Genomic DNA, 143,330 nt, shown 5'->3' on the forward strand with positions numbered 1-143,330 from the left:
AAAACTAGGTAGGACACAGGTTCCCGCAGCACCTAACTAAACCCCACCACTCTGACTCAGCACTGTGTGGGTCGACCCTTTCATCATGGGCCCCCAGCTGAGTTTTCACTCCCGATTTAACAGAATCTGTGCGTAAGAATGCAGGCAACACATGACCAAACTCTCGGTGTCAGTCCATTGTGAAATCCTCTCCAGCCAGGAGTTGTTGACTGTTCGGTTATTTTTAAGCACGTCTGTGGCATATTCCTCATCGCTCCTCCAGAAGCTTTGGGTGTCTGATTTCTTCTATTATTTCACAAGGGTCAGAAGTTAATTCATAAATAACATTGATAATTAATACTAAGTCAGCGCCAGGATCCTTTTTCTTAGTGGTACCACATTTGCTTTTATCCCAAGCAACCGCTACCTCCCTTTTCCAAAATAATCCTCAGGCAATTGCCCAAAGATGAATCTATTTAAATGGCCCGAGGGTGCCGGCCTCTATTTTGTAAGTTCCTCCTGCCCATCTCCTTTCATACATTGACATCAGATTTAAGAGTACAGGGTCTCATTGTTAAGTTCACCTCCTGCCCTTGGTTATTAAAGGATTTGCTTTCTCTCTATGCTGATGGAGTTTCAAAATTCCCTCTCACTCTAGTTCAGTGTCTCTCAAACTTTTGTCCTGGTGACCCCTTTGACATAACAAGTCTCTGAGTGCAACCCCCTTTATGACTTAAAAACACTTTTTTATGTATTTAACACCATTATAAATGCTGGAGGCAAAGCAGGGTTTGGGGTGAAGGTTGACAGCTCACAACTCCCCATGTAACAACCTTGCGACCCCCTGAGGGGTCCCCATCCCCAGTTTGAGAACCCCCTGCTTTAGTTAGCCTTTTGACAGTGGTCTTTGCTGTGCTCTGCCCAGCACCATGGGGACATTTACACCCGTGCCCAAATCAGAATCCGCCCCACCGTGCACCAGTCTAGTTGCCACTCAGTGCTGCGAGAAGCAGGCCCGGTATGTTTTCCTCACAAACCTTCGCCAAGGGAAGACGTGTAATTAGAAGCCTCTGCGCTTCAGGCTCGGTTCTTCTGTCAGCTCCAAGCAGCCCCTGCCTGATTCTTGCGTGTGTGCTTCTCTCTCTGGAATTATTGTGCCGTATCTTGTGTTCCCCACTGGCAGATGTTAATATTCCTTCCTGCTACCCCTCCCTCACTAGCTTCCTTGTCCGACTGCTCCGGGGTCCCAGGTCAGCCCGATTCAGATGCTTCATGAGCGCCCAATGGCTCTTTCATTTGCAGTGCTTTCCTCTGGGGCAGGCTGGCACCAAAGAGCGCAGTGTGGGAGGGCTACTTTGGATTAAGAGTCAAGGATTGAAATATAAAGAGGAATGAGCAGTGGGGGGTCAGCTCCCAGGCTGGGAAGGGAGGGGTAGCCAAGCACTGGCACCAGCACCATGAGTGTGCCCGGCCTCTGCAGAAGCAGGCAAAATGCCATGAAAATTGACGATCCTATCGCTGCACCAAAAAAACACAAACCCAGCCCTGGGCTTCCCTCCCTGTCCCAGCTCTTCTGGTACATCTCAGTCCTGACCCGCCGCAGCCCTCTGCTATCCCAGCCCCGGGCTCCCCCTGCATACACAGCTCTGCCAGTGCCCCTCAATCCTGCCCCACTGTGCTCTGCTATCCCAGCCCTGGGCTCCCTTCCCCCACTGCTCTCCCAGTGCACCTCTGTCCTGACCTGCACTCCCCCTGCTATCCTAGTGCTGGGCTCCCCCACCACAGCTTAAGGTGACCAGATATAAAGTGTGAAAAATTGGGATAGGTGGTGGTGGGGTAATAGGAGCCTATATAAGAAAAATTCCCAAATATTGGGACTGTCCCTATAAAATCGGGACATCTGGTCACCCTGCCCGCTGCTCTGCCAGTGCCCCTCAATCCTGACCCGCAGGCCCCTGCTAACACAGCCCTGCATCCATCTCCCCACAGTTCTGCCAACCCCGCCGTACCCCAATGTGCAGCCATTCTAGCCCTAGGCCTTGGCTGAACAGAAATGGCCGATTACACCAAGCCCCTGGCATTTGTGGGAAGTACAGAAACGTCCCTTGGAGGACGGGGGGAAGAGCCAGAGAACAGACATTTCCTCTGAGCAAGGCCAGTGCTCAGCCCTCCTGCACCAGGCTCCCCTAGGCACTACCCACAGCCCTGCCTCTTGCCAGCCAGGTGCCCCCTTCTGCTGTCTTTGGGTGTCAGATGGTTCCTGGGCTCTGCCGCCCTGGGCCCGTGGCTCCTTTGCCGATGCTCTGCCACCATGTAGTGGCCCTGAGGATGGAATAATTGACACTGGAGCTGTGCAGGTAGCTGCTGGGCCCCTCCTTGTCCCACTCATCTAACACGCTGCCTTTGTCAAAGGTGACGATCCCTGCTGCTGGGGGACGGGGTGCCAAACTCCGGCCCCAGCCCGGAACCCTAGCTCCAGCCAGTTTGAGAGCAGAGGGGGCTGCCTAGCCAGCAAGGCCTGGGGGTGAACCCTCGTTCTGATGAGGCAGACACGGCCCTAAACCAGAGGGTGCCCAGGTATCCTGTCAGGGCTCTGGCTGCATTTCCCTGGAGGAGGCCGAGGGGGCATGTGAAGCCAATGGGAATGCTGCTGCTCACGAGCGTGAGAGCCCTGCCATCTCCGCCGCGCTAGGGCATGAGCCAGGGGCAGTTCCAGTCTGAGCAAGAGACCGGGGCTGCAACACGCTCAGAGCCGCTGTGACTGGGGCTCCGAGGGGACCCCTCACACACACTGGTGCTGGCACCCCTGGGGAAGTGCCGCCGGGCTGGAGCACAGGCACACGTGGGGCCAGCAGACCCCCTCTGCACAGCAGGGAGACAAGAGGCTGACACAGAAGGGGGGGGGCAGGGCAGCAGTTTGCACGCTCAGGCCCCCCGAGGCACCCACCTAGGATGAAATCCTAGCTGTGATCCAGCCAGCCGGGCCCCGAGCTGAGCTAAGGTGCTGGCTGGGAGCAGCACGCAGCCGTGGGCAGAGCCCTCTGTGCCCAGGGGCAAAGGCTGCATGTGCATTGCTCCCCCCCTGCCCCCGGTCAGGGATGCACAGGGGTGGAGGGTTGGGTTCACACAGGGTTACCATCCACTCTCAGCCGACAGGCACCAACCTTGTCAGTACTTGGGTGGGAGGCCAAGGAAGAGGAGGGGGCTACTGACCCCAGCACAGTAGTAGGGGGCGCTGTGCTGCAGGGTGGGGAGCTCAGCAGGGGGTGTGCCCCCCATAGCCCCTGCTGACCCCACTGCAGTGGTGGGGTGCTGTGCCATCTGCAGGGCAGGGCTCAGCAGGGGGCATGCTCCCTCTACGCCCCAGGACTGACCACAGCAGTGGGCTGCAGGATGCTGTGCTGGAATAGCAGATGGGCAGCCCTGCTCCTGGCCAGGTGCTGGGAAGGGGAAAGGCCCTTGCCTCCTGAGATTTCTGGGCCCAGGGGAAGGAGCCACACCCTGAATCCCCGTTGCCTGACATACCCCACTCCGACGTGGGGCAAGGTTGCCCCACTCACCTGCCTCTGTAGCACACGAGGGACACCTAGTGGATGCAGCTTGCATGACCGGTGCCCCCTGGCTGTAACCCAGGCCCAGCTTTCTCCATGCAGCCCCAGGGCCCCGAGGGATCCGGGGGGCAGCAGGGGGAGCTTTGCTAGAACCAGCTGTGGAGCTGCATCACTGCTGCTTGACCTCTGGAGCCAGGTCTCCCCAGGGAAGAGAAGCCAAAGGCCAATCGCTGCCCCTAGCACGGGGCAATTCCTGGGCCTGGGGAGCACACGGCTGCTCTAACGGGTGCTAGGCCCAGGCCAAGGGACCCCCATCCTGGGCAGAGGTAGGTATTAGCCAAGCTAGGACTCCAGCCCTCTTCCAGGGAGGCTAGATTGCACAAGCTGGGAGCAGGCAGTGCAGGACCTGAGCTGCCCCCAGGGAGAAGGCAGAGGCAGGAGTGGTGAGCCCCGGGGCACTGTACAGGCCTGGAGCCAGACGCGCACAGGCCTGGTTCCTGGCTGGCCCATTTGATGGGGCCCAGATGGGTGAAGGGCCCAGCAGCGGGCACCATGCAGAATGAGAGGAGCCTCGGCTTTTATTGGGGAAGCCAGAGACAAGATCAGGGCTTAGTTCTTTTTTCTTCAATAAGTCAGTCAGGCTGAGAGTGAGGGGCGGCAAAGCAATGCCCAGGGGCAACATGGCTGGCATCACTCTACTCCGCCTGGCTTTGGCCCAGCGAGATCAGAGCTCTGGGAGCAGCCTTCACCCTTAAGAGATGTTGGATGTTTCAGTGCCAGGAGCGAGAAGCCAGGATGGGGCCTGCAGCCCAGGCCCTGGCCACACAGTGGCGGGAGGAGGCTGGGCCCAGCGCCCTGGCTCGAAGTTTTTATTCCCAAGCTGCAGCCAGGATCCCAGGGGCCAGCACACACAATGTGATGCAGTGCTCCGGAGGAGGGGAACTGAGGCAAAAGGCAAAGCAGTGGGGCTCCTGTGGAAATGAGGGAAAAGCCGCAGCAATCGGGCAGAGGGGGATTCTCCAACACAGGGACAAGCGAGCAGTCTGAAGAGCTCAGGGGAGAGACCTGACTGACAAGGGGGCAGCCCTGGGTGGTGGACGGCCCAGGCAGGGATGGTTCCCCAGGGCTGGGCTGCCGGGGGAATGAGTCTCAAAAGCACTGTCCTGCTAAATACCAGACGCAGCCTCAGACAGGGCTCAGAGAGCTGAGTGAAAGCCTCACACGGTGCTGGGAGGGGAGTGAATGGGTTCCCCAGAGAGGCTTGGAGAGGGCAGGTGCTGGGAGCTCAGGAAGGCACCAGGCTAGCATCTCTGCTCACACGGACAGAGGGGTGCTGGTGTCTCACCCATAGCAGCTGGGAGCATCTCATGAAAATGACCCAGAGCCCCTTGGGGCTGAGCAGTAGAGGAAGGGCCCTTGGCTCAGTGTTCCTCACCCAAGCAGGTTTGGCGGATGCTGGCTGTTCAGAGATGCAGAGCGCTGCACTTGGCCACACTGGGGCTGGGCCATGGGCTTGTGCTGCCCCAGCCGGGGCTGAGGCCCTCAGGCTAAGAGGCTCCCCATACTGGGGATGAGGGGCTCCAGCAGTGAGGCCAGCAGGCATGCGGCTGGGACTGCCCATTGCGGGTGCAGAGAGAAGAGTGCGAGGGCAGAAGGGAGAGATTCGAGGGACTCTCCTACGCTGTAAGCAGAGCTCTGAAGAGGTCCACGCTGGCCCAGCACTGGCTCTTCCAGCACCCACAGCCCCCTTGCTGCAGTGTTTAGAAACAGCCCGACTCCATGCAACCCTGGAGATTAATGGTTAGTGGCAGGGAAGCCGTTTAAAGTCAAGTGGCCCCTTCCTTCTGGGGAGAGATGGGCCTTGGCAGGGAGGGCCATGAGGAATCTGCCAGCCCTTTTCAGAGGCGCTGTGCCACTAGCCCCGGGCTCCCCCTTCAGCGGAGCACAGTAGAGCACACACCAACATCCCTGTTCCCGCACTAGAGACAGCCCTGCCGGGCTCAGCCAAGCAGTGAGTGCCTGTGATTCAGCCAAGGGCCAGTTTGAAAATCCAACACTGGGTTCCTTTGACAGCAGCTGCAGGATGGACATGCAGGAGGGGCAGGAGGGATGTGCATGCCAGGCCCTGGGGTTTGTCAGCAAGGTAGCAGGGATCTGGGGTTAAACAGCTGGGAGTGGGCGCCGTGGCACATTAACACACAGGCCCAGGAGATCAGGCGCAGGGTCTCCACCAAAACCTTGCCACTCACCCGCCCAAGGCCCTTTTTGGCAAAACTGGGCATTTGTCAGGATGTCTGGTTCAGGGCTTAAAAAGGGGACTGTCCTGGCCAAAAGGGGACGTATGCTCACCCTAGGCTGTGGTACGGCAGCCCAGGCTCCCTGGACAGCTCTTGGGGAGCCCCAAAAGCAACTCCTGGCCTGTATCCCTGGCCCCCAGGGCATGCTGCCCAGGGCAGGGGGAAGGTCCAGGGTTCCCCACAGCAGCCAGGACTCCCTGGGCAGCTCTTACCATGGCCCAGCTCTGGCTTCGAGCCAGGCCCGGGGAAAAGCGTGAGGGATCCAAATGTTCTTTGTGCCGAGGGCCCCACTAAATCTTACTGCGCCTGAGCGGGCTACAGTGCCAGTGGCCCAAGGCTACGAGACAAGCACAGCCGGCCAGGAGCGATTGAGGACGTTAGCCACAGAGGCTCTGAGCTTTGGGAAAGAACCGCCACAGGCAGAAGGAAAAAGGAACGGTCTCCTTCTTATGGAGAACCTAACTGCAACCCCTGCTGCTGGCAGCTTTCCTCTGCCGGGGAGAGGTGTGCTTGCAATGTCCCTCCTCCTGGCTCTGCCAACCCCAGCCGCTCCCCTGAGCCAGATACAAGGCAGCATGGCAACCCTGCAGGGAGCGGGTGGGCTAAGGACAGAAGCTAGCAGAGGCTGATTGCCAGCCCTCCTGAGCTGGCTGGCGCTGCGGGCTTTTGGGGTAGCGTTAGGATGGAGTTGGCCACTCAGGAGGGCACAGAGACTGCAGCCCCTCAAGGACAGGGCAAGGGGGGAGTTATAGCTCTGCAGGCCGCTTGGGTTTTTTCAGTGAAAGGCAACAAGCCAGAGTGATGAACAAGGACTCCAGGCGCGGGCATTTAGTTTACAAGGTCTGTAGTTAAGTACGGAGACAGGAGGTGAGCAAGAGACAGACAGCATGCTGCAGCAGCTGCGTGGGGTCTAGGAGAAGGCCTTGTAGGCGTCCAGGTTGAAGGCGGTGTCCAGGAAGCGCTGGAGCTCAGTCAGATGGGTCTTCTTGTTGCCAGTGGCTGGTGCAGCAGCTGGGTCGCGGCCGGCGTACCTATGGCAAGGGAGGGAGAAGCAGCAGCTCAGATGAGGGCCAGCACAGGGACGGGACATTACACTGGATTCAGGTCTGGGATGGCTACATACAGGCCTGGTCTAGCAACAGGAAAGCTGGATGGAAGAGAGGGCCTGAGGCTGCCAAGATCTAGCCACCTAGCCTAGAAAGAAACGCTGTATCATGTGCAAACCCCACTGCCCAAAGCCCAGCGCTCACCAACCAGGGACCAGCCCCTGCTGCCTGCAGCATCCCCCCCTGGCTGTTAGCCACAGCACAGACCCTGTTTCAAGCTCTTGTCCCTCACCCAGTTACCATCTTGTGGAGAGTGCAACGAGACCGACATGCCCACTGTGACTGTATTATGTTGTACGTGAGCCTATGTGAGTCTTGCTGCTTTGCGTGAATGCGGTGTGTGCCTCAGGTTCCCTGTGTATTGCACCAATGCCTAGATGGTGGGAACAGGGTGTGACACTTTTGCTGGGACCCTCGGGGGCAGGTGAGGAGGCTCCAGCTGCCTGCACACAAGTGATGGCCGATGCCTTTCATAGCCTGAGACCCAGGAGGGGGATGAGACCAGGTGACACTTTGCCCCTGAAGGGTGACAAAGACCAGGAGGAGGGGGAACGGGCATGTCAGAAGTTGGGTCACTGGAAGCTGGGCCATCTCCTGTTTGGGACTCTGAGGGGGGAGTCTAGGGCGTCTGGCCTGGGGTCCCCCCCCCACAAGATGGACTTGGCTAAAAGTCAGTGATTTCTGTGCTAACAAGCTCTGTTCTACGCTGTGTTCCTGCTGACTAATAAACCTGTGTTACACACTGGCTGAGAGTCGCAGCTGACTGCAGAGTGGGGGTGTAGGGCCCTCTGGCTTCCCCAGAGGACCCGTCCAGGTGGACCTGCCAAGGGGAAGTGTATGATATGAACAGGGATGCTGAAAGCTCCGAGGTCAGTCCCAGGGAGGCCGTAGCCAAGGAGGCTTTTTGCCCTGGACAGCATGTCCTGAGGGGAGTCACGCCACCCCAGAGTCCTGGCTGGCTTCATACAGAGCAGTTCCAGAGCATCGGGCCTGTGACTCTGTCACACCCACCCAAGAGACCTCCCCCACTCCCCAGCCCACACTACCTACCCCCCAGTGCCACAGAGATCTCCATCCCAGCTCCCACATGATACTGAAATCCACTGGGGAGCCAGTGGCCTCAGATGTACCACCCATGGCACCACACTGCCCATCCATGGGAAGGTCCCGAGATCAGGACAAGGTGTGGCTGCCACCCATGGCACTAGCCCGTCATGGTGCAGAGGGATGGCCCTTACCACACGGGCTTGGCGCGGTCGATGGTCGTGCGGAGCCGGGGTTTCACATAGTCGTAGTAGCCCTGGTTCTTGTGCTCCTCCTGGCACCAGACCAGCTCGGCGTTGGGGTACTTCAGTGCTTCCCTCTGGAGGAGGTCGAAGGGGAACGGGGACAGCTGCAGGGGAACAGGGAGGGCTCAGTTCCACTGGGGCACGCAAGCCTGGGGCAGCCAGCAGCGGAGGTGGGGCACAGGCAGCTGCAGGTGTGCGGTGGGCCATGCAGCCTCCATGATCACTGTTCAGCCTGTGCTGCCTCAGCAGCATCTCCTGATCCCACACAGCTCTGACATTACACACTTAAAGGGCCTGGGGTCGCCTAGCGTGAGCCTGAACGACCCTTCCAGGCCAAGGAGATTGTACGGTGGGGTGCACGCTGGGCTGGCCAACACCACTCCCGCCACCAACGGGCTCTTCCCTGCAAACCTGCACAGATACCCCAGCTCTGCCCACCAAGGGGTGCTGCGCAGCGTCTCCTGGACTCAGACTGAAGACACAGGATTGAGCTGGCCCCTCCGTCCATCCCTTCTCAGGTGTGGTGATGGCGTATTTCTGCCTGATCTCCACCCTGAGGCTGGGCTGGGACGTTCAGCAGTGGGAGTGGGACGAGGGGCAGAGCGCTTTGTGTCTGAGCCACAGCGGACATGTTGTGGATTAAACTCCTCATGGCTCCTGGGGACATGGAGCAAGCCAGCAACAGGACTGACTATTGGCCCCTGGCCTCCGTGGAGCCCCCTGCAGTACAGACATGCTCACCTGCTCCACCCTGGTGATGGCCACGTCTGGCTCCATGTCCCGGGCCTTGCGCTCGCGGGTGAGCTCGTAATACACTTTGCCGGTGCAGAAGAGCACCCTCTTGACGTTGTCGGGGTTCTGGGCTGCAGGGCCGCTCTCAGGGATTACGCGCAGGAAGTTAGTGCCTGTAGCAGAGCACAGACAACCATGGGGGACATGCCTCAACAGTCCAGGGGCCACACATGGTGGGAGGAGGAATGCTAATGGGGGCCAGCTACAGGCCTGGACCCTGTGGGATTGGCTATGCCTGCAGAAGGACTGGGCTAGCTCAGAGATGATTAAGGCCTAGAGACCCCACTGAGATCAGGGCCCCATTGAGCTGGGGGCTGTGCAGGGAGAGAGACGGGAGGGGAGAGAAACAGTCTGAAGCACACACCATCCTGGTGCAGTTCTGGACTGTCATACATGTGGACAGGAGCCAGAATCCAGAGAGACCTGGGAACAGGGTGGGGTCCTGTAAAGACAAGAACAAGTGCAGAGTCCTGCACTTAGGATGGAAGACTCCCATGCACGGCTACAGACTAGGGACCGAGTGGCTAGGCAGCAGTTCTGCAGAAAAGGACCCAGGGGTTATAGTGGATGAGAAGCTGGATATGAGTCAGCAGCGTGCCCTTGTTGCCAAGAAGGCAAACGGCATTTTAGGCTGTATAAGTAGGAGCATTGCCAGCAGATCAAGGGACGTGATCATCCCCCTCTATTCGGCATCGGTGAGGCCTCATCTGGATTACTGTGTCCAGTTTTGGGCCCCACACTACAAGAAGGATGTGGAAAAATTGGAGAGAGTCCAGCGGAGGGCAACAAAAATGATTAGGGGGCTGGAGCACATGACTTACGAGGAGAGGCTGAGGGAACTGGGATTGTTTAGTCTGCAGAAGAGAAGAATGAGGGGGGATTTGATAGCTGCTTGGAACCCCCTTTTAGGTAGTTGAAAAGAGGATGGAGCTCGGCTGTTCTCAGTGGTGGCAGATGACAGAACAAGGAGCAATGGTCTCAAGTTGCAGTGGGGGAGGTTTAGGTTGGATATTAGGAAAAAAAATTTCACTAGGAGGGTGGTGAAGCACTGGAATCGGTTCCCTAGGGAGGTGGTGGAATCTCTTCCTTAGAGGTTTTTAAGGTCAGGCTTGACAAAGCCCTGGCTGGGATGATTTAGTTGGGGTTGGTCCTGCTTTGAGCAGGGGGTTGGACTAGATACCTCCTGAGGGCCCTTCCAACCCTGATATTCTATGATTCTATGAAAGAGAAGACAGACACTGCCCTCTTGTGGTATGAACCCTGCTCTGCATCTCTCCGGTTCACTTGCACCACCCTTCATACCTGGCAACATATCATCAAAGCTGGAGCGGGCTTCGGGGTGGCGCAGCAGCGACTTTGGAGTGAAGATGATCAGCTGGAAGATCAAGGCAAGGCAATCAGAAGGGGCTGGAAATAGCCTTTCTGGCACACAAGCTGCACATTGCGGACTGGATGAGCACTACGAGAGCCAGAGCACAGACCCTCCCTCCACACCCCACTGTCTTTGGTCAGCTAGTTCCGGCCTGGCCCCTGCCCAGCCCCCTAATTCAAGTGCCATTGATGACCTGTACATTTAACCCAGGCAGGAATCACAGGAATGTCTCGATTCTCCCATGCCGGCCAGAGAGAAAGACTGAAGCCAAAGGCTGCTCTGGGGCAGGGCAATGTGAAGTGGTGTGCACAACTCTGGCGCTGTCGGCAGGTCTGGTTGCAGGACGTTTTCTTTGCGCAGCACTCAGCGTTACTTTCCCCTCTAGCCCTTTTGTTATGGAATAACGTGCAGGCGGCTCACCAATGCCGCTGCCCAGATAGGACAGGCGTTTCCAGGCTGGGCAGAGCTCAACTGAACCTTAGCAGACATGGTTATTTAATAAGGGCCACTCACAGGGCCCCAGTGTGCTCGGGAACGTACAGCTCACCTGTAACAGTGACCACAGCACAGATCAGCAGGCACAGACTGCCCAGCCTTTGAGAGGCCTTTACCCCCATACTGGTAAAAAGCAACAAAGAGTCCTGTGGCACCTTATAGACTACCAGACATATTGGCGCATAAGATTTTGTGGGTGAATTCCCACTTCGTCGGATGCATGTACATGTGTCAGGTACATGCGTCTGAGGAAGTGGGTATTCACCCACGAAAGCTTATGCTCCAATATGTCTGTTAGTCTATAAGGTGCCACAGGACTCTTTGCTGCTTTTACAGATCCAGACTAACATGGCTACCCCTCTGATACTTAATACTGGTGTCTCTTATCAGGCAATAGACCTTTACCAGGGGTTGTTAGTACCGATCCATTAACCAGGTAAAGGGTAGAGCACAGAGCTGGTCAGACAACTGGGGAGTTTTTGGCAAAATACTTCAATGCTGAAATGCCACCATGGTGCCCCATGGGAGTAGTAGTTCTCTATAGGCTGGGCTCCCAGGTTGGACTACATCTCCCATGATGCATCACCGTCACCGCTCTTGGTGAGAGGAAGCTATGCTCTATGGCAGTCATGAGGCTGTACTGCATCATGGGAAATGTAGTCTGGCTGGGGAACCCAGCTCATAGAACATGAAGCACCTGAATAACAAGTCCCATGAGGCACCGCGGCAGCATTCTAGAATTGAAGTATTTTAGTTTTAGGGTGCTCAGTTTTTGTTTTATTTTTGGACAAAAATTTTGGTTTTTTGCATAGAAAGCAAACACATTTTGCAAAAAATTTTGTTCGGTCAAAATCTCAATTTTCTGCAGAAAAACAGTTTTGGTGGAAAATTTGACTAGCCCTACTGGAGCACTCGAGAAGTTAGCTTCAAATCCAGGTCCTAAGACCTCTCGGCACCAGCACCCATACCCCACCTGCCAAGCGTTGGCTTTAACCTAGCACTTGAGATACAAGACAATGGTGCGTGGCTGGGTCCGTACCAGGGCAGTGTCTAGAGCTCACTGACCGGTTTCCGGAACGGGAGGTGTATCTGCCTTCGCAGGACGTGGAAGAAGTTTGCTGGAGTGGAGCAGTTTACAACAATCCAGTTGCAGTCGTACAGCTGGCGTACGTCAAAGTCATCGAGTTTCTACAGCACATGAGAAGTAGAAACAGTTTAGACAAAATTGTGAATGTCCCACATTAACATCCTGCATTTACATCTGCCAGCAGCTCTAGTATGAACAGAGAGAGGCCATGTGAGTCAACTGGAGTACCCCAAAATGGGGGCCAGGAGTTTCTCTTGCTCATCACTAGCCCAGGACCAGTGGTTAGCTGAATGCAGCGGCCCTAACCTGCAAGCTCAACCTAGAGAGTGTTTCAAGTCCAGGCAAATTGGTAGAACTTGGCTCTTAAAAGTCAAGTTTAGTTAAGTGCTTCACTTTAGTTTTTCCATTTCAACTGAGGTTTTTTAGCAGCAGGTATCTCAAAGCCACTGGAGTCCCGGCTCTAATATTGTCCATTGCTTTCTCTGCCTAGCAGAGCTTTTAGGACACTACTCAGGAATGAACACAGCAAATTCTGGGCCAATGTAACTTTTTGCTTTCCCTTTTATACTATCCTCTCAGGTGGTTTTCAGCCTATCCCGGCCTCTTCGTGCCTCCGTGTCCCTAACCCAAAAAGGGACTGCATGGGCCAGCTATGCAGACAGCACAGGCTGAGAGCAGGAGAGCTGCCATGTTTTCACAGGACTTTGGAGTGCACTTGGAAATACTCCGATAAACCCCCCGGCTATGGAACCGGGAAATCGCTCCCTAATAAAAAATGAGCAAATGGGCCTGAGAGCAATGGGTGTGACTCTGATGACAGCTTTTGGGGAAAGCCAAGGAGGAAAGAGCAGAAGCCATGGAAACAGAGTTCCATGCACTGGCCTTGCTTGGGTTACAGCCAGCCTTTACTGCCCCACATTAGCGCACTAACTAGAGCTCTGCTCATATTGTGCTAACACAGCAACGGACATTTCCGAGTCCCCCTTGATAACCCAGCCTAAGTCTTCCTGACTCTGGGGACAAAGGAAGCCCAGGAGTCATTAAATGTGAGTCACCAGCACAGCACTGCTTCCTATATCCTGCTCCCCCTGGCCTGCTGCCCAGAATCCGGGTGCCCTGTAAAATTGTTCCATGTGTTACCATCCTATCCGCAAAATCCCCCAAAGCTGTTTCTGGAAGCCTTTGCTGTGTAGTGATCAGAGTCAGGGACAGAGCAAGTGCTCCAAGATGCAGGAGGGGAGAGATGGGAAAGGCCCCAAAGGGGAAGAGTGTGAGTTTAGCACAGCCAGACACTTACAGGGTAGACATCTGGATCGTCATTGCACATCTGCAAGAATCGCTCTGGCCTGGCTGACGAGTGCTCAGGACCCTGTGGGCAAAACCAACAAGAGGTGAAGTGAACCACACATGCGAGTTTCCTTCTTTAGGAGAGCTCTCCATGCCTCGTAGAGCGGCTGGGCGTAGAGCCAGCTGATGCTAGTCACTGTTTGAGGAGGACCTTGGTATGTGCTGCCCAACAGGATTTCACTCTGGTTTAAAAGTTTTGATTTTTACTAAGAAGTAGGTCCAACAGCTGCAGCCGTCCCTTAGTACTGACCTTTAGACTCCACTCCCGTGGCCCCAACAAGCCCCTGTGCTGAGACCAGTTGCTCCCAAATCCTGTTCCTTTCACCCGTACAGTCTAACCTGTAGAGCGGCTAGCACTGCTCCCAACCACATGGAGTCCAGGCCCCTCTGCAGGCTGTTAACACACAGCTGTATGGGAAGCAGTGACATGGGCTGGTGAGGCCAGGTGACACAGGCAAAGAGGTGGGCAATATCCGAATTGCAGGACTACCCCCATGCTCCCAGGTGACTGATCACACAGAGACCTGGTCTGTGCAGTGTTTGGCCTGGGGAAGTATCCTGGGGCGCTATGGGAACCATGACATTGAGCTGTCAGTGCTGCCCAGAAAGATGGGAAGCGAGTGCACCCTTACCATGCCCTCCATGCCATGGGGCAGCAGCAGCACGATGCCATTCTGTCTCACCCACTTGGCCTGGCCAGGGCAGATGAACTGGTCAATGATGCACTGAGCAGTGTTGTGGAAGTCACCGAACTGGGCCTCCCACAGCACTAAGGCATTGGGACTAGCCATAGCAAAGCCCAGCTCGAAACCTGCAGAGAAGAGAGAGGAAGAGTGAAGAGGCCATATACACCAGCACCTGGCACAGACAACCCAGCACGAACTAGCCCTGTGGCCGTCGTGAGCCAGGGGAGATTCCCCAGTGACACTAACCTAGGACTCCGTACTCCGACAGGGAGCTGTTGCAGACAGTGTAAGGAGCCTGGTTTGGCCAGAGGTGATTCATGGGGATACAGGTCCTCTTGTCTACGTTCTGGTCATGCAGTACATGGTGACGATGGCTGTGGGAGGAAACAACGCCAGCAGTAATGTTACTGAAGTGTTACCCTAGCCAGTGGGTCAGAGCAAGTGCCTGCGTGCAAGTGGCCGCCTGGCTCACGCTGCTCTGTTGAGAGGCTTGGCTTGCAACTGCAGAGTGCAATGAAGCCAGGTTCCAGTCATATCTAGGAGCTGCCCATACTAACACCATTAAGTGCTGTGAAAGAGACCCCTCCACCCCCAATTTGGGCTCCCCCCTGGCCTTTCAGCTAAGCTCCAGCACAGCAGGCAACCTAAGGCTGGCCTCTTCTACTCCCCACTCAGCAGCCTCTTGAGGAAGGCTGGAATCCCCTTTTACTGGGGGAAACTGCCGGCTTTACCTGAATGTCCCCCTCTCGACATCCTGGCCGCTCAGTCGGATGTGGATTCCCTCTTTGAGGAGGGAGCCAAACGCCATATACTCTGCCAAGGCCCAGTCTACTGTCCTGTTCTTAACCAACATCCCACGGGTTTTCAGAATCCGGCTCAAACCTGCAGAGAAAAAACACAGTTTGCAGCCCGTTGGGGAGGAATTGCAGTGACGTACTGTGCAAGCAGCCTTAGGCTGGGGACAAGACGGCTCGTGCTATCAACCCATCTATCGGCAGTCTGGATTCCCTGACACGCAGATGCTCTGGACATAAAGGGACAAAAGGGAGGTGGACTGTTCCAGCCTAGCACAGGGTAAAGGCAGGATAAAGCACATACAGGTAAGGAGCAGAGGAGACCAGCTCTGAGAAACAATTGGAGTTGCTGGCCATTCTCTGTTTTCTTTAACTAACGTGCTTTTCGCTGAGCCAACTTCACCTGCATTAGGAGCACTCACTGCCAGACATCACTGCCCAGGAGAGGAGACCTGAACTCTAACCTCAGAGGAGTCCAAGCGGTAGTGGAGAGAACAGTTTCTGAGTGCTGGGTCAAAAGCATGAGCATTGCCAGGTCCCCAACCAGAAGGTACTGGGGATGGGGGGATGGGGGGAGAGGGAGGACATATAGAGTCATGTCACCAGACTGTGGAACTCACAAGAAGATCTAAAGGTCAAGAACTTAGTACCAGCTGGAGACTTTGGGCACTATCAAAAGGATTTTTTTTTTTTTTTGGAGCGGAAGGATGGGACACTGGGTTCAAGTCCCTGCTCTGCCACAGGCTGCCTGCGTTACCTGAGCTAATCCCTTAGCCTCTCTGGGCCTCAGTTTCCCCTCTGAACAATGGCAATACCAGCCCTGCTTGCCCCCCAGAGGTATGAGAGGATAAACACATGAAGATGGGAAGCATCTCAGATACTAGTGATGGGGGACAGATAAGCACCCTCAGAAGTCTCATTAGCACTCATCCCCATCCCAACCATCATACTTTGGGTCTGAACCACCACATGGAAGTCCCCATTCACTCAGATTTGAAGATCTAGTCCTGTACAGCAGTGGTTCTCAAACCAGGGCCGCCGCTTGTTCCGGGAAAGCCCCTGGCGGGCCGGGCCGGTTTGTTTACCTGCTGCATCCGCAGGTTTGGCCAATCGCAGCTCCCACTGGCCGCAGTTCGCCACTCCAGGCCAATGGGGGCTGCAGGAAGGGTGGCCAGCACGTCCCTTGGCCCACGCCGCTTCCTGCAGCCCCCATTGGCCTGGAACAGCGAACCGCAGACAGTGGGAGCCGCGATTGGCCAAACCTGCTGACGTGGCAGGTAAACAAACTGGCCCGTCCCGCCAGGGGCTTTCCCTGAACAAGTGGCAGCTCTAGTTTGAGAGCCAGTGCTGTACAGCACACAGGCCATGGAATTTCATCCAGTTACCCCTTCGCTGGCCCAACAACTTGTGTATGACTAAAGCATCTCCAGAAAGGCAGCCAGTCTGTCTGAAGACACCAAGAGAGGGAGAACCCACCATTTCCCTTAGTAGCTTGTTCCAAGAGTTAACCATTCTAGCAGACCTTCTCCCTCCCACTCCCCAGGCTGGCCTATGGCCTCAGTCAGAGACCATGACTCCCTGTAGATCATGGTGGAACAACTCCCACTCACAGCATTAACCATATCCTCTACTCCGTAAAGCATTCAGCTCTACAAAGAATAAACCCCCAGAGACTGGGGTGCCAGGGGCATCTACTCCAGCACATTCGTACCTCCATGAATTGTGAAATCCTCAACAGGCACTGAGCTGGCCACCTTGCCTATATGGACCAAGTCTTCTTCATTCAGACCAGTAGAGGGACAGGTCATGCTCCGAGGCTGGCCCTCGAGAGTGAAGAAACCTGGGGAAGGAGGAGAGATCATCTGTGACCTGGAGAAGGCCAGGCTGGCTCTGTAGTAAGAGCATTTGATGACTATGTTACAGGCCCTTCTGTACTCTCTGATGTGGAAGAGGATTTGGGATGCAGAGCAAACCCTGAGCTGCTCCACCTCTGTCAGTCCCCCATGCTTTCCCGATGGCTGCATTTTCTTCACCAGGCGGGAGTGGTGTATTTCCCACTCTCTTCATTACACGTCCTTGGAGACACACGGCTCCTATCTGCGCCGGAAGTCGAAGGTCTAATCCACTGGAGGCAGAAGTGGTTCCTGAATTCCGGCCATTTGTCAGGGAAGCTGCTAGTTACTTACCAGGCCAAGGGGAATCCAGCCAGTGCTTGATGTGCAGGATTTTTTCATCCTTGGATCTGGCATGGGCCTCTTCACAGATCCTATCATACTTGGAAATTTCCTCCTGAGAGCAATAGGCAGAATATTGTTACTGAGAAGTCGTCAAAGTAAGAGCGCTGGGGTTAAGGGCCATGCCTCTTGTTGCTGCTCTCTCTCCATTTCAACCCAAGTCTACGTAGATCCCAGAGGGGGCATGTTCACATCCAACTCCTCTTCAGACACTTTAAACTCTACTTTAAATTCATGGAGGTTAAGTCCATTAATGGCTATTAGCCAGGATGGATAAGGAATGGTGTCCCTAGCCTCTGTTTGTCAGAGGGTGGAGATGGATGGCAGGAGAGAGATCACTTGATTATTATCCCTCCGGCGCACCTGGCATTGGCCACTGTTGGTAGACGGGATACTGGGCTAGATGGACCTTTGGTCTGACTCAGTATGGCCGTTCTTATGTTACATACCCCCCACTCATCGGTTAGGACCTGGACCACAAACGTGCCTCGCACCACATTCACGGCTGCTGCACGCTGCCATGCTTGTGCCTGACCATACAACACTAGGAACGAGAGGTCAGCACTGCCAGGGCACTGGCTACTGCTGGCTGTGTGCCAGTTAAGAGCTTATGTCCTTCGCTGATGCCAAAGTTGCACAAAATACAAAGCCCAGTTCCAGTGAGGCATCCCAAATACCCCTGACATTAGGAAATGCCACAGCCAGCGAATGGGTCTGAATGCTCAAGAGGCAGAATAAAGCACTTTTCAGTTAGGTCCCATCGACACAGTGCCAGCAACTACGTAAGGAGCACAGGTACAATACTGTGATCTTATAGTGCAGGCAAGGCTAAGCCAGGAGTCACCTGTGTTCCTGAACGACGTCTACAGCCCTGCTAAAATCCAAGGGTGAAACCCTGGCTCCATTAAAAATCAAAGGGAGTTTTGCCATGGACTTCAGTGAGGCCAGGGTTTCACCCCAAGACTGCAGCATGGCTCAAACACAGTTAATTACTGCTGTGCTCCAAATACACTGAAGGGGGAACGATGCTGGCACAATTACTGTATTGTAAGTGGGTAACCAAAATGGTAGCATGAAAAGCGTAGATTGGACCACAGACCTTATTCACAGTGGGACTATAACTGTACCAGCTACAACTGGGTTTAAATGGAGTCCGTGTGTTTCCAGGACCAGTGCAGAGAGGGATTTTCTGCCCAAGAGCCAAGTTCTAACCAGCAGCATGGATGGGCTTGTGCTGCTCTCAGCAACAGCTTTAGCTTCTTTAGTCAGGAGAACCTTGCTAGGAATGCTAGCAACAAGTGCTGAGGCCCCTTGGATGTCTAACTCTGAGCTCCTACCTTCCAAACACATCAGCAGATCCTTAGGCACCCCTTTAGTCCTCCCCTGCCCAGACCCCTTAGGGCAAGGCAACGCTCCACTACACTGCTGAGTCAGCAGGGAGGGGCGCAGTCATGCTATGCAACTATGGCAACACTGGTAACCTTCATGTATTTCTTGCATTATATTAATTTGCATTTTCCCCTACTCAACATTCTTATTTGCCAACTAGATTTAAGGGGCTGTGACTGATCACTGACTACACCCTTCTTTTAGAGCACTGGGTGACAGTACCTCATACTCTGGTTGATTTACCACCCCCTCTGAAATTAACATCTCGGCGTATTTTTGCAGCACAGGTTTCTGCTTCCGGATCTGATTATACATCAACGGCTGGGTGAACATGGGTTCGTCCATCTCGTTATGACCATTCCGCCTGTAACACACCTAGTGCATTCAAGGAAAGAAAGCCATGAAAAACAGCCAGTCTTCAATCCCTATTTCAGAAGCCAAAAAAGCAGTCGCATTTACATTGATCCGTATGCGGGATGTACCCATGATGAAGGAAATCATGTACAGCCTGAAGGCAGAAGGCCTGATTTTGATCTCATTTAGACTAGTGTAAATCAGGAGTAGGTTCCACTGAAGTCAATGGAGCGACACTGGTGTAAAACCAGAGTAACTAATGACTTAATGGAAGGGTTTCATCCCAGTTTAAAAGAAAAACTGCAGCTATTTGAGCAGTTACAGGAAAATTGGCATCTCCTTTTCTTCAAGCACAACACAGCTACATTTTCAGTGCCTTGTTTTCGCTTAAATATTTCTTTAGATGCCCCCCCACCCAACTACCAGACCCAAAGAACAAAGGGTTAAGGTGCAAACAAACACAAGAGGGTCATTATTTATTATTTGGATTACAGTAGTACCTCTGAGCCCCAGTCATGGCCCAGGGCCCCATTGTGCTAGGTGCTGTACAAACACAGTCCAAGATGCCTCCAATGGTTCATCTGAAGAGCATTTTGTCATTTCCCCAGAAGTTCACTAAACAAAGCCAGGATTTTAGCAAAGCCCCAACTGGTTCCCAATCACCTACCAAGTCAACCACCACGTCTTTGTGGAAAGTGCTTCTCCATTCTGCTGCTACATTGCACACATACACCACTGCCTCTGGGTCATCCGCATTGACATGGAAAATAGGTGCATTCACCACCCGGGCAACGTCGGTTGGGTACGGAGAGGAACGGGCCATACGAGGGTCTGTAGTGAATCCAATCTGGAAAACAGAGCAATTTGGGGCCGTCATGGAAAATAGCAGAAGGTGGTCACAAAAAGGTCTAGAAAATAGTTAGGCTTGGCAATCAGATAGCACTCATCATCTGAGCATCTCAAAATGCTTCACACAGAGTGGGAGGAGGGAGAGTTCCCTCCACTTTGCAGAGGGAAAACAGACAGATTTTAAGTGAGTTGTTGGCAGAGCTGGGAGTAAATTTGCAAGCTTCCAACTACCTACCAGTCCCTGCTCTAACCACAAGACCGCACTGCCTCCATGTCAGGTTAGACCAAGGAGCTGTCATGATTGATGACAAGAGATTTTTACAACAATTTACCCCACCTGCTGGATAACAGAGCTCCAACCAGAGGTAAGTATTACAGAACAACTATTACCTTTCCTGAAGAAAGCTTTCCAAGCCAGTAAAGGGAGCCCCAGTTATTACACTGGTCTAGCTAGAGAAGCTATCCAGGTCAGTTTTAAGTTAGCTCTGTTCTGACTTCGTTATGCTCTGTTCAGCAGAGGGAGGGCAGTCACCGGGGCAGAGCATTAATGGAATCCACATAAAGGGCGGTGCTTGTGAGAGGTAAGACAGGGGTAAAGACTCTTTCAGAGAGACCATATAAAGCTCAAACAGTCCCCATCCTTCTCCCACCAGGCTCTGCTCAGAATCAGCCTGCCCAGCATCAGGGAACGGGATATCAATCAAGCCACTGTCACCTGAGCTCTAAACAGAATAGGGGATCAAAAAGATACAATAATTTAGGGCAGGTCTACACTACAAACTTAAGTCGACCTATGTTAGGTTGACTTACAGCCACCACTGCGGTGATTCATGTCCACACTGCCCTCCTCCGGTCGGTGACGCGTGTCATCATCAGGAACAATTCCACCGACTTAAGAGGGACAGTGTGAGGGGGCTGAGAGCATGAGCTGTCAGCTCTGCATGCAGCTCCCTGCTCAGGAGCCCCTGGGCAGTGGGAGGCAGCTAGGCTGGGAGCCAGGACCGGGGGAGCAGCCGGGCTGGGAGAGGGGAGCCCATGTAGCTGGCAGGCTGGGAGTGGGGAGACGGGACCCAGGGAACAGTCGGGCTTTAGCTGGAGCCCCCTCCACATCCCAGCTTTCTTGTCAATTTCAGGATGCCAGCATGGAGCCATGAAATGGATAAGAATGACAGCCAACAGCCCATGTCAGTAACCCGCAGTGATTCTGCGTCGCCCTAACTACACCCATATAAGCCCTGCGCCTCTTGTGGAGATGGAGATACATCAGCACTTACATCAGTGGGAGCAAGGCTGTAGTGAGTACACTGACATAATTAGGCTTAAGTAACCTGTCTTATGTCAACCTAAGTCTGTAGTGTAGATCAGGCCCTAGACACTAGGGATTTCACCGTTATAGCCCAGAGCAAGTTATCATCAGTTCTTCTTGTTCCTTAGCCTTGTCTCATAGGAGCTTTCCTGCTTATGGATCTGCCTATACACATCCCCAGAAGGCCCAATTCCAGTAGTGAACCATAACTGGAGTTTCACAGGAACAACACAGCTGCATTTTACTGGGAGAAGACCCTGATGCAGGGCCCCATCCCTAGGATAAAACACATCCTTGACACACGCTTACCATTGCTAGCGCACCAGCATGATACGTCAGAGACTGACAAACCACCCCCCCTGCCCTGGGCATTTAAAGTGCATGTTTTCAAAGATTCTGGTATCGGTGGAGCTGAAGGACCCAGTCTTGCAGCCAAGGGGCCCAGTTTTTACCTGGTTGTTCACAACCACGTGAACTGTCCCATGCGTGGTGTAGGATGGCAAGTCGCTCAAATGGAACGTCTCATACACTATGCCCTGCCCGGCAAAAGCTGCATCTCCATGCAAGAGAATGGACATCACCTGTGGGGACAAGAGGACCAAACTGAAGGCTGGTGGCTTGTTGGCTTCTTTTCAGCATTAAAAGTGCCCAGAAGTGCACACAGAGGGGGCCCAGCAGTACTGGGGAAGGAGGGGCTACTGGCTAGGGTCGGGAAGCAGCTACAAGCTGGCTCTGACTGGGCATGGAAAACTCTTCTCCAGCTCCCCACTGTACATATATCTCCACATCTCTCTGGTGGCAGCTCCTTTGCCTCATCCTTTCCATTGTCTGTCCGTAACCTTCTTGGCAAGGAAGATCTGATGCTTTAGCCCCCAGGTGACTGCACTAGGAAGTGAGGTTCCAGTTTGATGTTTCGACAAAGCTCCTCCATGTGAGGCTGGATCTGAACAGACTATGGCTAGTGTCTCTGGTGCAATGACTCAGGAAGATACCGAGTGGATTCAGAGCCCTCCCCTCCCGAAATTCTAGACGACTACGTTAAAACTAGGGCTGTTAAGCGACCAAAAAAATTAATTGCAATTAATTGCATGATTAAAATTATTAATCGTGATTAATCGCGTTGTTAAATAATAGAATACCATTTATTTAAATATTTTTGGATGTTTTCTACATTTTCAAATATATTGATTTCAATTACAAACACAGAATACGAAGTGTACAGTGCTCACTATATTTATTTATTACAAGTATTTGCACTTTAAAAAAAAACCCAAAAAGAAATAGTATTTTTCAATTCACCTAATACAAGTACTGTAGTGCAATCTCTTTATCGTGAAAGTTGAACTTACAAAATGTAGAATTATGTACAAAAAACCCAGCATTCAAAAATAAAGCAATGTAAAATTTTAGAGCCTGCATGTCCACTCGTTCTACTTGAGCCAAATCGCTCAGACAAACAAGTTTGGTTACAATTTGCAGGAGATAATGCCGCCCGCTTCTTGTTTACAGTGTCACCTGAAAGTGAGAACAGGCATTCTCATGGCACTCTTGTAGCCAGCGCCGCAAGATATTTACGTGCCAGTTGCGCTAAAGATTCATATGTCCCTTCATGTTTCAACCACCATTCCAGAGGACATGCGTCCATGCTGATGATGGGTTCTGCTTGATAACGATGCAAAGCAGAGCGGACTGATGCACATTCATTTTCATCATCTGAGACAGATGCCGCCAGCAGAAGGTTGATTTTCTTTTGTGGTGGTTCGGGTTCTGTAGTTTTTGCATCGGAGTGTTGCTCTTTTAAGTCTTCTCAAAGCATGCCCCACACCTCGTCCCGCTCAGATTTTGGAAGGCACTTCAGATTCTTAAACCTTGGGCAGAGAGCTGTAGCTATCTTTAGAAATCTCACACTGGTACCTTCTTTGCATTTTGTCAAACCAGTTGTGAAAGTGTTCTTAAAACGAACACGTGCTGGGTCATCATCCGAGACTGCTATGACATGAAACACATGGCAGAATGCAGGTAAAACAGAACAGGAGACATACAATTCTCCCCAACGGAGTTCAGTCACAAATGTAATTAATGCATTATTTTTTTAACCAGCATCATCAGCATGGAAGTATGTCCTCTGGAATGGTGGCTGAAGAATGAAGGGGCATATGAATGTTTAGCACGTAAATACCTTGCAACGCTGGCTACGAAAGTGCCCATGTGAATGCCCGTTCTCACCTTCAGGTGACATTGTATAGAAGAAGCTGGCAGCATTATCTCCTGCAAATTTTAACCAAACTTGTTTGTCTGAGCAATTGGCTGAAGTAGGACCGAGTGGACTTGTTGGCTCTAAAGTTTTACATTGTTTTATTTTTGAATGCAGTTATTTTTTTGTACATAATTCTACAATTTGTAAGTTCAACTTCCATGATGAAGAGATTGCACTACAGTACTCGTATTAGGTGAATCGAAAAATACTATTTCTTTGTTTTTTTACAGTACAAATATTTGTAATAAAAAAATAAATATAAAGTGAACACTATACACTCTGTACTCTGTGTTGTAATTGAAATCAATATATTTGAAAATGTAGAAAACGTCCACAAATATTTAATAAATTTCAATTGGCATTCTGTTGTTTAACAGTGCGATTAATCGTGATTTTTAATGGTTTTGTTTTTTTTTAGTTATTCGCGTGAGTTAATGGTGATTAATTTACAGCCCTAGTTAAAACATGATTCTTGAAATTAAAGGCAATCAGTGGATTATGCCAATTAACTGATCTACTGCTGAGTGTTACATTGGAACCAGTCCCAGTGGTGGATAAAGTTTACTGAGCACCAGCCAGTGCCCATCTCACTTCTCCAGCTTTTGGAAAAAGGGAATCATCCTAAATGAAAATTAGTGGTTGCTTTTGATATTAATGATGACAGACTTCCCTCCCAAGTGTGGGTTGAAAAAATTCATGCTCATAGAGAAAGGATGTGCATTTCACAAGCCACCTCAAACATTAGTGAGGACACTTAGTATCTGTGTGAGGCTGCTGCCTAATCACGCTAGACGTGGACTGCTGTCTACAGATGCTGCCGTACCGGAGGACAGTGTTCGTCTTGGTATATTCTCTGTCCTCCCACAAAGGACCAGGGCTATTTTTGATCTCGTTGAATCTCACCCTTATACCTCTCCCAGGGTATTGGATACATGTTTGTTATAAGCCAGACACTGAAGTTGCTTACAACAGCCCATTTTTTATGGCTTGTTCTTTCACATCAGGATACATGTTGAAGGACACAGCTGTTCTCTCTCAAGGAATGGATCCTCTGTTCCCCCACTACCTATTCCAAGCCAAGGGCACCTCTCAGGATCACAGTGATCCTCGATTTACATTCAGTTCCTTCAGTTTGGTCAGGTTTATCTGGGGAGGGAGAGTTTGTTTATAGTCATTTTCTATAAGAGAAAGTGACTCCCTGCTGCACAACATGCCTCTAGACATGCAACTCCTGGCTACGCTGAAGTCAGTGGCAAAACTCCCACCAACTGCAATGGAACCAGGACTTCACCCTGACACTCTCACATCTGGTTACTTGTCGCAGAGATCTCCTGCCGCAAAAGGGACCTCCCTCCCCATCCCCTGATGCCTTAGGCTGCATCACTGCAGCCTGACTCTCACATTATTCCCTCTTGAGGTTCCTTAGTGTTATTTCTCTGTCGGTGGGGTTTGCAATTCTAGGGTGGGTCTGCTTGTTAACTACTCTTTCAGAATGGATCTAACCCCAATCCCACTGACGACTCTCATGCGTCATTCGCTGGGGCTTTTCATTACCGCACTTTACAATATGCCTTAAGACTTTGTCCAGACCCTAAAAGAGCATAGGGCATCTGAACTAAATGAGGCACTTGATCAAATTCACTGAAACAAACAGATCCTCCACCCTGTGTCCTCTTCCTCCACTACATTTTGTTAGTAGACCAAAGTGAAGAAGAGTCTGCCATGATTCCACATAAGCCCATTTCTCTTATTGAACATGGGCCAGTCACTCACATGGTGTCTTTTTACAAGGGAACGGATTAATGGCTGGTAAATTGCCAGCATCATTCTATTTTTCTTTTTGAGGATCCGTACCACAGATATTTTTCTCCAACCCTTTCTGATGGTCTCTGTTTCTCTCCAGTCTCTGCTGTTCTCAGTGACTTCCAGAGTAACTGCTAGTGGTTCTCAGTCTGAGCGAATCCCCTTTGCATCACCTAGTCACGGTGATGTCTAGAGCTGCAATCCACCACCATAGCCACCAAATATTGGCTTATCCCTTTCCAGTAAGTTATACAAAGCTTAATTGTGAAATCTTCCAGCCTTCTGCCATCTCATCAACTTCAATATCTCCTCCCATTTCCATCCCCGGCCCCTCTGAGAATACTACCAAGGCCTCTAGCTGCTGCTGAGTAGCAGCACAGCACGAGCACCAAGCTGATTTTTTTTGTTTTTAAAATGGCCACCAATTTGGGATGCCTCGGTTCTCAGATACCTCAGTTGCAACACCCTGAGCCCCATTTTCAGAGGTGCTGAACACCCACCCCTTCCCCTGACTTGAACTGGAGATTCGTGCATTCACCGTTCCTAGCAATCTGGCCTCCCACTCCAAGACACCCAAAATCAGAGAGGACATTTTGGCTGAGCCGCTACGGCTCGGTTAAGTTGGAGGAGGACAGAAGCAGCACTGCTCTGACTATTGATGGAGGAATAAAACAGGAGAGGGTGCTTTATGTAGGACCAGAACTCTTCCTGTGGCAGACAGCATTCCAGATCTCTGGGGAAATTTAGAATGGAAAAACAAACCACATGGACTTCTTCAGCTAACTGGCTCCCTGATGGAGCAGTTTGCCTCCCTTCAGTCAGCTACGAGCCAAGTTTGAATAAACTTGTAACAGACACTGGATCAGAGATATTCGGTGCCCTTTACCTTCTTTCCTTTAGTGTCCCCACAATAAAATTGCTCTGCCTTTGTCTTGCCCATAACCACTGGATCTGCAGCCTCCAAGTGAGAGGGGTTTGCCACCAAGGAGAGGGTGATGTTCCTCTCGGTGACACGGTTAATCCTCCGGTGGTACATTCCCAAGTGGTACTTCACGTCTCCCGAGCCCTGGAGAGAAACAGCAGAGTCAAGAGAGGAGCGTGGGCGACAGAGCTTGGGGAGATTTCGGATGAGAGCAGGAGTCCCTGATGCCTCCCGCAGTCCATAGGCTCACAGCATGGGTATGCAGCATCTGCTAGTGCCGTGTGGAGTATACAAGTGTCATGAATTTGGAGTTCTTCAGCTAGAGCTGCAATTACCAGAAACACTGAACCCACAGAGCACGTGCATTTGCTGATATCACAGAGTAACAGCAGCACAGAGGTGCCCCAAATATTAGCCACAAAGGTGAAAATCATTTATATTGTTTAAGAACCCAGTCCTGCTCCCATTGAAGCCAAGGCAGGGCTCTTGTTTGGGTACCTAGGTACTACTAGCTTTAAGCATCTAAGTTCAACAACATAGGTCCTGGTCACCAGCTGTATTCTGTGCACCTCCAATAAGCATCTGACCTCATTTATACCCTAGAGATGGGAGAACCAAAGGGTATTGAGGGTGGGACAGCAGCCAGGAGGTAGAAGCACTGAGGAAAGGAGGCAAGTGCATGGGGTCTAGAGAGAGCAAGGGAGGTGGATGGGGCAGGGGGGAGAGGAGAGAAGAGAAGGAAGCGGGGTCTGGAAGTGGGAGATCAGGAAGAAGTGGGAATAAACTCACTAGGGTGGGAGAAAGATTGGGACATGTGAAGTAAAATTGTGTAAGTGTAAGAAGGGGCACAAATATACACAAGCTTCCCCTTCCCCCAAAAACACACAGTTACCTGTTCCGTCTCCGAGATGTGTTGCTCATGTCCATTCCACAACAGGTATGCGTGCTCGCCACGTGCAGCGGTGCCGGAAGTTTTTCCCTTAGCAGTACCCATAGGGGAGCGCCCCTAGTGAGTGTGGCGCTGCCTTGGCGCAGTATAAGGGGCGCTGCGCGCTCCCCCCACCCTCAGTTCCTTCTTGCCAGACAACTCCGACAGAGGGGAAGGAGGGCAGGATGTGGAATGCACATGAGCAACATCTCACAGAACACCTATTACGGAAAGGTAACTGTCTTTTCTTCTGCGAGTGATTGCTCATGTGCATTCCACAGTAGGTGATTCCAAGCTATATTTGTTGGAGGTGGGTAGGAGTTCACAGACACTCGGGATGGAGCACTGCCCTGTCGAACCCGGTGTCCTCCCTGGTTTGGGAGACGATCTGAATGCGAGGTGAAAGTGTGAACCGATGACCATGTGGCAGCCAACAGATTTCCTGAATAGGGACATGGGCCAGAAAGGCAGCCCACGAGGCTTGCGCCCTCGTCGAGTGTGCCCTCACAATCACGGTGGGGGAACTCCCGCCAGGTTGTAACAAGTATGGATAAATAAGGTGACCCAGTTGGAGAGCTGCTGAGTGGAGATCGGCCAGCCTCTCACGTGTTCGGCCGAGGCGATGAACTGTTGTGAGCACTTTCTGAATGGTTTCGTACGTTTCAGGTAAAAGGCCAGGGCCCGTCTCACATCCAGCATGTGGAGGCGGCGCTCCTCACTGGACGCAAGGGGTTTGGGACAGAGCATCGTCAGGAAAATGTCTTGGTCCATACTGTAGGCGGAAAGACATAACGTCTCGAGCCGCCTCCAGGGCCTCCGGCATGGAGGGCACCCGAATGTGGCCACTGGTGTCCAGGGAGGTCGGCTCAGAGTGGGCCGGGCTACTCTGCTCAACTTGAGTCAGAGGCCATGAGGCCGATGGGGACCGAGAGCTGCCCAACGTGGGTCTAGTCTCTTCCCCAGTCTTGCTCCGGTGCCTTGGTGGACAAGACCTCTTCTTTGCCTTTTTAGAGTGTCCCATGGACGGGGAGTGGTGCCGACTGGTGGAGGGCACTGTTGGGTCACTGCGCACCGATGCCACGGTGCTCGGTGCTGACTTGGAGCGGTGCAGTGGTGTCAAAATGGCTTGGAGCCAAACGTTCTGCTCTTTTCTTGGTCGAGGTTTGAAAGATCTGCAAACCTTGCTTCGGTCACTGAGATGGGTTCCCCCAGACAGCGTAAACAGTCTGCGTGCGGCTCACTCACGGCATAGGCCATTTGGAAGTGTCGCACGACTTAAAGCCTGGGGCACAGGGCATGCCCTGACCCAGGCGCACTTAACTAATTCTAACTAAAGCTACTTTTTGTTTTTGTCTAAACTACAGGCACAACTAACTACGAACTAACAGAGTCCAAGAGGGAAAGCTACAGAAGAAGAGCTGGAGCAGAGCAGTTCCGAAGCACCTTCACTGGCAGCGCCCCTTATACCGCACCAGGGTGGTGCCACTCCAGGGGTCACTAGGGGTGCTCCCCCCTACTAAGAAAAAAAACTTCCGGCACTGGTGCACGTGGCGAGCATGCACACCTATTGTGGAATGCACATGAGCAACACATCTCGAAGAGGAACAAGGAATTACTATAGCTGCTAGTGGCATGGCATGTGGCCAAAAATCAGAACACGCTACAGAGGGCAAATGCTCCATAAAATGATCTCTCTACCAACACGTGGGCCACACTATGGAAGAAAGGGGGAAGCCTGACCTAGAAGTTCATGATAGGATAGGGACAGATCAGCCCAGCTTGTGTCAACGGACAACCACGTCTCTCTAATCTGCTAGCATCTCTGACAGCAAGGTAGAGGCTACAGGAGAACCAAGATTCATAATTTACTGGACTCAAGACTATTTTGAAGAGGCTACCAAGTCTCACAAGAAGCTATTAAGGTAAACAAAACAGTCATGGGATAAAGTACTGTCTTGGCTTGGAAACTGGATCAACTGAGACAAGACATTTAAAACAACATTTACCCTGCAGAATTCACTGCCACAAGGTATCGAGGCCATGCACTGAGCAGGATCAATAAATAACTAGTTATCCACCTGGATAAGGAGAACACCCAATGGTAAGTCACAGAATAAGAAAAACAGAAGGGTTATGAACCTTCCTGGTTCAGGGCAAGCCAACCACTAACTGACGAGGGTCAGGAACAGGCAGAGGTTTCCTGTATGGACAGGTTATTCCAGAATTGCCCACTAAGGGGATTTTTGCACCTCCCTCTGATACAGCTGGTGCTGGCCACTGTCAGAGATGGGATACCATGCTAGATGGGACCCTAGGCCTGACAACTCATGTGGTCTTCTCGTGAATTCTGCTGGGGCCTCTAGGAACAGGGATTGCCAAGTGTCGTCTGCTGTCTGGAGAAAGAGCCCCGCTGCATACTGTACCTATACTCTCATGCAGCTGCTTGCTTAGACTCTGCTCAAACCTCACTCACCTCATCGGCAGCCTCCAGCTTGGAATCAAACTGACAGAAGATCTGCTCCAGCTCCTTTCTGATCACGTTGGCGAGAACATTCAGACGCCCTCTGTGAAATCAATGCCACAGTCAGCTACAGGTGGATAGCTTGCTTTGCACTCTATGCTGCCTGTCTGGAGAGAGTGCTTCTCACCCCACCATATATGCTTCAAATCAAGGCAAAGGACCCATTCCTCTTCCTATTTTACACCAAGGACAAGCAGTTTTACTTTCCCCCACGCCCCCCACAACTGGTGGTACAGTCTGTGGCAAGAGACTCCAGTACCCCGCGCTCCTTCTGAAGAGGAAAGCAAGGTGGGCCATGCGGCAGCACCCTGTCCCATGGGGGGGTTCTTTTTGCAATACTATGATTTACTCATGCCGGACTCTGGCAGAAACAGCCACAGGAGATTCCCTATGCTGGCAGCCACCTCAGGAAGACCATTCTTTACACTTCCCAATTAATTTGGACCCAGATTCCAGTTAAATCTGTGTTGCAAGGCCAGACCTTCTTAAAACACAGGTCCAAACTGCCTAGTATTGAGGCCCTGTTGCTCAGGTGCACAATATCCACAGGGAACCCCTGGCTCCTCTGCAGGAGGTACAACACATACCCTAGATTAAGGGCTTACTGGGCATTTTGTTTAGAAAGGCACAGGGTTTTCCCTGTATGTTAAGATACATTTCCTGCCACCTTGTATAATGGGTGATGCTAATGTCCAAGATGCATTTGGATCTCAGTTTGTTGATATAATTTTCAATCAAATTACACTTAATAATCTTTGGAAAAACAGTCATCTCATGCTAGAAGCAAGAGTTCTAGAGGAAACCAGCTTCCCTTTACACCTCAGCCCCACCAACCAACCGCCACCTGCCTACATCTTTCTGACCTGCCAACTGCCCCCACTGCCAAAATATGGGGTGGAGAGATAAGGATCCTGTTACCTGTGTGGCATTCCCATGATAACATAATCCACTCCATTCTCACTTGACTTGTCAATAATGGTCTTTAGGGCTGGGATAAGCACCTCACAGCCTTCCAAGCCAAACCGCTTCTCCGAAGACCATTTCCGATGGAGGAACTCCTCAAACCTGAAAGGCAGAGTCAGACAGAAGTCAATGGTCAGGCTACAGCCTATTGCATGGGCCAGAGAACCCACAGGGACGTTAGTGGGGGAGTCACAGATGGATGATATAGACTGACAGGTCACTTGTGCAAGTGATTCTTCTATGCACCATTGGCTGTGTTATGCCCTTATAATTATTACTACTAGGATAGCACGCACTATGTACAAAGTGCTAGCCATGCCCAGCACAGTCCCTGCCCAACACTGGTCCTAATCTAAGAATGAAAGGAACACATGAAGGGCAAGAGAGAAGGATAAAATATACAATCTAAATATAGCTTTAAGTAAATGCCAAGAATTCCCACGAGCAGCCAAGAGCCACTGGCTAACAGGCAGCGGTAGGCTGGAGTGGTGGAAACCAAAAGGGTGGGGAGGGTAGTCAAGATTTCAAAATGGAACATTATAATCAAGAGCACCAAAAGCTGCAGAGGGGTGGAAGAAGAGGGCCTCGAGAAGCGGCTGCAAAACGGGGAACTTGGGAAGAGCGGACGCAGTGAATGGAATGGAAAGTCCAAGTGGGGAGGTTCCAGGAGTTAGAGGAGAGGTGCAGGGGACAGTGGCAGTGAATGGAGATGGGGTGGAAAAGGGGAGAAGGCAAAGGTAGGGAGCAATCAAAAACCTCTGTCTGTGACAGAAGAGAAGAAGGGAAGTGGGGGCTGGTGGAAGACTCATTATAATCTTGTTGATCTCCTTGAAGGAGCTGAGAAGACCTTGAGCAGGGAGGGGAAAAGATGCAAGATGGGGGGGCATTTCAGAAGGGAGGCAAAGGCTGAGTGTCTGTGAGCTGGAACCAGTGGGCAGTGATGAATAGCACTGTGTGGAAAAGAGGAGGGAAGGATTGAAGGAAGAGAAAGAGAAACACACCCATAATGGAGAAAGTGAAACTCCCCCTGGAAACATTCAGGAGCAGAGGAATCAGGCACTAGGGGAGATGGGGGATAGCTGAGCGAGGTTCCACAACAAAAATTGACAGTGGAAACATCTGAGAACAGCAAGGCCATCAAAGGCGTTGACAGTCTGGAGACCACAGAAAGCTTCGGGGTGGGGGGAAGGAGGTGATGTTGAAAGAGACGAGATGGTGGCCTGAGAGAAGGAACTTGGTGATGGGAGATTGGTGAGAGCAATGCTCAGACAAGGTTAAGAGAGGAGCCATTGCAAGGAGTGTGGGAATTAATACAGGGTTAAGGTCAAACAAGGAGGCAGTGGAAAAGAAATGGGAGGCCGAGGGGTCAGAAGGGTCAGGACGTCAGTGAGATAGCTGAAGTCTCAGAGAATGAGGTTGCTAGAGATCAGACTCAATACAGAAAAAAACAAACAAACCCATTACTCACCTTTTGTAAGTGTTGTTCTTCGAGATGTGTTGCTCATATCTATTCCAGTTAGGTGTGCGTGTGCCGTGTGCTCGGCTGTCGGAAACTTTCCCCTAGCAGCTACTCGTTGGGCCGGCTGTGGAGCCCCCCTGGAGTGGCGCTCTATACACGACCCTACCGGACTGACTCTCCTTCAGTTCCTTCTTGCTGGCTACTCCGACAGAGGGGAAGGTTGGGGGGAATGGAATAGATACGAGCAACACATCTCGAAGAACAGTTACAAAAGGTGAGTAACCGTTTTTTCTTCGAGTGCTTGCTTATATCAAATTCCAGTTAGGTGACTTCCAAGCCTCACCTGCAATCACATCCAACTCCTTTAGCACCCTCGGATGCAGCGCATCCAGCCCCATGGGCTTGTGCTCGTCCAGTTTTTCTAAATAATCCCGAACCACTTCTTTTTCTACAGAGGGCTGGTCACCTCCTCCCCATACTGTGCTGCCCAGTGCAGCAGGGATAGCTCAGTGGTTTGAACATTGGCCTGCTAAACCCAGGGTTGAGAGTTCAATCCTTGAGGAGGCCACTTAGGGATCTGGGGCAAAAATTGGTCCTGCTAGTGAAGGCAGGGGGCTGGACTCGATGACCTTTCGAGGTCCCTTCCAGTTCTAGGAGATTGGTATATCTCCAATTATTACCTTTAGCTGACCTTGTTCGTGAAGACAGAGGCAAAAAAAGCATTGAGTACATTAGCTTTTTCCACATCCTCTGTCACTAGGTTGCCTCCCTCATTCAGTAAGGGGCCCACATTTTCCTTGTTGTTGCCAACATATCTGAAGAAACCCTTCTTGTTACTCTTAACATCTCTTGCTAGCTGCAACTCCAAGTGTGATTTGGCCTTCCTGATTTCACTCCTGCATGCCTGAGCAATATTTTTATACTCCTCCCTGGTCATTTGACAATCTTCCACTTCTTGTAGGCTTCTTTTTTGCATTTAAGATCAGCAAGGATTTCACTGTTAAGCCAAACTGTTCACCTGCCATATTTATTATTCTTTCTACACATCGGGATGGTTTTTTCCTGCAACCTCAATAAGGATTCTTTAAAATACAAGCTGATATTTGTCCTGGCCTTCTAGCCACTGGCCTGTACTGCCCTGGTCCTGGGCGTGATAGCCACCTTGTGAGCATGAAGACAGAGGTGGAGCGAGATGGCCAAGACGGTGCTGTACGTGCCGGTGCCAAGTACCCCAGTGCTGTACGGTGTGGGGGACCGGTGCCGTGAGACAGAACTGTACTGAGACGTTGATTGGTGCCTGCGGTCGTATCGGTACCAGGAGCCTGATCTGGATCTCGATGGCGACCTCCGGTGAGATCGGCATCGGGATCGGCTCCAGGTTGAGTGCAGCTTAGTACCGGCGGTAACACGATCCGGATCTCCACGAGCCGTAGCGGCGTCGCGAGTACAACCGGCGCTGAGAACGAGAACGGTGCCGGGACTGCGAGCGCCGTGGTGATGGGTGCCAGGAAGAAGATCGGGACCGGGACCAGTGTCGTCCTTCTTCACTCAGCAACAGTGGTTGCATGAGGGACGGCTTTCCCTTGGACAGCACCGTCCGTGCTGCCAGCTGCAGAGGAGTCGGCTCTTAGAGCGCGATCAAGTCCCACGCCATTGAAAAGGTCTCTGGTGTGGAGGGTAGTCTCAGCTCGACCGCGGTGTGCACTGGGGAGCTTATGTGCACCGGACTCGACGGCCCTTGTGGCGCTAGAGTCGACGGTGCAGGAGCCTTAGGCAAGAGTCGTGGGTGTCTCCCATTGGTATCGGCCTCTGGCAAGCCAAGCAGGGTTTGAAGCCTGGAGACCCAGGCATGGGCCTGGGTACCGGATATGGGAGAAGACCCTGTCCCCCAACTAATTAAATTAACTAACTATACTAAGTAATTCACAACTATTAACAACTAATCAGAAACTATTAACAGGTACTAAAGTGAATGCTAGGGAGAGTGGAGATCAGCTAAGCCGCGCTCCACAGTTCCTTCTTACCACCCATGACGGTCGTTGGAACTAAGGGGGCATTGGGTCGGCCGGGGCATATATACAGTGCCATAAAGGCGCTGCTCCAGGGGGCGCCTCAGCTGACCAACCAAGTGTTGCTAGGGTAAAAATCTTCCGACGATCGTGCACGCAGTGCACGCACACCTAATTGGAATCGATATGAGCAAGCACTCGAAGAACCACCCTGAATTCAAGTCCCTGCTCTGCTACAGACTTGGGCAAGTCCTGTAACCTTTCTGTGCCTCAACTGCCCCATCTGTATAACAGGGTATTGTGGGATAAATACATTAAAGAGTGAGAGAGTTTCAGATACATAGGTGACGGGGTTGAACAAGTACCATAGGCAAATCAGTGGCACTAAGAGCTCCGTGGGACATCACCGAACCACCCCATCCATACGGCACCAGAGGGACACCAAACGTAGACAGAATACCTGGTTGAGCGCACCAGCCTTGCCAGTAGGGTGCGTTTCTCGTCAGTGGTAAACTGCATGATTCCTGGAGTCTCAAATTTCCGCCGTATCCACTGACATTGCTCTAGGTCATTAATAAACATGAACTCCACGCCAATGTGCTGGCAGTAAGCCATCTATTTAACACAGGAAAGAGGAACACAAGGTAAAGCAAGAGATTTAAGTCACTTTTGCCCTGCAAAGTATAAAATGTAATAAATGCCTGTCACCGCACGTGGCATGGGCTCCTCGTTCAGAATTCAAGGAGCCCTGCAAATGGCACAGAAGGCCCAGCAGTACTAGAACGACCTCCTGCATCCCCCTAACACCAGGGCACGTTGGGCCTCTGGCACATCAGAAAGCGAAGAGACCTGCCAGTGTTTTGTGAAATCCAGCCCTGCTACAGACTGCTCACTCCTCTCCCGAGCTATTCCCCAGCACTGCACTAAGCTGCTGAGGTTGTATCAGCCATAGGGTCGCTCCAGGGAGCTGCTTAGTCCATACTTACAGAATAGAGGTATTCTGCAGAAGGCACGGGCATAGCCCTAATGAGGTTATGTGGGAGATGCACTGTCAACAGCACAGTGCATGCTAGGGAGTTACCTGGAACAAGAACCTTCCTGACAACCAGAGAAGGGCATGCTGAGGCACAAGATATATGGAGCCAGATTGTTGCAAGAGCTCAGGACCAAACACATTCAGCGTTCTTAGAAATCTGGTCCTTAATGTTAGCACATAGGACTAGCAGTCAGGACTTGATGTTGAAGGTATGAAGAGACTATGGCTTGGCAGGTGCTGTCCTGTTTTTTAAGCTGTGCTGACGGTTTCAGACTAGATGCATCTTACTGAGAAAATGTGCTGTATTTGAGATTGTGAGCCATAGATTACACACAGTTTTCTGAACACTGACTGGTTCTGAGAGCAACAGCTCCAGAACACGGCCCTCAGGACAGAACAGTTACCATGCACAGCTCCTCCTTTCATAATCAAGGTAACATAGCATGTGCAATATTCTATCATCTGGGGTTTGCACAACCCCTTGAAATATATAATGTGTTACAGCGCGGCTGCCACCATTGATGCATAAAAGGAGGTGATCACAGTCCTTCTACGGACCAGGGTGAAGCATGAAACTCAGTGACTCCTAGGGAGAAGGGAGCTTCATAGTGAGAATGAACAAAGCTGGGCTGGGCAGGAGCTGCTGAGGGCTGGGCAGTTGGATGGTTGCACCTGGTGTGACTAGGTGCACAAAGAAGTGACAGTGACCGAGTAACTGGCTCCTTGCCCTACTCCCTTCATTGGAAGCATGATCAGCAGCACCTGCTCCCTCCCTACTCCTGCAAGAGCAGCAGGCCAAGGGTACATGCTCCAACCACTGACAGAGCAAGGTGTCTCTTTGCACCAGGGCTGCTCTTCCCTCATCTCAACTCCTTAGTGAATCTGTTAGCGGGATGGTGCCCAGCTTTCCCTCCTTGTGCCTGCTCGCCCCATAAAAGCGGGCTGACTTTGGCCATCACCTCACTCCTCCATCCACAGACATCCAGTGGGTTTAGCACCCACCATCCTAACAAGCATCTGGCTCTCATTCTCCCTATAGTGGCTCCTTGGATGAAGCAGAAGGGGGCCCAAGTTACTTATGACAGCGCCCCACTGCCCTGTAGCACCAGTCCCCGAGATCCAACTCCTGGAATGAGAGCACAACTATGAGTTGGAAAGATTTGCTTCAATCCCAGACTGAGGCACTGAGCCTTCCAGATACTAACATGGCTGCTGGAAGAGAATACTACTACAAATGTCCATCATGGGCCAGAAAGCTTTCTCCCTGCCAAGCCTTGAGTTACAGGTCCCAGCCGCTTCCTCCATCCACTGTTATATTGAGTGCAGGGCTGGGAGTGACATTCTCCTGCTTTCAATACTGTTTTGGGGATGTCTGCAATGGGTCAGGCTCTCAGTGTTACTAATTCTATAATATTTATGAGTCATATGATATCTAGTTTTTTTCTTGAATTTCCAGGTCCTGGAGTCTTGTGATGATGGGAGAATCTCACCTTTCATAAGTGAAGAAAAAGTTTCTATTCCCTCATGATCGCAGAGTGTGGCTGGAAAATGCGATCCTAAAGGCTCAAAATCCAGAAGGCTAATAATAAATCTGGGAGTATTTTTATTACGATCTCATGATTCTTGGGGAGGGACCGCACTTATGAAATCTATACACTTGGGGCTGGCAATACCGGTCCCTGGATTGGTAGTAAGCAGAACTTGGTTAGGTCACAGTGACCTAACTCACTGTGTGATCTTGGGCTTATCACAATCTCTCACAGCCTCTTTCTCCAGCTGTCAAACGGGGATAACAGCGCCTCCTATTGCTGTGAAGAGCTTGGAGATCCATGGATGAAGAGTGCCATGTTAAGGGCTGAATATGAGTAATAAAGGAAAGGGGAACAGAGAATTCTGATCTCTGGTGAGGCAGGGGGAAGTAGCATTCAGAGTTTTATTATTAAATCTCCCGATACAGATCCCAAATTGGGAACCACATGGAACAGCCTAGTTTTCTGAAGGCTGTGCAATTCCCCTGCACTTGTCTTACCTCCAGGCGGCGGATGATCTCGCGGAGCGGAAGAGCCGACTCATTGCCTCCAATGAAAGTGGTCGTGGGCAAGTGGAAGACCTTGTCGAGATCCGATTCATCAAGTCCATAAAACCCTGCAGGATTTCATGGGTAGGACAAGCCAAAGCAGGAGAGAGAGAGAGGGGTGTGGTTTCGGACATGGACAGTCACACAGGAACCAGGGTTGTGGGGAGGATGACAAAAAAGCAGCACAAAAACCAAAAATAAGCATGAAGGAGGTTTGTGTGGATAAATAACCAAGCAGTAATTAAACAACACACAAGCACAGAACAAAAAGGTTATTACAAAAGGCACGCAGGCAATGCCAGGATACAAACACAACAAAGCAATATATATGCATATAAATTGGTAATTAAATTGAGTGTTGAATTGAGATGGATTGAGTCCCACATACACAAAATACATTTTAGGAATATAATATAGGTGAGAAAAGAAAAAACAAAGAGGATTGGCCAGAGTCATTGAGCAAACAGATTTCACCACATGTTTGGAATTAACAAAACAAAGTTGAAGCAGAAAACAAAAAGGTTAAACGGACCGACCCAAAACAATAAAAAATAAGGAAGGAAAGCAAGATAAAGAAAGCTGCGTCAGTTTCAGGGTTCTGCAGTGGACTCTTCTGAATAGCTCATGCGGGGGAGAGAAGTATTTTACAATAAATGGGACCCACGCGCTTTGAGCAAAGCCCTCTTTGTAGGCAGGCAGGAGGGTTTTGCTACTCTTCCCAGGAGATGGCCCCTGTTCAGGCCTATGAGTTTAAACTTGGCCACCCTTGGAGCTCTTTGTTTTCCCCTGTGGTGAATAAGTTCTTACACCAAGCTCACCACACCTTGGTATCTGAGCAGGCGATGCTGAAGCCTTCAGCATAGTAAATGGGAAGTTTCATCTTAAAATAAATTAATGGTCTGTAAGGAAATCTACATGGGACTCAAATACAGGGCTCAAAGCAAAGAACTGGCAAGGGGGAGGCGAGGGGCTCAGAACAGGGCAGCAATGCCTATGCAACATCCCATTACCAAAGGCAATCTCTTAATGATTAACCTGTACGCCAGTGGTAACCAGAGATGTTACTAATATGGCCTTATATATGCCATTCCTCCTCTACCAACAGGCCAATTGTGCCATGAGGTTTCTTCCCCACCAAGCTCCCCCAGACGTTACCAAAGCTGTACGCTGGCTCACATGATTACAATTTAAACACCATTACAACTGTCTCTCTGACCAGATCATCTCCTTTTAGAAGCAGGCAGCTAGGTGGGAGTGTTGGCTAGTACACCCACCCCTTATTTACATGTAACTCAGCCCTGCTCCTTGTACCTTGTTTCAAAGCAGATAGAGATCTGCTAAGAAATTCTATTTTCATTCCATATTTGGACTAGCAATAACTCCTCTGGGCAGACACAGAGTTCCTGACCTGCCTGCGGTAACTGGAGTCCACTGATAGGAGCCATCCTGTGTCCATGCAGTGGTTTGTCTACATTCTCAGCTGCCTAGTCACATCTAGACAAGGTCACTCCATGTTAATGGCTCTTTAGGGCTCCCTCTATCAGAGCATCTTTCAATGCCCACTTTTGAAAGTGGAAGGACCTCTGATTTAAAAGTGAGCACTGATGGAGCAATTTAATCATGGGCGATGTATTGGCAGGAATGTATTTGAAGGTTGTTTAACATTGTTTGAAGGCACTAGTAAAACAGGCAGATAATTAGCACAGCTAATTACAGGCATGCTCCCAGCAGCTTTTATACTGTCAAGCCCTTTTTTAGAGGGCATAAATGGGCCACAGAACCAAGCTGGAACTCTGGACAGGAAGTTTCAAGTTGTGAAGGGGGTATTTTTAAATCCACAAAAATAACCTTCCTGTTGATGTTCAATAATTACTAGCCTGGCCTATAGCACCTCAGTGGAACTCAAAGTGAGTGACAAACATGAAACCACAACCTCTGTGAGGTAGGTCAAAATGCTTGAGACAGAGAAACTGAGGCACTGAAAAGGACTTTCCTTTCATAACCCAGCAACTCAGCGGCAGAGCTGGGACCAGAACCCTGGAATCCTGACCACCAGTCCCCTTTTCTAACCATTAGGCCACACTTACCTATTAACTAGAAGTGTGGTGAACTAGTAAAAGCAAATAAACAGGATTTGATCTCTCCTGGTGCTGAGAAATCTGCTTAGCTTTGATATAGGGTTTAACCCGGCCCAGGGCTCAGGCCATCCCACTTGCATCTGTGCCGTCACTGCAGCTCCTCTGCACTCGTATGGGGATGAATAGCCATGTGCCATAATAGTGCCAACTCTGGAATCCTGCCACACACAGGTTGGCAGGATGACACCAAAGGGATGGGTAACATCATGGAGTAAGATTGTTACTGGGTGGCTAAATACACATTTACAGAGTGACTAGTGCCTTCCACAGGAAGGGTTAGGGACCACATGGCAGTATACACTTTCCATGAAATGGCCGAAGCCTGAATGACACAGAAGAGTCATCGCAGCTCATATCAACACTCCAGTCTTTGAATGCATGTGACCTCCTCTAGGTCTACAGTCAGGCCCTCTAAAATCTCAACTCAGTATTACGCAGTCCCTACATTCCCCACACTGTATGTGCCGTGCTACATGAGGCCACAATGCATGATGTTACAAATATGGATGCTGTTTAGAATTTCCTGCCTTGGTGGGAGGGTGCAACTTTAACAACACACAAATTTAAGCCTGCAGTTAAAGTCTCAATTGGCTAGAGTGGAGTTTCCATGGGGGAGGGACCTGTCCGTGGCAAGTTCCGGGTCTGTCTTCTTGGCTTTTCTAATGCTCAAATCACAGTAGTGCTGAGTTACCTCAATGGACATATCTCTGTGCTACTGCACTCCAGGTGAGTCATCCTGGGGATGGGCAAGTGATGAGCAACGTGGCAGCCACTCCCTGTGGGGGTGAAGGAACAGCTGGTCTCACTGGAGTTCCACAGAGTCCTGCTGCTGGCACATGCACTGCATTCATGTCTCCAAGATGCTCGTGCCCTGTCCATGCCGAGCTGGCTAGATCTGGGGCCCTCTAGCTGAACTGCAGTGGCAGGTGGTTTGTGCTGCTGAATGCCTTCTCTCCACAATAGGATTTTATACCTCTGGGGCAGGGGAGGGCAAACTACGGCCCGTGGGCCGGATCCGGCCCATCTGGGCTTTCCAATCAGGCCCACGGGATTACCGATACCGGAAGTGGCCGGCACCACATCCCTGCACACACACACCACCCCCACTGGGGGGAGGGGAGGAAGAAAGAGGGGCAGAGGGCTCCATGCGCTGCCCTCACGTGAAGGCACTGCCCCCAGCAGCTCTCATTGGCCAGGAACAGGGAACCACAGCCAGTGGGAGCTCTGGGGGTGGTACCCGCAGGTGAGGACAGCGTGCAGCAGAGCCGCCTGCCTCCCCCGCTCACCCCCAGGAGCCACTGCCAGACATGTTGGCCACTTCTGGGAGCGGTGCAGGGCCAGGACAGGCAGGCAGCCTGCCTTAACCCCACTGTACCCCGCTGCCACCCAGGAGCCGCTTGAGGTAAGCAATGCCAGGCTGGAGCCCGCAGCCCAACTCCCTGCCCTGAGCCCCCAAACCCCTGCCCTGATCCCTCTGCCGCACTCCGCACCCCCTCCTGCACCCGAACCCCTTACCCTGAGCCCCTTCCTGCATACCACACTCCCCTCCCCACACTCTCCCACACCCCAACCCCCTGCCCTAGCCCTACATTCATGGCGCTGCATACAATTTCACCACCCAGATGTGGCCCTTGGGCCAAAAAGTTTGCCCACCCCTGCTCTGGGGTATAATGGAGCCTACTGCCTTCAAAGGGAGTAAAGGGCAGAATCTGGCTCCATACGCCTAAAAAGAGTTGGTCTCTTTACCTCCTCTATCACTTATTGCTTGCCCAGCGATTGCTCAACTCAGCCTTTGCTTTTGGCTGTGTTGAGCAATTAAATACAATTTAAGTGAAGCTGTTGTTTATATATAAATTACACACACCGGGGTGAAGCCAAAAAAGCCTGTGGGAGAGATGCGGCAAGGTCACCGGGTAGGAGATGGGACTACATTGCACAGACATGCTCCTTCTCCATGACTAGCAGGCAGCCACCTGAACAGTCCTAGGCTGGGGGTTTTCTAATGCCGAAGAAAATGCTGAGAGCCTCAGGAATGTTATGTTAGTGACTAGATTAACAGCAGTTTCCACTGCAGTCACAAGGCAGTTATTCCCCAATAGGAGTAAGGATGTGTAATGGGAAATCTACATGAGGAAATTGATCAGAACAGCTCCCATAGTGGACACTTATTCTGAAATACCTACAGTGCTTTAAATTCACACCCTACCTTATTCTGGAGCAATTTCCCTATGTAGTCAAGCCCTAGAAGGCAGCGGGGATTAGGCCAGGGCAATGGACATAGGATTTCAGCTCTACTCCAGCAGCAGTACTAAAAAAGCACAGGCAGCAGGGAAGTGCTACGCTGGCCTGAGCTGATAACTCAGCCATGGACATGCTGCCTTTCGGCAGAAACGTGGCCTCAAGAAGGAAGTGGGTGTTTAATGCCAATGAGTTTTGTGAAAAGCCACCTGCCACTTGGAAACTCTTTGGTACTAGGCTGGGGCCCTCCGAGCCTGCCTGCCACACTGGCAAGGGGAGCTCCCCATAGGCTGGGAGAGAGGCCTTTAGCTGTGGACGGGCTTCCCCCCGGCCACATCCCGGAACCCAACAGGACACTAACAAGAGAAGAGGGTGAACTACAGGCCCAGGAGATAGAGGCGGATCCCTTTAGGGGTCCCGACAGCTGCTAGGTGTGTGCAGGCTGTTTGCCTCCTCTTGCTCTTTGCAAGGTGATGGCTCACCCACTCCTTCATCCTCCACTCTAGAGGATGGGGGCTTGGGGACACCTGGCCGGGGTGGCGAGTTGTATGGGCCCCTGGGGTCCGTGCGCCAGTAATATTCAGGGCCCTGGGGCATGGCTCCACCAATGTTTGGGGGCAGGTCTCTCCCTTGGCATCTCCTGGCCCTGCCTGCTGCCCCTAGGCAATTTAAGAGAGCCCAGGGGCCCCGGCTGCTGCCCTCACCATCGGCAGCACAGCAGGGCTAAGGCGGCTATCTGCCCACCCTTGCTCCGTGCCACTCCCAGAAGCGGCCAGCATGTCCCTGTGGCCCCAGGAGGGACGTGTGTCTCCGCGCGCTGCCCCAGCCCCGACTCTGCAGCTCCCATTGGCAGGGAACTCCAGCCAATGGGAGCTGCGGGGGTAGTGCCTGTGGGCAGCAGCATGTAGAGTCCCCTCAGCCCCCTGCCTAGGAACTGCTGCCAGAGGGGTGTGCAGGTCCCTTTCGGGAGCTGGCCAAGGTAAGTGCTGCACCCCTCACCCTCTCCTGCACGCCAAGCCCCCTCCAACACCCAAACTCCCTCCCAGAGCCTGCACCCCCTCCTGCACCCAAACTCCCTCCCAGAGCCTTAGGCAGGTGGGGGGAGGGGGTGAAAGAGAGAAGAGAGAGACTTGGACCTGTTCTGGGTACCACCAAAAATTACACAAACTTGCTGCCCCTGCACAATGGGACTGCAGTTACAGATTCAGGTTTCTGAGCTTCCCTTGACTTTTTGCTTTAATTTTATGGTGGCTACGTGAACACAAGGATCAACGTTCAGGGTTGTTTTCAGACCTTTGTTTCTCTGCTCCCTTGCTATGCTCCAGTTTTTGTATTACTGTTGGTATTTATAGAAACCAAAGATCAATTCATATAACTGGGTGTGAGGGTGTGGATTAGGGGCAGAGTTCGCACACAGGCAGTTTAGATCTAGGTCAGATGCAAGTCAGGAGGGCGAGATTCAAGGATCTAGTGACAGCAGGAAAAAGGAATATACTCAGTCTGTAGGCGGGCACATCTGATTGTGGGCTGTTCCCAGCCACACAACTGGGACGAATTCCCTTGCTACTCACCCCCATGCTTCTCCATGTCACCGCATGTAACCTGTAGAACAGGACTATGAAGAAGCACACAGACACGGTCCAATGGCAGTACAGTGTGGTCGGGCTCTCCCTAACCTTTCTATTTATTCGCTATACAGGGTTATTTTATTCTAAACACAGAGATCATCTCTTTAAAAACACTGGCCCAAAATCCCCCAGTTTGGATTCCTGGAAGTAGGCCGTTTCTTTAGGTGCTTGATTTTTCAAATCTGCCAAGCATATGGAAGTCAATGGCAACACAGACGCTCGGCACCTCTGACAGACTGTTTAGAGGCTGAAACTTAGAAGGGCCTGACCTTAGGTGCCCAACAGGGAAAATTGGCCTCCATGCACAATAACAATTCAGATGAAAGCAAAGTGGACCTAGTAATATGAATGTTATCTGGTCAAAGAAAGGTAGGTGCATTGAAAGCTACCCAACTATTATGCCAATTCAAAACAGGTTGTAGGCTCTAGAAGATATCAGGGATACCAGAGAATGATTGAGCACAATGAAATAGGATTTCTGGCAAGCCAGACATGCAAGTGGACAGTATGGAAAGCACCTGAAAAAACTCAGGATTAAAATAAGTCTATGCATGTTGGCAGCATCACTAACCAAGCATTTAGCTCAGGCACTGTTATTCAGAGAGAAATTAAAAAACGATACAAAACACTTGACACTGTTGATGAAACATGGAAGGGTTTTGTAACTTTACCCGCTCTGCACATGCCCAGAATAACCTATTCAAAGAGTCCTGAACTCCAGAAGGGTTAAAGGCTCATTATTTGCATACCTCCTACTGTTAGCAATCTCAGCCGCTCCTTGAACACTGCAAGATCTGGGAGGGGAGGGAAAGGTGGGATGCAGAAGGGAGAAGACAGAGAGATGCAGTCAAAGTTAGTAAAACCAGAACTGTGAAGAGAAGTCATGGAAAGCACAAGTTAAAAAAATAAAATAAATAAAAGTATTCAAATATGGTCAAAACCACCTTAGGAGGGAAGGCTTAGAATGGAGGATGACTACGCATTATACTGGGGAAGAGATCCATGAGGAAATCCTTCAAAAGCCAGCTGCAAAGAGGGTGCAGGTGAAAGTGAGGGGTGTCACTGACACTGGGGAGCAATTGAGCTGCATGGTTTGAGATCTCCTCTTATTGTTCCCCTAAACGAAACATGCACATGAGAAGATTACAGTACATCGGCATGTAACAGCAGCCAGGAGTCTGACAAAGCTCTGGAAACCAACTCTGTCAAAAGTCGTTGTAGAAGCATAAAGCCTCGTGGGGAGGTATCATACGCAGAGTTCCAGACGCTGAACATGAGACCTTGCCCTTTCTTCACAGCTAGTTTATCATGCTGGGAATTGTTCTGCAAATGCCAGAGTTTTGAATGCCTCAGCTCCGATCCTTGCTGCTGGCGGGAGATAGGATTTTCAAGGTCATCCCTAAAGAGCAACAATGGATTTGCTGACAGCATTCAGCTACAAGGAAACTGGATGTAGAGCCACAGTGCAGCTACCTCTGCAACATCAGTGCAAGGCACAGACAGAGGAGAACAGGTTCTCTGCACGCTGACAGATGCAGGGATGCACACCTGTCCTTATGGGGACGATGTTCTGATCACTGTCTTTGCACTGACTCAAGTCTGCCCTGTGTATAAATGTTATTAAAGGCTTGCTCATTTAATGGAGAGCCACGCATGCAAAATGCCTTGTTGTTTCTGACACTGGCTGTGAGCATGCTGGATGGAGTCAGACATGCTGGGGACACAGGCAGTCAATACGCTGGACTCCAGCGCAGGATGGGCTACAGCTGGTTAGCAGTGCCAAAGCTCCATTTGTGGGTTAGAAAGACTGGAGGCTCAACCATTTTCATAGCATGGACCACATGTGAGACACCTCTCCTCCCTTTGGCTGTTCCACAATGCCCCGAGGCAATGGCTTGCATGGAGAACAGTGAAGTATGCAGTGTGGTTTTTAGCCGTCTTAATGACATTTTAGCAGCCGGAAAGGAGGTGAGCCAGCAACAGGTGAGCAGCCAGCTCTCAGTAGATTACAGTCTGGGAACCTCTGCAGCAGAAAATGTGGAGCATAAACACCCAGTGTGAACTGGGAAGGCTAAGTTCACAGCTCTCTCAGTGAGAAAGGAAGCAGTGCACTTCCATATAGGAGATCTAGGCAGGACTGGATCTGACCAATGTGCTACTGAAACTTACTGGCTTGTGGAATGAGATTTTCAGGCAGAGAAAACATTCAGGCACACCAGATTTACCCATCCATTCATACTCCTGATCAGAGAGACCACACCTCCCTCAGCCCATCTCTTCTAATCACTCGTGAGCTTGCTGAACTACTCCACGTGATCGCCTGGTCATTTCAGAGCTAGAGGGTGGATGCCACTATCTTTTACTTACATAAGATCAAGGAACAGCAGCATATGTTGGCTTGTGAGAGAGGTCAGAGCCTGAATGATTACAAGAACACAGATAGATGCAGGCTCAGGACGGTCTATTCCATGCAACTCTTTTCAGGTTTGCTTTAACATGCTTTTCCAAAAGGGCATTTGGACCAGGAATAGGAGCTGCTCTACAATTTGACAACCCAGAGGGGATGTGTAGGACAGCATAAAATGCTTACGCCAGATTAAGCAGGTAAAGCCAGGCCTGGATATAACAACTATCAGGGAGTTATCAAGAAGTTATAGTGGGGAGGAAAGGGTGCTGTGGGGGTGGGGTGTGGGGGAGAAGAACTGGTTCAATGTCTGAGTACCCAAGTTAAAGCAGGGGAAGGAAGGCAGCAGTTTGAGAAGGGGAGGAAGGTTTGGGAGTCTCTGGTTACAAATAATCCTCTATGCTGCCCAGTGATCACATAAGCAACACAGAAGATCAATCTGGGTTTGGGAAATCACCTGCTTGTTGAGCCTCTTGGAGCTAGATTTTGAAGAGGAAGGCGCAACAGGGCCACAAACACCACTGATGAACAACCCATCCAGGGGCACAAACGGGCTGGCTGGCTCACTTGCTGTACCTTGATTTCAATATGTTCCCCCCCACACCTCCCCCTGCCCTCCTTGGCATCTAGCACAGGGTGGAATCTGCTGTGAAGACTCAAGGCACACCTTGGGTTTTAATAGCTAACATGGCTCTCTTTGTATCACTGTCCATCAGATCCATTACTGGCAGCAGGGAGTTAGGCTGGAATTTTCGAAGGAAAATAAGGAAGTTCAGCACCCACACCCCACTAACATTCCAGAGAAACTGGATGCTTAAGTCTTTCTGGAGATCCCAACCTCAACCTTCTTCTCACACAGGCCTCAATACCCTTACACATTTCTCGTCATAAATGGGGTCACATTGCTTAAGTCAAAAGGAGTTTCTGAAAGAGCAGCAATAATAGCAAATTGCTAAATAAAAGCCATTTGAAAAGCAAGAGATCAGTTTCGGAAACTGGCTCTGTGCTACTCCCCTCTTAATTACAGCATACACCCAACAGTATCTTGTACCCAAGCTATTAGCTGCAGAACTTGTACTAAAGCTGATCTCTATATATTTCACTGCATGGACGTTGAAAGCAGATCGTGTCACCAGGACAAATAAAAATCACTGAGTAATTAACCATTCTGCTCGTTAACTGCAGCCCAAGTGTCAAGAAACCATTTTAACATAAAACCGAGCAGGATTTGCTTAGAAATTAGCTTCATATGTGATAAACAGGCTACTGCAGAACCCAGGCCAGTGACCAGAATATTTGTACTTGCCTTGCTGGTGACTCAAAGTTTGCAAAGATCAAGTTGTAAGAGAAGGCCTAGGTGTTCCTCCTCCCTCTAATGATCCCTGAGCTACCAGCCAGTGAACAGCATTGGCAGAGAGGTCTGCTAAGTGCCCCCCCAGTGGCAAGAGTAACAGCACATGATCTCCTGATACTAGTATAGCATTTCCCCACAGTCAAAGCACTTTACTAACAGTATATAGGTCGCAGCAGTCCTGAATGCCTGGCAAGTATTACCTCTAGATGAGGAAATGGAGGCATAGGTGTCTTTGCCTAAGGCCAGGGGGTACCAGTGCTGAAATTGGGATTTAGATGAATGATAACAGTAAATGTGAAGGATTCAGTTTCTCAGTCCTACATCATCCTCTCATGTAAGGCATACATAGGGAAAGGCATTAAACCAAGAGACACACAGACCCCTATTCTCCTCCCCACCACCCACTTCAGTGATTCATACTGCTGTAAGTGAGATCAGAATGAGGCGCACAGATTCTCACTCCTGGAAGAGAGGAAGAGGAGTGAGGGATACCTCAGTAAAAACAGAGGTGGCCAGTACGCAGCCGACAGGTTACACGGCCAGACATGGCCCACGGTGCTCTGCGGTTGCCCTCAATTTTATTCTAGAGGTTAAAGGTCCAGCTGTGTAATGAGACTGGACTGCTCTGATCAAAGTGGTATAATGCACTCTGGGTCCTGTAATCTCCACAGTTCTACATCTCTACACGCCTGGGGCTTGTGGCAAGATGCCAGCCTGGCTCTTGATTAGGCAGCTGTGGATGCCCTGGAATAGCAGAGCAAGGCAACCTCTTTACTTGTCCCTAGATTATATCATGCGCCAACATCCATCCAACCTGAATCTCAGTTTTCAATACAATAATTTTGTGAATTATTCTGTTTTTAGTACCTCTCCTCTGTTTATAGCAGAGAAGTCTGAAGAAGGGGAAATTATTGCTTTCTGACTCTGCACTTTGGCATCTGAAAAACATCTGTTTTTGTCCTATTTCTTAAGAAGCAACTTTGTTTACTTGCTTGGGCAATGGCAGCCCGAATGGGTGGGGCTAATTAGGGAATGGTGAGTAAACGAAGCTGCATAGCTGGCAGATCAGTTGTATCTTTTTGTCAGTCACCACTTTTTTTTTTTTAAGCTTTAAAAACACTGACTGCACAAGAGCTTTTTAGCTTGCCTTTTCAAAATCTAATACAATAGGCCAGGGCTGTGTGTTAATTTGCACCTCTTCAAACCCACTGGTTTCAGATTGAACTCAGCAGCCACATATGGCTTTTAGGATGGCAAAGATCTGAACTAGCTTGGCTATGGTGCCACATCAGAACAAAATCCTCATCAATCCAGACCCATTTTCTGGCTCTGAAGATTGTCACCAGTTAAAAAAGGAAATCCAAGCAACACTGCTGACCAATGATGTAGGATTTTGGAGCTGGGTTTGACGCAGTCTCGCATATAAATGTTGTATCTAATGAGATTCCAAGTGCTCCAGAGAAGGTCAGGTCAGCACTTGCAGTACAAATATATGTACTGGATGTGTCCTCTGCTGTACCTGCCTATGGCATTGTCACTAATATTTTCCTATGGGCGCTCTCATTCACAAATGAGAGCGTGTTTGTTTCCAAGCTAGTATTGCTGAGTTTTGTTTTCCCATTAACTCATCTGCTGCAGAAGGCCCTCCATTGGGCCTCAGGCCTGCTTCTCTGAAGTCTGCAATGATTTACCTATTTTGGTAAAACAGATCACACCCCTAGCCAAAAGTTAAATCAGTACAAGAACTGTGCATAGCCCAGTTCCTTGAGACTTTTGTTCTGGGGAGAGCTTTCAGATAGTCATAAATAAACAAAATTCATGGTGTAGATGGGATGGTCTAGATATGCTTAATCCTGCCTCAGTGCTGGGGATGGACTACATGACTTCTTGAGGTCCCTTCTGGCTCTACATTTCTATGATTCATCTCAACAAATGAGATAGAACTGCCCCACCAAAGCCATTACGATGTTCATTCTGACTCTTCTCTTGCTCCCATTTGTAACTTCACACTGATGTTGGTGTGATTAGTGCCATGTATTCAGCATTATGACTTCATGACAGGGTCAGACAATCCACACTGCCCTGACAAAGGAAAACGCAGCACAGAGAAACACTATGCCAGATTATCTCCTACACCGTCAGCACCAGAGAATGGAGGGAGCATTAGGTAACCAGCTACAGCTCCCAGACCCTCCAGCACCATCACCACCTGGAACTGCCAATAAGCAGCTCTAAGTTGCACCACAGATGTAGGGTCCTTAATGGAACCCACAGTCTGCACCAGTGAGGGAACCAACAAAGTGAGCTCTGGCATGCTCCTTCCCTCCTCACTACACTGATGGTGGGCCAGGTGCAGACAGGGCTCAGATCAAGCACATCTGAGCCAGCAGAGAGCCCCCCTATACCAGAGGAAATTTCTGCAGGTCAGTTGCAGCCCATTCCCAGCTGCATTGCATGGCCTGAGCAGCCACATTTGATCCCAATACAGCATTTGGCCCACACACCAAGTAATGCACAGTACATTTCCCCACTCCACAGCCCTCTGCTTAGAGCTAGTGTCAAAGTCTCTCTGTAGAAAGGAATCCTAGACATTTGCTTTGTAGATTTAGTTTCCTCCCCTGCATCACTAAATCCTCCACAAGTCTCCCTGGGTTGCTCTTCACCACTCTGGTTTGAATCTCTTCTAAAGAGAGCTGAACTGAAATTCTTGCCAGGTTAAGCACTTGAGGACAGATGCTCATTTAGGTCTGGCCTACCCCCAGATTTTGTACTGGTATAAACTAGGTTGGCTTGGGATGCATGTTTTTTTAAACTGATCTAGTTATACAAGTAAAATCCCTAGCATGGTTGTATATTTGTGTGTATTGTGTTTTAACTACTTAACTATATTGGCACAGTTAAAACAGTACATCTTGTGTGTTTAGATAAGGCCTTTGGCTCCTAAATGAAGGGACCAGCTTTTCAAACACATGCCAGTTTAGCTGCTGGGCACAGCGGTCTTCTAAAAGTCTGTTCTCTCAAGCATAACTAGATTATACCTGTTAGTAAGACTATTTCTTCCTCTGGAGTCTTAGCCGATGCACATCTGCTCACAGCTACGCCAGCTAACTTCATTTAGAACTTCCTGACAGATTAGATTCCTTCACAATGAGTTTTAACTGCAGCAGGGAAAGCTGAGACACTCAAAGACAAAAGTTCTACAACATTCTTATTGGCTTCTTATCTTGTTCTTGAACAAGGTTAGGATTTTATTCTTGACAGATTTTCACAGAATGCAGGAACTCTTCAGCAGACATCTGTGTTAGTGCTTACTTTTCTCTTGTGCTTGCTGACCCATCCAGTGTTCCTACAGCCTTTCCACTGTCCACAGCACTGCTCCTGCTTTTAGATCTTGCAATGCTCATTTGGGGAAGACATCCAGTTTTAAATTCTTTTTATTTAATGAAGCAAACACTCTGATCCTGGTGAGGACTGTGCCAGAGCAGAACAACCTGTGTTTAACCGGATGCTCAGATGTACTGCTGTACTTCTCGTATCCGGAATCTTTCCGCACATGGCTGAATTTTACAGCCATCCTCTTATTTAATGACAAGTTCCCTTTCAAATTCATGTAGCAACTGTTTCCTTGATAGGATGAGAAAAATGCTGTAAATAGTAACCCTGCTAATGTTGAAAATCTTATGCAGCTTTTTACACTGATCTTAGTAAAGACCGGGGGAAAAGATGTTAAGAACAAGATTTCAAAAGTAACTGGTGACTTTGGGTGTTATGTTTAGAAAACATGTTAATACATCCCCAAGTTTAGTCAGGGTCCAGAATCAGCAGATAGCCTACATACCACTTAAAGTCTCAGGATATGTCTTAAACTGGTGCATACAGGTAGGTTTTGTGCTGGCTCTCAATTTCTCCCTTAATGGATTTCAGCCTGCTCGGCTTCAGCTCTATTCTAGCTCATACATCAACAGAATGTTACTAAACAAGTTAAAATGTGTTTTCTATCAGTACTGCAAAGCTGGCGAGCTGAGAATAAGAGCAGAATCCCAACAGAAAACACAGTTTTGCATCTAAAATGAATAGACGTGCTTGAACCTGTGAGGCAGAAACCTACTATGCCTTTAAACACAACGCATTTTCCAGATTAGAACAGTACGCAGCTCAGTGTTAAATTTAATTTAGTTCTCAAGAAGTTTCTTCCTTTTAGTGCTGTGATATGGGGCCCAATTCTCACCTACACTAATGCCCCTTTGGGCCACTTTGGCAGCATAAAAGTTGCCTCAGAGGGCAGAAACAGCCTTATGAGAATATTGAGCACAGAGGCCTCCCCAGCTGGTGTACAACCTAGTGTAAGGGTCTGTACTGGCCCATCTCTCAGACATCCCCCCAGCTGTAGGGGGTGCATTGGAATCATGGCCGTAACACACTCACTATGACTATTCTTTGCTTTCCAGGGCTTACAGGAAGTAGAGCTTAAAATTAAAGCAGCACAAGGCTGTTCTAATTTACATGAGGGGCTGTGCAGGGTGCCACACAATCTCAGAATCCAGGGAGCACAAGATGTGGCTCAAAACCACCTTTACCCCCCTTGCTTCCACAAACATGGGCAGAGGACTAGAATAAGAGCCACCAAATGATTTTAAATGCTCATCAGCTGTTTCCAGTGATGCGGTTAGCAGACATCAGATTAAACATTCCTTTTCTTTCCTGGATCTGGACTCCTGGGAACTGACAGGCTAAGCCATCAACGTGAAGGGATTCCAGCCACAGAACTAGCTCCACCCAGAGTTCACTGGTCTTTGGGGCACAGACTCAGACAACTCTATTTAGATACGCATTTTCTGGACATTGGGCTGAGATTGCGAAAGGTTTTCCCTTGTTTGATGAATCTGAGTGTCTGAAATCAAGTCCCTCATTACTGCTCACTGACGAAGTCAGCACCAGCTAATACTGTTTGTTTTAAAGTTGTACTGGACTACAAGGGACTGAATGGCTAATGATAAACCTGAATACAAAATCGGACCCAAATGTCAAGAGCTCTAGGAACAATGAACGATTGTAGACAGGATTACCTGACCTTCATAGCTACAATGCAACTACTGCTTCAGTAATCCTGTATGCTTCAGCCAAGCCAAACAAGTCGATTTTTTAAATTATTTCCCCTTGCACACTTCTGAGTAGATTCCAGCAGCATGTTCCTGTTCCTATACTGGTAGCTGGACAAGACATCATCAAATACATTTACATGCACAATATATTCTGATCAGGTGTTTCACCCATGTCAGGGTTAGTGGTCATTACTCTTGCTCTAGTCTAAGTTAGAAGCATGCTGCTTAGGAGAGCTTACAGAATCAGGTTTATAAACCCTTGGAAAGCACCAGCAAGTTAAGAGAGAGCTCAGCCACCATAATCTAGACTAGAAGAATGGCAGCATACTACAGAGATCAAAATTAGACACTGCTGTGAGGTACTGGAATTTCAGCACCTTTGGGACAGAATGTCAAGTACTGAACAACACACACAGTCATCTGTGCAACATACATGCATCTTCCAACCAAAAGCACTGTATTTTCAACCTCTCTACTTAATATGGGAAGACATTCCAAAGCTTCCTTGTCATGATCACTAGCAGACAATTATTGGTCAGAGTTGAAACTGTGCATTCAACTTGTTTTAAAGTTCCACAGCAAGCCGAGGAACTAAGGAATGCAACAGCATTGTCACAAAATTAGCACCATGACATATGACTGTGGGTAATTCAAGAGAGATTTCTTTTTGACGGCACTATTCTTGCATGGAGAATACCAATAAAGCTCCTGTCTTCTCCAACCTGCTGAGGGCTACCACCATGCCCCCCAGAAGCAGCAGCAGCCTGTTGGCGAGAAAGCAGCAGTGCGCTTTGAAGATTCCAGTAGCAAAGGATGCTAAGGAAAGGAAGCATGAACACCCGTCTCCATGATACCTGTCTCCCCCATCACTTTACATTTCCACAGAAATGCAATTGTTTGCACCACTGGACTAGTCAGTCCACTAACAACTGCAATGTAAATTAACAAATGTTGGTAGGAGACGAGAGATAACATGGCTCCTAGCTCTACCACATGGCACAATACACGTCGACTAGGATAACTAGGAGTAGTAGTAGAACTTTTGCACTGCTGCTAGTCTGGTGAAGCCAATGTTTCACCAGATACAAATTTAGAACGTGATCATTACTAAGGAAACTTAAGACCCCTCTTCCTGGTGAAGCGCTCTATCTACAACAAAGCTGTGAAAGTGAGAGAGGAGCTCAAGCAATGCGGCACTAACTGCTCTCAAAGCCCTCACCCAGTTTGTCTGAGGATGTGATAATATCAGCTGGAACGCACGAGTCCAGATCTGCATCCAAGATTCCCAGTGGGTCGAGCTGTGCTACATGATGCCCTCGAATCTATGAAATGGGCCAGGAATGGAAAGGAAAGTGGATACCAAAAAGAGAGGGGGGAAAGGGAAGGGAAGGGATAAAAAAAGTTAAATTACATTCGAATTAATTTGCAGAGTAATTCTCACCGACGTTTGGAGAAACAGTTACTGGTGCATCATCAAAATTTACACAACTAATGCCGAGAGGATCAAGCTTTGCAATGTGGTGACCCCTGACCTGGAAGCAACAACACAGAACAGTTATTAAACAAGTTCATTAAAAGAGACACACATTTTCACATTCCACCTTTTCTGCAAAGCCACTGTACAAAAGGGATCCATTGCATGTAATAATGTATAAAAAAGTTGCCCATAAACATCACAACTTGTGTTTAAGAGCAACATGGAGTTTACACCATATACAAAGTTTATCAGCATGGCCCTGGAACTTCCCTCCACTGCTCCGCTCCATCCCCCTCCTGCCCCCCCGAGTTAACCACTATTAACTCCATTTTACAGTTCAAAGTAAGCTGTGGAGGGGATATTACTTAGACTGTAAGTGCTTTGGGGAAGGGATTATGTCTTCATGTTCTGCAGAGGGACTTTTGAGCTCTGTCAGATAATTTCTGAAAGCATTTCCTAAATAACAGGTCAAGGGATTGACAAGCATGACTTGAACACATGCCTAAGAGAAACATTATTAATAGTCTCCTGGTCCCAGTCAGATCCTAGGGCTCCCTTTCAACCCACAGTAGCTAGGACACAAGAAAGCAGATCTATTGTATGTTGTGTGGTTTGGTAAGTTGTTCTTATTTTGTTTCTGCTTGGATCACTAGGATGTCCTGGTTTCACATTTAAACAACATTTACAGTGTGAAGTTTTCCGGCTCAACACCAGATAGCAGCCCAGAAGGGTCACATGGTTATGTGATTTTCTCTACAGTGAAGAAATTTATAACACTGGGGGGCAAATTCAATATAGGCAAAGCAAAGATTTTCTTCTCTGCTGAAAGATTCTCGGAGATCAGAGAAGTGATCCCAAAGCAAAGAGTAGACCTACCACCACCTTGGATCTGTACAGGAGAGGCACTCGTTATCTTACAAGTTTCCAGAATTTAAGAACTCAACCATGACTATTTCTTGTAAGCATCATAGCACGTTAAGAGTCAGCTCCCAGGTTAATAATCCCAGGGGTCAGACTAATGCCAAGTTGGCTGGCAGGCTTAAATGTGAATGACTAGTTAGTGCAGAGAATATAGTCCTGTTGCATTGCAACAATAATTCAAAAGAGAAGGAGTTGCGGGTTGGATTGGGAGCACAAGAGCAGCTGGTAATGCTCCAAGACTGAAGTCGGGCAGGCACATCAGTTCAATGTCATAAATGGTTGACTGAACCAAGGAACAAGACTTAAACCGCTCAACAAGTTTAAGCACAGAAATAGCAAAGTGCTTCCAGCACAGAGGATGGTCCCAAGGTGAGTCTCAAATAGTTTAGTCTTCTTCATTCTAGCGTAGCCGCCACCTTACCACTGACACCAAGTTCCAAACTAAGCAGGATGTTACCCATCAAAGGCCAATATTACAAGTCAGGTTTGGAGCTCATCTTTCTAAAGAGCTTTAGGCTGTTAAGGAATAAGTATGGGCACCCAGATACCACAGCGAGGAGCACAGTATAGACACCCAAACAGAGAATTCTAAAGGCTGTGCAGACATTGGTTTAATTAAGGAAGTTTCTCAGTCTCTCTCTGGTCTATTACAGACTTTGGGCAGTTTTCTACTTATGTGAATTGTTGTTAGGTATTCTTCAGAAACAGCTTCGGGAGCTCTGCTTCTGATATCAGAAAAGCTTGGGAAGATATCACTCAAACTCAGGAAAGCGTTACTGATGGTTCGGATCTGGATATTGCTCACACGTGCAGAGAAACCCAACCCCACAATGAGAGATGTTATGCCAGATCAGAATTTAGTTTTTTGAATAAGTCTCATGCCAAACAGTTTCCTGCTGATGAGTTATGAGTTCTTCCCTCAGAAACCACTGGGGTCATTCCCACCAACTGCTTGCTCAGCTGCTGAAACTGAGTCAATAGCTTCTATTTTCAATATCTATAGTTTTATTCTCCAGCTAGAAAGCTGTTGTCCAGAAGCTGCAGATGGGTGTATCTATCTGTTTGGGCCTTAAAACACTGCTGTTCTTTATTCCACTGGTGTCAGCTGATTTTGAAACAGACCTGCTGTTTCAGTTAGGGGGCCTGGAGACAGAGTTTAATTTCTGAAAGCTAACTACAAGTTGAAGGCAGTATGTTGCCTGATCTTGGTGACCAGGCCTCTAGATTTTGCAGACATTTTGACTCCCTTCCTGATCAGCTTCCACTCTGAGTTGCAAGTTAGGATATCATATTTGCAGCTCCCACTCAAGTGTGGACCCAGTTATACAGATATAACACCACCTTACAGTGGTATAGCTTATTTCCTTTCCTGAATATAACTGTGGTGTGGTACCGCTTTAGCTATATTGGCATAGTTAGTGGTACAACATGGATGTATAGACAAGGCCTTAGTACTGTAAAGGATCCCAGTGAGGTTTAGGAAGTGATTTCTGTGGTTTAATCCGTTGAGGAGTCAGAATTTAGTGCTTGATATTAGGGGAAACTCACTCAGAAAGCGCTGAGCACCCGCATCACATGACCTCTCCAGAGTTATTGCTGATGAGTCCCCACAGTCTTGAATTAGAATACGAAAAATGTTCCCCTGCACCAGTCTGGGACCCACTCCCCACCCTTTGAACAGGCGTGTGATAATCCATGAGGATTGTCCTGTAATTGAAAGATGGAGAGATCCATTAGATCAACCACTTCAGCTTCTCAATTCATGCATGTCAAGGGATCTGGGGTTCCAATGCTGGAAATCTTGTTCTTTGGTAACTGAGAACAGAGGAGGGTCAGCTTGGCTGGTTATGGCTGTCAAACAGCTCAGAACTCAGAGCATCAGGAGATGGATTTGATAGTTGTCTAGTTTCTAACCCAAGTCCCAAATCCCTGAATGTGTGTGGGAGCTGGAAGAAATTAGTTTCCTTTTATCTCCTAGATTTAACACAAAGCAGCTCTGCAGTGCAGACATGCTGAACTGTGTAGGCAGCCATGAGAGCAGCAAGAGGTGGAATTCCACCTGAGTGGGTTGCATATGACTATTTCCTTCATTATAATCATACAAAGGCAGATTAATTTTTGTAATGGCTGGTAGAGGCTTGTTTTGAGGCAGGAAAACAATCAGATGCATAACTGCCGGTATGATTAGAAAGTAAAAGGCAGTTACCTTTTCCGTAACTGGTGTTCTTCGAGATGTGTTGCTCATGTCTATTCCACAGTAGGTGTGCATGCTTGCCAAGTGCACCGGTGCTGGAAGTTTTTCCCCTAGCAGTAGCCCTGGGGGGGCGGGTGCCCCCTGCGAACCCTGGAGTGGCCCCTGCCTGGTGCGGTGTAAGGGGAACTGCATGTTCCCCCCACTCTCAGTTCTTTCTTGCCAGACAACTCCAGCTGTGGGGAAGGAGGGCGGGATGTGGAATAGACACGAGCAACACATCTCGAAGAACACCAGTTACGGGAAAGGTAACTGCCTTTTCTTCTTCGAGTGATTGCTCATGTGTATTCTTCAGTAGGTGATTCCAAGCTGTATCTGCTGGAGGTGGGTAGGAGTTCACAAGTTCTCGGGATGGAGTACCGCGCCCTGCCAAACCCAGCGTCATCCCTGGTTTGGGAGACTATCGCATAGTGCGAGGTAAACGTGTGAACCGAAGACCACGTGCTGGCCCTACAAATGTCCTGAATAGGGATGTGGGCCACGAAGGCAGCCGACGAGGTCTGCGCCCAGGTCGATGGTCATGCCACGACCAACTGCGGTACCACCTTCAAGACAAGGACCGTTGGCGGTCCTGTCTGTGCTCACTCCATGAAGACGAGTGGTGCCGGGAGTCCTGATCGGATGGCACCCATCCAGACAGTCTAGCTGGCGTCGAGGGTGATCCACATGGACTGAGCCCTGTACCATCACTGGGCAGCGAGTGGTGTCGGGAACGTTCCCTCGACCGAGATGGCGGTGACTGCGGTGATCCCAGCGGCGGCTTGCCTCTGGAGCGGTGTGCCGGGGTCAGGACCAGCGCCAACTCCTTCAGGATGGCCCAGAGTCTAATGTCCCTTTCTTTTTTGGTCCAGGGCTTGAACGACTTGCAGATCCTGCACTTTTCGCTGATATGGGTTTCTCCCAAGCAGCGCAGACGGTCTGCGTGCGGGTCACTCCTTGGCATAGAATGCCTACAAGAGCCGCACGACTTAAATCCTGGGGCATGCCCTGGCCCGGCTCACTAACTAACTAAACGTCACTGAAAACTAAACTGACTACAGGTACTGCTGAACGAACAGTTCTGGGGACAAGCGGCAGCAAGACTAGAGCTAAGCAGTTCCAATGCACCTTCACTGGCGGCAAGAAGGAACTGAGGGTGGGGGGAGGCACCACTCCAGGGGTTGCTGGGGGCGCTCCCCCCCATGGGTACTGCTAGGGGAAAAACTTCTGGCACCAGTGCATGTGGCGAGCACGCACACCTACTGTGGAATATACATGAGCAAATCACTCGAAGAAGAAACCACCATTCCTGCCACTACGAAACTCAGCAGTTTCTTCTTCCCCTATAATTAATTTGGAGATATTCCAGTTCAATCCCGTGTTTAAGATGGTAATTGCCTCGTGCTTTTAAAGAGGCCATATGTCACCAACATCTGCTTTATCTGCCAGGCTCTGTAGTCCTTTCTTTAAGGGCTTCTCTACATGGGAAAGATATCCTGGCACTACTTTACTAGAATAGTTATACCAGTATAACTCACTGTGTGGACACTCTTATTCTGCCATTTCAAAGGCTGTGACAGGGAGAGAAAAGGAAGAAATGGGGATTTGATATTCACCAGTAATTGGATTTAAAAAACAAAACAAAAACAAAACCCACAATAATCTCAGGCTGGACTACGTACACACAACTAAAATCCAAGTATTTCTCTTTGGTTTGCCTGCTTATTCTACAAACCAAGAATGGGCAGACATTGGGTTTAGCTGCTAACATGAATTAGCATTGGTACTGAGGGAAGTAGAGTGAAGTGGATGATTCTACCATACAATCAGGGATGAGATTGAAGACCATCTACAGCATATTTCAACTTGACCTTGAGCGACGGCCTGACTTTTGGCATAGAACCAGTGCCTATGCATTACCAAGCAGGGTATGAGCTAAATACTGCAAACTTGACCTCTTGTTCCATGAGCATGCAAGGCCCAGCAGTTGGGAGATGGTGAGACACGAGTTAAGAATAAAGAGTTCTGAACGGTAATGAGCAGTTTTGCAAACCTGCTCCAGGGACTGCTAATAAAGGGGATGGCACAATGTGTGTGGAGTTGAGGGGATGATCAGATGAGATTACTTTCTTTTTGAAGTGTATAAATCGTGAGAGACTTGTCCACAATAAAAGATCACAGGCCTGACAAAGTGGAGAACAGTTAAAAATGTATGAACCACCCTCAGCAGCAGCATAGGAAACCACTAAACCACAACATAGGGTAAATTTAAGAGCATCTTGAGAAAAGACAGCCTCTGCAAGGAAATCAGAAGCAGCGTAGATTCCATAGTTCATAGATGTTCTCTCCAAGAGAGGATGCCTGCTCCCCTTGACAGGTTGATTTTTGGCATCAAGCTTTGTATTGATCCGAATGTTTCAGCCAGCATATTTAAACGTACTTAAGTAGCCAGCGACAGCATGGCCTCTTCCTAACTGCAGATGAGAAATGTATCCTGGATTTTTATTTTAGGATATCAGGGATTAATCCTGGAAGTATGTTGGAACACTGGAGACAGAGTTGTTGCACAGCAGCACGTTTTATGCTAGGAATGAAGTGGGAGAGGCATTATTGTTAAGAAGTTAATTCTAGAAACTAATCATCAACCCAACAGTCAGGGGTGGGCAAAGGTTTGTCTCTTGTTTTGCAGTTGATGGGATGGGGTTAATAACTATCTTAGCTGTAATAATCACTTTATTTGGATAAAAACAATGGTTTTGGCTCTCCTATTATCTAGGAAGTGTCAGCTAATGCATCCTCCCAATAGATCAGTGGCTTGCAGTTAAAATTAGGTAGATTTTACACACAAAACAGCAAGGAAACATTCTTAAGCTATACTTACCATGTAAATGCAACACAGAACAGCCAGAACCACGGAAGCCTTTTCCAGCACCCCAGGGTAACAGGTTTAGTTCCACCGGTAGTTCAGAAAAGTGACACAGCATGCAGTTTGCTTACCCAGTCACCAAAATTCTGCATGTGAGTTCAGGCAACAACCTGAATAGTAACAGGGCTGATTCTTCATTATGCTGCCCTTTGTCTAGGAGGCACTGGCACCAGTGCAAGGCAAGTGGCAATGACTATACAAGCTGCAGGCAGTCAAGAATCAGGCCCTGTGTCTTTAAAAAGGAGCAAATCCTGAACTGAAGACTGGTATCCATTCACCACCACCACACAAAAGTGTTCTTACCTGATATGCCCTGATAAGAGATTGCACTGCAAGATGATCGTCCACTAGTTTATCTACATTCGGCTGTGCTTGAACCAGGGACTGTGCTTGCGTCAGTGCAGACAGGCTGGTGCTCAGTGGAGGGGGGCTTTGGTAAGCAGTACCTGGAGCAGCTCCAGCATTGGCATTGCGAAAGAATATGTCCCATGACTAAGGAGACAAAAGGAAAAAGCAGAGTGATAGATCCATTGCACAAAAATTCAAAAGCATTAAACTCCATCCCAGACCTTGTCTACACTAGCATCAGGACTGCTCTACATTCAAAAGTTAGGTCGACCCAGCTACATCGCTCAGGGGTGTGAAAAATCCACACACCCCTTAATGATTAGTTAAGCCAACCTAACCTCTAGTGTAGACAGGGCTGGAAAAAATCTTCTATCAACTTAGCTACTCCCTCTTGGGAGGTCAGGGGAGAGGGAAGGGGTGCCCTGACTACACCAACAGGAGAACCCCCTCCTACCGGCATGGGCAGTGTCCACACTGAAGAGCTATAGCAGCACAGCTGCAGCTGTGCCACTGTAGTGTTTCAAGTGTAGACAGGCTCCCAGGAGCCTAAAATCTCCCACTTTTTCACAGTTGCAGCTGGAGAATCAGATTTGATGGCCAGAAGGCACCATTGTGGTAGTGTAGTCTGAGCCCCTGCATAAAAGGCCGACCATATGACTGCCCTGAATTAATTCCTGCTGCAAGTCCAATTGCTGTGCATGAACTAGAGCATATCTTTTAGAAAGACATCCAAACTTGATTTACAAATTTTCCATTGAAGCAGAATCCACCACAATTGTTGGCAAGTTGTTCCAACGATCAGTTACTCTGATTGTTAAAAATACATGCCTTATTTCCAGTTAGAATTTGTCTAGCTTCAACTTTCAGCCATTGGATTCTGTTCTACTTTTTCCCTGCCACACTGAAGAGCCCTCGTGACATTATACTCCATATTCTTTATGAAAATATGCTTGTGATAGGAATATGACATAACTAAGATGTACTTTAAGCAAGATGGGCCTTGTAAGGTATCATTGGATAGGTGATGATTTACTGAATATGATTATCCTATTTGTTTGCACATATCATGTCTGTATCTGAAATTAGGAATATTGACTACGTATCTATATTTCAACCGTGTTACTTTGGGAGACGCCCCCTGCTAACGCTTCAGGTACAACAATGAAAAAGCCCGTGATGGCCTATCAGCAAGAGACAACGGACTGTAAAAGAGCTTAGTCTTCCTGTGAATGTGTGGGTCAGCCTGTGAAGAATGGCTACAGGGGCCCTACAGAGGCATGTAACCATGTCACCTGATACTGGAACCCATCTCGAATTCTGTACTTTTCCACGAGAAGCTGGGGGGCAGGGGTCACACTAGGAAACAAAAGACGTGGGGACCAAGGTAATCCAGGTTGTGAGTTCTACCCTGCTATCCCACCCAAGATGAATGCAGGAAACAACTAAGACTGAACTGGGGGAAAGAACTAGACTCAGGCTGGAAGGGCGTCTGGCCTGTGAAGATTATTAGAATCAGAACTTACATGTAACCAGTTTCTTTAGTGTATTAAGCTTAGTTTGCAGGCTCTGGTTTATTTTCTTCATAATCTGCCTTGTTCTGTCTGCTACCTCCTTAACTACTTAAAATATACCTGTTATAGTTAATACATTTATTTCTAGTTTACAATATAACCCAATTTATGTGATTTCTAACTGGGGCACGGGGGGTGGGGGGAGAAGTTGTGCATACCGTCCTCCACATTGAGAGAAGAGGCGAATTTCATCTTATTCTGAGTTTGTACTCCAAGGGGTGGTGGACATCTGGGTTCTGTGGCAAGCCCCTTAAGCTGAGCCTTCTCAGAGCAGATCTCTGTCTCTCTGTGCAGCAGGGTGTGGCCCTGCCTGTGTGCTTAGCTGGAAAAGGCTGGGGAGCCTAGCCTAGCAAGACCAGGTAAAAAGGGGGCCCAGGCTGGCAGAATAGTCAGCTCAGCACACCAGGTGACGTCCCAGGGTGTCCAACCCATCACACCTCTCTTATCAAATTTCTGTTCCCCACGCAAGTACTTACAGACCGCTCAAGTCACCTCTTAACCTTCTCTCCGTTAAGCTAAAGAGATTGAGTTCTTTGACTCTTTCAGTCTAAGGCAGGTTTTCCAATCCTTTAATCATTCTCATGGCTCTTCTCCAAACCCTCTCCAATTGAACAACATCCTTGAATTTTGACACCAGAACTGGACACAGTATTCCAGCGGCAGTCACACCAGAGCCAAACACAGAGATAACAGAACCTCTTTACTCTAGAGACTAGTCTACATTCTTGCTACCTTCGTGGCAGCCAACAGTGATGAATTTTAAGGCATTGGGGGAGGAAGAGACACAGCTGCCTCATGACCATGCCCCACCCTAGAGGCCAAGCACACAATTTAAGACTTTAAACATTAACAATGCAGACTTGCTAACATTTAGCAATTAATGAATTCATAGATTTTTTTTCCAACACAGCTCCACATGAATGGCACACATTGCATAACTGGGACAAATCCCACCTCCACAACATATTTAAGGTAATTATGTATACAATTCACAGAAAGTGGAGAGGGCAAGAGATGGCATTGACAAGGTCCCTGCCCCAAGATCTTAAGTACTCTGTGACAAAATGAGAGACCATACAACGCACCAGATAGAATCAGCATGAGAAAGGAGAAGAGTTACAGTAATAAGGTTACACAATTACTATACTCTGGTATGAGCTTATAAACTATATGCACATATATATATTTTCAATAGGATAATTCACTTGTGAGTAACATGGAAGTAGCAGGCGTATAGGAGGAATGAATGGTAGAGCCAAATCACTCAGGGGGATATTTCCATACACAGGGGTAGAGATTGGAATGAAGTTTACTACATTTAACCCGTTCTTTACGGATTTAAGGTTCAAAACCTGGTGGGAGGGAGAAATTTTAAGTTGTCTCCCACTTCAGCTCCCCTGCCCCCCTAAAAGCTGTGGGTGTGGGAGTGTGGTGGAGTGACAGTACTAACCACAAAGTTAGTGAGGTAAAAACTTTTATTGGAGCAACTTCTGTTGGTGAAAGAGACAAGCTTTTGAGCTAGAGAGTTCTTCAAAAGCTTGTCTCTTTCACCAACAGAAGTTGCTCCAATAAAAGATTTTACTTCACCCACCTTGTCTCTCTAGTATCCTGGAATTGACACAGCTACACCACCACTGCAGACAGCTCTGAGCACACACATTAGCTCATTGATCCTCAATCCTGCTCCAGTGAAGGTGGCAGATAAGCACTGCCCCCATTTTACAGCTAAGGAAACTGAGTCCTGAGGGTAAGAGTCTGATTTTTTGGATGCAGAGCACCTCAAGAAAGCAGGTCCGTCCCCCCCCCCCAGCAATTCAGAGGCAGGAATGGGAGAAGAACTCTGAAGTTCACAGCTCCCAGGTCTATGCAGATGCACTGCAAGCAGCAGTCATTCAAGCTGCCTCACACAGGCTGCTCTGCGAAGGTATCTCGATCTTGACCTGGTGGGGCACCTCTAAGAGTGAAGGGATAGATGGGCCTGCATGACTCATCTAATCCTAGTTCTCTCTTTGGAGGTTGCTAATGATGCACTCAGATACTGCAGGGATTTAGGCCACTTAGGTACCTAGATATAAGGCCATGTACAATTTGGGACAGTGGCATGGTACGAGGGTCAACTTGTTTTACAACAGCCAACAAAGAGCCATCCATTCATGAGGGCTTTGGTCACTACTGTGCTTTGAACCAGTGACCTAGAAGTTAGAGGAGGTCCCATCCTCTAGTGTCAGCTCTCTGCCCCACTCACTGTCAAGTTTCTGTTCAAATGGTTTTGTTCCTTTTAAAGGCAACCAGCATTTTCAAATGCTAGCCCTCACACCCTATGCTAGAAAGAAAACCAAACTAGCCACACACAGCAACTGTATCACAAGGTTATTGCAGGCATATCTGTATTTTACAGAGGAGTGACCAAAAGCTTGTCTGAAAGGATGGCCCTTCACTAAGAGCACTAAACTGAACAGATTACATGTGCATAATGGTCCCTTCTGGCCTTGAAGTCTATGAACCAGTATTAACAACAGTGGGAAGTTTATAAAGAAGAAACTCCTGTAAGATAAAAAGGAAGAACTAAAAAATACATGCGTCTGAGGAAGTGGGTATTCACCCACGAAAGCTCATGCTCCAATACGTCTGTTAGTCTATAAGGTGCCACAGGACTCTTTGCTGCTTTTTACAGACCCAGACTAACACGGCTACTGCTCTAATAACTAAGAAATAGTTCCGTAATGTCAGCTCTTGCTATTCTTACAAAATACAGTCTCATGGTTACAGTGTGGCAGTCATGAGTTCTGGGCCCCTTTGCTGACACTACATTTACGTGCTGTGTTACCACTGGCTAGTCACTTCCCTTCTCTGTGATTTCCTCTCTTCACCTCTGAAACATACATAGTATCTCCTGCACAGGGGGCCTTTGTGAGAAGTTTGTGAAGAGCTTTGAAATTAATCCTCAAAGGAAAGAAGAGAAAGGAGGGCAACGCGAAAGGTCAGGTTCGAAAAGAAGATGTGAAATGCTACCACACAGACCTTGCTACAACATGCAGTAGCTTTTATAGGGGTACATCTTATCCACCGCAGCACTTAAAGTATTGAACATAATTTTGGCTAAGACTAGGACAGCCTTCAGATCCATTTCAGTGCCTTTTCCGTTCAAGTGTCAGAAAAAACTGAGTTTACAGGTGTCAGGAAATAGCGAGTACTACTGAAAGCCAGAACACACACATCCAGGCTCTGCAGAAAGCAGAACAGGCTCTTCTCTGCTAGCAGGTGTTTTCCAGGGACTGGTGTTCTGCCAACACTGCAGCAGCTCTGCTCTGATCACATGGTAATGGGAAGCTATTTCCAGCAGTTCTGATTTACAGACTACCATTCACATGGCTCCACAAGGTGATAAATTTAGAAAGAGGTCATAATGCAGGAAAATTCACTTACTGATCCTGGTGCCAAAGTGTTCTCTCTGTATTTTAATCATGTTCATCAGGCATCAGCCTAGCCACTGTAAAAAGGAGGTAGGGCTATGAGACAGAGGAAGATTCTTAAATCAAGGCTTTTGGGGGAACCCTTTGTGTCACAGTGCCCATTCTGACACTTCTAGTAACTAATGTGGAACAATACCAAACTAGCCACACACTAGCCTGAGTCTGCAATGCTGACTGAGCAGAAACATATACCCTACCCATTTCTTTTCTTTGGATTTAAAAGCCATGGTGCTGTACAAATCTGATGAACTCTAGCAGTCTAATACCTATGTCTATTCTCCATACCTATGCTGATAAGCATCACTCTGGTCTGACAGCTACTTGTCACAGCAGTGCTAGGTACAAGGATTCTGAAACAAAGCAAACACGTTTAATCAATACCTGTCTTCATCACAGGAAGCTGCAGGGCTGGTCTACACTACGGGGGGAAATCGATCTAAGATACGCAACTTCAGCTACGTGAATAACGTAGCTGAAGTCGAAGTATCTTAGATCGAATTACCTACCGTCCTCACTGCGCGGGATCGATGTCCGCGGCTCCCCATGTCGACTCCGCTACCGCCGTTCAGGTTGGTGGAGCTCCGGAGTCGACAGGAGCTCATTCGGGGATCGATATATCGCATCTAGATGAGACGCGATATATCGATCCCCGAGAAATCGATTGCTACCCGCCGATACAGCGGGTAGTGAAGACGTACCCTCAGACACCACAATGGCTCAGACATTATAATGGTGGGTGTGGTTTAAGAATCTGAAGAGATAATGCTGCTTGTGATGGGAGGGAGTTTGTCTCTGTGCTTTGCTTTCCTACAGATTAGAAAAGCCTGAATTTTGAGACCAAAGAAAGGTCTGGGAAGGGGACTGAGAAATGGGGAGACTGCACCAGAGAGATTTCCTCCTCAGTTGACAGTATCCTGTGCTGCTGCCAGATTTCTCAAGACAGATTTAAATGTGGGACTCAGAGCAGGAAGACGACTCTGGTGGCTTTGGCTTTTGTCAGGTTTAAGGAGGAGTTTCCAATTGCTGGGTCTCAGACATGGGATGTCAAATTGATCTTCCCATTCAGGGGCTCAGAGGTTAGGAGAACCACCACATAGGTGGACATGAGCAACTTAAACACCCCCCCCCCCCGATCTGGCACTCTAACATTATTAGCTCTTAGATATTGCTTTTTCCATCATAGATCTTAAAGCACCTCAAAGGAGGTCAGCATCATTATCCCTATTTTACAGAAGGGAGAACTGAGGCACAGAGTTCATATGACTTGCCCAAGATCACCCAGTAGCGAATAGGAACCCCAAGTCTCGTCCATTGCTTTATCCACTAGGCAAAACAAGGGTTATAACATTTAAACACACAAAAGCAGTAGCTTCTTCCTCAAAGGAAATGTAGAAAGTAACTTTTGCTCTCCATGTATCATGTGCAGGACCAAATGCCCAGCAGTGCTCCAGCCTGTCCACCTGTTCTTTTCCTTGCCTAACTGAGCAACAGCTCTTCAGTGACAAACCACCACAAATTACTGTGTTCAAACAAATGCTAGAGGTATGATAAACAAAAATGAAAAGCCTTCAGAGATCACACTCAATCTCAGTTCTTCACTCATCCGCATGAGGAATCTTTTTGTTCAACTATAACAATCTCTCCCCATCTCATACAAGTCTTTCAGTGCCAAAACAGTCTTTTAGATAAATCCTGCAACAAGGAGTTACATTTACCATCAAAACTTATAAGCCACAACTATCTCTTTGATGGGCTAAAGCTGAATGACAACCAGAAGTACTAACAAGGCACCCATTTCAGCAACACTGCCATCCTGTTTCTTAGAATCAGAGTATCACGGTTGGAAGGGACCTCAGGAGGTCACCTAGTCCAACCCCCTGCTCAGAGCAGGACCAATCCCCAGACCCCTAAATGGCCCCATCAAGGACTAAACTCACAACCCTGGGTTTAGCAGGCCAATGCTCAAACCAGTGAGCTATCCCTCCCCCACAGCCGCTCTCATCCAGTTTCTAGCACCTGATGATTCAGAAGACACACTCTCTCTCTCTCTCTCTTCTGGGGTTGGGGTGGGGAGAAAAGCTATGCTATCCTGTGTTGGTGTCAGTATGCATCCTGAAACATGCTGGTTGATTCTCCTCCATCATATCTCTTCACTTGACAAGTTCATCAATGGTCACTTATAGCTAAGGCTAAGATTTCACAGACAGGACAGGGACAATAAAAAAAAAAAAAAATCACAGAAGCCAGTGACCTGTCCCTGACTTTTACTAAAAATATTCATGACAAAATGGGGAACTGCTGAGCAGCTGAGAGGGCCATCTGGGAGCTCCAGGGGCCCCCACCATCTGTGGGGCGGAAGTCCAGGGTCCCCCCACAGCAGCTCAGAGCTTGGGGGCTCTGCTGTGGGCAGGCAGGGTACCCCACAGCTCCCAGCCACTGTGGGACCCTGCGGCTCCCAGCCACCACTGGCTGAAGTCACAGAGGTCTTTGGAAGTCACGGATTCTGTGATCTCCATGACAAAATTGTAGCCTTACTTATAGCTAAGGCTCTTCGTTCTCAGTTTAAACTGATTTTTAATTGAAAGATTTCCAGATTTTACAAAAAATAATATTCTTTTTTTCTGATTTTCACCCTGCTTTTGTATCATTCAAATATATGAAAAATAACTTGTTTTATTAGGAAAATACATTAGTCTGTGGGTATATGCAAAGCTGCCTGTTGAAGAAAGGCTATTTGTTAGTCTAGAAGATACACACAACAAACAGGTACGCACGCAAGCTCTGAAGTACTGATGAATCTCACACCCACCACATACACATTTCAAGCTATTAGCAGATAATGGCTTAAAGATCTGACACACTAAAATAGGAAGAAAATGAAAATCTGTATCAGAATGTGTTTCAGAACAAGAAAATATTTGAAAGTTTTAAAACACAAACAGGAGGACAGGATGAAGTTGAGTGTATGTACATACTTATAGACTAATAGTTCTGAGTCTACAACAGTCAACTGTTTATTCAAATGAAAAGTTTTATTTGGCGATTAGAGATGTATTGTTTTCTTAAACTCAGAGGTAGCACTGTATTTTGAGTTCCATTTTAGTTCTGCAGCAAACCACATTGATGAACGGAATTCAAAGCATTAATCTACTGAATACATTTTCCCCCTGTCTTTCCATCTACCAAAATAAACCCGGATATTTACCCAGAAAAATTATTAATAGCTTTTTGCATGGATTTTCACCTGTTTTTGTTGTTGCGGTAATAAACACTGATGAATTTCTTGGAAAAAATTAAATAGAAACTGAAAACAAAGAGCCCTACCTATAGCCTAGTTCACATGACACCACCACAGTTATGGTTATCACTAGCATAAGCACTGACTGCGTGGGTGCTCTGACAGCCAAGCTCCCCCTGCCTCCTCCCTTGGGCACGCTGCATCCCTGCTCCTCCCCCTCTCTCCCAGCACTTCTGCCTGCCGCCAAACAACTGTTTGGCAGCGCTCTGGGAGGGAGGGAGGGGGAGGAGCGGGGGCACAGCACGCTCAAGGGAGGAGGTGGGAAAGAGGCAGGGTAGGGGCAGGGACTTGGGGAAGGGGGTGGAATGGGAGCAGGGTGGAGGCGGAGCAAGGGTGGGGACTTGAGGAAGGGGGTGGAATGGGGGCAGAGCCAGGGGCAGAGGAGGGTTGAGCACCCACCGGCGGGAGCAGAAGTTGGCGCCCATGATCACTAGCCCCTGGTGCCTGAGCCTTCAAGTTACCCATTAGGCTGAAAGTAAAGTAAATTAGACAATATTTCATTCAGCCATTTCCAAACTGTGGCACACACTCAGGCTCAGATATGTTTTTTTCCAGGTACTTTATCGCACTGGATAACTCCCAAACATTTCAAACCTACCACAGGCTTTGCCCTCACTAAGGACTGCTAATTTGATGTATTTGAAGTTGGGGTTATAAGCAAAGTTACAGAAGTTGATGATTATTGTGTTGCTCCCAACTTTGGCAAAGCCAGCAAAACCAGGAGATTTGAGAACATGGAGCACTGAGGATTAATGGAGTCTGGGGGCTGCATTTGTTCTGCCCTTTGGAAACCTTTATACTGCACAGATATTTTTGAAAATGACTAAATAGCCTCCTCCCAAGTGCTATCTTCGCTTATCATAGGACAATGTACTTTGACTTTTACTTCAGCAAATGCTGAATGTCAATTGCAGCACGTAATTAGTCTAATCAGGTTTCCCTCCTCTGACCTTCCCTTGTACTCATGACGTGTTCTAAGCATTGCTCAAAGGAGCGAAGATAAATGCAATTCTAAACCTTGCTACTACAAGAGACTGGTGGGAAATACTGGTTTGCATGAGTGCTCTAGCTTTTTGAGCAGCACCCACCTTGGCAAACAGAAGATCTGTGCACCTGAGGAAGATGGTACATAAGAATTATCATTGCCAAAACTCCTTGTTCTTTCCCTCCTGCCCTTACTTGTTTTGGAGAACTGAGCCCAGAGCAATTCTGATACACACTTGCTGTACTGGAATTACAGACAAAGCTACTAGTAGGTACTGTACTCCCTCCAAATACATCTTCCTTTGTCCACTTCCAGGTTTGAGAGCTTGTTTATTCATAACACCACCAGACCTCTTAATATGGAGCATTAAGGGTAAGTTAGATGTAGCTACCACATGTCAAGAGAACGTTATACATCTAAACATTTGGAAGCCTGGACATTTTTATTTTACCAGAATTAGTCTATTTCGGTTTTTATTTCTCATGCTTTAGAAGCATGGCAGAGTTAATTACTCTCAAAAATGTCGGAAACAGACCTCCCCAAAAGCCTTCCTAATAACCAGCACCCTCCAGAGAGAGTGGAACCCTTTGAGGATACCTTACTAAGCATATAAAAACATACCTCCTCTCCCTTTCACTTCTTTCCTTGCAGCTGAAGCCCCACCTTTTGGCAGTGCTGCCCCTACATTGCCCAGTTCCTCCATACCTCTTCCGCATATCCTTGATCATCTCCTCCCCTCACCACTGACTCCCTACAGCCAAATGCCCCCCCTTCCCCTAGATTTCCCCTCACAAAAAACTACTCCACGTATGCAGCTGCTCACCCGACTTGGCTCTTGAGAAAGCTGCTGCATAGTGTGCCAGTGGAAACATAACAGGGTGGTGGTAAGCAGGAGTGTTAGGGGAAATAGCTGTGTGGTGGAGGAGGTGGTGGAGAAGAGATTTTGGGTATGGACAGGGGCTATGGAAGAGCTCAGTTTCTCTGCATCATACTTAAAGGACTCTCCTGACACTGCACCCTAAGGGCTTCACTGGCTTTGTGAGCCAGGGAGCAGAGGCAGCCAATGCTGAGATACTCCACTGGCACTGCTGTTGCCTGACATGTCAGAGTCAAAGCTGCAGTGTAGGGGGAACTAAGGTGCCTCCACCCAGGCACTGGCATTTGAGTAGCTAGGCCAGGGGTAGGCAACCTATAGCATGCACGCCAAAGGCGGCACGCGAGCTGATTTTCAGTGGCACTCACGCTGCCTGGGTCCTGACCACCGGTCCGGGGGGCTCTGCATTTTAAATTTAATTTTAAATTAAAGCTTCTTAAACATTTTAAAAACCTTATTTACTTTACATACAATAGTTGAGTTATATATTATAGACTTATAGAAAGACCTTCTAAAAACGTTAAAATGTACTACTGGCGCACGAAATGAATAAATGAAGACTTGGCACACCATTTCTGGAAGGCTGTCAATCGCCAGTGATGAGCTGCCAAAATCTTAGCAACCGGTTCCCTATAAAAAGTTCTGATTTAAGGGGGGGAGCGGAGGAGGGGCCGGAGGAGGGGGAGACATACTCGTGGGGCCGGGGGCCCCTGCAGGGCCTGGGGCAAATTGCCCCACTTGCCCCCTCGGCAGCCCTAGAGCTTGCAGCCCCCTCCCCCCTTACCTTGCCGGCAGCTCAAAGCAGCAGGACGACTCCAGAGCTCAGCTGAGCTACCCAGCTGATGCCGGCGGCTGGCCCCACTGCAGCTAGGGGGAAGTGGGGGAAGGGCCGGGGGAGCCTCAGCCTCCCCAGCTGGGAATCCTGGGAGCAACAGGATGGTCCGGCCTGCGGACCGGAGTTCTTTGCCCAGTCCCTGGCCCTTTAACAACCCGTTCTCCATGGAGGTCTAATTTTAGCAACTGGTTCTTGGGAACCTGTGGGAACCGGCTCCAGCTCACCACTGCCAATCGCTGAGCTAGGCACCTCTGAGTCTGTGCTCAGAGGACAAGAACAGCATTGTTAGGAAGCCCTTTATATGCTAATATCTTGGCAAACCATTATGGAAAGTTTCAGCTGCCCTTCACAGGGTTATGGTGTCAAGCTTGGAAACTAACAAACTATTGGTCCAAGAGAGGGATGTTAGTTCTGCTTGGAAAGCAAGTCACAGCACAACATTAACTAGGGATAGTGCGCACACAGAATGTCATCTTTCCCTTTCCGTAACCACTGGATCCGATTTTGGTTGGTTTTAGTGAGGAGCTTACTCTGGTGCCCATTAGGATATGCCATTCTGTCCCCAGAGACTCCTATTTCCATCAGTGACGTTGGGACCCCCTTTTTACATCCGTATGGCCACTTGCTGGTTGGATTGTGTGTATTGCAAGGGGGATTTGTGATAATTACATTAGTGCCCAGAAACCTTGATCAGGACTCGGGTTCTCCTGTGCTAGGATCTGTACAAAGGGAGACAGGGTCTCTGCAAAGAGAACCGAAGGCCCCCAGCACTAACTAGCTGTGGCTGTTCCCTTCCTGTGCAACTATTACGCTTATAATTGGATTGACTCCTAAAAGCATGCAAGCACCCTCAAGAAGTGCTCATTAGAGACTTCAAACCAGGCAGTGCTTACTGCTTAATAAAAGCTAGCTTTGTACTCTGCATAGGAAACAATGGCAAGTTCAGAGCTTTGGGACTGCTATTGTTCATTAGTGAACCACAGCAAACTACAGTAGCATGCGTCCAATTTACAACAGATGACCTTTGACTTGTGGGGTAGCTGTCAGTTCTCATTAGCTTTCATAGCCACCCTTTCTTCACTACAAGCTTGTTCTGAGTAATACAAGTACGTACAATTAAGGCCTGGTCTACACTAGGAGTTCCCATACTTGGTTCACGGCTTGTTCAGGGTAAGCCCCTGGCGGGCCACGAGATGCTTTGTTTACCTGAGCGTCTGCAGGTACGAACGTTCGCAGCTCCCAGCGGCCGCAGTTCGCAGTTCTGGGCCAATAGGGGCTGCGGGAAGCGGCAAGGGCCAGGCCACTGCTTCCCGCAGCTCCCGTTGGCCAGGAACGGTGAACCGCAGCCGCTGGGAGCTGCGAGCGGCAGTACCTGCGGACGCTCAGGTAAACAAAGCATCTCGTGGCCCGCCAGGGGCTTACCCTGAACAAGCCATGAACTAAGTTTGGGAACCCCTGGTCCAGGCTAAAAAGTTAGGTTGACCCAGCTACATCACTCAGGGGTGCACAAAAATCCACACCCTGAGTAAATTAAGCTGATTTAACTCCCAATTTAGGCAGTACTGGGTCAAATAAGAATTCTTCCATCAACCTAGCTACCGCCTCTTGGGGAGGTAATTACCTCCACCAACTGGAGAAACCCTCCCATCAGCATAGGTAGTGTCTACACTGCAATGCTATAGCAGTGCAGCTGCAATGTTGCAGCTGTGCCACTGTACTGTTTCAAGAGTAGATATAATTTCAAAGTTTATCCTACTTTGAAGATCTGGGGTGAAATCCTGCTCCATTCAAGTCAGTGGCAAAATTGACTTCAGCAGGCCCCTGATCTCTTGTGGTTCATATATGCTTGTGAAGAACTACACAGGGACAAATATCTTCTGCTTCTGTATTAGCTTTGGATAGGTAAAGCAAGGGTAGCTGAGTTGGAAGGTAGTATCCTGGCTCCACTGAATGGGAGTTCTGCCATCAACCATAATGTAGCTAGGATGTCAGCCATGGTATGCTACTGTCATCAGTTTTAAATCTCCATCCCAAGTGTATAAAGCAGCTGTATTTGATTATTCCAGACTAGTATTTGGGATGCAACCTCTTCAGGGCACAAACATGGCTTACACAGCACCTTGCACAATGGGGACCCAACCCTTATTGAGACACTTCAAGGCACTATTGTACAACACGGCCTACACAAGGATTTTGTATTGGTATTATTTCTATTAGGGGTATACGAGTTTTTACTGTGGCTATACCTAGTCTACAGGTGCTGCTGTGGTACAGCAATGGCTCTGCAGCTATAGCATCATAATACCGTATAGACATTTCCTGCAGCAACGGAAGGGTATAATTAAAGTGGCACAGTTTGTGCCTTTAGACCAGCACGTGTATGATGCTTTTTCATCCACAGATCACGAAGCTCTTTTACCAGTGGAAAAAGAAGAGATTTGAGTGACTTGCCAAGGCCATACAGTGAGCAGGAGTGCTGTGAACATGCCCAGTACGCTGATTCTATCACTGATCACTGGCACCCTCCTGCCAAACAAGGTAGTTGGCAAGTGCTTACCGGTCAGCTGCAGGAAAAAAGGGCACCTTTCAATAGGAGCAATAGGAGAGTAGTCATCAGCATGCATCCCTTTCACTAACGGTGGGACCCACAAATACACATGATCTGCTTTGCAGAAGAGAACCAAGACCTCCACTTTAAAGATCATCTTCCCACAACTGCATGTTTAAGTTTTCCCTCATGAACATTTACCTATTAGAAACCCTACAGCTGCATCTCTCTCTCTCTCTCTCACCCACTCTATCAGTAACCAGAACAGTATCACATATTTCCCTTACCTCACTGCTAGCAGTACCCCACATACCTATCAATTCCCTACATTGCACTATCACCCCCAGGCCGCGAGGCTCACCCAGTCAATCTAGCCTCCAGTTTCCCACTGGTCATTCTATCCTCCCAGGATGCAACTCTTTTTCCAGTCCAGCTTCTGCTCCCTGCACCTATGCTGGCATAACACACATACACTTACCCCCCACCCCCACTATCAAGTAACTAAACCATATAGGATGAAAATAGACATCTATAAATTTGCTTGGCATAATTTGATTTTTTTTAATCATTTCAATGCAATGGATAATTATTTTTAAAGCATTTTTTAAATTATTATCCATTAAATTTTCAGTTGGGCAAAAAAAATGGTGGGGGGGGGGGAGTCAGAAAATAATTACTTAATGACAGTGAAATCGAGATGCAAAAAGTTAAAGCTTCATAACTATTAAAACACAAATGGTCAACATCACATGTCAAAACAAACAAAGTGAGGAAAAAGATTGACAGAGCCAGAAGAGTACCCAGAAGTCACCTACTACAGGACAGGCCCAACAAAGAAAATAACAGAACGCCAATAGCCATCACCTTCAGCCCCCAACTAAAACCTCTCCAGCGCATCATCAAAGATCTACAACCTACCCTGAAAGATGATCCCTCACTCTCACAGATCTTGGGAGACAGGCCAGTCCTCGCTTACAGACAGCCCCCCAGCCTGAAGCAGATACTCACCAGCAACCACATACCACACAACAACAACACTAACCCAGGAACCTATCCTTGCAACAAAGCCCATTGCCAACTCTGTCCACATCTCTATTCAAGTGACACCATCATAGGACCTAATCACATCAGCCACACCATCAGGGGCTCGTACACCTGCACATCTACCAATGTGATATACGCCATCATGTGCCAGCAATGCCCCTCTGCCATGTACATTGGCCAAACCGGACAGTCTCTACGCAAAAGAATAAATGGACACAAATCAGACATCAGGAATCATAACATTCAAAAACCAGTAGGAGAACACTTCAACCTCTCTGGTCACTCAGTAACAGACTTAAAGGTGGCAATTTTGCAACAGAAAAGCTTCAGAAACGGACTCCAACAAGAAACTGCTGAACTTGAATTAATATGTAAACTAGATACCATTAACTTTGGCTTAAATAGAGACTGGGAGTGGCTGGGTCATTACACAAACTGAATCTATTTCCCCATGTTAAGTATCCTCACACCTTTTTGTCAACTGTCTGAAATGGGGCATCTTGATTATCTCTACAAAAGTTTTTTTTCCCTCCTACTGATAATAGCTCATCTTAATTAATTAGCCTATTAAAGTTGGTATGGCAACTTCCACCTTTTCATGGTGGGTGGGTGGGTGTGTGTATGTTCCATTCTATGCATCTGATGAAGTGGGCTGTAGCCCATGAAAGCTTATGCTCAAATAAATGTTAGTCTCTAATGTGCCACAAGTACTCCTGTTCTTTTTGCGGATACAGACTAACACGGCTGCTACTCTGGATGGTTACAGTTAGTTTGGAACCCATCATCTGGGTATGAGTAGTTTAATGACTTTGCACTTGCCTGCACAGTATCTCAACAGCTACCGTGGTGCCCATGTTAAGTCCTCCTGAAGAAATTAGGTAAGTAATAAATTGCATCATCTGCAAGTTTTGCTTTTACAGATCAATATGTATGTACTGACACCCCAGTTCCTGCCATCCATCAATGCAGCACCCTGCTATCAGCCTCTTCCCATGTTGAAAACTGATCTCCTTTCTGATCCAGTTTGTAAGGCATTAGAGATCTTAGTAGCTAGTCATTGGGTGAAAAACTATCATCATCACCAGGTCTTTATCAGAGGCTTTTTCAAAGTTTGGTCTCCTCTACTCCACTAGTTTGCTGGCTCCACAAAATTCTAATGGAATGGAAAAGCATCATTTTCCTTTACAAAAGTCATGCTGGCATGACTCCATCATATGTGCATCTAAGGTGGGTTTTAAGATTGTTTCAGTTCATTTACCCAATACTGAAGATCTAATTCCCAGAGTGACTCTTGGCATGCATTTTTAAGTGGCAAGTACAATACTACCTATCATTCAGTGTCACAGTACAGTAACCAGTTGAAATTATAAAAGTGAACACATTTTTATGTTAGCAGTTCACCAACTGCTTCTCAAATATCCTCAGACTGTCCAGACTTTAACAGTGCTGTGTGGAACTAAGGGCTGATCTGCACTAAAGAAGTCTGTGCAGATCTCAGTGCAGTCCTTCACATGCTGTCACACTAGAACAGCACAAAAAGGACTATCATCTGTGTGAAAATACCTCTACAAATGCAGGCCAAAACTGAATTCACTTTTTATTGCTCCTGCAGTGCACAGATATTGTCGCCCTTAGGATTCTTTCAGCTATTACTGCTTACATTTCTCCCTTCACTGGAATCAGTAGTTCAGATGCAAATAATACACTTTTTTCTGCCTAGGTGCCTGTATTCCTCTTTGTCTTCACCAGAATTTGTGACACCTTCCAGTTCAGTATCCTCAAATGCTTTCCTGCTCAGTCCCTTATGTTGATGGTCCTTCCTTTGGCCAGTTTCGATGCCACGTGGCACTTCTATATTTAAGCCAATTTGAATTAATATTGCAATTAAGACTGAGATGTTGTATCAAATTGCTTGGGCTAGAACCCAAGTGACACATCTACCACTTTTGTGATTCTGTCCAAAAAGCTAATCAAATTTGCCTGGCTAGCTTTGTTCTCCACCTCCATGGAGCCAGAAATAGTCTGATATTTCTACAGTAGTTCATATATACATGCTTACATTACCTCCATTATAACATGTGCATGAAATCCTGCCCCCACCACCCCCTGACATCATAGATCTCAGTGGAGCAAGGACTTTATCCTTGGGTTTAATCCTGCTGAGTGCATAAGTAACGTCCATTAGATACAAAAGCAACAATGGGACACAGCCCAATTGTATCTAACACAACTTAGAAAGTTCTGCCGAGCCATTTTCATAGGGTGGGGGCAAGAGAGAGTCAAGAAAGCCATCAGCAGGATTTTCTGTAAGACTGGGCATATAGATTTGAATTTACAGCAACTCCTCACTTAACATTGTAGTTATGTTCCTGAAAAATGCAACTTCAAGTGAAACGACGTTAAATGAATCCAATTTTCCCCATAAGATTTAATGTAAATGCGGGGAAGTTCCAAGAAACTTTTTTGGGGGCAGACAAAAGGCATTATATACTCTACAGTACTGTACTGTGGTGGGGAGGTGCCCCTGGCTTACCCCTGGGGCTCAGGGCTGGGGGTGCAGGGTCTGGGAGGGAGTTAAGGTGCGGAAGGAGGCTCAGGGCTGGGGCAGGCAGGAGCTGCAGAGTACTTACCTGGGGCAGCTCCCGTTTGGTGCAAGGGGTGTGTAGGTGGCTCTGCAAAGCACGGCACCGCGCCCATGGCCACAATTCTGGGAGCTACCCCCCCACCAGCAGGCAGGTCCACCCAGAACACAGGGGCTTTAGGGGCCGCAGGGCCCTGGGCTAAGTCAGCTCCCAGACTACTGCACTGAGCAGCACAGTATGGGGAGGAGGTGACCAGCTCTCTGTGGAGAAAGAAGTGGTTCAGGACTATTTAGAAAAGCTGGACGAGCACAAGTCCATGGGGCCGGATGCGCTGCATCCGAGGGCGCTAAAGGAGTTGGCGGATGTGATTGTGGAGCCATTGGCCATTATCTTTGAAAACTCATGGTGATCAGGGGAGGTCCCGGATGACTGGAAAAGGGCTAACGTAGGGTCCATCTTTAAAAAATAAATAAATAAATAAATAAATAAATAAATAAAAAGGAAGGAGGAGGATCCGGGGAACTACAGGCCAGTCAGCCTCACCTCAGTCCCTGGAAAAATCAAAGAGCAGGTCCTCAAGGAATGCATTTAGGGATTAACAAGAATTTTTGTTATAAAATGGGGGCACGTCAGTTGGAAGTAACAGAAGAGGAGAAGGACCTCAGAGTATTGGTTGAGCCGCCAATGTGATATGGCCGCAAAAAAAAGCTAATGCTATCTTGGGATGCATCAGGTGAGGTATTTCCAATAGAGATGAGGTGGTGTTGGTACCATTATACAAGACACTGGTAAGACCTCATCTGGAATACTGTGTGCAGTTCTGGTCTCCCATGTTTAAGAAGGATGAATTCAAACTGGAACATGTACAGAAAAGGGCTACTAGGATGATCCGAGGAATGGAAAACCTGTCTTATGAAAGGAGACTCAAAGAGCTTGGCTTGTTTAGCCTAACCAAAAGAAGGCTGAGGGGAGATATGATTGCTCTCTATAATTGTATCAGAGGGATAAATACCAGGGAGGGAGAGGAATTATTTAAGCTCAGTACCAATGTGGACACAAGAACAAATGGATATAAACTGGCTATTAGGAAGTTTAGACTTGAAATTAGACAAAGGTTTCTAACCATCAGAGGAGTGAAGTTCTGGAACAGCCTTCCAAGGGGAGCAGTGGGGGCAAAAGACATATCTGGCTTCAGGACTAAGCTTGATAAGTCTATGAAGGGGGCAGTAACTGGCAATTAATTAATCTTTGATTATTAGTGGTAAATATGCCCAGTGGCCTGTGATGGGATGTTAGATGGGGTGGGAGCTGAGGTACTACAGATAATTCTTTCCTGGGTGCTGGCTGGTGAGTCTTGCCCACATGCTCTGGGTTTAGCTGATCACAATATTTGGGGTGGGGAAGGAATTTTCCTCCGGGGCAGATTGGCAGAGGCCCTGGGGCTTTTTTGCCTTCCTCTGCAGCCTGGGGCAAGGGTCACTTGCTGGAGGATTCTCTGCACCTTGAAGTCTTTACACCACAATTTGAGGACTTCAATAGCTCAGACATAGATTAGGGGTTTGATACAGGAGAGGGTGGGTGAGATTCTGTGGCCTGCGTTGTGCAGGAGGTCAGACTAGATGATTTTATAATGGTCCCTTCTGACCTTAAAGTCTATGATTCTATGAATGTTCTCATAACGAGAATAATGTGCCATTCTGTGGTTGTGGATAGTTTGAACTAAACTCATAGCACTTCTTGCATCCGAAGAAGTGGGTATTCACCCACGAAAGCTCATGCTGCAGAACATCTGTTAGTCTATAAGGTGCCACAGGATTCTTTGTTGCTTTGATAGCACAAATACAATTTCATAAGCAGATCCCTTACTAGCCCAGCTGCTCAGCAACATCTCACCAAACAACATCCAGACAACTCCACACACTCTCCTGATGAGTGAGAGTTCTGGTTGGAAAGAGCTCACACTCCACTGTGGGTTTCGGTGCCCGTGGAATGCAGCAGGCTGGCAGCGCACAAGCACTATACAGAGGCTCACTAAAGCACAGGAGAAAGTCAGTGCCAGTTACTGGGGCATGATCAATACTAGGCCAGGTATCATTCCCCGGATACCATAAAATGAGCACAGTATTAAATTCTAGATTGGTGATTAGGAACCACTGAAGCACACAGAGTTGGATCTGTCGCTAACAGCATGTGTGTAATATGTAAGGGAAAACGAATCTTTCCCTACTACAGTCAGTGAAGGCCACTTTACTGACCTCTGTTTTCTTTCAGATGGTCTCCTCAACAATTTGATTCCCAGCTGTCCATGGCTGACTGCTCTCATACCTGATCTACAGAGAAACAGACCTTGTACCATCACCGCTGTCAGGAATTAAGTGACTGCTAGTCAGTCACATCTTGTTCAAGAGGAGCCAGACAAAAAACGGGTAGGATCTGAAAGTTACTCTGATCCAACTGTCTCTGATTGGAGCAAAACATGCACCGGTAGACTTAGGAACCAATGACCACCTAGAGACCTCAATGTATCTCCTCCCCACCCCCAACCAATGGCCATCTACTGTCTTGGTCTGATCGTTTAGGAGATCAGGCATTAAAAGGTCCAGTACATTGGAAAGCTGGGATCCTTAGCTTTCATCATCACAACTTCATTTGATTATAAAGGGCAATGTCAGCCAAACAAGCCTGTTTGAGTCATGCCAGAAAAAAACTTTTGAGATGAGACTTTGTACACTGACAGACCTTGTGAATCTGCAAAACATATTGCAACAAAACCTGTCTTCAATATGACCTTGAAGGGAATCATTTATCACCTCCGTTTACCCAAATGTGTGTGCTGTACTTTGGACTATAAACAACTAGATACGATTGAAGCATGGATGCTAGCCCAGCTCTACATAATTTACTACTGGCAATCTCAGCTCTCTTTTGCCTTGACACCCAAGTTCCCATTCCCGGCAGAAAAACCAGGCGCACACATCCATTGATTTTTTACAACACTCTCCCATAGCTGGAACACTCAGCTGGGATCTATACTGAACTTATGTCTAGTTCAGTATTTAGCTTAGAGCTAAAAATCTTTGCAGTCATTTATAATTGCCTGACAGTGTTGCTGAACAAAAGGATGTATGCCCATGAACCCAGACAGAACTGCAAATACCTACACTTCAGACTTGCTGCCCAAGAGAAGATTACTGAAGCAAACAGACTAGCCTCTAGAGCAGGCCTGCACAAAAAATCCCCTGCACTCGGCGCTCTGCGGGCAGCCCAGAGCCCTTTGAATCCTGGCCACGGCCAGGAATCAAAAGGCTCTGGGTTGCCCCCAGCCGTGGGGAGCCCAGAGCCCTTTAAATTCCAGCCGCGGCTGGGATTTAAAGCGCTCAGGGCTCCCCGCAGCTGTGGGCAGCCCAGAGCCGTTTGAATCCCGGCATGCGGCCGCTGTTTGCCCCCTCCCCAGACCTCTGCCCCAACTGCCCACCAGGACCCCCACCCCCTATCTAAATGCCGCTGCTCCTTGTCCCCCGATTGCTCCCTCCCAAGACCCCTGCTCCAACTGCCCCTTGGGACCCCCGCCCCTATCTAAGGTTCCCTTCTCCTTGTCCCCCCTTGCCCCCTCCTGAGACCCCCAACTTTCCCCAGGACCCCACCCCCTACCTGTCCCCTGATAAACCCCTGGGACTCCCATGCCTATCCAATTGCTGCCTGTCCCCTGACTGCCCCCCTGAACCTCTGCCCCATCCAACCACCCCAGCACCCAGTCCCGTGACTGCCCCTGGAACTCCCTACCCCTTCTCCAACCCCCAGCCCCCTTATGTGCCACTCAGACCAGCGTGTCTAGCTCCATGCCGCTCCAGACACATTGCTGCCATGCTCCCCATGGAGCCCACAGCCCCCAGCACCTGCTTTCCAGATTTGAACACCTCAAAATTCAGGAGTGCTCAAGCTCAGTTTGGGCAGCTGTTACTTCATTTCCCCCAAATCAAATATACTGATCCACTGTAACTTGCTGTAGAAAAAGCAGGATAAAATTGAGCAAGAAATGCTTATTAGCACTGGAATTGCTATTTTCAACAGCCATTGCCTTTTTGTTTGTTTAAAAGGAAGACAGTGATATTGCATTGGCAAATTCCCCATAGAAAGAAAGAGTGGAACAAAAGAATAATAAAGGCACCAACTTTTCCTCATTTATGGAGGACAGTCTTATCATATGCATCCAGATATCTTCCAATCACACAAGCTGAAAATTGTTCCACTTTACTGCAGCTCTGTAACCATATGGGAACCAATCCTGTCTGTGTTTTGTGCACATCCAAAATTCCTGCTGAATAACCTGCCCTGGGAGCGAGTTACCAGTGACCCAGGGCTGGGGAGGCAGGAGGTGTGTGTGGGGGGAGGCACTGGTGGGGGGGAGCCCAGGGCTGGGGCAGCAGCAGGGTGGGGGGAGGGCACTGGTGGGGCGGAAAGGGGGAAGCCCAGCGCTGGGACGGCAGGGGGTGTGGGTCAGTGCGGGGAGCCCAGGGCTGGGACGAGGGGGCAGCCAAATTTTTTTTTGCTTGGGGCAGCAAAAAACCTAGAGCCGACTCTGCCGGGTTCCCCCAGCCACCGGAGCCCCGCGCCCTTTAATTTGACCCTGAGGGCTCCCGGCCACCTCTTCAGCTGGGAGCCCCCAGTTGATTTAAAATAAAGTATCACCTCCCCACCCCCAACCTTCCTTTTTGGCCCACAGCTGTTTTGGTGGGGCGGCGCTGGGGAAGGAGGGTTTGTTTCTGCAGGGCTGGGCGGCTCTGGGGCGGGGTGTTTCTGCGGGGCCGGGAGGTTTCAGCCCTCGCCGCTTTAGGAGTTGTGCAGGCCTGCTCTAGAGATAGTTAAACTAATTGTTCCTGCTTTTTGTGTGGGGAAGCAGAGAATGGCATCTAATTTTCTGTTTCTCTTGGTCCCAGAATTAACTGTTATAATACTGGAAAATGGTTTGAAAGAAGATGAGTCACTATATTGTGACTGGATCGCATACTTGTGTTTTCAAGTCACCCTCACAGAGTAAAGAACTGAGGCTTTAACACTGAAGCAAGTTGTGTTTCAGAAGCTGGATCATGTGATGACTTTTAGTGGCCTGGCTGTAGAGGCAATCAGTCAACCAGCACACAGCATTCATTTTTAGCTCCATGGGTCTTAAGATCTTCCACCTCCTCTAGCCCTCCTCCCGAGGTCCCAGAGGGACAGCTGTACTCCTGGGTCCATTTCCGCTCTAGAGGAAAGGCAGAGATGCTGTCTGGGAGCCAGTACTGCTGCAAACAGTTCCCAGGAAGAGGAGCAATTTCCTGTCTGGGGAGGAGAAAGGCCATCAAGCAGGAATTCATGCTATTTCAAACTAAAAGTGTTTTTCTGGAAGGAATTCACCCCTCCCCGCCATTTCCTCCCTCCCCCAAAGAATGCAGAAATTCCTGCACTACTGTTACAGTAGCTATTTCCATAGCTCTCACTCTGCAGGTACCACAGCAGCCTAATTGCTTTTTCCAACCTTCATGCATGGGGGTAAGGCAACCCCAGTGCTCACACAGACAGGGCGGCTAACATACCTGAGTAAAAAGGTCACTCGCTGGGCTGCATTCATCCCTAGTGGAACTGCAGTGAAGTCTGTAGTGTACACTGGGGGCATAAATATGACCCATTATGTTCAGCAGGCAAACAAGAGGCCAGACATATCAGGCTGTGTTGAGCAACTGCCAGATGTGTACAACACAAGGTTTACAAAATAGCCAGTGTGGGCACATCTTTTAAAAGACAGGGAGCACAGAGAAGCATTATTCAACCTTCTCCCCTCTTTGCTAAACTGACCTCATTGTGTACAGTCATCCCAATTCTTCTCTCAGTGTGTAATTACACCAATTCTTAATAGGAACTCAAGAGGATTAAGACGAAGTGCCCATGCAACAGCAAATTCAACTACAAGTCTTGTCTGGCATGTCTGCACATAAAAGTTATAGTGCTTTAACCACACTGATATAGTTAAAATTGGTACAACCTCCCTTCTAATAGTGTGGATACTATTATACTGACATATAAGTGCTTATAACAGTTTAGCTTATATGGGAAGGGGAATAAGCTATACTGGGATAACCGTCTTTATACACCTCTACCCCGATATAACACGACCCAATATAACACAGTAAAGCAACGCTCGGGGGGGGGGGGGGGGGCTGCGCACTCTGGTGGATCAAAGCAAGTTCGATATAACGCGGTTTCACCTATAACGTGGTAAGTTTTTTTAGCTCCCGAGGACAGCGTTATATTGAGGTAGAGGTGTACTTGTATAGCTGTCTACAATAGGGCTTGTATGGTATAACTATATCAGGAGGAAAAAAGTCAGACCCCAAACAGAGTTGAGGGTGAAACTTGAAAGTTTAGACCAGGCCTTAGGGATCCCCACAGGTATTTCTTGTCTGTCATTTGCTGAACACACTCACTGCATGGGACAGGAGGAGCAAACATGATATGGCATCTTGCTCTTAATACTAAGCCAAAGTTCAAGGCTAGTGTCATGTTTTAAAATCATACATATTACAACACCAACTTTTTTTTTATTACAGTTTTCCTTCAAGAACATCTCCCACCCCCATCAATCTCTGCTGAGTCGTAACGGATTATACAGAGCACTCACACAGAACTCTCCAGGCCTCTCCTCAAAAGTCAGGGAGCCTGCCAGCCTTCTCTGCCCAATGATGCTGCACCAGCTTGCTCCAAACTAAGCAGTCAGAGCCTTACTTCTTTGCATGCCATTTGTACGTTAACCTGAAAAGAACCACCTAGCTTTTGTTTTCCTTTCATCTTTCTGCAGACTCAGAGATCCTATTGCAAGGAAATATTTATTTAATACCCCACATGGTTTTACAAGACTCAGTTACTATCATCTTGCTGTGCCATAGTCAATAGTTCCAAGTGGCCCTAGGGATACACTGCATGATAATATGCCAGGCAACGTCAGTTATACCCAAGGATGAGTCCACAGATTTGGTCATTTCACAGCAGTGCAGTTCTCTCACATGGAGCTTGCCCTACTCATGAACAGGACTGGATTGACGGAAACATAGGATCAAGCTGATACTTCATTTCAATGTGGCCGTGTGAAAGTGAAACTTATTAATCAAGGCTCAGAACAGGTGTATCCCAGCTATAACTAATAGCAATATATACAGGAAGAGTTGTAGTTTGCTGCAGCTAGCACTAGCCAATCTCTCCACCTCCTGCCTGAAAAGTATGAGTGTAACCTTGCTAACAGTTCAAGCAAGGCACCACCAGGCCTCTTACATCACACTATACATTAGGGGACCAATCCTGCAGCCTTTACAGCAATAAAGATTACATAACTGAACCCTAGATGGAGAAACAAGTGTTTGTTACTAACAGTGTCAAGACTGAAGCTATAGGCAGCTAAAAAGACTGAAGACCTTTTAAGTACCCTAGCTCTCTCCATACCCATGGACAGGAGTAAGGTGCATAAAAACACCTCCTCCCTGCCCTATGCAGATTGCTCACATGGCTGGGCTGTGGGTAGAGAGTGGGTGGGGAGCACTGCTTTGCTCACTGCAACACACCAGCCAGCGCAGCTGAGTCAGCTCGACAGGGGGATGGAAGTAAACAGAACTAGGTATAGGACTGGCACAGCTTACTTCTCCCTTGACCAAGGATTTCAAGTTACAGTACAGTTCCTGGCCTGGTCTCTGTGCCACCCCTCACTTGGAGCTCATGGTAACTCCACAAACTAGGTCTACATTAGACATAACAGGGAAAAATGACAAGGGGTACGGGACATGAATAAGAGCAGAGCGGGGAGATAACAAGGCTTACACAGAGTGGTGTCAAGGTTAGATTTGCACTTAAATTGTACTAGTTTGACCTTTTTAGGCTTAAGAAGTTAAACAGTACAGTGCAAGGCTGTCGCAGATTCTAGTCAATGTGTTAGATATAGATACACACAGTTTTCGCCTGGTCACTGAAAACAAGGTTAAGTGAAACAAGTCTGCTCTGGGAGCATGAGGGAGGCACTGGAGCATTACCAGATCACTGCATTCGAGATGCACCTTTTGAACACATATGCAACAGGATTTATACAAGACTTGCAGGACTCTTTCTACAGTGGCATGTGTGACCATGTCACAGGTTTGCTTCAGTTTACATGTGAAGAATTAGTTACACTGCAGCTGTGGTTTTGTTTAATGTGAAGCTATTCAGGGTCAACCCAGCTCAGGACTTTGATGGGAGTTCACTAAGGAAACCCACAATGTTGCAGAGGAGCATGCCTCTGGGGAATAAGTATTAAACCAATACCCCAGGACTATGTTAGCAGGCTCCGCACAGCTGGATAAACCATCTTTTCAAAGAAACAGGAGAGGAGGTTCAGCTCACTCACTAGCATGAAAGCCTTCTCTATACTAGAAAACTGTACTGCTTTAACTATACCAGTATATAACCTGCACAATATAGATGCACTTCTACTGGTATCAGGACACTTATACTGGTATAGTTGTCATCATATAGCTTATTCTCTTTCCTATATGAGTATATCTGGTTCCACATTTGGGGATGAACTGCTTTAACTGTATTGGGGATAGAGTGTGCCTGTGCATGTGAGAGACACACAATCCTGACACTCCAGTGCAAAAGCCATTTAGAAAAAGGCCTCAGAAGATCCCAATACTTACACTGGCTTCAACTCTCCCCACAAAGGTTAGGTTTCAAGTTTGTGGGTTACATGAATTATAAGATGACTCAGGGGTTAGAGTTTGAGCGATTGTATGTATGGGGGAAATAAAAAAAATCAAACCAATCAGCATTAACTTTAGTCAAGAAAATGACTAGAGTACATTTTGTGGACCCGTTTTTACAAGTTATAACTCCTGGGGGGAAATTCTGTGAAAGTTTGTTCTTTGTACTAAAACTGAGCTCGTGTGATTAGCTTTGGACCATCACATTACATGCTGTGTGTATAAGAGATGTAGGACCAAGAAAAGGCCTATTATAAACTAGTATATTAGAGGCAGCTGAGTTCACATATCCAGCTGGTAAGGAGGTGTAAATGCTCAGATACAACCACCACCACAGGAAAGACTAAATAAAGTATTCCAAGGATAAACCCATAGTCCCTAAATCACTTTGGAAGCCTTCAAACTGAATGGCACGATACAAGTACACCTAAACAGCAACAATCATAATGGGAAAATAAAGCGCTACAGTCACAGAGACCACACAGAGCCCATTCAGTGTTCCAAAAACATCACCTGACAGAGCAAGCTTGTATTTGCTGCCAAGACCATTCAAACGTATGCACACAGGATGGGATTACCCTGGACCATTGGCAATGCTCTTTGCACAGCACGTGCCTAACCACTGCCAAGCTTTTTGCAGGCACCATGGCTGAGAAGAGCTCTAAAGGAGGACAATGAAGTGGCTCTGCCCATGTTTGTGGGGAGCTTCTCCCAGGCATGGGGGAAAAGCACAAAGGAGCTGGTCTGAAAGGACAGCAAGTGGACGATGAAGGCTGCCATGACTGGCAGAGCAGAGGCAGCTGTCAACACCTTGCTAGCACCTGAGATGATAGGTAGGATAGGGATAGGCGCAAAGGGCCTTGGAAGTGGCTATGTTTGATGGGATGGAGAAAGGGGTGGGGGTGTGTGTGACGTGGTTAAAGAGACAGGCCAGAAATCAATTTTTACAGCAGCATTGTGAATGGCTAGGAGCAGGGCAAGATGGGATTTCTCAAGGCTAGAGAAGAAGACACAAGAGAACGACATTAACTTGGAAATGATGTGTCAAAAACTGTGCCCACTAAAATCAGCAGGCATCGAAGACAGTTATCCAAGTGCAGAGTGCAATTAGTTCAGACATTAGTTCCACTGTCACTGACACTTGAGAAGCAGAAAGATAATATGGAGAGCAGGAGGGAGTGGTACATTGACTAGTCTGAAACCTCTGTTTCCGGTCTGGTGCTGCTTACTTGCGATGGCAGCCTCTACTTAAATGGTGACCTAGCTTACCCGTTTTCATCAGGAGATCTCAGAGTGCTTTCACTATTTTACACATGGAGAAACTGAGGCAGAGGGGACATAACTTGCCCAAGGTTATACAGGCAGCTGGGGCAGAGCAAGGAGTTGAATCCAGTCCCCATACCCTTCTGAGTCCCAGTGCCTTGGTCTATCCATTAGGTTGCTTAAAGCGATATACAACAAAAGTACTATGAAAAGAGCGGAGGCTTGTTTTCATTAAGGTAAAACACCCACTCTGAGCAATGCTAATTCTGGAGAGGCTTCACTGCTGTCCATTGTTCCTGTGGGGACAGGTTTGGAGCTCCCTCAACCATAGTTTCCCCCCCTCCCTGATAAAATTCTACGACATCAAGTTGTGACCCTACTGAACAAATTCACTATGGACAGGCATAACACTAGTGCACTCAAGTGCACACAGGGATCAGTGCCCTGTTTGCGCCTGGAGAAGCTAGTAGAACAATCTGTACTAGGGTGGAACAATAAATGCACTACACTAATTACTGCAATAACTGGGTGTGTCAGCACACAGTGAAAACCAGATAAGGAAGCTAACTCCTTGTTGCTAGAGTCAAAAGGAAGCTTGCTGTCAGACTTGTGAGAACGAGATCAGAGGAAGAGAGCAGAAAAACAAGATGTTTGGAAGGCGGGTGTAAGAAAGCTAGTGAAAAATCCATCCTGTCAAGTGTTTACTTAAGCTAACGCTGCACAGGAAAGGTTCGGAAACAGAAAGTGATATTACGGTCATATACAGGGCAGGCAAGAATGTGATGGTTAACAGACCCATAAGAGAAAATTTCACATCCTGTTCTTTTTTGGTCGGATTAAGATACTGCTGACAGTATATATTGCCCCCACAAGTCCAGCAGCACTTGGGGCTGTACTAAGGGTACTTTGTGCATGTTAGTATATTTTTATTTTAAGAGCCTATTTAGGGATGTTGGTGAGGGAGGGATTTCTAAGCCACTGATAAATGGCGGCTTAGATTTATGGCCATCTGGCCCTCAACTAAATAGCCACCAGCATGACATTGATGGTGTTGCGTTATGATTGTTAGTGCCATAATTGGAAGAGACTGTCCGGTTTGGCCAATGTACATGGCAGAGGGGCATTGCTGGCATATATCACATTGGTAGATGTGCAGGTGAACGAGCCCTGGATGGTGTGGCTGATGTGGTTAGGTCCTATGATGGTGTCCCAGAGCAGGCACCGGGGACAGTCTCTACGCAAAAGAATAAATGGACACAAATCTGACATCAAAAATCATAACATTAAAAAACCAGTAGGAGAACACTTCAATCTCTCTGGTCACTCAGTAACAGACCTCAAAGTGGCAATTCTTCAACAACAAAAACAGACTCCAATGTGAAGCTGCAGAACTGGAATTAATTTGCCAACTAGATACCATCAGATTAGGCCTGAATAAAAACTGGGAGTGGTTGGGTCATTACAAAACCTAAACTTAATTTCCCCAATACTAATTTATCCCTACTGTTACTCACACCTTCTTGTCACCTGTCTGTAACAGGCCTCTCTTACCACTTCAAAAGTTATTTTTCCTCCCTTGGTATCCTGCTGTCAATTGATTTAATCTCGTTGGACTGACCTCACACTTGGTAAAGCACCCCCATCCTTTCATGTGTTTATACCTGCTCCTGTATTTTTTACTTCATACGTCTGATGAAGTGGGTTCTAGCCCACGAAAGCTTATGCCCAAATAAATTTGTTAGTCTCTAAGGTGCCACAAGGACTCCTCTTTTTTTTTTTTTTTTTTTAAACTTAGACTAATACGGCTACCACTGAAACCTATCACAGAGGGAAAAGTGATTTGTCCAACACCACACTGCAAATCAGTTGCAGTGCTGGGATTAGAACCTAGGACTGCAGACTCTCAACTCTTGTACTCATCCCTCCAGTCCGTTAGAAGGCAATTACTATAAAAAACGGCTGCCTGGCTGCCTAGCAAAGATTTTAATCGCATGGTTAACCAAGCCGTGCAGCTATGTAACCAGTTTGCCCATCCAAATAACATCTTGATCGATTTCTCTGATTTGAGGACCACAGATTTATGTTACCAAAAGGCTCCTAAAATCCATAGTTGGTTTTGGAGTGTCAATATGGAGATTATATTAAAGAGTTGGCAGCTGACATCTACAAGCACAGGGGTAGGCAACCTGCAGCACGCGAGCTGATTTTCAGTGGCACTCACACTTCCCGGGTCCTGGCCATCAGTCCGGGGGGCTCTGCATTTTAATTTAATTTTAAATGAAGTTTCTTAAACATTTTAAAAACCTTACTTAATGTACAACAATAGTTAGTTATATATTAATGACTTTTAGAAAGAGGCCTTCTAAAAAACATTAAAATATATTACTGGCGCACAAAACCTTAAATTAGAGTGAATGAATGAAGACTCGGCACACCACTTCTGAAAGGCTGCCGACCCCTGTACAAGCAAGTTCTCTCTTAGGTATGGCTGCTTGCCAGTACCAGCAGCCTTGCCATGGAAACAGGGGCCAGAGGGAATTACATAAATATGAAGTTGGTTAGAAAAGCAGGATATGAAGGTTATTTCAGCTGACCTGACCTCTATCTCTATAGCTAACAGCAGGCACAATTCAGCTGCTGACTTCCAGTTTTCTACCATTTGTGGCTCAACTGTTGTATCTGTAGAAAAGAGGCACCGGGTTTTTAATTACTGCCCGAAAGCCCTAACCTTGCACACAAGGCTTGCTCCTGGAACAAGATGACAAGAGAGCAAGAACTTGTGTACATTTCAGCTGCTGGCAGCTTACAAAGCTCTAAGAGGGCTGGGTTTTTTGTTTGTTTTTAAAGTCAGCTGCTGATTTTAGAAGCCTTCTGCTCCTGCAGCATGTGAAACATCAAACAAAGGACAAGAGAGTTAGAAATTCAGAGAGTATTAAATATTCTTACACTTTACAAATACAGTCCAGAAACATTTTCCAAGAAGTATCTAGTGCCAGATACCTGCATTTCTCAGTGTTAAGGGTTTTTGCTCATGCTAACAAGAACTATACACCTTGGATAGCGTTCTGGCTTACACTGAGGCCTAGTCACAAGAAATTGCGATGAAATTCCATGGCATATAGTGTGCAGGAGGAGATCTAATGGTCTCATCTGGCCTTAAGATCTATCAATGTGTCTATATAAAGAAAAACATAATCCTCTTATTTTAGGGTCATAGCCAGCATGCAGCCTGCCTTAGTAAGAAAAAGAAAAAGAAGTGGGGGGTGGAGTGGGATTTTTGAAAAGCCCAACATGCCCTGAAGTTACTCACAGGACACCTGCAACAGATTGATCTCAGTTTATTACCAGGTCAGTGTTTTGCCTTGAACATCCCTTGAAGGACGTGTTAAGTAGGATCTGTGGACTGGCAAAACAATCACCTTTTAAAGAAGTCTGTTGTGGGGCCCTGTAAGAGGTGTAGTTACATGTATCAAGAGGATGAGTGTTATGACACCTACTCACTTTACTATAAATTAGATTATAAGACTAAGATGCATGTGCAGCAGTTTAGAAGTTCTATATACCACCTTTTAAAATAAATTATTCCACATAACAGAAAATCTGCATAAAAATACACAACTTTCTTCTTAAATTACTGCTGTGCCAAATGGCACATAATCCAAAAATATGCAGTTTTGTTCTTTCAGAGTTAAGTGCTCTCTGAGTCAATGATTAAACACAGAAAGCCTTGACTGGGAGCAGGTCTGTATTTTGGTGCCCCACCCCCACAATTCTAGGAAAAACCACCCAATGTTTTTTAAAAAACTTGTTTATTTCAGAGGGAGACCAAAATTTGGCTTTCCTCCCATCACAAAACCTTTTGGCCAAGTATCATCCCTGAGATAGATAGGGCTGTGTATTCTAGCTGTATGAGAGCACTACTGAAATTTCACAGGTATTTAATATTGACCTGCATGTCTGTTGAGGGCAGAATAAAGGAGAATAAATGAGTGAGTTCTGGTTTGTGGGATGTTTGTTCTGGTGTTCATTACAGTTCACTGAATAGGAACTGAAATACTGTTCTGTTGCTTTGTATCTCAAGGGACATGTAGATCTCACAAGGCCATCTTTATAAATTCCCATGGTACTGGAAGATCTGAATTAGTCAGAAGAGAAATCTCTCTGCACGTGACAGAATAAGAGGGACATGCAGTAGGCTTTCAGAACTCCAGTTCTCTACACCCACTTCTAGGTCTCAGTTAACAGCCTCTCCAAAGCTTCGCCAGAGATGAGAAGGCAAAGCAGACTTTCCTTAGACATGAGGCTGACGATTACCTCCTAGCCCCACCAACCATTCCTTCCTAGTGGCAGTGTTTTTTATTTCACATTTTATAACTGTAAGACTACACAGTGTACAGCAACAGCAGCCTTAGTTCCATGTCTATTATTAGCTTCTCACAGTTATTCCTCAGACTTCCCAGGGATACTTCCCTTGGTAATGGCTCCTAGCAATTACCATCCAACTGACAACATTCTGCAGTCCAAATTCAGCCCTGCTGAAGAGGGATTTAAGTGACTTATGTCAAATAGAGCTGCACACATTTATATATGGTTGAATATGGCCTTCTAATAGGGCTACAAGTCTCAGTGTATAGTAATTTACCACAGGAGCGTGGCCAAAGTTTGATTGTACTCTGATGGCCATTAGCCCAAAGCTAAGTGTATGTTAGTGACAGATTTCGAGGTGGCATTCTCCCCGATACTAACCCTGGGTAGACTAATGCCCACTACAGTTCTGCACCTTTAAACCTTATAACAGTTATCTTCTTAAGTGAGTTGCTTGAGGGAAAGTTAAGAAATGGCTGGTAGAAAGATCACTGCTCACCACAATGGGGGATTTGAACCAGTCCCACCACCAAGTTGTAGTGTCCGGCTGAATTTTATAGCCACGTTTCTGCCATCCAAATGGTGTTATAAGAACAACTCTAAAGCAGAGTCAGTGTACTTACACAGAGCAAATACAGCAGCGTCGAGCACAATCTGTATTACACATTAATAGCGGAATGGACAAAGATCAGAATTTGAACTCAATTCCCTCCTCCCTTTTCTCCCAACATTTCATCACAAAGGAAAAGCAGCAGCTCAGCAAAAGGAGGGATTCCCAAGAAAGGCAACTCCTCCTCTTCGTATCCACGTTTGAGTCCTGAAGTGGAATATCCAGTATTGACAGAATGCTTGGGGCTTGTTGGATTCAATCCAGAACAAAGAAGAATCAGATGATTGTTTCGCTACTGCTCAGCTAAATGCTGTTGATTCTTTTCGCAAAAGCAGATGTGGAACTGATGATTCATGATTCACAGGCTCTTCATGCCAAATTCCCTCTCGACATTTGCACTTACCTGAACATGCCATTTGGCGCTCTCTCTCACACACATACACACAGAGGAGATGAAGCAACAATATCTTGGGGCAGTTGCTCCTCCTTACCTTATGTACACTTTTGGGATTTTCCAGCCAAGCATAGTACATTTCCTCCACATAGTTCGAACTAGTCCCACTCAAAAATGGCTCAGCAGCAACAGGTGCACTGTAGCTCCTGACTTGTTGAAACGTCCGTGGTACTGCTGGCTTGTGTTGAGAAATTGTCTTAACAGTCTGTGAGGCCGTCAATGGCCTCAATTTAGCAGCACAAGTCCTTAAGTGAAACATTTTTGTCCTGTAGCCGCTCACAAGCTCCTGTTGGTATAGGAATAAGAAGCATTTTAGACATTACAGCAGAACAATGCACAGTATACAAAAAGAAATCAACCTAATAACCACGTTGCTGTTATTTAGCATTTTTCATCCATAGATCTCAAAGCCCTTCTCAAAGATCAGTCTCAATCTCCATTTTACAGATGGGGAAATGGAGGCACAGAGAGGTCACCCAGCAGACCAGTAGCAGAGCCACTAACAGGTCTCCCATGTCCTAGTGCAATGCTCCATCCATGAGGCCACACTGCCTTCCCTACATAATCTGATTTCTAATTTGGTTACTTGAAACCAATAGTTTAATACAGGTATTTGCATAACCACTAATTTAAGATATGGACTAGTATCCCTTTGGGTTACCACCCCAGCCAGTCATTAAGGGAAGGGAATTTAAGCAGGAAATGGAACAGATTTTGGGGGGGGGGCGGTAGTTATCACTTATGGCTTTGAGCCAAACATCAACATTTGTCAACCAAACCTAGCATCAATGTTTTTTCTCCCCTATTTTGTTTTCAGTTTACATCATGTGCAACTGATTTTAATATCTTAACTTGCAAGTTTCACATTTATCTAGTACTACTACATTGTGAATAGATGTTCTATTTTTTCTGATGACAGCTGACAAAAGGAGAAAGATCTCATCATTTATACTTGTCGGGGCACAGGAATGGAGGAGGGAAAGCGTGGCTGTAAATTTCATCAGAGAAAGCTGATCACTATGTTCCTGACTAAGACCATCAGAAGCAAGGTTAGAGAAGAGATAAGGATGATTATAAGCAAAGGGGATGGTGGGGAAAAAAGGGATTTATTGACAGGAGCAGGTACCCCAACAGAGAATGTAATTATAACTAATGGGAAGCAGTGGCAGCAAAGTGGTTATTTCATGCTGATAAGACTGCTGAACAGTATTCCCATTCCCACCTCCCTGCAGTTCTCTTCACCTTTTTGCCTTTACTAGTGTCCATATTGCACATTCCCACACTTCTGAAACAGGGTAAAAGCAGCCCTTCCTTGCAGCACAGTGCCTGCACAGCATTTCACAGCATGTGCTCCATCGTTCCCTACTTGCACTAGAAAGAGGTCCTTAAAGCTTCAGAGTAAAAATTATCAGCTATTATTGTGCAAAATTAAAAGAGTTACATGTGAGAAGTATAAAAGGACAAAGTCTTAATGGATTTGCTGTCCAACTAAGAATGCTGAGAGAGAGCTGTAAACCCATATTTCCACTTTTTGAGAGTGGAGGACTGGAATTCAGAGGTTATGTCTTCACTGAAAAAAAATAAAAGGTTCCATTTTAACATCCCAAAGCAAAATTTTAGTGAAGACAAGATAAAAATATTTCTTGTTTCTGTGTAGCTACATGGAGATAAACTCCAGGTGGAGAGGAGAGATTATAGGGTTGACCAAAAGTAGCCACCTTGATGTAAAAACTACCTGCGCCTTTTCTCCACTAGGATTTTACATCAAGACAGCGATTTCCACATTTAAAAAAAAAATGCAGTTTTTTTTGCAGTGAAGACAGCCTTAGTTAGCCGGACTCCTAAAGTTATTTTATGACTAAAGAATATTAATTCAGCTGAGAAAGTACTGTAATTATCAAGTCAATTTAAAAAAAGCTTCAAATAATTTCTGGTCCTTCTGCCAATTCCTTTTACAGTTGCCTTTTCCCATTTAAAAAAAAGGAAATTTTTTTAATGGGAGTGGAACACATTTGAAAATCTGGCCCTTACACCTTTGCTCACCTCACCAGCTATTCCTGTTAACATTTCAAATCAAGTGCTTGAGATAAACACTCACTCCCCTTTAAAAAAGAACGACCGTGCAAAAGTTATGACGGCATCTAGTTGCACATATAAAACAACTGAATATTTCAGGATCATTCTGTTAGCAAAGCAGCCATCATTAGGCCATAGAATACCAAGCAGTTTGGTTTTTTTAAAAAGGAGAGGAAAGGCAGTGACCACTCAGGCTATGTCTACACTACCAAAGCAAGTCGACCTACGCTATCCAACTCCAGCTACATTAGTCGACGTACCTTAGGTCAAGTTACACCCAGGGGGTCGATGGGAGAAAATCTCCCGTTTACTTACCTTACTCTTCTCGCCGGGGGTAGAGTACAGGGATCGACTGGAGAGCAATCTGCAGTCAATTTGGCGGGTCTTTACTAGACACGCTAAATCGACTGCCAGTGGATCAATCTCAGAGCGCTGATCCCTGCCATAGTGTAGACCAGCCCTTAGTGACCTTCCTAGGACAGTGACACAGGAGCTGGAAATTACTTCCACAGAATTAGTATACTGGCTTGCAAGTTTGAGAAAATGTTTGGAGGAAGATGGGGAGGAGATTGTAGTTAAGCCTTTGGTTTACAAAACATTCACATAAAAAAACCTAACAAGTTTGTTCACTGAGTGCCCATTAAATGGACATCAAAACAAATCTACCCCTAGCTGAGCATTGGCAGGGTTTGTCTGGCAGCTGGATTTTAGTGCTCAATGTCACATTTTCTCATTTCCAATCTAATGTGATGATGTACTCAAACAGTGCATAGCTCTTCATCATAGCCAAAGCCACAAGAAAACAACTTCAGTTACAGGAACGCAGCTTAGAAACATTTTCCATTATCCCCATTCCTATTTTGCAGGCACTGGCTGAGAGTTAAACTGGTTAACTGGAACAGCACTTTTTTTTTCCAAGTACAATTTTGCTGCATTGCTCACTCAGCAATGATCGTGCTTTCGGCCCAAATTCAATCGAGTGCTAGTTGAAAAGTATAGTACCTTTCTTCCTATGCACCCATCACAGCACTATTAAAAAGGGAGCTCATGAAGACAAAGAACACAGGTCATAGAACTGAATGCCTCAGGAAACTTGTGACAGGATACAGAACAGTTGGTCACATTAGGAAATGACACCTGTGAAATGAGTTAGGGCCTCAGTTCTGCTCCTAGGAGGCAGGTGTTCACATCAAAGGCTCCTTGCAACAGGTTCCTTTGTTAGAGGTCTCAGAACAGGGACCAAGAACTTGAAAGGTCACAACCCTATGCTGTATTTTCACTAGGAAAAAAAGGTACGTTCTTAATTTGAGTTAGCTAACGGGTGGTAAAATCCTCATGAAGATAAGGTAGGCTGCAGTTTTTCACGACTCAGCACATCAGTATAAACCCTAAGCTCCTTCCCAGTCTATAGCTATGTCTTCTCTGTCAGAAAGGAGTGGCATCTTACAGCAAGATAACTCACTCTAACCCACTTCCCCACACCCCTTTTGGCAGTGAAAACACAGCCTTTAAGTTGGCTTGCTAACTTGTATGAAAAACTACAAACTGCCTTGTCTTCACTTGGATTTTACCTCATGGTAATTACTCATGCTGAGAGGCTTATGGACCAAGTTTTCATAGAGTAGCCTTTAATTTAGGTGTCCAACCTAAGACATTTTGGATCTGACTTTCAAAGATGTTGAGCATGGACAGTTTTCAATCACTGCTGTGAGAGCTCAACATCTCTGAAAGTCAGGTCTAAGCATTCCAATTAGAACTTGTCTAACGTGACAAGCTTGTCTTACGTGAGAGACCTTTGTACAATTGCATAGCAAAAGCTTTGGCTAAAATCATAACGTCACAATTGATTAAAGAAACTGGCCTGTAATTACTACATAGTGCAAGTTCTTTCCTAGGTTTAGGAATAACTGAAACAACAGCTTCTGTTAGAGCAGCAAAGAGTCTTGTGGCACCTTATAGACTAACAGACGTTTTGGAACATGAGCTTTCGTGGGTGAATACCCACTTCGTCAGATGCACGAGCTTCTGTTAGAGTAGGTGAGAGAGTTTGCTCATTCTTGGCCTTACTGAACATATTCAATAATCTAGGTGTTAAAGTTTCAGAGAACTTTTGTAAAATTCAGTTGTGAATCCATCTGCTCCAGGAGTCTTTCCAACCTTCATTTCCTTCATAGCCTGAGTAATTACTGCAGTTTCCAGAGGAGCATCAGAAAGTTCTTTCTGAGAGTCAGAACTGTGACAGAGACAATCCACTTAAAAAAAAAAAAGTCAACTAGGGCATCTTTACTGATTCCCCCTTTGGCTACAGTTTTGAATAAAATTGTTGAAATTGTTTATTAATATCTGACTGTATATAATTTATTTCTACTATCGCAAACAGCAGCGATCTTATTTCTGTTAGCCTTTTGCTTATTCGTATGCCAACAGCTCGCCAACTCTCTTGCCAGATTCCCAATAGTTTTGCTTCAAACAGAATAAAACAAAAACACAGCCTTTTGAGACACAACTTTGTTGATTTCATATCTTTGATTGATGGGGGTTCTGAGACTCTCCGTGAAGGAGGCAGAAACACACAATAGCTATTCTTAATAACTCCAAGTGTAGACACACTTATTTTTGAACAGAAGTGCCTTGCTCCTGTTTAGCTTAACCCACTTTTAAATAGGGACAGGGCACTCTTGTTCCAAAATAACAGTGTCTACACGTGGAGTTATTCAGGAACAACTCTGTGTTCCTAAGCCCTTATTAGGCTCCTAAGAACTGAGGTATCCATTGGTGCAACTCCAAATAGAGCGCTTGAGTTTGTCTATATACAGAAGCTGCACAGGTTTAACTTGAGTACTTGTGGCACCTTAGAGACTAACAAATTTATTTCAGCATAAGCTTTCGTGAGCTACAGCTCACTTCTTCAATCTTCTTGAATCCGTTTAGTTACATCATTAGAACGTCAGTCTGTGGGGCCTCATTTTGGTTTAAAATGATATGTCAGTTTAGCTTGTGCCTGTACGTTTACTGATACAAGATAAACTGATAAGAGTTTAGACACAAAGCTGCACCAGTTTAACTAAAACAGTATTAAAATGTACAACGTTATCACATGTACAACTTTCTGTGTGGACAAGGCTTTAGCATTAAAGCTGGATTTGAACTCACAAATTCCCCAATTCCGTTTTTAGTGTTTTCACTGAAAGATCAATGAATGAGAATATTCATAATAAACCTAGTATTCAAACTATGCAAGGGTATACTATTAAACGAGATAGATTAAGCTACTAATTTGGCCTCAAAGCACCCAGAAGAGTCAATGAAAGATGCCACTGAAGACAGATACTTAGTAATTGTTTTTGCTTAAACCAGAACCAAGCCAAAAACAAACAGAGGATTAAGATAGAATTAATGTCTGATTAGAGGAAAATCAGGCTGCTAAGTAAGTGCAATGAACCCAATGTATATAAGCATCAGAGTAACAGGAAAAAAAAATCTTGAAGTGTCTGAGTTTTGCTAACATTCATTAAATGTTTTGAGACTGCTAAGTGTAGTTACTAGTTTTAAAACACAGGTTCCTTACTAGGTGACCAAATGATGGTTGTATTTTTTTTAAATTGGTAAAAACTATTAGTTTGCACTTTTTTGTTGAATGGGGCCTAGCATGTCTGAGTATGTTTAGCATTAACTACTGCTGTAGAGTAATTTTATTTTTAAAGATGGTATGTACTTATCCAAGGTCACCTCAAACAAGATAAGTCCTTATAACTGTTCAGTCAGGAGCTATGACAACTAAGTATAGTACTATCAAAACATAGAGGAAATGGAGTGAGTTCTCCCTCCACTCAGCTAGGGCTGAAAATTCATTTGGAGTTTAAAAAAAAAGAAAAAGAGGATGCACTAAGAAAGTCAGTCCAGTCATGTTCCCAATAACTAAAACCCTGACACGCACATTCAGTGCAACCCCACTAAACAAATTGATCCAGACGTGATGGGACAGTAGTTTCTAAACTACAGAACACATGCTATCAGTTTGTTTAACCTTAAGTATCAGAGGGGTAGCCGTGTTTGCTGCTTCTACAGAAGAAGACTACTATCTCCTGGCACACTATAGAGACAAACAGAAGTTTTTGCAGCATGTGAATATTGTGTGAACCGCCGCAGGCAAGATGCAGCGCAGCACTGCTTGCATCCGAAAATCACCAAATTCCATGCTGCAAAAAACTTGTTAGTCTATAAATAGATTCACCACTTTAACCTTAAGCTATTCAGTAGTGCCTACTGAGAAGAGAAAGATTCTTGACAATTAGCTCTTACAACTAGGACTAATAACAAGGTAAATGACAAGGTAAAAATGGCCCCAAAAAATCTTGAGCACTTCCCTTCAAAATATTGAAGGGTTTTCCGCAGGTCATTCTGTCTAAATGAGGTTCCTGATCACATTTATCCTATAGGAATCTATGCAGGTCATAGCTTTTCACCCTTAATACTAAACAGCTCAGTGATTATATCTTATTATAAAAAGTGAACGGTGCACATTCATCCGAGGAATAACTCCCCTGAAGTCAACAGGATTTAAACCAAGAATGAATTTATCAGTATGAGAAGAAAACTTTTCAACTTTATTAAAAGGCAAAGCAAGCATATTCTATTCTGTGTATAAAACTGGCACTTGCATTCCTCCCCACTGTCAGCATATTTCAACCTCTTTGTGCAAGACATTTCTGATAGTTTGTCTTTGGATATATCTTCACTACAAAGTTAACACAGGCTCTCACATGGGTTTTAGTCCAAGCCCACCTGCTACTCACACGCAAAAACTTTTGACCCAGGTTTGGAAGTTCTTTGGGCCTGCACTACCTTATCTGGCTGAGGGTACAAGTCAGAACCCTGGTTCTGCTTTAATTCAGACTGTAACCTGTTCATTTGGTAGTACGGATCTAGCTGTAACCCAAGTTATTTAACTCAAGTGCTGACAGTCCTCCAGTACCATCCCACAATTCCCTCAGGGGTGCATTTTCCTATCCTTCTACCCACTCCTTCCTTCTGCACCAGCTCTCAGCGCTTATATACACCAGTTTGGCACTTAAACCCATTCCACACAGCCCACTACATTGCTACAAGCACTTGAATAGAGTGATGTCATCCTCATCCCAGCATGCTGCTACCTGGCCAGAGGTTCACATCATAGAGCACTGCAGCGTAGTGCAGTGCTAAGAACCATGGGATACGCTACCATAAATCCTACCCCTTAACCCAGGTTACTGAAGCATCAGAGTAGATGCAGCTCACCAGTATGACTTGAGTGTGGTTTCTCAGGGTGGATGCTCACACCCAATCTTGGCCAATCTGGGTTCCCAGATCTGCATTAACTGCAGTGAGGACATACCTTCTGTGTATAATGAGTTTCTTACATTCAACTCCCTATCCGACTTTTAAATCGGAACAATCATGACATCAAGCAGTGAAGAGCAGTAATTCAAGCAGTAAGAATACTTTTCATACCAACCCTACATTTCCCTGACTTGAGCCAATTAAACCTGCTGAATTTCACTATTAGAATTCCCTTTTTCAAACAGCCCAAGTGGGCATGAAGGGACATTTAACAGCATTCACTGAAGACTGTGACTATGATTGAGGCTAAGTCTATTCTACAGACAGATATATTGGTATAACTACGTCGCTTAGGGATGTAAAAAACCACACCACTGAGCAACGCAATTATACTGACCTAAGCCCTAGTGTACACAGCGCTATGTAAACGGAAGAGTTTCTCCCACCAACACAGCTACCTCTCACGGAGATGGATTAATTATGCCGCTTCTCCACCGGCGCAGTAGCATCTTCATGTGCAGTGAGACAACAGAGCAGCTGCACATGAAGACAAGCACTGACTCACGCAATAGTTAATGCCCAGAAGGGTTGGGCCTGGACCAACAGCTTCCTTTTTGCTCTAACAATGTTTCCAATTCCTGCTAGGAGGTACCAGGCAGAAAAGCATGACACATTCCCCAGAGGTTGACATTTACATGAAAGAGTTTATGTCATGCAAAAGGGGGAATGGAGGTCATAGCCTAGGCAAGTGTGCTAGGTACCTTCTAACAAGGCAAAATCCACCAACCATAGGTCAACATGAAGGCGAGTAGGGTACCCACAAGTATGCTCCTTGGGAAAGGCTCGAGGGAGCAGGCTGGCACCCACCCCCAAGGGGTGAGAAGCAAAAGGACTCTGGGCTTCTCACCACGGTACTGACCACAGATGAACTTTTAAATTGGCCTCTGGATAGGAGGTACCTGATGTCATGGAAACTGTTCTGGCCATCACCTGACCGCTAAGGGAACGGGCCTCTCCCCCCTCCAGGCACAAAGACTCCCGCGGAGGGGAGAGCTACGGGCGCCCCACCACTAGGCCGCAGCATTACTGGGGGGAGAGGGGAGAACACCGCCTCCCCAGGAACCGGCCCCGTGCCTGCCTCTGAGGAACCCGAGCCACAGCGCTTCCCGCGGGGGGAAGGACAGCGCCGCGCTCAGCGCCAAGCCCCCATGGGGCCGGGCAGAGCCGACCGGGCGCTCGGGCCCTGTGCCTCAGTTTCCCCGCCTGCGCGAGACGGGTGACGCTGCCGGCTCCCGCCCCCGGGCGCAGGGGCCAGGCCCCGCAGGGGAGGGGGGACCCCCCAGCCCCGGCTCCCTCCACGTGGGGCCGCGCGCTCCTGCCGTCTGCGGGGCTGGGGTCTCGCCCGCTCGCGCTTGCGGCCCCGCCCCCCGCCATCCAATCAGCGAGCGGCCCCGCCTCAGCGCACACCCTCCCCCCGACAGCCCGGCCTATCACAGCGGCAATGGCAGCGCGCCGCCTCCTTACTGGCCGCTGCCGCCATCACTCCCCGTGACCTCACCCTCCCCTCGGCTGAGGCGCCCGGGCGGCGGCGCCAAGGACACTCCGGGCGCAGGGGCGCGAGGCGGCGGCGCCCTGCTCCCCGCGGACCGGCGCCCTCGGCCCGGACAGCGCCGCCCCCCCCAGGCCACGCGGTACCTGCTGGCGCGTCCGTCCCGCCCGCGCGCGGCTCTGCTCTGACAGCGGCCGCCGCTCTGCGCGCCAACTACCGCCGCCCCGCCCCCTGCGTGCTGCGTCACCGCGCTGCCCCGCCTACTCCCGGGTCACGTGTCGGGGATTCGCCCTTGACCCGCTCGACGGGGGTGCGCGGGGCTCCCCGCCCGTGAGTGCGGCCCCGTCTCGCCGCCACGTGACCCATAGCGGGGCGGGACACAGGTGGGAGAGGGCGCCAGGCAGTGGTGGGCACGTGGTTGGTGGGGGGGTGGAGAATGGGCATTGGGGGGCCGTGTGCAGTGGGGGGGGCGGATAGGGGGCAATGGGGGTGGTAGGTGTTGGGAGACAGAGGCAGGACTAGGGCGTGGGGTGGGTGCAGGACACTGACGGGTGAGGTAGATGGGCTGGGTACAGGACATGGGGGGGAATGGGCAGTGGGGGAGATGGGGTGGGGCACTGGAGGTGGTTGGTGATGGGGGGGTTGGTGCAGGATTAGGTGGGGGTGGGTGCAGAACGTGGGGCAGGGTAGGGGGTGATGGGGTGGGTACTGGAGACGGGGGGAGGCATAGGTGGGAGGAGGTGCCAGGCACTGGTGGGGTGTAGTTGGTGGGAGATGGGTGCCAGTCACTGGAGGGCATGGGGTGGAGGCATCAGTTAAGCCTGAGTGATGATTTTAGGCACAGAGGATTGGGACAGTTTTGCCTGTGTCCATTCACCCACTTCAGGAAGGCTCTTTGGCTGGCCGTGCCAGCTCCCTGCACTGCTGCCTGTATGTCTGAACCAGGTTCTGCAGGGTGGCACCCTCACAGCCTCGCTAGGGAGATCCAAAGCACCTGCCAACCCTCAGGGATGATGCCAGTGCTGCCCTGAACAAATGCGGAGGTCACCTTGAAGTTTGCTTATGTCGATTGCAGGGCTTTACAACCTGTGATAAAAGCACCCACAGTTGCCAGCACCTTGTCAGCATGAGCTGACGTGGGACTGGGAACCGGAGCTCCTGAATTTTGTTCTTGAGTGGGAGGGGAGGGAGCATGTTGCCTAGTGTTTAGAGCACTGAACCAGGGCTCTATGTCTGACTGGCTGTGTAGCTCAGACAAGTCCCTTCTCTCCGTGCAGCTGTAAAAACAAGAGGGTAATTATTACCCATGCCACCACGCTGCCCAGGCTTCGTTACTGTTTGGCATGTGCTTGACTGTTATTGTTTATCAGTATAGAACTAAGGGCTAATTAACAAGTTTATGAGCTGAGAAGGAGGCTTCGAGCCAGGCCCTATTTAAATTTGTGCCAGGGATGCTGCCTGCAGACTAGTACAGAAACATAAGTTCTTTTCAGGGGAAGATTGAACACACTTTAGTTTAAGCTGCACTGACCCGTGAAGATAAACTGGGGTTAGAGCAGCTACTGTGCAGGCCAGAGACAAGGGAAAGGGTCTGTTGTTTATGCAATTCCTTGTGTGCAGGGCATTACGGGAAAAAGGTCTCCTTGCTTCCAACAAAATGAACCTTTTCTGCACGGGCTCTCCTGCCCCTGCCTACACCACCCTGTGCTGGGCACTGGAGTAGCTACCCCAGTGTGCTAGATATGCGCTAATCCAGCATGTCTATGCTAGGGCATTGCCCCAGTCAGCAATATCAGCAGCTAAAATCACAAGAAGGCTTCTAGGAGGTGCAGGGCCCTTGCCGGCTCCAGACCAGCTGTTGGTCTTTCTCTTCAGAGAGCCTGTTGAGTAGATGGGCTAATCCGTCCCTCTGCCATTAAACCCTCCGATAAGTGTCTTCTCTGGCCAGGAGAAATCAGGGGGCAGGGGTGCACAAAGGGAGCCCAAACGAGCTCCCCCTCATATTGTCACTTCATGTATGTAACTAGGTGCGGAAATGGCCACCTCCGAGGTAGAGTAAGTCCCAGGGGAGCGGAACTGATGGGCAGAGTACACCTTGCAGATGCAGTTTGCCATCTGGATGTCACCTGGTAGAGAGCAGGGCTCAGAGTTGATTGGGACGCGTGTAGACCCAGAAGCCATCGTGAGAACATAAAGCTTAGTAGTGTCTGAAGACAGATAATGCCACTGAAGAGTGTGACTCCCCAAGGAGCTTGGTATTGCCTCCTCCTATGCATGTTAACCAGATTGCTGCTGATCAGCCGAAAGGGTGAGGAGAGGAGAAACAAGGAAGAGGACCCAGTCACCCAGCTGCAAAACCCACCCCTGAGACAAACCTTGCCCTCACGCACACATCCTTTTTCGAACTCTTCGTTCAAGTCAGTTTCAATGACCCTGTGGCCCTGGAAAGGTACCAGGGAAGTGCTCTCCAAAGTATCTGCCTGGGGCAGGCAGAATTGTGCTAATGGGAGAGATAGATACAAGGGGCCCAATTTGCAGGATATCTTAAATGGCTGCCTGAAACTCCATGCGTTCAATGTGCCGTTCCCAGGAAAGAGAGACATTTACTAACACAGCTGGCTTTTTATTAACCAACTGATTCCAAATGTACCTGCTGTGATAGGTTGGGTCACAGAAACCCCCTTGGGAACTGCCACCTGATGTGCTGAGACTACCTCTGAGCCCGTTTTCCCTGGCAGCTTGAGACTTCAGTGCCCTGCCTGGTTTGAGCCAGACATGCTAGCCAGCTACAAACACAGGCCCAAGTCTGAACAACATCCCCCAAAAGCTGCAGGCTTAACTGAAAACAGCTTAAGAAGTGCTCCTGTCTCCAACACTCAGGTTCCCAACTCCCAGGCCCCTTTCTCAAATATGGCATCCCCATATCACGCTGCCAACCAGGCTGAGGCGTCTGATGCCGGTTTGGGACATGGTGTGGGTGGTGGAGCCAGGTCAGAAGCATAGATGATGGAACTGGGAGTGCTGCCTCACCCTCTGACTCAAAGAGGTTTCCATCATATACAGGGTTTACAGTTTGGTTCAGTGGCTTTCAGCACCCCCGCTGTACAAATTGTTCCAGCCCCCCTGGTCAGAGGATTGTCTTACACGGAACAAAAGGGTTAGAACAGGGGTTGGCAACCTACGGCACGTGTGCCAAAGGTGGCACGCAAGCCGATTTTTGATTATCCTGCCGCCGCGCTGGCGGTTCCCGCTGCTGGCCCCTTGCCAGCCAGGGTCCCACTCAGCACCCGCTGCTGGCCTGGGGGAAGGAACCCAAGGCTGGCAGCGGGCTGAGACCCTAGCTGGCAGGAGCCGGTGGTGGAAACCCCAGAGCAGCGGCAGGATAATCTGCTCAGCTGGCCGCCGCTCTGAGGTTCCCGCTGCTGGCCCCTTGCCAGCCAGGGTCCCCCCCGCCACAGCCCCACCCAGCACCCGCTGCTGGCCTGGGGGAAGGAACCCCAGGCTGGCAGCAGTCTGAGACCCCAGCTGGCAGGAACCAGTGGCCGAAACCCCAGAGGGGGGCTGGTGGAGATGCTCAGCCCACCCCTGAAACCTCAGAGCTGGGTGTGCTGACCTGCTCAGCCCACCCCCGCTCTGCAGTTCCGGCTGCTGGCCCCTTGCCAGCCGGGGTCCCTGCTGCAGCCCCACTCACCTCGCTTCCAGTTGGAGTTCCAGGGCCCAGGCTTCTGGCCCTGCTCAGCCCTACCAGCCACCAGCTCCACTCACCTCAGCTGCCAATCTGGGGTTCCAGCCGCTGACCTGCTGCCAGCCAGTTATCAACTGATCACCCAGAAGCCTGTGTGCAGCTTAAAGTATCCAAATAGGTGCCACCAGACATTGGAAAACTCAGCAAGGAAAAGCAAGGGCAAGGATCACACTAAACTAATAAGATCTGCATTTTAATTTCAAATTAAATAAAGCTTCTGAAACATTTTGAAAACCTTGTTTACTTTACATATAACAGTAGTTTGGTTATATATTATAGACTTACAGAGAGACCTAAAAAACATTAAAATGTATTACTGGCAGGCAAAGCCTTAAATTAGCATGTATACGTGAAGACTCAGCACACCACTGCTGAAAGGTTGCCGACCCCTGGGTTAGAACATGGATGTCTAGCCACACTAGACAAATAAACCCATGGGCCCTAAGGAGGGATATGGATCGGTCCTATTGGTGGGGGTGTGTGTGGGGGGGATGGGCCTATGGAAGGCAGGGGAGCTGTGGATGGGCCCCAGGAGGGTGTATATGAGCCCCACAGTGGATAATGGGAGCTGCGGATGGGCCATACAGGGTATGTGTGGAGGATGGCTTCACAGGAAGAAAGGGGCTATCGATGGGCCCTATGGGTAACGGGTGTGTGGAAGAGTCCCAGACAGATCTCATCACAGGAGACCGGCTTCTGCCCAGTTAGTACCCTGCAGGAAAGGAGAACCAACAAGGAACAGGGAGGGGTGAGTGAATGTGAGGATGATAGATGTCACATGACGCAAAAGGACCTGTGGAACTGACTGCCACAAGAACTCTGTGAGGCCAAGGGATCAGAGGTTGATGTGGAGAATGGGAACTGTCATTCTTTAGGGCACAAGCCAGTCTTGAATTTATGTGGGGCCTTTCCTAAGGGGCAGGTCACTCTGTCAAGGCAGGGGGGCTCCTTGCACCATCCTCTGATGCAGCTGGGACCGAGGCCTGTCAGAGATGGGAGACTGGGTGACACAGGCCCCTGGGCTGATCTATTCTGCCAGCCCCAGGGTTGCTATGAGGGTTGAGAAGGACTAAGGAGCAGGGCCGGCTCCAGGGGTTTTGCCGCCCCAAGCAGCAAAAACAAACAAACAAACAAACAAACAAACAAACAAAAGCCCTGATCACGATCTGCGGCAATTCAGCAGGAGGCCCTTTGCTCCCAGCGGGAGTGAGGGACCCTCCGCCGAATTGCCGCTGAATACCTCAAAGTGCCGCCCCGCTCCGGAGTTGCTGCCCCAAGCACCTGCTTGATAAGCTGGTGCCTGGAGCCGGCCCTGCTAAGGAGATGAATGATGGAGGAAGAGGAGTGATGCTAGGGAGGGGAGAGGCAGCTCAGGGGGGCACTGCTTGCCTGCCAGGAACTTGTTAAATTCAGATTGAAAGCCTTAAAAGACAGGTGTGTTCCTCCTAGAAGGGAGACAGAGGAGGGTGTTGTGCTGCTCTAGGACATGGCAAGACATGATATGAGATCCCTGAGATCCAGCCCTGTCATGAGACACCCCCATCTGCCCTACCAGCCATCTGCTTTCAGAAAAATTTCAGAGGACGGAGATGTGGCAGCATACAGAGCATTACATGCAATTCTAATGTATCCTGCAAAGCCTGGGGAAGGGGCAGCGTGGGATACATAATGGAAAAAGTGTGTATGTGCGTGTGGGGGAATCAAGGTCTGGGAGAGGCCAACTGCCCCACTTGCCCCACAGCCGATGATGCCCTTGTCTGCACTGGGGTGGAGCTGGCCCAGCACCATTCATGCCACACATAGCTTGGGCTTAAAGTTTGGCCTGTGCTGAATCAGGAGCTCATTGCTTAAGTCCCTGCAGAAAGGGTTGATCCACAGAGCCCTACAAATCTGCGGATATCCGCAGGCCGTGTTTGTGGATAGCTGGTCAGATGCAAATACAAATTTGGTATTTGCGCAGGGCTCACCGACCCATGGAGGCAGTGCCATTGCTGCTGCCCCACTAGGGGGAGCTAGAAGCTAACGTTCCCCAGCTCCGCCGCCATCCTCATCCCAGCCTCACTGTGCCTGGTCACAGCTCCTACCATCTGCCCATGGGTGCTGGAACTTGGGCTGCTGGGGGTGCGGCTTCACTCCCTAGCTTGAAATGGTTTCCATCATATACAGGGTTTACAGTTTGGTTCAAAGGCTCTCAGCACCCCCACTATGCACATTGTTCCAGCACACCTGCATCCACCCTGCAGATGGGGAAATTGAGGCACAGAAAAAGGCAATAGCTTCATACCATGGCAGAGCAGGGAGCAGAAGCCAGGCCCTGGCTCTAACCACTAGACTCCGCTGTCTCCAGCTCCTAAGTGTTAGCTACAGCTGTAACCCAGACACCCCCATCCTCTGCCACCCTCAGCTCTGGGCTGTGTGAGCTTCCAGTGGCAATAAAGCCATTCCCCCATTTCCCCCTAAAGGCTGCATGTCACTCTGCAGGTGCATATGTGAGTGCGCTGAAGGTGCGATGCAGCAGGCCTGGGCTTCCCTCTGCTGAGGAGGGGCAGGGGATGGGGAGAGGGCGGGGTGTGTAGGGGGCTGGTGCGTGTCAGTAGCTCCATAGCCTACTTTCCCTCTCCTCCACCAGAGAGGCTGGGATGAGGGGTGGAGTCTCTCCAGGACACCATCCTCCCTCCCACTGGAAACAAGGCAATGTAACCAGGGCAGCTAGTTAACCAGGGAGCAGCTGGCCTAGGGAGGTGGTGGACTCTCCATTGCTTGGAGAGTCTACATCAAAACTGGATGTCTCTAGCTATAAGATCCCTTCTAGATCAACCACCTGATATGGGCTGGATGCAGGAATCACTGGCTAAGGTTCTCTGGGTTCTCTGTGTGTCGCATGATGTCGACTCAATGGTCACAATGGGACCTTCTGGCCTTGAAGCCTACAGCTCGATGAGATCTGACAGCAATTTGGCATCTCACTTTATACCCGCCCTGTCAGTGCCATATGAAGCTCTTTCTTCCTGCCAGAGAGCCCCTCCTGCCAGTATTGCAGCACCCCCTGCCCCTCTTGGTATTGCACCTCCCTCTCAGTATTGCAGATACTTGGGAAAATAAAGTCTCAGGCAGTGCCTGAATGGATCACATTATATAATTTGCCATAGTTTCCATTCCCCCAAGGCACCATATCTCCCTGCTGAGCCCCCCTAAGACTGAGTTTTTCACTGCCCAGGAGTCGGGGAGTGCCAGGGCTGGTCTTAGGGCTGGGCCGCCTGGGCAACCACCCAGGGTGCCGTGGTCAGAGGATGCTGTGCAGCAGTGCACAGGTACCATGCTTCTGGGTCCCGCGGTGGCTGTAACTCAGCCTTGTGTGCATGCAGCACACACAGGTGTGTGCAGAGCCAAGGGGAGCACAGAGGCAGGATGGTCCATTGGTTAGGATACTACCCTGGGACTCAGGAACCCCAGGTTCAGTTAGCTGTTCCGCCACAGACAGCTTGCATGACTCTCAGGGCCTCACCTCTGCCCTGGCCCTCAGCTCTGGCTACTTGGAGCCGGGCAGACCACGGCAGGCTGAGACCCACCATCTCTGCAGGATTCCCCTGAAGATGGTTGCAATCTGCTCTAGAGGATTAATATTAAACCTGCGGCTCAGGCCCCTGTCGTGTTGCCAACAGAGTGGTAGCTGGGTAAAAGTTAGGTGCTCAAATGTGTCCCATAGCTTGAGTTGCATGTACCGTGTGACTGGATGCAGTGGAGGGGGGTGGGGTGGGGCCCTTGTTTGACTGTTTGGAAAAGAAGCCACTTCCTGGTGAGGCATGTACGGAGGGTCTATGATATAACTGCAATACAGCACTGGGGCCAGATGGGTGCAGGACCTGGCGCTGCATGGGTAGGTGGGTGCTCATAGGTGCCTGGGTGCAAGAGTCTGAGTGGGGGTGGATGCCTGGCCTTGCTCTGGGGGCAGCAGATCCCTGCTGATGGCAGGAGTTGAGGTTCTGGGGCTGGGTGGGTGCTGGGACTCTGGGCAGCAGATGGGTGAGACAATCTGCAACCGGCATCTGGCCCCTCATCAGGCTGCCTCCTTAGCTGCCTTCTCCTCCGGCCACCACTGCCTCCCAGCTGCTCCTTCCTGTCCTGCTCCAGCAGGGAGGGGAGGTGCCAGGCAGGCTTCCTGCTCTGCAGGCACAAGAGCATCCCCTAGCAGTGAAAAGGTGCAAGTGCAGGCAAATGCCTGGCGCCTCCCCTGACAGTTGCGTGAGAATCCAGCCAAGCAGGAGGAATGCAGACGGGGCTGCAGGCCGTGTGATTGTCCCCCGAGCCCTGCACAGGGGGAAAGAGAAAAGGGGCAGTCTAAGCTTGCAATGTGCTCAAATTGACCTTTCCACTGCTGTAAACCTAACGAGGAGTCTTGGAACTGTTCTTCAAACAAATGCAGGATAGTTTTGATGAGTATGAAATTCAGGGGGCTGCAAGAACTGCTAACCATGAGTACGAGTCAGCCAAACACCGCAAAAGACAGAAGACATGCAATGATGCAACTGCCCACTCATTCAGTGACAAGGAGGTCTCCAGAGTTAATACCTTCATCACAATCATCAACCAACTGAGGAGTTCATTCGAACATCGGATCGAGACTTATGTAAATATTAAGAAAACCTTTAGTGTACTGACAAACTATTTTTTCCTAACATTTCAAGTTCCGAAGTCAGTGAAGGTATCAAATGTCTGTGTCAGAAGTACCCAGATAATCTCCCAGTAGATTTTACTAAAGAATTTCTTCAATTTGTTGAATTCACATCACCCTCAGATAAAGAGAGAAAAGATGACGAAAGCATATTTGTATGTATCGAGTCACTGAACCCAATGTGATTGAATGTTTCCCAAATGTTGAAACTGCCTTATGGCTGCATTTGTCACTAATGATCACTAGCTGTAGTGGAGAACGTTCCTGCTCTCTTCTAACAAGGGTCAAAAACATCCTCGATCCACTATGACTCAAGAGCATCTCAGTGCTTTGTCTCTCTTGAGCACTGAGAATGAAATCGTCGGGTCTTTGAATTATGATGACATCATTCATGACTTTGCAACAGCTAAAGCTGGGGGGGGAAATGGTTTGTCTGAAGTGTCATAAGAGTAGAATAAACTTGTTAGTTTTACATAAATAAATATGTAAATATGTATGTAGATACAAGTTTGATGACTTCATAATTTTTTTTGCAATAAGTAATTCATACTTAGGCCCTTCCCTCCCATTAGCCTTAGGCCCCTCATAACCCTAATCCGGCCCTGTTCATGAGGCAGACTGAGGGCTTTTCCTCCCTTCACACAGCCAGGCACAGACTGGCCCTTTGGGGCCACAGCTGCCAGAAATCCTTGCTGATCTCTACTAGAGGCTGGGAGGTTCACTGCAGGCTATTGCTGACAGCTGTGGCTGAGAATAGCAAGGGAACAACAGGTGATGAACTCCTTGGGGAGCTCTTGCATCCGACGAACTGGGTATTCACCCACGAAAGCTCATGCTGCAAAACGTCTGTTAGTCTATAGGTGCCACAGGATTCTTTGCTGCTTTTTTGGGGAGCCTGGCTCCCACAGCTTCTGTGTCACAGGCTTGTTCCCAAGAGCGGGTCAGTTTGGATTCTTCCTGCTCCACAGCCTGGTCATAAATCACCTGCCATGTCCCTTGCGAAGGGAATGTAATCTACTAACGACGAGTGTAATTAAACCGATGCACGTGTGACCGTAGATCACTCCAGCCCTCTCTTTGCCGTGGAAATCTCTGCTGAGAAACAGGGACCCTGAGCCAAGCTGCCCTCCCTCCCCCTGAACGCTGTGAGCATTCAAAATCCCAAATCCAAATGACCCTGATTTATAATGGGCCAAAGGAAATACCCAGGTGCAAATTAGAGGGGGCTGGAAACCCAGCAATGCCTGTAGCAGCATGACCACCTCTCTGGCTGCTGAGAAGGCTGAGGGTGGGTGGATGGATGGGTGAAGCAGGAGCCACTGAGGTTGTGAGCTCGTGCTGGTGGGGGTGAACGCTTCCCATTGCAGACTCTCTGGAGGCAGAAAGAGAATTTCAGCTCTGCCCCGTCCTGGCACGGAGCCTGCTCCCACGTCACACAGTGAAATCACTCCTGGCCACAAATGCTGTAACTGGAGGAAGTGCTGATGCAAGGCACCCGGAGCAGCTTACTTGGCTAAGGATGAGGCGATCGGTGTGGGGGTGGGCGACCTACGCTGGGGGCTGTCCGTGCACCTGGACAGCAGCAAGGACAGATTAAAACCCACACCTGAGCTGGTGCAGGCCGGCTGTGGAGGGGCCTGTGGCCGATTGCAGGACAGATGGAGGTGTCTCATGACAGGGCTGGATCTCAGGGAGGAAATCATTGCTGATCCTCTTGCAGCATGCTGTGTATTACATAACATCTGTAAGGCCGAGGGGGAAGCGTGGCTGCCAAAGGGGAGTGAGGGAGATGGCCAGGCTGGTCACTGATTTCCAGCAGCTTGAGACAAGGCCAGTTACTAGCACCACTGAGGGAACTTCTACACTGCAATGTGAGTCCAGGGTTAGTGAGACTTGAGGCAGTCGACCTGTGTCAGGAAATGCTCGGCTGGAGCATCTACACTGTATTTTAACCATAGGTTAAGGATTTTCTGACCTGTGCTTGAACCTGGAGCTCTGGCGTCCACACTGCAGTGTGCAGATCCGAGTCAAAGCAATCGTATCCCAGATTTCCTAGCGCCCTCCCCCCCCGAAATGTGACTGCTCTAGCCCTAGGACCTCTCCTTGAGAACATGCTCCCACCCTCCATCCCTTCACCTCATTGGCCCCAGATGGGGCAGCCTGGATCGGTCAGAAAAACAGGCTTTCCCTTGTCCTTTTACCTCCTCCTCATGCTGAGTTGCTCTGCGGGTATGGAAAGGATGCTTGGTATGGCCTCCGGGTGGTGCGTGTCACGGACTTACCACCCCTGCCCCTCTTTCCCAAATGTACTGCAACTAACTGCAATGTAAACAATCTGCACGAGTGGGTTCTTTTCCTTGCCTTGCCATTGCATTACATTGGTCCTATTGGTTCCAATGAGGTTGCATTTTATTCCCTCTTATAAGATCTGACCTAGCACACACAGCAGAGGGAGGAGGCCATGGAATTGGTTAGTTTCTGGGGCGGGGCCTGTATTTACATTTCTCTGGATCCTAGTCCGATCAGCATCACTCACTCTCCTTTGATTTAAACTTCCAGCCCAGTCGCTGCCTCAGTTTACCTTCCATTATGCAACTAACAATCCCCACCCCACCCCAAGGAGCATCCTTTATTTGCCATCTTTCCGGCTGTGGAAAACCTGGAACTGCCCTAAAGTGACACACACCCGGTGAGGAAGAGACTGAAAATCCCCGCTGGGAGGGAAGTGAGACTGCGATGGAAGCGCCTTCGCTTGAGCAATCTTGCCAAGGAGCAATGTGGGTATTTCTCTGCCACTGGGGAATTCACACTGTGGCAGGAGAACGGGCAGGAAACTACCCATCCACATCCTACTACACACCACATCCTTCTGCCCAGCATTGCTTCAGAACTGTCAGCCATAGCATCCGCGGGGGTGCAGTGCCATTGAAGTCACTGGGCCTAGGGAAGCAGGCTAGCCTAATGGTTAGGGTGCACACCTAGGACTTTGGAGACCTGGGTTCCAATACCAGCTCTACCTTTGCGTGACCTTTGGCAAATATTTCAGACAGTGAAATCCCAGACTCCAGGTGGGAGTAGGCAAGTAATGCAGCCTCTGTATTCTGAGGTTCCCCCACCTATCCCAGTTCTTGGTGATTTCACTGGGTAGGGAGAACCTCACTGCTGCATTTCACCCCACCACTGTCCCCACACCAGATCCTAGCCTATTGGTGATTTCAGCTCTAGTGATCACCAACAGCTACAAGAACCCTCAGCTGAGTCTGATCAGCTCTGAGTACAGTTCTGCTGCCCATTAGTCAGACAATAAGAAAAACAACATTTCATAACCATCAATTCATCCAAGACTTAAGTGAACTCTAACCCCAAACAGCCAAAACTGATCACTTTGGCAAAGCAAATCTGACTGCTTCTCAGCTAGGCAAAGTAGGCGTGTCTCTGCAAATGAGACCTGCTCCTGTGGTCTTTTCCCCCAGTTCGTTGTTAGCTGGCAGGAGAGTGCTCATTCAGACCCTGGCTCACATCTGGGATAATAGCACTGCCCCGCCTTGCAGAGGTCTGATGAGTCGCTCAGATACTATGGTGATGGTAGATAAGTATCTTACGTTATGTCTATACTGCAGTCATGAGGTGTAATTGTTGCTTGAGTAGACAAGCCCGAGCTAGCTTTAATCTAGATTCATCGATTCCAAGGCCAGAAGGAACCACTGTGATCAGCTGATCTGAGCGCTGTATCACATTGGCCAGAGACCTTCCCCAAAATAATTCCTAGAGCAGATCTTTTAGAAAACCATCCAAGCTTGATTTAAAAATGGTCCATGATGGAGAATCCACAATGACCCTTGGATTCAATGGTCCATTATCCCAATGGCTAATTACCCTCCCTGCTAAAAATTAGTGCCTTATTTCTAGTCTGAATTTGTCTAGCTTCAACTTCTGGCTGTTGTGTCATGTTAGACCTTTCTCTACTAGGTTGAAGAGCCCATTATTGATGCTATAATTGTGTCTCCATTAGGGCTTTTGCTGGCATAGCTATGTCAGCGGAAAATCCCTCATTTCCACCCCCCGCCCCCGACCAACACAGATCTAGCAGCAAAACTTTTCAGCATAGAGACCAGGCTTCATTGTGAAATTATACAAGCTCTGTATCATAGGGTATGTCTACACTACAAGACTATTTCGAATCAACTTAAGTCGAATTTGTGGAATCGACGTTATGAAGTCGAATTTGTGTATCCACACTAAATACACTAATTCGACTGTGTGAGTCCACAGTAATGGGGCCAGCGTCGACTTTGGAAGCGGTGCACTGTGGGAAGCTATCCCACAGTTCCCGCACTCCCCGCTGCCCATTGGAATTCTGGGATTTCCCCCCAATGCATGCTGGGGGGAAAAATGTGTTGAGGGTGGTTTTGGGTAACTGTCATCATTGAACCGTCAATCACGCCCTCCCTCCCTCCCTGAAAGCGCCTGCGGGCAATCTGTTCGTGCACTTTTCTGCTCAGTGACAGCGCGGGCGCCACAGCACTGCGAGCACGGAGCCCGCTGCAGTTATGGCCGTTGTCAACTCCTCGCACCTTATCGTCCACCTCTTCCACAGTCAGCTGCTGAGAAATAAGGCTACTTTTCAATGGTGCTGCGAGCACTGGTGGACCATGGGGGATGTTTTACCAACATCAACGTCGGGTGGCCAGGCAAAGTTCATGACGTGCGTGTTTTCAGGAACTCTGGTCTGTTTAGATGCCTGCAGGAAGGTAGTTTCTTCCCGGACCACAAAATAACTCTTGGGGATGTGCAGATGCCTATAGTGATCGTCGGGGACCCAGCCTACCCGCTAATGCCCTGGCTCGTGAAGCCCTATGCAGGCGCCTTGCACAGCGACAAGGAACTCTTCAAGTACCAGCGAGCAGCGAGCAGCGTGACCTGTGACTGTTCAGTTTCTTTACAGAGAAGCTGAACCTGCCCCTGTTTCTTTACCAAGTTACTGTTGACTAGCATCTGCAGTTACATACCCCGTCCACCCCGCTTCCCCCACTTCCAACACACGTTTAAAAATAAAATACATGTTCCACTGTAACTTTACAAAGGTTTCTTTATTGATGACTTTGCGTTAAAGGGTTGAAACTGGGACGCGGACTGTGCTGCGTAGGGTGTGCGGTGATGTAAAGACTGCCTCTAAACTCGAGGAATGACAGGCTCCTGCTCCCAGAGCAGTCTGCAGTGCCGGACTGGTTGTTTCAACGGAGCCTGCCATCCCTCCTTTTTGGGACTCTGTGTGCGGGGGCTATGTGGCCTTGTGGCGGGGGAGGACGGATACAGATTCCTCTGCTGCGTGGCTCTGTGGTCCAGGACAGGGACCGTTGCATGAGATCGGTAACCCCCCTCCCCCGCTACAAAGTCACGTACCCCCCACCCACACAGAACCTGCAAACCACCTCCCATACCGACCAGGGTGCCTACTGACTGCACTGTGTGTGTGACCTGCTGCTGATCCTGCCCCCGTGTCTGTACCCTGGTAAAGGTGATTGTCCTGTCCAATTACCAACCCCCTTCCCCCCCTTCAAACACAGTCTCCTCTAAAAGAACATGACGGAAACAGTAATTAACAGAAAAATATTTTTTATTATCAACTAGACAGTTAGGGGATGAAACTGGGACGGGGGCTTGGGTGAGGCGGGAAGGAAAGGACTTCTCAAAATTTAGGGTATGAGAGCTTTTGGGTACTTGAGCACTCTGCTGGGGTGCAGTGACAGTTTTCACGGCCCCTGGCGCCCCTCCTTCTGGTTATTTTGGGTGAGGGGGGTATGGGACTTTGTGGCGGGGGAGGGTGGTTGCAGATACACCGCAGGGGGGCTCTGTCCTCCTGCCTGCGGTCCTGCAGAACATGCACAAGGCGCCGGAGCGTATCTGTTTGCTCCCTCATTAGTCCAAGCAGCGTTTGAGTCGCCTGCTTGTCTTCCTCACGCCACCTCTCCTCCCGTTCGCTGTATGAGCGCTGGTACAGAGAGAGGGTCTCCCTCCACTGGCTCTGCTGGTCCGCCTCGTCTCGGGAGCAGCCCATAAGTTCAGCGAACATCTCGTCCCGTGTCTTTTTCTTTCGCCGCCTAATCTTTGCCAGCCTCTGTGAGGGGGATGCTGTGGCAGGTCGGGAGACAGTTGAAGCTGTGTGATGGGAAAAAGGGAGTGAATTCCTTGCAAAGATACATTTCTGCGAACAATGAACACAGTCTAGTCTGTGTCTGTGAACAAGAGCATGCACAGCACCTATCTCGTGCGCACTCCTGCTGCAGGCAATCCGGAAAGCATAAACTCTGCCCCTGTTCCACCCCATCGCAGTGTCCCCCGACCCTTGGAATTCCGGGTTGAGATCCCAGTGCCTGATGGTGCAAATTTCATTGTCGCGGGTGGTTCTGGGTACATGTAGTCACTCATTCCTTCCTCCGGGAAAGCAATGGCAGACAATCATTTCGAGCCCGTTTTCCCTGGATTGCCCTGGCATACGCCATAGCGTGGCAACCATGGAGCCTGTTTTGCCTTTTGTCACTGTCACCGTATGTGTACTAGATGCCGCGGACAGAGGCGATTCTGCAGCGCTACACAGCAGCATTCATTTGCTTTTGCATGACAGCACAGATGGTTATCAGCCATATTGTACCATCTACCATGCCATTGTAAATTGGCAAGGTGATGATGGTTACCAGCCGTATTGCATTATACCTTCTGCTGCTGTCATAGGTGCCCTTGGCCGAGATCAGCCGGGGACGCAAAAGACAAAACTGGGAATGACTCCCCGAGTCAATCCCTCCTTTATGGTATCTAAAAATAGAATAATTCCTGCATAGAAGATGGGGCTAGTGTAGTAGAGATCCAGTGTTTCAGAGAACCAGAGAGCACAGCCGCTCCGTGTCAGATTATTCAGGAATGATGAGCTGCATGGCATTCACAGGGGGTGCTCCTGCAACAACCCCACCTGTTGCTTCCCTCCTCCCCCAGCCTTCCCAGGCTACCGTTGCAGTGTCCCCTGATTTGTGTGCTGAAGTAATACAGAATGCAGGAATAAGAAACAGTGACTTGTTACTGAAATGAAATGAGGGGAAGGCAGCCTCCAGCTGCTATGATTGTCCAGACAGGACATTAAGCAGTGTGGGGGAGAGGAAAACAGCATCCTGCTGCTATGACAGTCCAGGCAGTACAGAATCTTTTCTTTACACATGAAGGGCGGGGGCTGATGGAGCTCAGTCCCCTGTTGCTATGATGAAGACGGTTAGCAGGTCGTCTACTTATGGGCTGATGACGAGGACGGGTACCAGTCGTATTGCACTACACCATCTACAGCAAGGCTGATGATGATGACGACGGATATCAGTCATATTGCACCGTCAGCCACCCATGGAGGGGGAGGGGGGAAGGATGCTACAGTACAGTGCCGCAGCATCGTGTCTACCAGCAGCATTCAGTACACATAGGGTGACATTTAAAAGAGTCAAGAGACGATTTCTTTTCCTTTTCCTTCTGGGGGTGGGGGAGAGGGGTACATTGACGAGCTATGCCCTGAACCACCGTGGACAATGTGTTTGACCGTACAGGTATTGGGAGATCAGCCAAGAATGCAAATGCTTTTCGGAGACTGCAGGAACCGTGGGATACCTTGCGTCCTCAGTCCCCCCTCCCTCCATGAGCGTCCATTTGATTCTTTGGCTTTCCGTTATGCTTGTCACGCAGCAGCGTGCTGACTCTCTGCTACGCCGTCTGTCCGGAGATTTTTTAAAAATACTTTGGACCAGGCGTAACATTATGGTAATTTTCCTAATTGCAGGAGTCGCCGAGCGAGATCGCCCTGAGGAGGGTCACTGAAGGAGATAGAGAGCGCATGCTGCGTGAAAGCCAGCACAAAGCAGGGGCCTATGCTGCCAGTATTATGGAGGCAATGCTCCCAGAAAACCTCAATAAAGCCTGGCGTGGAAAATTGTGCTACCACGGAGCACCCAGTAAGGCAGCTCTCCCCAGGAATCTCCTGCAGAGGCTTTTCAATTTCCTCCTGGAGAGCTTCGTGGAGATCTCCCTGGATGATTTCTGTTCTATCCCCATATATATAGAGACCTCCTTTACACATACTTCAGATTCCTGTTATATTAAGAATAAAAGTTTACACGTTTAAAGCACTTACCGACTGCTCCTTCCCCTGATTCAGGGTCCGGGTTCACGGCCGGGGAGGGTTGGTAGGGGATCTCCGTGAGGGTGATGAGGAGATCCTGGCTATCGGGGAAACCAGCGTTATAAGCGCTGTCGCCTGCCTCGTCCTCCACAAACCCTTCCTCATCTTCCCCGTCCGCGAACATCGCCGAGGAACTGGCCGTCGACACTGTCCCATCGTCAGAGTCCATGGTCACTGGTGGGGCAGTGGTGGCAGGCTCCGTAGCGTCCGTTTGCCGCTTTGATTTTTTGGTAGCCTTGTCTGGGGTCCTTGATTCTCACGCGGCGCTGCGTTGCATCCCGCCTGTATCCTCTGTCTCTCATGGGTTTGGAGACCTTCCCGTAGGTCTTTGCATTCTGTTTTTTGGAGCGCAGCTCCGAAAGCACAGACTCCTCGCCCCACACACCGATCAGATCCAAGACTTCCCGGTCACTATATGCTGGGTCCCTCTTTCTATTCAGAGATTACATGAACTCCTCTGCTGGAGAGCTCTGCATTGCTGCCAGTGCTGCTGAGCTCGCCCCGATGTCCAACCACGAAATGAGATTCTAACTGTCCAGACAGGAAAAGGCATTCAAATTTTCCCGGGACTTTTCCTGTGTGGCTGGTCAGAGCATCCAAGCTCGGACTGCTGTCCAGAGTGTCAACAGAGTGGTGCACTGTGGGATAGCTCCCGGAGCTACTAAGTTCGATTTGCATCCACACCTAGCCTAATTCGACATAGCCATGTCGAATTTAGCGCTACTCCCCTCGTCGGGGAGGAGTACAGAATTCGAACTGAAGAGCCCTCTATGTCGAATTAAATGGCTTCCTGGTGTGGACGGGTGCACGGTTAATTCGAATTAACGCTGCTAAATTCAAATTAAAGTCCTAGTGTAGACCAGGCCATAGACTCTTAGACAACATGGCAGAGAGAAGGGTTTGCCAGTCAGGGAGTGCAGCATTGGATGCAGGGTCTATGTGAAGAACAAGGACCTGGCACAGCGTGATGGGGGGCAGGTCCCCAACTGGAAAAGGGTTTGACCCCACACCCAGGGGTTAGAAGAGCCAGTATAACTGGGTCACTTGGAACCGTCCAACATAGCTTGACCTGCAGTGCGGCCATGGCTCTGCTGGGCTCCTTTGCTATTGCTAACTAGGACAGGACACTTGCACCATTGGTTTCCTCTTGTGAATCACAGAGAATGTTGGATACGTCTCCTGAACTCAGAGTGACCGTGGCTGGTGGGTTCCCATGAGTCACGGCTTTAGGCCCAGTTTGGGGTTCCAGAACAGACACTTCCTGCAAATAAAAAAATACCCCAGCCTCCTACTTCCTGACCTGCATGCGAGCTGCAGATCAACAACCCAGTATATCCTGCGAGCACTTTCCTGTTCTTCTGCAGCTGAAGTCACAGACTGTGGCCACAGCTACAACTTCCCCCCTTTTCCCCTGCAAAACTCCCCATCAGAGCCCTGGGAAGGAACCTATGCCCAGATACTGCCCGGATGGCCACTTTGTATAGGCAGAGAGAGAATCAAATAGCTCCTTTTCCTCTGCTGAGATAAAGGTGCTCTCGCCCCTTGGCTGAGAAGGGTGGGGGTCTCGACACAGTAAGGTTCCCATGTGCTTCCACCCTCCCCTCTAAGGCCCCATCTAAACTGGGTGGTTTTGACCCCAATGCAGCACCACTGATGCAATCCACCAGTGCAGATGTGCTGGCCCAGTCAGATGCACCAGCACAAGCCCCATTTTACACTGGTTCAGTGTGTCTATATGTGACATCCTGGCACCCCCATATTTACTATTGAGATAGGATTATGATATGTTTAGTACAATGCAGGCCTTGTGAGGTATTAGTCTAAAAATCTTGATCTGTTGCACATTACTATCCTGTTGGATTGTATGTGCTGTCATTGTATCTGAAATTATGAATATTGACTGTCAGTATTTCAAATATGTTTGCTCCTGGGGTGACACCCACAAGGTAGTTTACATCCAGTATAGGCAGCACATTGTGAATGGACTATTCAAGTTGATGGCCCATTAGGTAACACAGTGGGCCTTAGTGGGAGCGCATCCCCACCCCATGGGCCTTCCTGTGAATGCTTTAGCTAGTATATGGATAATGGCTGCTATGACTCATCAAAGCATGCAAGGACATGTGACTAGATCATGTGATAGTGGACTCCATCTTCTGCCTGTACTTTTCCAGTGCTGGGCTGGGAACTCTCCTTGGAACAATGATGTTCCCTCTCCATGAAAGAAACTCTAAAAGGGGGAAGTGACATTGTCACTTGGGCTCACTCCCCTCCCCCCTGGAAACATGGCTAGAGGACAAAGACTTTGATTGGGGAGGGGGTCCCAGGATGGAAAGGAGGAACCCCAGCCTGTGTGTGGAAGATTGGTGAACTGTTTGTACCATCAGGGTGAGACACCGCTTAATTTAAATTCTGTCTAGTTAATAGAACTCAGATTGTGAATTTGCTTTATTTTTTAGGTAATCAACTTTGATCTGTTTTATACTTATTACTTATAATCACTTAAAATCTTTCTGTATTTAATACATCTGCTGTATATTTTACCTAAAAGCAGTGTGGTTTGAGTGAAGTGCATGAAAAAAATCTTAGCTCAGTTAACAAAAACCTGTGCATGTCCTCTCCACTTTGAGGGAGGGGCAGAATGGGTTATAAACTTATAAACTGGTCAGGCTTTTGACCAGGGCAGGATGGTACAATTCTGGGGTCCTAGACTGGGGAGCTGTGGGGAATTGGCTGGAGCCTCCCTATTGTTGGTTCATGAGTGGCTGGCAAAAGCATTCATGTAACGCTGCTGGGTGGGTCCTTGCCTATGAATGTCTGTGTAAAGTGCAGTTCCTGGAGAGGTTTGCAGCTTGTCATGTTATCACAGTGTGAGAGGGAGCTCAGGCTGGTGAGACAGAGGGCTCAGCAGTACCCTAGTTCCAGATTGTACCCTGGGGAAGTACCGGTACGTCACACTATATCAGGGGTTCTTCAACCCAGACCAGCCCCAAGTTCCTTCAGAATGTTCCCTGGCTCTTGCCACAATGCACCTGTGCTCTGCAGCTGGAGGCAAAGAGTGAGGTCCATCGGGCGAGTGGGTCTGAGATCTCGGGACTTGGAGAAGGTGAGCTCAGTCCTGCTCCTGTTGAGGTCAATAGCAAAATTCCCATTGAGGTCCAGGGGGAGCAGGACTGGCCCTGCTGGGTTAACAGGTGTTGGCTGAGTCATACCTCAGAAACAGCCCGTGTTAGATCAGTGGGGCTTGCTGTGAAGGAAAGCTAGGAAGAATAGCAAGAGGTCGATCTGGCTCCATCAGGAGCTCTTTGATGACCTGAAAATCAAAAAGTATCCCTACAGAAAAGTGAAAGTGAAAACCGGGACAAATTGCTAAGGAGGAGTGCAAAAGACCAGTAGAAGCATGTAGGGATGAAATCAGAAAGGCTAAGGCACCTGGCCAGGGACATGAAAGGCAATAAGAAGAGGTTCTTTAAATACATTAGGAGCAAGAGAAAGACACGGGAAGTGTAGGTTCACTACTTAGCAGGAAAGGTGAGCTAATAACAGAAGACATCAAAAAGGCGGAGGGGTTTAATGCCTTCTTTGCTCCATTCTTCACTAGAAAGGTTGATTGTGACCAGATATTTAACACAATTAATGTTAACAAGGGGGAAGAAACACAAGCCCAAATAGGGAAAGAGAAGGTTCAAGTCTATTTAGATAAGTTAGATATAGTCAGTTCAGGAGGGCCTGATGAAATGCTCTGTAACTGTTTAAAGAACTAGCTGCAACAATCTCCGAACCATTAGCAATTACCTTTGAGAACTCATGGAGGTTGGGTGAGGTCCCAGAGTACTGGAGAAGGGCAAACATAGCACCTATCTTTAAAAATGTGGGGAAATGAGGACTCAAGGAATTATAGACCAGTCAGTCTAACTTCAATACCAGGAAAGTTACAGGAAAAAAATTAAGTAATCAGTTCATAAGCACCTAGAGGATAAAGAGGTTATCAGGAATAGCCAACATCGATTGGTCAAGAACAAATCATGCCAAACCAACTTAATCGCCTTCTTTGAAAGGGTTACTGGCCTACTGGATGGGGAGGGTGAGCTACAGATGTGATATAGCTTGATTTTTGTAAGGCTTTTGACACAGTTCCATATTATTCTCATAAGCAAACTAGGGACATTATTACTAGGTCTAGGTGAAATTATTACAAGGTGGATGCAAAGTTGGTTGAAAGATCCTACTTAAAGAGTAGTTATCAATGGTTTGCTATCAAACTGGGGGAATGCATCTAGTGGGGTCCCACAGGGGTCAATCCCAGTCTGATACTAGTCAACATTTTCATTAATGACTTGGATAATGGAGTGGGAAGTAGGCTTATAAAATTTGCAGATGGCACCAAGCTGGGAAGGGTTGCAAGCACTTTGGAAGACAGGATTAGAATTCAAAACGACCTTGACAAATTGGAGAATTGGTCTGAAATCAATTAGATTAAATTGAATAAAGACTGCATTTAGGAAGGAAAAAAAAATCAAATGCACAACTACAAAATGGGGAATAACTGGCTAGGCAGTAGTACTGCTGGCAAAGTATCTGGGGGTCGTAGCGGATCATAAATTGAATATCAGCCAACACTGTGATGCAGTTGTAAAAAAGGCTAATACCATTCTGGGGTGTATGAACAGGAACGTTGTATGTAAGACACGGGAGGTAACTGTCCTACTCTACTTGGCACTGGTGAGGTCTCAGCTGGATTCCGTGTCCAGTTCTGGGCACCACACTTTAGCAAAGATGGGGACAAACTGGAGAGTGTCGCGATGAGAGCAACAGAAATGGTCAAAGTTTAGAAAACCTGACCTGTAAGGAAAGGTTAAAAAACTGGGCACATTTAGTCTTGAGAAAAGAAGACTGAGGGGAGACCTGATAACAGACTTCAATCATGTTAAGGGCTGTTAGAAAGAGAACTGTGATCAACTGTTCTCCACGTCCACTGAAGGCAGAACAAGAAGCAATGGGCTTAATCTGCAGTAAGGGAGATTTAGGTTAGATAGTAGGAAAAACTTTCTGTCTCGAAGGGTAGTTAAGCTCTGGACTAGACTCCCAGAGGAGGTTGTGGAATCCCCGTCATTGGAGGTTTTTAAGAACAGGTTGGACAAACCCCTGTCAGGGCTAGTCTTGGTTTACTTGCTCCTGCCTGAGTGCAGGGGACTGGACTAGATGTTCTGTCGAGGGCCCTTCCAGCCCAGCATTTCTATGATTTATACCAGCACACTTGAAACTGACTAGTGAGGGGATTCAGTAAATAAAAAGGGAAAGCCAATGAGGCAACACTTTGAAGGGGAAGTAGATTGAGCATGCACCTCTGGCACAGAGCTATTGGTCTGCACACTCAGCAGCTCCTGCCGGCCAGCTAGGAGATGGCTTAGTGAGGGGCAGAGGTGCTGGAACTAGGGGTGCAGCACCACCCCCTGGCTTGAAGTGGTTTCCATTATATCCAGAGTTTACCGTTTGGTTCAATGGCTCTCAGCACGCCCACTATGCACATTGTTCCAGCTTCCCTGGTGAGGGATGATACTGAGTTGGTGTCAGTAACACTAAATCCTTCCTAATTTGCACAGGCATAACCCTATATCTTATTGATTACCTGGAGTGCTGGACTGACCAGCAGCCCCTGTCCTGGACCAGGACCCCATTGTGCCAGCTCTGTACAAACCCAGGACAAAACTACAGCCCCTGCCCTGAAGAACTGACAACCTCATCTGAGATCAGCCCTCATTTGTTCTGCGTTTGCCTCCATGAGGCTTCTGTCATTCACCTGCGGCTGGCAATGAATCTGATCTGGCGACCCCCATCTAGCAGCCAAAGGCCTAACGAGCAGAATGAAGCTAGACAAATTCAGACTGGGAACGTGGTGCAGATCTTTAAAAGTGAGAGCAATTCCGCATTGGAAAAATATACCCCGGGCTGGGGTGGAGAGTCCATCATGGATCATTTTTAACTCAAGCTGGGATGTTTTTCTAACAGATTGGCTCAAGGTCAAGCAGGAAGTAATGCAGGGCAGTTCTCTGGCCTGTGCTGTGCAGGAGATCAGACTAGATGACCACTGTGGTCCCTTCTGGCTTTAGACTCTATGGCCCAGCTCTGCAGAGGATCTGGGCTCACAAATCTGTTGTCATTCCCCTCTAGCAGGTGGGCCTAGTGTCAGGGATCCTGAACTCCACCCATATGGTGCACACACTGATGAGCGCGCTGGGCTGGGTGCGGGCAGAGACCTGCCCTGACAAGGTTACAATCTGCGTTCGGGCAGAAGAATGCTAGAGGTGAAGATAACAAATCGGCAAAGCACTGGAACAGGTGAGGCTGGGCAGGCGGGTGCAGTACTGAGATTATGCAAGGCAGGGGCACCGGAACAGGGTGGGCCAGGGACCTTAAGGGTAAGTGATGGCAGGGAGGAGCTGGCGGAGAGGTGTGAGCCGCAGGCAGGGCCTCAGAGGAACGGGTGGAGCAGGAGTGGGAAGAGGTGGGGCGAGGGCAGGGCCTCAGGGAAGAGGCAGGGCGGGGCTTTGGGGCAGAGCCTGGGCGTGGCCCTGGGGAGAGAGGTGGGGTGTGGGCAGGGCCTCGGGGGAAGGATGGAGTGGGGTGGGGTCACGGTCCAGAGGCCTCTGGCCCTCCCACTTCTAGGGAGCTTCTGGCTTGCCTGCATCGCAAGGCCTAATCTCACTCCCATTGGAAGCTTCCCATTCCCTTAAAGGCAGGGGGATTGGGCCCGTTACGGCCTGCTGCTGATCAGTGCTCCGAACAGTAACTCCCTCGGTGCAGGGGAACCAGCTGCAGTTCTTGGCTAGGAACAGGAGGGGACTGGGCGCTCTGGCAGGGCTGTACATTCCAGTGTCCCCTCAGTGTCATGGGAACTGCTCCGCTGGGATGCTGAGGGGTGTCCTTGTCCTTTGGACACTGCCTGGTGGGGGGTGAGGGTCCAGTGATGGAGATCGTGTTGGATAGAAATAATGCTAGACTTGTCCTGCCCTCGAGGAGAAGAGACCCGGCTGTGGGGAAGGATGTGTGGAGTCATGTTAGCACACGAGGGGAAGCCATTCTGACTTGCTCACGCTTCTCTAAGCGGAAGTTGCTCAGGTAGTAATGGAGGAAATTCAGGGCAATTGTCGTTAGTCAGGGAGCAGGGCCTGGGGCAGCACCAGGGCCCCTGGCTTCCTGTAACCTCTTTTGCAATCTCTGGGCTGAGCCTTGTTTGATTCACCTTGTGTGATCTCATTTCCTCTCTTTCACACGCATTAGCCCAGCCCTGCACGCCAGAGTGAGGTGCCTGGGACAGTGCCAGCAGAAAGACATGGCTCTCACGCACAAACTGCACAGGGCTGTGATGTATGTGGGATTCCCTACACCATACGCCTCAGTCAGAAGCAGCTGGTAACAACAGTGTCTGAGCTACTGCCTTCAGATCTGGATTCCAAACGTTCTCCGAGCCTGGAGTGTTTGGCTTCTGTGTTGGTTCCGGCTCTGATAAACTCACAGACTTTACAGTCAGAAGGGTCCATCCTGATCATCTAGTCTCACCTCCTGCACATCACAGGCCATAGAACCGCACCTACCCCCTCCTGTAACAGACCCAGAACCTCTGCTGAGTGACTGATGTCCTCAAATCATGGTTTAAAGACCTCAAGTTACAGAGACTCCACCATTTACACTAGTTTAAACCTGCAAGTGACCCAGGCCCCACGCTGCAGAGGGAGGTGAAACCCCGCTAGGGTCTCTGCCAATCTGACCTTGGGGAAAATTCCTTCCTGATCCCAAATCTGGCGATCAGTTCAACCCTGGGCATGTGGGCAGGACCCACCAGCCAGACACCTGGGGAAGAATTCTCTGTAGTAACTCAGAGCCCTCCCCATCTAGGGTCCCATCTCCGGCCGGTGGAGATATTTGCTGCACAACATGGATCCACTAGTGCTAAAAACAAAGCAGGTGGGGGACTAACCAGCCAACACCACTTGCCTTGCCTGAGCAACTTCCAGAAGAACATTTAGGATGAACTGTTACAACTAGCTGTAGGTCTGCAAGAGGAACTGCCACAAGCTGAACCAGTGCAGGCAAACTGTCAGACCCAGCTGGTGTTGGGTAACTGAGCGAGAGATTCAGCTGCACTGGCAGTTAAAGAGTGGCTCTGTGCTGAAAAGTGACAGTCAGAAGAGGATCATGGGCTCCATGTTCATTGTGACTCCAGGTCAAAGCTCCGTCCAAACCCACCCTGGGATCTGAGAGCTAAGCTGGCCCATGCATCAACCCCCAGAAAGATTCCCACACCTGGAACGGCTGTTGTCAATGTGCGAACCAGGCTGCAGATTAGCCCCCTCATCTAGAGCAGGGTTGGTTCTTGTGGAGCTAATGGGAGTAGATGAAAATCTTTTAGCTCTGTAAATGCTGCAGGTGAGCGTGGGACAGCTGGGGAACAGATCCGCAGAGCAGGAAAGGGCCAGTTAACAGAGCAAACATCTGTCATTTACCCAGCACCAAAGATCACCTTTTCCCGGACTTGTTATGGGGTGTTCAGGAGGGGTTAAAAAAGCACAGCCAGGGTGGCACAGGTCAGAGCAGAACCAGACAGGCCTATATGAATCCTGGGTCCACCCAGAACTAAAGACCCACCCCCGCAACTGACCCCTCAGCAAGACCCAGAAAACAACAGGTTTCAGGGGGCAAAAACTGATGGTGGTGGAGGTCCAAGGGAGGGCGCCGAAGGAGGCTGCTTAGCATCCCCATGAGTCACAGAACCAGGCAGGAAACAATAAGCAGAAGTATGAGCCATGGGCCAACTCTATCCATTCCCCAGCTGCATCCCAGGAGCAGAACTGAACTGAGGGGAGCTGGACTGGAGCCTGCCTTGCTGCGCTGCATCCTTCGGTAGAGGTGAGTGATGCTCCCAGGCTGGAGGGGCGGGCAAGAGGGGACTATTTACACCCATCAATAAACCAAGCGAAAAGGACAAACACACAAACTGGAGAGGCAGGCATGTGAGAGGTGCTGGTGCTGCCTGGGGATCTCCACGCACTGCCAGAGCCAACTGGGCCCGCTGCCTAGGGTCACGGGGGGTCTCTCGGCGTGGCTGAGTCACAAGGACAAGGAAATGTATCCAGGCTCATGGCAATGGACTAGAGCAGGAGGGAATGGATGCAGTACAGGGTGGCAAATACTAGAGGGAGTTTCGGGATGACCCATGCCATTAAAAAAATGGGGCTTTGGCTCCTTTGCAGTAGGTGAAGACCTGAGAGGTGTTTGTTTTACAGGTGTTTTGTGTTTGATTCTCCACTGCAAAGTTCAGAGGCAGATGACAAAGTTCAGGCCTCGCCCTGTCCAGAATGACTCTCAGGATGAGTAGGAAACTCCTTAAATCCTGACTGCTAGTGAAGTGAAGCATGCTCAGGCAGGCCAAGTGTTTACAACTCTTTGTATAGTTATTGCTGTACTGGTTTAACTTGAGCAAGCAGGTTGAGTTAGTGGGCTGGTCTCCCCTTCAAGCCCTGCGTTGTTCATGTTGCATAGACTCTGCTCCGTCCTGCCTTCTGCAGTGACGAGGAAGATGACAAAGAAAGAAATATAGATGAGAGCTGGAATTGGTGAAATGGAATCAATTACATACAGTGATGGCCAAGTTCTTGGTTCAGGCTTGTAGCAGTGATAGAATAAACTGCAGGTTCAAATCAAGTCTCTGGAACATCCCCAGCTGGGATGGGTCAATCAGTCCTTTGTTCAGAGCTTCAGTTTGTAGCAAAGTCCCTCCAGAGGTAAGAAGCAGGACTGAAGACAAGATGGAGATGAGGCATCAGCCTTTTATAGTCTCTTCCAGGTGTAAGACCCTCTTTGTTCTTACTGTGGAAAATTATAGCAAAATGGAGTCTGGAGTCACATGGGCAAGTTCCTGCATACTTTGCTGAGTTACAAGGCGTATCAGCCTCCTCTCAATGGGTCACTTGTATAGCTGATGGTCCTTAATGGGCCATCAAGCAGGCTAGGCAGAGCTGACACCAACTTGTCTGGGGTGTCATCCAGAAGCATAGCATAATTTTGAAATACAGACAGTATAGAGCCAATACTTATAACTTTAAATACAACAATGATACATGCATCCAGACAGCATAATCATAACCAGCAACCCATAACCTTGTCTTAGACACCTTATTTGACCTCCTTTATACCAGATTTGGTGCCACTACAGGACCTTGGTTGCAACAATGATCTATACGGTCCCAGTTCATGTCAATAATGTCACATCTGGCCCCACCACAGAGCCCACACACACCCTGCACCTCAACCCCCTGCCCCAGCCCTGAGCCCCGTCCTGCATCCCAAGCCCCTTATCCCCAGCCCCACCATAGAGCCCGCACCCCCAGCTGGAGCCCCCAGCCTGGTAAAAGTGAGTGAGGGTGGGGGAGAGCAAATGATGGAGGGAGGGAGGAATGGAATGAGGCTCGGACCCCAATGCAGCCTGGGCGTTCCAGTGTGTAAAGGGAAGGGTGGCGGGGGGTCTGCACACTTGCATGCTGCAGCTCTTTGCTCCAGGAGGCTTCATCCACTGCCACAGGCGGGCTTGGGGGGCAGCCGGGGAAAGGTCCCAGTGATAGCTGTGACTGCACAGATCCATTGGACATGCCCCCTCTCAGAGAGCAAACATGACAGGTAGAGCAGAGTGGGGGGTGGGGCTTCTACAGCCACGAAGGGGGGTTCCTTCCCTTCCCCGCATGAAGGACCACATGAAGCTTAAATTGGGCCAATATTTATATAGGATGATGTGGGTCACTAGAGGCCAATTAGCCTGATGTCCATCCCAAGCTGATCCAGAATCGAACGAACAAAGTTACTAGACGGCAGGGTAATACGCACCAGTCAGCGTGAAAAGCAGGTCTTGTCAATTAAATCTGATTTTTTTTCCTAATGAGATTACACGTCAGGCTGACAAATGTAGCTGTGTTAACAAAACTTCTGGTAGGCATTTGATTTAGTATCACAAGACGTTCTGATTACAAAATTAGCCTTGAACCAAATCAGTGAGTCCCTGTTAAATACCGGCTCGCTGACCTATCTCAAGCATAACCCTCTGTGGGGAATTGTCTTCGCCTCAGGACCTTCCGACCCGGCCTAGCCTCGTATCTTTGCTGGGGCCATCCCAGGCTCCTCTCCTCTGTGGATCGGGCATGGAGGGGCCCTGGAACACGCACTCACCAGTGGGTTACACACCCACACCAGAGACTCCCCATGGCATCTCCTAGTCCAAGCTCACCAAGTGGTCACGCGATTGCAGCTTTGCTGCTGCTCGGACCACTATAGGAGTCCTGGGCCTGCCAAGCTCAGCAAGCAATAGGGAACTGGGTCGGGGGGAACAATTAGTAAACAACCATAGGAGACAAGCCCCCTCTGGACGTGATGCTGCGATTGTAGTGTTCTTCACCGGGCCAGGGGGCATACTGCCATTGAATACTGGGCACTGCATCAGGCCCTCAGTGCAGTTACTCTGGATCTACACTGGAGTAACTGAGAGCAGAGTTGGGCCCTCTTCCTGAGCGTGTGAGCAGCACGTTGTCCATGTCCTCATGGACACTTGGTGCATCTCGGCATGCTCAGACCTAGTGCTCCCACCAGTGGGCTACAATGAGTTATCTGCTACATGAACCCAGCCTGGTTGGGGATCTGCAGAGTGAGTCTCCTGGATGAGTTGGTATCTGGCTCTTTTCAACTACTCTGCCAGTTGGTCCAGAAGGATCTTTTAGCCATGCTGCAATTCCTAATGCGTGGGTTATTTGCATGTTGAAGTCACTCCCGTGAGAACCACCCCTCCCAGTATTAATAGCTGGGTGATCGCTGCAGAGAGCTCAGCCTGAGCCTGCCTGTGACAGAAGGAGCTTCAAACTAGATGCCCAACAGGTATTGCTGTTGACAGATCTGCTGCTGGGAATATTCATCTCCTCCACTGCTAGCCCCTGGGCCTTCAGCAACACCCAAGATGGTTTTGGCCCTTCCTCTAGCTTTGCTTGTTATTATGCTTGTCCTCTGGATGCTTTTCTATTATTTTGTGTTAGCACCTAGGAGCACTAGTCCCGGCCCAGTCTCCTGCTGTGCTAGGTGCTGTACAGACAAACCCAAAGAGCTAATAATCTAAGTATAAGCCAAGTAAGAGCAGGTGGATACAGACAGATGGAGGAGCACAAAGAAACAATTCTCTCTTTCCTTTTCAGAATCAGCCCTGCCAAGAGATCTCACAAAACCAACGGATCTGAGGACAGTCTCCAGGTAAGTCTGTTCCCATTTGTAAAGGTGTGGGACTCACCCCTGTGGCACCTCCTACTGGTCATCTCCGGGAATTAGCTCTTTTTCAGCCTGAGTGCCCTCAGCTGGCCCTGTGTCCCTCCTGGACCCTGGTGCCCCTTTATCCTGGGGCTGCCCCTGCTCCCTGGCGATACCTCACCGGTCTCTATGGGTCTCCCCTGTCTGGAAAACCCTCTAATCTCCACCTTGCCTCAGTCTGGGCTACTGCCAGTCATCATGCAGCCCCCGCTCCCTGGGGCAGACTGCAGTGTAAAAGCCACTTATCATAGGCAAGGGGGGTCAGACCTGCTGCCTTCCAGTACCTCTATGGGCCTTGGACCAGGCCCTGCAGCCTGGGGAGTTGCCAGCCTGGAGCTCCCCTGCTCCTCTAGCTCTCCCCAGCCCTGCTTCATTCCCAGTACCCTTCCTGCAGGCAGCCAGGCCCTGCTCCCTCCCAGCCTGGAGAGAGACTTCTTCTGGGCCTCTGGCTCACAGCCTTTTATACAGGCCAGCTGTGGCCTGATTGGGGCATGGCCCAGCTGCAGCCGCTTCCCCAAGCAGCCCAGCTTAGCAACTCTCAGCCACAACCTTCTCCCAGGGCTGACTTTAACCCTTTTTCCACGGGAGTGGGGGAGCCGCCCCACTGCACCATTGTATAGACAACACTTTAAGGAGACACCGTGGCTCTGGCAAGAAATGCTGCATCCATTGAGGCGTTTTGCAATATTAACACAGCAGACGTGGATATAAACTCTGGTGCAGCTGTACCTCTGGGGCAGGGTGGAGTGTGTTACTACACCACGATCGCATACATCACATCTTGAGAAAGAGACATTGCAAGGTAGAGAAGCTAGCTATGGGAGACGGAGGGTTGAAGAAATGAAGGAATTTCTGAGTACTAAATTCCAGAATTGATCAGATCTCCCCCCGCCCCCATCATGGGAGAGCAGCCAAACTAGCAGAGCTGGGGGCAGTGGGCCTGGAGTGGGGCTGGGAGGGCAGCAGAATGTCTGCGCTCACGATCTCAGACAGTAATTTCCTACCAAGGCGTAAACTGGGAGTGATGCAGACGCAGCTCCCATGTCTGAGACCCTCGGCTCCCCCAAGGGAGAGAAATCTCACGGCTCCTTGTTCTTTCCCCAGTGATCCTGAGGGCCCCGTCTCCGCAGCAGGATCAGCCTCCACACACACGGTACAGATCTGCGCTCATGTTACCCTGCCCCGTGTATAAATGGCTGAGAGTCCCGGCCGAGCCCAGGGGCAGGGGCAGCCAGATACGTAGAGCGCTGGGCCATAGCAGGTCCCAAAGGGGCACAGCCTCCTGGTGGGGACCCAGCCGGGCCTCCTGGACCCGCTCTGGGGCCCGCTCTGCAGGGGCTGTTCCCTGGCTCTGGCTGGCTGTTCCCCAGGGGCCTGTCTGGGACAGAGCAGCGAGGGGTGGGATTGCCAGTGGCCCACTGGGTTAAGGCGGGGTCGGGTACTAACTGACCCTGGTGTCTGTCATTCCCTGGCTCCGGCCTCGCTGGAGAAACCCCCCTCGCCCAGCACATCCTGCCAGCAGCTAACGGGTGCTGTGAGGCCTGGATCCTCCTGCGTAGGGCAGCCTGGGTTGGCCGAGCCCTGTTGGTGCAGCTGGGCTGACAACCTGGCCCCAGCTAGCCAGTCCGGAGCCTTCTCAGAGCAGCAGAGAGGGGTCACCACCCGTAGCCCCCCCGGCTGCATCCTGGGCCAGGCCCTAGCAGGGAAGCATCCCACCCCTGGCAGCATTGCCAGTGGCCGGTCCACGGCCTTCCTCCTGCCGTGGCCATGGGGTGGGCGGCCCCTTTGGCGATTCCATGGGGAGCTGCCCTGGAGCTGGGCCAAGGGAGGTGAGATGAGGAATGAGCCGAGATCGAAGCCAATCAGGTTGCTTGGCAGGTGGGGCTCATTCCCACCCCTGCACACCCCATGCCATGTGCTGCTGGCTGCCAAGATCTGAAGGGGGCAGTGGGCCAAAGATGGGCCCTGCTCTGCCCCCCGCCCCCATCCTGGCTCAGCAGGGCCAATGGGGATCCCCCTATGGGACCAGCCTGTCTGAGAGTTGGTGTCCATCTGTCCTTCCCAGCCACCGCACTACCGCCAGGACACGACAGGCACCGGGCACACGTCCACCGCAATGGCATTCCAGCCAGGAGCAGGGTCAGGGGGACGGCCGAGTGAACCCCATGGGAATCAGGACAAAGACATGAAGGATTTGTCTGACAGATTCCCTATGAACGGTGAGTCTGGGCGCGGGATCCAGATAAAGGAGAATCTCAGGGCCCGAGAGGGCTCCCTGGCAAAACTCCTTTTCGTGCCTTCTCATCAGCCAAATTCCTGCTCAGTCTTGTCCTCGGCCCAGCACTGAGGAGGGGCATAGCAGGGTCAGACAACAGGCCTTGCACCCTATAGCTGCTGCTGGAATTAGGGGTGTGTGTTCTGCCATACCCCCTGGTTTACAGTGTAGTTCAATGGATCTCAGTACCCCCACTATACAAATTGTTCCAGTACCTCTGTTTGCATCCCCAGTTTACAGCAGCATCACTGAGAACAGAATCTGGCTCCAATGCCCTGAATTATGTGCAATCTAAACCATCTCTCCTGGGATCTAGAAGCTTGCTTTATGGTCATATCTCAGGGGGAAACTCTCAGAAAAAGGGAGATACAATTTCTTAGAGTCCAGTCTATATCATTGGAGCACGGTCCGGGGACTGGATGCAGGGGCAGCAGCAAGGCCTAGGCAGTTACCTGCTTCCTTGCAGGAGCTCTCCCTGGGATAGTTTATAGGGGACTAGTTAAGAGGGAAGGAGCTGAATTCACCATGCACACTGAGGGCTCAGGGGGTGCCCGGCAATGCTATGACGTTGCAGGGCAATGGAGGGGAGGAGTGCAAGGAACTATGGAGCTGCCGGGGGGGGCAGATTCCTTTCCGACGGACATCCTCGTCACCGTAGGAGAATTTCTACAGTTAAGGTCCTGCATTAACGTTTTACCTTTCCCCCTCATCCAGAGGATGGTAGTGTCACTATTTTGGACCTTCCCGTGCCGTTCATCTTCACCCTGCGTGACGCCAAGCAGAAGGTCGTCCGCTTGCAGAGCAATAATCTTGTGGCCGAGGCCTCCAACTCGGACCCTGGTGAGCTCCACACTCCCTCTCATTTCCCACTCCCGCTGGCTGTCCTGCTGCTTTCCCCAGGCGAGGCAGAGAGGGGTTGAGGGCTGCGTTGCCCTCTCTGGGGCGGTGCCCGGAAAGGAGGAAATCTGAGTGCAGAGGCTCTTGCTTTCCCCAGCCCAGCAGATTCTGCCAGGGGGCTCGATGCAGAGCAGGAGCCCAGGTGGGGCAGGAGGGGGCCAGGTCTGTGGTTCAAGGGCTGCCCGCATGGTTGCGCCCTGGTGGGGTGGATTAATGCTGCCTCTCCCTGCCATGTGTGTGCCCCTGTGGCAAAGTGACTCTTGGCAGTCTAGGGACCTGAGTCCTCTCGTGTTCCCCCTGCAGAGAAACTCAGCGTGGTGCCCAACCGGTTCATACAGGGCAAACAATATCCCATCATCCTGGGTGTCCAGGAAGGAAAAAGCTGCCTGTCATGCGGAACGTCGGCCGAACCTACGCTGCAGCTGGAGGTGAGTGTCCTCAGCAGGGGAGCTACCAGCCTTGAGGAGCAGAATTTGTACCTTCCTCTCAGGTGGCTGCTTCTGGCTCCCACCAGGGACAGGATCCTGAAGTAGCCAGAGCCGTGGGCTGCTCCGGTCCAGCCGTTGCGGGGCTCCTGGTGGATCAGACAAGTGGTGGGGGCTGAGTGGGGTGGATGTGGTTCCTGGATAAGGCTGTCCTTGCCACTGGCAGGAGCGGAACTGATAGAGGAATCTTCTCTCCCCACCATGGAACTGGTCCAATATGGACTGAATGGTGGTCAATAAAATGCATTGGAGCTCTGAACTGCTGCCCCATTTGCCATGTTTGTGGCCCCATGCGTGCACGGTTCATGGGCATCCGTATGGACAGAGTCACAGAGCGATCTGACCTTTAATCTTGATCTGACCCTGCCAGAGTGGAGGGAATGAAGGCCAGGGTCATGTGATGGGGTGTACAAGCAGGGCCAGTGCAAGGATGTTTCGCGTCCCAGGCGAAACTTCCAACTTGCGCCCTCCCCCGTCCCCGAGCCCCCGCCCTGAGGCACCCCCCCCACCCTGAGGCACCCCCCGCACTTCAGCTCACCCCTGCTCCACCTCCACCCTGAGCACGTCATCGCCGCTTCACTTCTCCCACCTCCCAGGCTTGCGGCGCCAATCAGCTTAGGCACCACAAGCCTGGGAGGCGGCAGAAGTGAAGCAGCCACAGCGTGCTCGGGGAGGAGGCGGGGCAGGGGTGAGCTGGGGCGGGGAGTTCCCCTGCGTGCTGCCCCCCCCATACTTGCTGTAGGCGGCCCTCCCCGTGCTCCCCTGCCCCAGCTCCCTCTGCCTAAATACCGGCGGCGACCAGGGTGGCCGAAGATCCGGCCACCACGGTCACTGCTGAAGAAAATGCTGCCCCCCAAATCCTAGCACCTAAGGTGACTGCCTAGGTCGCCTAATAGTTTGCACCAGCCCTGTGTACAAGACTTGCTGGGGGATATGAGGGCAATCAGAGGAGACTGCAGGGAGAGCAGACCTGGGGATGGATGCTCGCTCCAATCCTAGGAAAGAGCCAGCAAGAAGACCTAGGCAGAGGGTCTCCGCAGAGCTAGAAGAGCTGGGAGAGAGACCTGCTAGGAAGAATGGCTCAGCAGGGAGAGGACTCAGAGCCTGGGCCCGAGGCGGTGAGCCCCCTAGGAAGGCTGGGGGAAGAGCTGTGTGTTTAGAACTTTTGTGCTAATAAACCAGACTCCCGACGGGGCGAGTTATTGAGAAAACACTGGCAGTGTGAAGTTCAGTTAACTGGAGAGGAAAGGGAAACCGAGGCAGCAGATAGGCCCAAAGCCAGAGGTGGGTAAGCCCCTGCTACAAGTGGGCTTATGTTCCCATAAATGTTTGGGGAAGGGATAGACAACCATCCATTGTCACCTGCCACCAGGGATATTCGCGATTCCTTAGTCCCCTGTTTATAAAACTACATTCAGCTAATCAGCGAACAGGATCAAGTAGCGTGTGACTTTGATGACCAGTCGCAGACAGCGAGCCATGCACAAATAACCAGTAGGCTGATCATTGTTATCCTAGCTGGTCCTGAGACTGGTTAGGAATAACAGAGACACTTGCAGAACTCTTAATCAGTCAGCAGAACTAAGGGCTAAACGCCCAGGGAATGTTGTTCCCAGGAAATAATCCAGCTTCCTGCAACGGCATCTTCCTTTCTCTTCCCTGCTCAGGATAAGAATATCATGGACTTATTTGCAGACAAGGAGCAAGCCGCTCGCTTCACTTTCCACAACATTCCTGAAGGCAGCACCCACCGCTTCGAGTCGGCCGCCTACCCGGGCTGGTTTCTCTGCACCTCCCAGAAGAGCAGCGAGCCCATCCGCATCACCAACCGCACGGGCGAGACAGAGATCACTGAGTTCTATTTTAAAAGGATTCTGCCCTAATAGCCGCCTGCGATGGGAAGACACTCGGGGTATGCAATGGATGACGAAGGCCTCAGAGGTTCCCCCCTTTACCCCAAACGATATTGCTTGCTTGCTTTTTAGTCCTAGAAATTAAAGTATTGTCTGCTCTCCTTTTTCTGGGAGATTCTCTGGTGACTCCACAACTCGTGGCATTATGACATCACCGGCACCAAGGAAGCAAATCCTGAGCAGTTGAGAGGGGATGGGATATTTAGCCAGGCTGGTTTTTCTGATCTTGGTTTTTATTAACCTCCAGTTAACACAAACACTCAACACATAGTTGGGAGCAAAGCGTTTGCTGTTAAAGATCCAGCAAAAGGTCACAGCCAGGCCCTGCTACAAACTCAGAGCAGAGGAGGGCAGGGTGAGCCCTTGCTCTCGGAATCTCTGTGCCAGCATCACTAGGTATCCATCCAAAAAGGAGCTCCAGCCCCTGCATCGGGGCCAACCATCAAGGGTCCCGTGACCCAGTCACATGGGTTCACGTAGGATTGGACATTTCACTAACAAATATGGTCCCACGCAGCATGTGGCCCCAAGGAAATGCTGTGGTAGCATTAGTGGTGCTCTTAGATCCAGGTCAGGAAAGCAGCTGTGGGCAATATAGCACTTAAACACATGCTTCAAATTAGTGTGGCTCATGTTCTTTCTTGACTCAGGGCCATGGTGCAGGTTCTGATCTCCTTAGAAAGCTCCCAAATCCCATTAGCCACCTTATAATGCTTGGATGCTATGAGTACGGGCCTATTTCTGCAGGCACTTTACTCCTGGGTGCACTGCTGGCTAAGATGGGCATGCTCATTGCAGTCAGCGGAACTCCTCGCAGTAGGAAGCAGCAGAGGCAAGGTTAAGGTGTTAGCTGGACTGAATCCTTAGACATCTCTTACTGGATTTACGCTCCCTCACATAGATTCCCAGATTCCAAGGCCAGAAGAGACCATTGTGAGATCTTCTGTGTCACACAAGCCAGAGAGCTGCCCACAATAATCCCTAGAGCACAGCTGTTAGAAAAAACATCCCATCTGGATTTAAAAATTGCCGGTGATGGAGAATCCACCATGATCTTGGGTAAATTGTTCCCATGGTTAATTACTCTTACCATTAAAAAGGTACATCTGATTTCCAGTCTGAATTTATCTAGCTTCAACTTCCAGCCATTGGCTCTTGTTAGACCTTCCTCTGCTAGACTGAAGAGCCCAGTATTAAATATCTGTTCCCCCTCTAGATACTTATAGACTTTGATCAACCACCTCTTCACTTTGTTAAGCTAAATAGATGGAGCTCCGTGAGTCTCTCACTGTAATGCAGGTTTTCTAATCCTTGAATCATTCTTGTGGCTCTTCTTTGAACTCTCTCCCATTTACCAACATCCTTCTTGAATTGTGGGCACCAGAACTGGACACAGGATTCCAGCTGTGGTCACACTAGTGCCAAATATAGAAGGAAAATAACCTCTGTGCTCCTACTCGAGATTCCCCTGTTCGTGCATCTCAGGATCACATTAGCTCTTGTGGCAACAGCATTGCACTGGGAGCTTATGTTCAGCTGATGATCCACCGCACCCCCCAAATCTTTTTCAGCATCCCTGCTTCCTAGGGTAGAGTCTCCCATCATGTAAATATGGCCTGCCTTCTTTGTTCCCAGATGTATCCATTTACATTTAGCTGTATTAAAACACATATTGTTTAGTTGCGCCCAGTTTACCAAGCAATCCAGCTCTCTGTATCAGTGACCTGTCCTCTTCGTTATATACCACTCTCCCAATTTTTGTGTCATCTGCAAACTTTCGGTGATGCTTCTATGTTTTCTTCCAAGTCATTGCTAAATATGTTAAACTGTTTCTTAATCTTCCCTTTGGTGTTTTATTAAGTGTGAACCCACCATACTTTGGATTAGACTACGCTCTGCTATATGAACTCAAAGGGAAGTGCAAATTAGCTGCATCACCATGTGCTGTGAATGAGTGAAATATGCCAATAAATACCCCTGTAGATATTCAGATGAAGACGTTTTGCTACATTCATCAGACACATAGCCAAACATTATCCTCTGAATTATTAAATTACCATCTGGATAATTTAGTGCCACTTTAATTAAGGTCAATGGGGCTCTCGCGTCTAGACCTCTATAAAGTGCTTTGAAATATAGTCCAAGCTCTGGGCCGCTGGCTAGATGGGGAACTGTGTGGTTGGATTGTACACGTTGGTGGCTTTGCTTACGGCTCCTTCAGAAATACTGCGATTGCATCTCAGTATTTGTTTGGCCTTTTTCTAACCAAACTTCCACTTAATGGCTATTCACTCACTGCAGCTCAGATACATTGGGATAAGCGACTTCCTTTTCTGTTTTTTCCCGTTGGTTAAATGCAGCTTTGAAATTCTGTACGTGGTGAGCAAGCAAGAGGAAATAAATGTTTTGTGACTCAAACTCGCCACTGTGGTCACTTTTTGATGACCCACTTTAGGGAAGCTGTAGAGAGAGATGGGGCTATCTACCTTGCACATTTCTTTCAGCTCCAGCGGCACTGGCGTAAACTGCGGTGAGCGCTGCTCCAGAGCCAGTCATGGCTAAGAGCAGTTTAGCTGGTCTATTCTAAAGGTTTCAACAGTCGGAGCTTCTCCTGGGGCAGGCCACTGATGGCTGAAATTGGGGCCCAGCCCCAGGACAGACGAGGCCAGTGTGTAGCTGATCACGGAGGCTAAACTAGCATAGTTCACACCTCGTTCCAGCCACCTTGTCTGGGAGCTTGGATGGTTCAGGGGAAGGGTGATGAGACAGAACCTTTAACTTTGGGTCCCTGGCCAGTGCACCCAGGGCCGGCCTTATGGGTGGGTGACTGGGGAGATCACCCAGGGTACCATGGTCAGAGGGGCACCATGCTCAAGAGGCAAAGAGCAGGGCAGGCCTGGGGTGAGAGGTCACAGAAGGGAGCTTGGGGCAATGGAGGGAGGAAGAGGCAGAGGAGCTGGTGCCCAGGGAAGCAGCGTGGTCCAGGGTCGATGTGGGGATGGGTGGGAGGCATTGGGGGATGGGGTCATGGTGGGGAGGCAACAGGGAGGCAGCGGGGTCCAGGGGTGCCAAAATACAAGTTGACCCATGTAACGGGTCGGACTCACCCCCGCGGCGCCTCCTGCTGGTGACTCCGGGAATTAGCTCAGTCCAGCGTTCGGAGCGCCCTCTGCAGGCCGGTGATCCGCCTGTCCTCTGGCCCGAGTCCCTCCCTGGACCCCGGTGCCCCTTTAACTCTTAACTGGGTTTCCCCATCCCAGGGGAACCCCCACCCTACTATCCCCACTTCGCCTCAGTAGTGGCTACTGCCCAGTCTCTATCTAGCCCCCGTTTGCTGGGGCAGACTGCAGTAGCCAGCACTTATCATCGGCAAAGGGGGTTTGCCGATGATAAGGGGTAGGCTGCCTTGGCCTACCCCTAGGTTGCCCCCTGCAACCCCCAGTACCTTTTGCCCTATGCTAGGCTGCAGCCTGGGGTTTTCCAGGCAGGAGCTCCCCAGCTCCTCAGCCTTTCCCCAGCCCTGCTCCACTCTAGGTACTTTGTCTCAGTTCCCAGCAGCCAGGCCCATCTCCCTCTAGAAACAGAGAGAGACTGTTTTTCCATTCTGGCCTCCCTGGCCTACTTATAAGGCCCTGTAGCTCTGTTTGGGGCGTGGCCCCAGCTGCAGCCACTTCCCCAATCAGCCCAGCCAAAAGCCCCTTCCCAGGGCTGTTTTAAAGCCCCAAAGGGCAGGAGCAGGTAGCCACCCCGCTACAACCCAGGCGTGGTCTTCTGCCACGCATCCCTCTCCGCGGAGAACTGGCAAGTTTGCAGGGCAGGGTGGCGCGGGCGCCTCGAAAGGACTCCTCCGTGCCTTTCCCCTCCGAGGAGGGCTGGTGCTCAATCTGGAGTTCTTTGGCCAGGACTGCACTGGGTCCCTGCAGGGGTACTCACCTGCCCCTGGAGGGAGAGGGCAGGGGGGCCTGTGCCTCTCCGCACTCAGGTCCACGCGCGCCAGGCACTGCTGCAGAGGCTCTTTTGGTGGTAGGGGTCCGGCATCGCCAGAGGTTGGTCCTGGCAGAAGCCACCAGGGTCGAGCCGTGGACCCGACCGGCCCCCGCCCCTCCTCCCGCCCGGCTGCACGATCGTGGGGGCTGTCGGGTTCTCTGCCATCAGTCCCCCTCAGGCTCCACCTTCTTCTCCCCCTCCTCCCTCCTTCCCTAGTTGTCTCCGCCGGAGAACTGGCAAGGTTTGCAGGCAGGGTGGCGGGAGCGCCCGGAAATGACAGGGACTCCTCCCGGTGCCTTCGAGGGAGGAGGGCACTGCTTCAATCAACTGGTGTGGTGCTGGAGTTCTTTGGCCAGGACTGCACTGGGTCCTGCAGGGGGTACTCACCTGCCCCTGGAGGAGGGGGGGCAGGGCTGAAAGTGCCTCTCACTCAGGTCCACGCTTTCCGCCCCCTGGCAGAGGCAGGCTTTAGGGTGCGGGGTCGGGTCCGAGGAGCCCTGCTGGCAGATGCCACCAGGGTCGGAGACCCTGGGACTACGACCGAGGGAGGCTGGCTCCCCTGACGCCGTCGCGATGGGGGGCTCAGACTCCTTGTACTCCCGCGTGTACTACAGGGGGGTGAAGGCTGCATGTTTACCTAGAGTGCGCCAGGTTGCAGTCACCTCCTTATCCATGCACTCCTATCCGTGGCCCCACAAAGTCGCGGGACCTCCTGGTCAAAAGGCCATCCACGCGACCAGGCGGAGTTCCTCTGGGCGCAGTGGGCGCTGTCCGGGTGTGTCCCCATCAGGCTCCCTCCTTTGACCCTTTGACCTCACTCCTGTCCCTGTTCTTTTATTAGTTGTCCCCGCACTTAGTGGGTTTCCGTGGCCCTGTGGATCCTCCCTTTAGCTGGGGATCTAACCCAATAGTACAACCCAGGCGCCATTTTCCCTAGTGTCGGCCCCGAGTGTACCAGTGGCCTGGGGTCATTGGTATCCTCTGCTAGCTATAGTATGTGGTGACACTTTGGGAAGTGACCTGGTGAACTCTATGCAGAACCTAATGGAGCTGCAGGAAATGGCTGCCGCTGACTGGCCCCTCTGCAGAGAGGCAAGGGAATGAGTGGGCCTGGGAGGCTGAGGTCCAAAGTTGCTCCTGAAAGAGAGCTCTCTAAGCAGGGTTGAGACGGGGGGTGGGTCTGTGTGGAAGGCTGACCCACACTGCATCTGTTCTGTGTATAAATAAAGGATCTGGGTGTCCAGTGCCGTACATGCAGCAGTATTTGCCAGCCATAAAACCTGGAGACCCCCACACCTGCTCCAGTCAGGATCACAGGCAGGGGGAGAAGTGAGCCTCTGTACTAGATGATAGCTGGCGTGCTTGTGGCACAAGTCCTGTTTGGAACTGGGTCTTAGGACTCGTACACATAGAGAGTGCAATGTGTCCGTTATAGCCATGAACATCCTGGCTGGCAACAGGCGGGTGTTGAGTCCAGAGGCAGTGTTGCCTAGGGGATAGATTGCTCAGCTGGGACTCAGGAAACCTGTTCTGGGCTCTGCCACTAGACTGCTGCGTGACCTTGGGGAATTCACTTGAGCTCTGTGCCTCCGTTTCCCCATCTGTGAAATGGGAGTAATGAAGCGCTTTGAGATCTACCAATGAAAAGTGATGCTCAGCCTCACCTGGAGGGAGGATGACTTGCCCATTTCATTAAGGCACCCGGCTTGATAACCCAACCCTTGGCTTTTAGACGCTTTCCCAACGCTGCCCTGCCTTGCGTCTCCTGTTGCTGAGAAGGCTGTGGCTGAACAGCACCAGCAATATCTGGAGCCCTCATGCCTCTCAGGCTGCAGGCAGGTGAGCATGGTATGGAAATGGGCTGACAGTGCTGGCTGTTTTATTTCTGTCTGCCAATGGAAGGGGATGAGTAGCTTGTGTCAATTTTCTTAGCCCTGCCAGATGCCTTGGCTACATGAGTAGATGGAGATCCTCTGGACAGCTCTGTGCTTTGACTGTTTAGGAAGCCCCAGAGGGTCATGTGGGGAGTTGGTCTCATACCCCGAGATGCCCCCATGTTCACTTATGTAAGCGGGGGAATGGTCCCGCTATTATGGGGAACTTTCCTGGCTTCTGCACTACCCCGGTGAAGTGGGCTAGTGAAAGGATCTGAGTCCTCGCTCCCACTTCCTTTACCCAGAGGCCACCCTGCCCTTGAGGACTCCCCTTCCACTCTCCTGTCTGGCAGAGTCCTCGTAACCCCAACAAGGCTGGGCCCAGGATTCCTGCGGGGTTCGACCCCCAACACTGCTGTGGTCACCTAGGACACGGGCTAGGGTGTCCCCACTCTGGGGTACTCTCTCTGCACTGGGCACCTCCCTGACCCACTGATCATTTCATACAATTTAAAGCAAATACAAGTTGTTTAATTAACAATTAATTTTAAAAAAGAATACAGAAAAATGGGAAAGGTTAAAGGAAAACACATCACCCGGCTCTGTGGCAGGGAACATCACAAACAGTGTCTTTGGACATCAGCGCACTTCACAGTCTGTTCCTTGTAGGTCCCAGGTCTACTTCTCAGGCCCTGGCAGTGCTGCAGGGATGCTGCAGGTTGGACATTTGCAATGGTGGTTGTCACATACCTCCGGGCTTTGGGTGGTGGGACCCTTCTTCCAGCGTCAGCCCCCCGTCAGGTTAAGATCCCCCTCCCAGCCTGGCCTGCAAGGACCCTTGGCTAGGGGTCCCCCTTTGGCTGGCCCCACTTGCTCACCACACCTGGCTCTATGGCTGCAGCTCTGCTCCCAGCACAGGGTCTGCTCTCCCTGGGCTGCGTCTCTGGCTCTGTGGCTGCTTTTCTGGCCCCTCTGGATCTGGCACAGCTCTGCTCCCCAGCTCAGCTTGGGCCCCTGCTTTCTCCTTAGCTTGGCCCCAGTCTGTCTGACCCAGGCAATTCCAGCTCACGTGGAGGATGGGACCACCCCCGGTCTCCTCACTCCCTGATTAGCCTGCCCGCCCTGTCAATCAGGCTCAGAGGCTGAGGCTGACCTGGAGCATTAGCCTCTCCCCAGTCTTTTAGTGCTGGGAGCTAGCCAACCAAAATATGAATGATAGTAAGGGGGCAGCAGTCCCCTTACACTTAGGGTACGTCTACACTACGGGATTATTCCGAATTTGCATAAACCGGTTTTGTAAAACAGAATTTATAAAATCGGGTGGAGCGCGGCCATACTAAGCACATTAAATCGGTGGTGTGCGTCCATGGTCCGTGGCTAGCGTCGATTTCTGGAGCGTTGCACTGTGGTTAGCTATTCCCTAGCTATCCCATAGTTCCCGCAGCCTCCCCCGCCCCTTGGAACTTCCGGGTTGAGATCCCAGTGCCTGATGGGGCAAAAATCATTGTCGCGGGTGGTTCTGGGTAAATGTCGTCAGTCACTCCTTCCTCTGGGAAAGCAACGGCAGACAAGCATTTCGTGCCTTTTTCCCCTGGATTGCCCTGGCAGATGCCATAGCATGGCAATCATGGAGCTTGTTTTGCCGTTTGTGACTCTCACCG

The 143,330-nt window shown here is 49.3% G+C and overlaps 2 protein-coding genes across 11 annotated transcripts; one reads left to right on the forward strand and one right to left on the reverse strand.

The window, feature by feature from the left end:
- Nucleotides 1–5,604: 5,604 nt before the first annotated feature.
- Nucleotides 5,605–101,558, reverse strand: OGDH (oxoglutarate dehydrogenase). Of its 8 annotated transcripts, none has more exons than XM_039521376.1 (24): nt 101,420–101,558; nt 92,367–92,615; nt 59,624–59,812; nt 52,986–53,088; nt 43,656–43,700; nt 36,855–36,970; nt 34,250–34,404; nt 30,277–30,423; nt 29,311–29,401; nt 25,874–26,053; nt 21,380–21,508; nt 19,440–19,619; nt 18,641–18,793; nt 16,982–17,084; nt 16,507–16,635; nt 14,733–14,883; nt 14,248–14,375; nt 13,948–14,126; nt 13,266–13,337; nt 11,947–12,069; nt 10,317–10,389; nt 8,964–9,127; nt 8,172–8,326; nt 5,605–6,858 (listed from the first exon to the last, which is right to left on the reverse strand). In XM_039521376.1, the coding sequence occupies exons 2-24, from the start codon at nt 92,586–92,588 to the stop codon at nt 6,738–6,740; spliced, it is 3,108 nt and encodes a 1,035-aa protein (XP_039377310.1). In that variant the 5' UTR covers nt 92,589–92,615; nt 101,420–101,558; the 3' UTR covers nt 5,605–6,737. The 8 variants fall into 8 exon arrangements, with proteins under 8 accessions (XP_039377310.1, XP_039377312.1, XP_039377311.1 ...); XM_039521378.1 differs by lacking the exon at nt 101,420–101,558 and adding an exon at nt 101,283–101,298; XM_039521377.1 differs by lacking the exon at nt 101,420–101,558 and adding an exon at nt 100,684–100,816.
- An 18,661-nt stretch (nt 101,559–120,219) lies between these two features.
- LOC120398387 (interleukin-36 receptor antagonist protein-like) lies at nt 120,220–135,801 on the forward strand. 3 transcript variants are annotated; one of them, XM_039525787.1, is made up of 8 exons: nt 120,220–120,290; nt 126,733–126,809; nt 130,130–130,184; nt 131,343–131,391; nt 132,304–132,457; nt 133,228–133,353; nt 133,714–133,838; nt 135,563–135,801. In XM_039525787.1, the coding sequence occupies exons 5-8, from the start codon at nt 132,355–132,357 to the stop codon at nt 135,776–135,778; spliced, it is 570 nt and encodes a 189-aa protein (XP_039381721.1). In that variant the 5' UTR covers nt 120,220–120,290; nt 126,733–126,809; nt 130,130–130,184; nt 131,343–131,391; nt 132,304–132,354; the 3' UTR covers nt 135,779–135,801. The 3 variants fall into 3 exon arrangements, with proteins under 3 accessions (XP_039381721.1, XP_039381724.1, XP_039381722.1); XM_039525790.1 differs by lacking the exon at nt 126,733–126,809 and having other exon boundaries at nt 120,275–120,290; XM_039525788.1 differs by lacking the exon at nt 120,220–120,290 and having other exon boundaries at nt 126,722–126,809.
- Nucleotides 135,802–143,330: the final 7,529 nt, after the last annotated feature.

Source organism: Mauremys reevesii, linkage group 2 (genome assembly GCF_016161935.1).
Source record: "Mauremys reevesii isolate NIE-2019 linkage group 2, ASM1616193v1, whole genome shotgun sequence".
Classification (NCBI taxonomy): Eukaryota; Metazoa; Chordata; order Testudines; family Geoemydidae; genus Mauremys; species Mauremys reevesii.

Bases quoted from the DNA above. Each gene is read 5' to 3' on its own strand.
- OGDH (XM_039521376.1), bottom strand. From the start codon at position 92,588: ATGTTTCACTTAAGGACTTGTGCTGCTAAATTGAGGCCATTGACGGCC. The intron at 14,127-14,247 runs GTTAGTGTCACT...TCTTCTCTGCAG, and splicing joins GTCGGAGTACGGAGTCCTAG to GTTTCGAGCTGGGCTTTGCT. The intron at 8,327-8,963 runs GTGAGCATGTCT...GTTCCCCTGCAG, and splicing joins CCATCACCAGGGTGGAGCAG to CTGTCCCCGTTCCCCTTCGA.
- LOC120398387 (XM_039525787.1), top strand. From the start codon at position 132,355: ATGGCATTCCAGCCAGGAGCAGGGTCAGGGGGACGGCCGAGTGAACCC. The intron at 132,458-133,227 runs GTGAGTCTGGGC...CCCCTCATCCAG, and splicing joins TGACAGATTCCCTATGAACG to AGGATGGTAGTGTCACTATT. The intron at 133,354-133,713 runs GTGAGCTCCACA...TTCCCCCTGCAG, and splicing joins GGCCTCCAACTCGGACCCTG to AGAAACTCAGCGTGGTGCCC.